This window comes from Leptodactylus fuscus, chromosome 6 (assembly GCF_031893055.1).
Source record: "Leptodactylus fuscus isolate aLepFus1 chromosome 6, aLepFus1.hap2, whole genome shotgun sequence".
Classification (NCBI taxonomy): Eukaryota; Metazoa; Chordata; class Amphibia; order Anura; family Leptodactylidae; genus Leptodactylus; species Leptodactylus fuscus.
In genome coordinates this window covers 63,849,646-63,993,824 of record NC_134270.1, presented here as the reverse complement: position 1 = coordinate 63,993,824, position 144,179 = coordinate 63,849,646, and the positions used below count along the sequence as shown (strand labels likewise).

The window sequence follows — 144,179 nt, the reverse complement described above, 5'->3', positions numbered from 1 at the left end:
TATTTAACATTATTAATAAGGCAATTAAGCCCCAAAAATCGGCCTTTGGGATCAATCAGAGTGGCTTCAAGGGAAAAGGCTACCGAGTCCCGCACAGCAATAAGAACACCCTTACGCTTAGCATCGCAAGAAGCCTGATATATATGAGGAAAAGAGGGATTAGAGAACTTAGGGCTCTTGCCAGTCTGAAAGTGAGTCTCCTGGAGAAAAAGCACATCGCAACGAAGGCGACGGGCCTCCCTCCAGACAGAGCTCCGTTTACAGGGGCTATTTAGACCCCTAACATTAAGTGAGGATATACGGAGTACCATAATAACAACCTAGAGAAAAATGGCAGAAGACTCAGGTGGCTATATCAAAAAAAAAACAAGGGCGCGTAAAGTATACATGAACAGGTATAAAAACCAAACAACATTCCAGGTATAAAGCAAGAACAGAAAATGCAAACAAAATAACATAGTGTCAAAAAACACCGAATAACCAAAAGTAATCAGCTGGGGGGGGGGGGGACAGGTCAGTAACACTCAGTGAGAGTGAGTATTAGAAAGGCACACAGGTCACCTAAATCAAACATTAAAGTCAAATCAACGTTGGACAAAGTGAATCAATCCGCCTGAGCGGGCAAAGAAGTCACTTATGACCGCCCACCACAGTCCATTCCTTAGAAAGATGGGAGGGCCGCGCTGAGGATTCTGGATCAGATGAGAGAGATTCAGCAGGGGCAAGTTTCCATTTACGGAGGAGGGCCATTCCCGCCTCCACGTCAGGAATGGAATGGAAAACCCCATTGCGGGGTATCAGCAATTTGGTAGGAAAGCCCCAGCGGTACCGTATACTCCGTTCCCTGAGGATCTTGGTAATGGGAGCCAGATCACGTCTGGCCTGCATAGTAGCCGCGGATAAATCAGGGAACAGAGATATTGATGCAAACGGGGTTGGTAAGGTACCGCATTTTCTGGCTTCCGCAAGGATCGAGTCTTTAATCTGATAGAAATGGACCCTCGTTAAAACATCTCTCGGGACATCTACTGGAGCAGAGTTCGCTTTTGGAATACGATGGGTCCGATCCAGGGTGAGTTCCAGTTCAGTAAGTTGTGGTAGAATTTTCTTAAAGAGACGCTGAACATAGGCCTCCAAGTCCTCCGATGCCACATCTTCAGGGACCCCACGGATCTTGATATTATTGCGTCTAGACCGATCCTCAGCGTCAGCAGCCTTAATTTTGAGCCATCTGACCTCCGCTTCAAGGGTATTATGAGCATCAACCAGTTCATTATGGGCAGATGAAAACTCCTCCATTTTACGTTCAAGATGGTCAGTCCGCTCTCCCAAAGCGTCGATGTCCTGTCGCAGTTTGCCCACCGCAGAGGAGACAGTCTTGTTAATCCCCGCCTGTAGGAGAACGAGCATCCCTTTCAAGGTATCACATGTTACAGGGTCTGAGGAAGCCGGGAAGTCAGAAATTTCCGAATGAACAAAATCAGAGGGAGTACCAGAGGCAGGTAGGACATCAGCGACCCGTTTACACAACGGTTCCCTACCAGATGGAGAACCCTGAGGGGACACAACAAAACTTCTCTTACCACCATCGACCAGCAGGGGAGGACGCTCAGTTGAAAGAGAGCCTTCTTCAGGTAAAGAGACCACCAATTCAGACCGTGGAGGCGACTTCGCTGGGGAGCGGGAACCTGACGGTGAGGAAGGCAAAGAGTGCGACATGTTGCTTGAGAAAAAGTCAGAAAGCTTCCTGGGGGTTTTGGAGGAGGATGGTTTCTTTCGAGGCATAATAGCAACAGCAGGAAAGGTCAGGGACGCAACTTAGGATGATAGAACAGGAGAGCAGATCGATGAAACAGGTACAAAATTTGCGGAGCAGCGTGGCAGGTCAGACAGCAGAAAATTCCGGCAGGACCATGGGGGTCGTACGGCAGGAAGTCCAACAATCAGCTGAGAGCCACCAGAGGTGACACTGTTGGCGATTTAATCAAGCATGGTGAAAGAAGTGGCCTGCAGTGGAGACACACAGGCAGTTACAGTTCCATGGGAGCCCAGTGTGAGGAGCCCCCCCTGGTGTTGGAGTAGGGGCTCGGCACCCACAAAGGGCTCAACCAAAAAGGCAGGGTGCAAGCCAGGTAATATGCAAAGTCCAGCCCAGGAGAAAGGTGAGGAGCCCCCCTTGATGGTGGTGTAGGGGCTCAGCACTCACTTAAATTCCTCAATCAGTATCAGCAAAGTCACTGCCAGGAAAAGTTGTCAGATGAGCAGAGGAGTGTAGTATATAGCAATCTCCAGGGGAAGACACAGACTCTAGGTGGAACAGATAGACACTCACTGGTAATGCAGAGATGGAAGACAGTAGCTCCAGGCAGCAGGAGAATGTGCAGCAGGCTCCAGAGACCACAGAGGCACAGGCAGCAGAGCTTCTCCGGCAGGACACTGGCAGGCAACGCAGCAGGCAGGCCGGGCAGGAGGAGAAGCGGCGTCACGTGTCCTTTCACAAGATGGCCGCTGCCGTATGTGTAGCAGTAGGCCTCAGGCCGCACTTCCACGTCCACCCGACAGGAGACCGGAACAGCGTACCGGAGGCAGCACACGGGGATCGGGGAATCTCCACTTACCCCACCAGGGAGGAAAGCGACCGATCCAGAGACCAGCCGCAGCCGACCACGGGGAGGAGGAAGGCCCTTCAGACAAGATGGCGGAGCTTCCTGAAGTGCAGATAGGCCTCAGATAGAGAGGGGTCCGTCCGGCCAGTAGACAGTAAAGATAGCACCCCAAATCAGTCCACTGAGATCTAGGGTGAAGCCTCAGGTGCTGGTGATAAGATTCAGGCAGGAGAAACCATCGATGCCGAGGAGATTAAACGTGAGAAGCCAGGAGCTCTGGCAGACACGTCTCCTCTCCTTGCCGGCTAGCCACGCCCCCCTAACTGCCCTGTTTGTGTCTGGAGGAGAAAGTCCTAAAAATCACCTTGTGTGTTGGTGAGCAAACCCTGAGGATTTACTTTCTTGTATCCTGAAGTAAGGACTGCTTATGTTATTTTGAGTTATCCTTCTGCTGAAGAAAGCCATTTTGTTTTATATACTAATGGACTGTGTAAAGTGCTTCCAATAAAGCTACAAGTGTGAGCTAAACACCCTTGCCTCCGGCTGATTTGACCTAGCAACTTACCTTCTCTGAAGGTCCTGCATTTCATCTATCTATCTATCTATCTATCTATCTATCTATCTATCTATCTATCTATCTATCTATCTATCTATCTATCTATCTATCTAGTCAGCCTTAGTAGGTACCATGCTGCGCTGGCATAGTTCCCCTAGCATGTCAGAAAAGGGAGTAAAGAGGGGTCCATCAAGGTGAGAGTCTGTATATGCCAGGTAGCCTGAAGCATAAGAATGGTCATCCCCTTAGTGGGAAATTGTGCCATGAGGGTTTGTATTATTTTGCTTTGATAACTGCAGGTTGTGCCGGGGAAATGCACAGCAGGCGGCCACACATGTGGAGGAACAACCAGGACATGTCCATGTGACTGCTGCCCAGATGCTGTAAAGGGCAAGGGCCAAGTAGGAGTGGTACGGAGGCCTGATATATGCAGCAACCCCAGGTTAGAGGCCACTGCAGAATGGCCATTGCATTTCAGAGACCGCCCCTGAAGCCGGGGAGGATGGTACTATAGTGGGCTCCCTGTGCTCTCACTGAGATCCTGAAGGGCGATGGAAAGGACATATGTGCCAAGATGGTAGGCAGGAGCACTACCAGATGCTCCTGTCAAAGTCTCTTCAGAGTCTGGGACCAGGAGCAGTAATAGGACCAGGCCTGCAGTGGGAGAGTCCTTTCTCATGCTTCGCCATCCCTGGAAGAATGTGGAGCCGGTTAGTTGTGGTAATGTGGTCGTAAGGGAAAGCCTGAGAAGGAACTCTGGAAATCACAACCTCATGTTGCCATAGTCAGGTCACGCCCTTAAATCAAGTCTGATGCTTTGTTGAATCTGTAAATTCACAATGACTCAACTATGAAAGAACACACCAGACCCACTTACAAGTAATGTGCAAAAGAAGGAATTTACAACAAAAAATCTGATAAGGAGTAATAAAAGGGATGAAATAAATCCATATATGGCAGTAAAGACAACACTGTACTATGTTTTATTATTGCATACTGCAAAGAAGAAGAGTCACGAGAGACAGTAGATGGTTTATAAATCAGTAAAAAAAAGTAGCAATGAAATTTATGAGACCTCTGCTCCAGTATTAAATGCAGACAAATCCCTTAAGACTGGATTTTAAATGCACAATAAAATCAAATAAAAAAAATAAATCTTAAAATTTAAATTTGCTGTGAAAATCCACAATAGAAATTGATAGGTTATGATTTCTAAATATTTCTGCAGCTTGAGAACAGGATTTATGAAATTCCATCCCCTTGATTGTTACTGTATTCCAGGACAAAACCTGAAGGTGTGATTTTATCCTACAGGTGAACTAACTTTTTTTTGCTGATGTTTTTCTCTTTTTTGTAATCTGGATATAAACACTTCCACTTGAAGGAAATAGGTCACCAGAAAGTGAGTCAAGTTTTATGCTAAGCATATTTTTAAAGAATTTATTGTGAGGAAAGAAAAAGAAAAAAAAAAAATTGTTATTTTAAATAAAATCCTATAATTCTGATTCTGGTCACTAGCCTTAGTTCATAAACTGGGAATTCCCGCTTTCTATAGAATAATTTTCAGCAGCCACCTCGCTTATGAGTATACTAGCGGTGATCACAATAATCATATATATGTAGATAAGACACAGAATCCACTAGTCACAATGAGCAATTTCACAATTCTCTACTCTCCTCCTTACAAAAGCCATCATTTTATTTTTCTATGCAGAGCACCATATGAGGGCTTCCTAGCGACATGCTGTCCTGTGCCTTATATAGTACAGGGCTGTGTCGCTGGGAGACAGTGTCTCCTAGCGGCCTGGATTACTATGATGCTAGGAGTCCATTTCTCGGCATTATGTCCAGGCCAGTAATTCTGGTACATACGTGCCAAGTTTCACGGGTGACACACGGTCGTGTGAATGCTGGGTCAAAGAGTTTGTGTGGAATTTGGTCACATTATATATATTGAATCCTTGATTATCATATTGCTTCCTTATAAAACTAAATAAAAAATGTAAGAAACATAGTAATAGGTCATGGCCTACATAGGATATATTGGGTTACATTTAGTAGCATATAACCTGATTCATAAGTACAGACACACAGGCAATGCAAAGTTAGACTAGTCTGTCTTACAATGCACCACATACAGTATATCGGTGTCTGATGCTAGATGATAAATCTGTTGCAGTATTATAGTATTACACCTCTTAATAGTTAATGGGTACATTTACATTTAGAAAAACATATGCAACATTTGGCACATTTTATATACCCAGTGTTACAACTTTTATCATACCATAAAGCCAATCCCCTATTTTTATTCAAGATGTAAAGGTGTCTAAAAAGCATCTAAAAACACTTGTAAGAAGTTTTGGTACAAATTTTGCAAGAATATTGGAGCATTTTTCTTAGTAAATCTTCTCCACTATGATTACTTCTGTGTAATGCGTATTCAGACGGTTTGTACAGTATGTAGGAAAACCACACAGTTTCCAAGAAGTGATTCACTTCCTTATACCGGACTGGAGAAGGCCATCACTCATGGTGCAACCTTCAGTGAAAGTGTCACCTGTGATTGCCTAGGGAAGGGCGGGTTTGGCTTCCATGGTTCCCAACCTTAAATCAGCACCAAGTTTGCCTACACCACAAACAGCACTCATAACAGGAAAACAAAACTTGGTGGAAGGTAAGAAAAAGTGTAGAGCGAAGGAACATCTAGCTCAGGTTCTACATTTTGGTTACTTCTCTTTGCATTGTAATTACCAAAACAGAGCCAAACCATTTCCAAAAATAGAACAAAAAAAACAAGCATAGCGAGCCTGAGAAACAGTATTTGTAGGTGCAGAGAGTAAACCCCTTGGTAATTGTTGTCCATTACCTCAGGATTGCTACTCTCATACCAAAGAAGTTGCTGAGTGTTCAAAGTGTCTACCTTCAGGTGCACTGTTGTGGTTGATCCTACAATTGAGCAAACTATGTTAACTAATTTTTGGCTGGACAACTTCTACCACAGTAATGTGTTGATGAGAGACATAGAATAGATTTGGCGTAATATCTGGGGCTTATTCAGGATGTCCCAAGCACCTTAACAACACTTCTGCTACTGGCTGTAATTCTCGAAGAGTTTGCTGGTAATGTTGGACCTCGAGTCCTGTTCCTAATAAGGACTAAGAAGCTGCGCTATTGTTTTATGGTGTGGACATGGAATATTTCTAGTCTAGTCTAGTGTTATCTAGTCATAAAATGGTGTATGTTACCCTGCATCCTAAATGTCACCTCTTGACTCTCCATGATTACATATTGTGGATGAGGTTATTATACACAGGTGGACAATTTTGCAAGTCTGCTATTTTGCAATAATAAAAATTCTTTCACTGCGAGTCCCATGGCATTGTATTTATAAGTGTAAAAAAATACACTTATCTTCCTATAAAAATTTACACTTGGCATCGGATTGGAGAATCTTGCCGTGCTGCAGCACACTACAAGAACAGTGCTGTACCTCTATCTTTTTTCAGGGGAAACAACAAGGCCCATTGCGGTAGGAGGCCTGCAGTCAACTGGAAATAACTAGAAATTCTACAAGCAGCAGAAAAGAATGCCAATCTCTGCTGCTGTATTGTGACCTTAGTATTCGGAAAATGCTGATTTACTAGACTGATCCGTCTCCTCAGTCATGATGGTAGAGTATGGAGATAAAGCTCCCCTGCTAAATGTGGGTCACTCATTACCGACCCCCCCCCCCCCCAACCCCAAGCTATGAAAGTCAAATTTGGCACAAATGTACAGTGCTTGTTCAGTTCCTTGTTATTGCTTACCCATCCTCATGGTAGTCATCAATTGTTATTTACATCACATGTCAATTGTCTACAATGCAGTGTCACTATAAAACAAATGTTGCTGCATGTTAACAGTGAAGAGAAGAGCCCCAGCTGTCAAACTGACTGATTCGGGGCGACACTCCCTCCCAACTAGGCCCATTCATTTGGGCCTAATCCAGAGCGGAATGCTGCGACTGGATGCTGGTGCACTATACTGGCATCCAGTCGCAGGAGCTGTTTTTTGGTCCGAATTCTGAAGCATCAAAATTTGGTCCAAAAAACCCTGTGTGAACTTACCCTAACAGCCCAAGCGAGAAGATCGTAGCCCAAGGCTTTGCTCAAGATAACCCCGAGACAGGGATTTCAAGCTGTCTAGTCCAGAGACACAATGGCAGTTAGGAGATAATGAGTTCTGCCTGACAGTTAACCAGGGCCCACCTCATAATGTAACTGGACCCAGAAAGGACTTCTTGTTAGCAGCCCCCAGAAATAAGTACTGGCTGTGGCTAAGATTCTGAGAGAGTTATTGGAGGGGAATACAAGGCACTTAAGCCTCATCAGGTCTGGGCATCCATCAACACAAAGTCTGGACATACCATACAGTTGGGAGACTACTAACCCCCATAAGGAAACTGCAAGGTTCACAGTTTAGAGTTTATACAGTAAAGTTATCCTGTTTCCCTGCATCACTGCCTCCTGAGTCATTCCTGCTATTACCATCAGGGCCCCACTCAAACACCATCACATCAGCTCAAGGTAAGAGAGGACCCCTCTACAACTGGAAGCACCCAAAGGGAATTACTAGCATGCAGACTCCCTCTCGTCTGTGCTCAACCTAGGTGGTGTGCTTTGGGAGATTAGTCGAGGGCACTGACAAGTTATAGTCACTACTCCCATTGTCCGATTCCCTCCATCTGGGCTGCAGGATACTCAACTGCCGCTACCAAGAATTCAGCTTAAGCTATATTCAAATCTGAATGGAACCATGGGGATGGAGTAGGGGGCCCAGGGGTGGGGAGAGGGAAGGAATTTGAGCTTGACTGCTTTTGCATGACTTTATGGGCTTTGTTTTTACGGCATTCACTCTGCAGTCCAAATGTAATCTATGGGACAGTACAAGTCTGTCGGGGATATAGTGTTTTTAAGTTTTAACCCCTTGGGAAAAAATCCATAACTTTGCAGGAAAACAAACAGACAAAAAAAAAAGCAACCACCAGCATGCATTCTTGGAAGCTGCCATATTCTGACACCTGTAACTTTTTCATGTACGGGGATGCATAAATTTGCCCAATATACTTTTTAGTTATATCATTTTAGAGAAAGTCTAATCTTTTGATCACTTCTAATTAAAATTTTTATGGGAGGTGAAGCAGTAAAAAAAAATAAAATTGGCAGCTCTGCAGTGCCATGATAGTGGTTGGGGAAAGCGTTGTTCCTCGATGGACATCTGAGGTAGAAGATATCAGCACTCTTTTCTGCTGCCTGTGAACAGTCCCTTTAATGGTAAGGGCCTGCTATTATTTGATATATGTACATGCCGCCAAGCCACTTTCAAATAGAATAGAAGCCCCTTCAACCTTGGGTGAGATTCTATGGTTAAAATAAACATTTATACTCCTCTCTCCTCGGCTTCTGATGGTCCCCAGCATCCTTTTTGGGCTCTTCCAGCCTGAGAGTGAGGTCACGTGGGAGTCACCACTAAACACTGTCATTGGGCCTCAGAAGTCACGTGGCTGATGCCAATGACAGGCCCTAGCATGTGACACCTGGGGCGAATGACATCAGTTACAGGTCAGAGACCCGAAGAGGATATTGGACAGAGCGAGGGTACCCAGGAAAGGCGAGGCAAGTAGAGTATACGAGTTAGTTATTTTTACTCCATTCCACTGCAAAGTATCACATCGGTATTGTTCTAGATTTGCCCTCTCACATTAACAATATATTTCCCATGACTTACACAAAAGTATAAGAAGTCACACATAAGGAAAGAGCCATGGAAATAAATGGGGTTTCAGAAAAACATATATAGGCGAGTACATAGGTCGTAATCATTGTTATAGCATATGACTATTTAAAGGGAGTCTGTCAGCAGGAAAATCAGTATCAAACTAATGACACTACCTTGTAGAGCAACTTCTACACTTTTCAAATTTTTCTTTCTTTTGTACGAGAATAAAATTTAGATTTTCATGAAAACGGAGCTGCTGTATTTGGAAAATACAGAAGGAGCCCTACATGGTACTGTTATTAGTGTTCCTGCTGACAGACTCTCTTTAAAGGGTATCTGAAGCCATGAAGGTGAATGAATGAAGGTGTGTTTGTGCTCTAGACTCCTCATGTTCAGTACGTGTGTGTGGTTTTCAGGTACAGTATAGATATATGTACTGTAACAATCACAGTACAGAGGAGCTGAGGAAGCAGTTTTACAACATATGAATAAAAGGTAAACTCCCAATAAAACTTGTTCAGTGGTGCATAAATTGTGTTTGCTCTCAAGGCTGATAAACTACCAAATTCTGGTATTTTATATTGCCAATAAACAAAGATCTAGTCCCATTTTTATGATCCAGATTTTTGTTACCACACGCAAAATTAGTATTTTATAACAGTCATATGATTTTTTGAGTAAGAAGTCACTGTATGCGTGTTCTTCCAGTAAAATCTGGGCACTGGGATGAAGAAAGTGATCGTCTATGACGGAGTAATAGCTGTAGTTACTCAGTAGGAGACTATATTCCTGTTCACAAGGTGCATACGTGGTCAGATAGAATCTGCCATTAAATAGCAGCAAGTAGACATATAAAGACGCTGTGTTCCGCCATCAGGTGACTATATTATTCACGTATATCCACTACTCCCACAGCTTTGTAAATGCATTCCTTTCTGAGTTTTAGATTGTTGCCCACGGCTAGGGGAGCTCTAGCTCTAACTTATCTGGTTACCATCTTAGTTCTATTCCCATGTAGCATCATATAAATAATGGTTGGCACATCCACACCTCTTATTTGGCTAGTTCGGTGACCAAAGTAACATTGGTGGGGTCCTGTCAGTGCAGATGCCCAATTGCTTGTTCTCCTAGTGAGGTCAGTTTCTCCGCTCTTTGCCATTCTTGTGGTACATGTGAGTCAGGGCAGCCAAGGGATTAAAGACTTTCCTAAGATACCTTGTGATATAAAGCAGCTGCAGACAATTGAAGTTTTTAGTTTACAATAGTTATTACAATTTTACCCACATACAGGTATGACACATATGTGGTAGCATCTTCAGATTTGTTTAGGATCTTGATGAGAGCTACATCTTTTTTAAAGCCTATACATGTATGAATCAGATAACAGTAAAGAAATGTAAGACTAAAAACGTCAAAACTCATGTCATTCAGAGACTACTCCTTAGACTAACACTACCTGTGCTACAAAGCTGTCATCATCCATCAATCCAGAGGTTTACTGCTGTCAGATTATTCAATGAACGGTGGAGCTTGTGACAACGAAGGGGTTAATGTCATGACCGTAACATTTATTACTGCCCTTAACCTCCACCCTCCTTTGTAGTCACATTAAGCATGGGCCAGCATATAAAGCATCCAGACCCTGCCAAGACCTGCATATATAAGGACAGTCCTGGAAACGAAAACTTAGTTCTCATCAAGGAAAAAGAAAAAAAATAAAAATCTGTAGATACCGAGTCTCCAGGTGAGTATACAAGACATTCATTATTATAGTAATAACATAAATAGTTAGAGCTAAATATTTTCCAAAGACATGTGGAGAGGGCTCCAAGTTTTTGGGGTTTTTTTTTGTTCGGTTTTCAATAGATGTTTTCATGAACAAATTGTATATCCAAAATTCATTATAATGATTATAAGTAGTAATATGGATAGCAGAAGTCATTGGGAACTGTAAATTGCTGAGAATTACAAAAAAATTAAATGTAAACATTTTTTTCCCTTTTTTTTTTTTTTTTTTTTTTTTAAACTGTCCAGGAATTTATGGACTGCCGGTCTCCTTAATAGCGGAGACAGACAGAGGTCTTATTCATAGATTAGCAGAGTGTAAATAAGGTCTAAGAGAAAGTTTTCTTGGTACCAGCTGTAGAAACAGCAGCCATTTAGGGATGTGGCCAGATGACATTCCTGGTGCACTGACCTGTCCTTATGTAAAGGTTTTAGTTGATGGTGAAGAGAGATAATGCAGGAACAAACCAAAGTGAAAAATTATATGACGTGGATAATGGCAGTTCTAATGAGTGAGTAGATCACGAAACAAGTATGACAATAGCTCAGTAGATTACAACAGAGAGTAATGGTGCACACGATTATTGTCATATCTGTAGTGTCCTTAAGACAATGGGATAAGTCATCAATAGTAATAACATACAACAAGCCTATAAATAGAGATACACAACAACAGGATACTATATATGGTGTGAAGGTGTGTATGTGTACTGAGTACTCTGGTACCCACGGCTGAAAAGGCAAGCGTCACCGTGCTGCCTGGAGACACTGAGGGCAGTCACAGAGGTGGACTGCTGTACGACATCACAATGCAGACATCATGGCTTCTGTATCTTGAGTATTATAACAATGCACACTTAACCTATTTATTAACAGTCTCACTTACAAACCATACTGAATCTGATGCCTTAAGATATATAGCATATTGGAAGAACTTCTCAGGCTAGGTTCACATCTGTGCTCGGGTTTCCATTGGGACCCCCAAATGGATATCTAATCCACATTAAAAAAAGGAGTTACCATTGGAAACCCGCGGACCCCATAGACTATAATGGGTCTGCGTGGTTTCCATTCGGAAAAGCGCTGCTTGGGGGAATGGAATCCCCATATGGAGTTCAAGTACAGATGTGAAACAGAGTTGTCCTACAATTTGATTCCACAAGAACAATGAACAGCTAGCCACAATGTCAGCATAGGGGCGAATAATATTACAGTGTTTATCAGTGGAGAACGCCATCAGGTTAAAAAAAATTGACATTTAGGCACTATGCATATCACAGGCCATGATATAACCTACGACTTTATGTAAAGTCTTTACAGCTCTGAACTGCTATATGAGGCTAGGTTCACATCTGTGCAGGGTCTCCGTCGTTTTACCCCACTGGGGAATACAAGAGAAGGAGATCCGGGGTGTAAAAACAACGGTTACCTGCGAACCCCATAGACTACAATGGGTTCTGGTGTTTCAAACCTGAAACCAGTGGAGAGAAAAGAACTCCATGCAGGACTTTTCTCTTTGGAGACTCTGTATTAGAAACCGCTGAACGTTGGCAAAGACTAGCCGACACCTCAAGGACTATTTCTGCCCATAACTTTACTTCGATTTCTACTCAGGTGTCTAATTGAACAAGACGTGTCAAAGAATCTGAGTTGAATTGAGATATAAGGAGTACAATAGAACCCCATGGGTGCCATGTTATTGTTCCATATAACGCAAGTACATTGTCATATGTGTGTGTATAATAATAGTATAAGGGAGGTCAGTCTGCTCTAATTACTGGCATTAAAGGGGTTTTCCAGCCCCAAATCAATTTTTCCTACTGATGAGCTACAGAACAGGCCATCATTATGTGGTACTAGAGGGAGGACCCGGCTTCGCACGGGTATATTACATTTTATGTTTGTGTAGTGGCCCCATAAGAATTGTCCAATTTTGCACTGGTGTATTTTGTATGTTGGTTGTGTGTATGTCCATAAGCGTCATGTGATTATGTGTATCTCATTTTGGATGTCAGTGAAAAACCTGTGATCAGTTGTTATGGATACCTGGAGTAAAGCTGTATCTAATCCTTCCCCATGTAGTACTGTGTTTAGATGCAAGTATCCAATCCTTGTTGGTGTGGTACTGTGTGCAGATGCACATATCTAATCCTCCCCGTGCGGTATTGTGTGAAGAGGAGCGTATCTAATCCTCCAGTAAGTGAAACTGTGTACAGACGCGCATATCTAATGACTCTGGCGTGCAGTACTGTGTGCAGATGCGCGTATCTAATACTCTGGCGTGTGGTACTGTGTGCAGATGCACGTATCTAATCCTCCCCTGTGTGGTATTGTGTGAAGAGGCACGTATCTAATCCTACGGCGTGTGGAACTGTATGTAGATGCGTGTATCCAATCCCCCGGCATGTGGTACTGTGTGCAGATGCGCGTATCTAATCCTCCGCCGTGTGGTACTGTGTGCAAACACGCGTATGTAATCCTCCCCCGTGTGATACTGTGTGCTGAGACGCATATCTAATTCTCTGGCTTGTGGTACTGTGTGCAGAGGCATGTATCTAATCCTCCAAAGTGTGGTACTGTGTGTACACACACGTATCTAATCCTCCCCTGTGTGGTATTGTGTGAAGAGGCGCGTATCTAATCATTTGGCTTGTGGAACTATGTGTAGATGCGTGTATCTAATCCTACTGCATGTGGTATTGTGTGAAGAGGCGTGTATCTAATCCTTTGGCGCGTTGAACTATGTGTAGACGCGCGTATCTAATCCTACTGCATGTGGTACTGTGTTCAGACGCGTGTATCTAATCCTATGGCGTGTACAACTGTGTGCAGATGCACGTATCTAATCCTCTGGAATGTGGAACTGTGTGTAGACGCGTGTATCTAATCCTATGGCATGTGGTACTCTGTGCAGACGCATGTATCTAATCCTATGGCGTGTACAAATGTGTGCAGATGCACGTATCTAATCCTCTGGAGTGTGGAACTGTGTGTAGACGCCTGTATCTAATCCTTCGGCATGTGGAACCGTGTGCAGACGCGTGTATCAAATCCTTCTGTGTGTGGAACTGTGTGCAGAAATGCGTATTTAATCCTCTGGTGTGTGGGACTGTGTGGAGACCCGTGTATCTAATCCTCTGGCGTGTGATACTGTGTGCTGATCTGTGTATCTAATCCTCTGATGCGTGTATCTCAGTTTGGATATCAGTGTTGTATTGTGCATGTGGAGTGACCGTGTGTATTGCAGTTGGAATATGAGTGAAAGACTTGCAGGTTTGTATTGGCTAAGGGGGGGGCACTGTGTTTGGAAAGCTGTATCTCAGCAACGGTACGTCCGAGCAAGTTGGAGTCTCATCTTAAACCTTCCCTGATACCTGAAGTATCTCTGTACCAAATTTGGTGAAGATCGGTCAAGTCGTTTGGTTCGCATTAGAGTACAGACAGACAGACAGTCAGACAGACAGACAAGAATTCATTTTTAGAAGATAGAGAGAAGAGATATGGGGGCCTGATGCTCAAACCCCACATAGATCAGCTGTTACAGAAAGCTGCTTCAATGTATGGGGAGTGTGTGGAGTTTATTTCTATTCAAGTAATAGGGGCAGAGTTGCAGTTCCCTGGAACACCGTGACACAATGAAAGAGGCTGCAGCACCACTCCTGTTACTTGAGTAGGAGCAATCGGCACCCATTCCGTTCCCTTTTAGTTTTTGGCACCAAGAATTTTTTAAGATGTTTGTCAACGTTTTAGAACATAACAAAAGCTATATAAAATTTGGTATTACTGTAAATCGTACAGAATCATAAAATACATCTAACATGTTATTTTGGCTGCAGACTGAACCCAGAGAGACAAGAGGGCAAATGTAGGTTTTTTTTTTCTAATTTCAACAAATTCAGAATTTCTTCTAGCTTCTCATCGAAGCATACAGAGTATTAAATTCTGTTATTAAGAATTTTTCCAGCGGGGACACGCGGGGGTGGGGGGAATTTTTAAGGGAGGACTTAAAATAAAAATGGCTGTGACAAGAAGGGGTTAAATGATACTTTACAGTTATACAGTATTTATTGGATTGCTCTGGTAGAATGTTTTACAACCATGTCCACTGTTACTGGAAGTTAACTTTATATAGAAACGTTTTATTCCTTCACAGCTTTAAGAGATATGGCCAACCAATACAGGTTTTATTGTTCTATTCTGAGATACTAAAATAAAATTGATAATTTTATATCAATGATAAGGAAGTGTTAAGAACTAGAAATTAGTGTTCGCTTTTGTGACTGCTTTTGAGCCAAAGAAATTAAATCTAAATTAATCTAAAAACGGTGTGTGTGTGTGTGTGTGTGTGTGTGTGTGTCAAGGGTATTGCAAAGTAGGTCATCAGCTGATCAGGGCAAGGTCCGACACCTGAACCTCACCCCAATCAGCTGATTTGGCCGCCGACTACAGTATATATGCTTAGATCATCTGGTGCCAAGAGGCAACCAGATCTGCTGATCAGATACTGAGGACTGTGGATAGCTCGTCAGTATCCAGCACTCTTAGGTCATCGACATCCTCTTTAAAAGAGCCCTTAAAATGGCGTGTGTGATTCCTGCCTTGTTGCAAATCATTTATACTTTAGTCAAACTGGTCACACAATATTGATTTTGGACTGTTGAAATAGTAGGTTTAGGCAAGTTTCTGACAACAGTTGGCGTCTTTCTTATGACACAAACAAGCACGTTTATCTGCCATGCTGGAATTTTTCAATTACTGCTGAATTGATTCGGGGGCCAAATAACAGATCTGAGGTCCAGACTAAACATGGCCATATACATTAAAATTTCAGCCACCAAATGGCCAACAAAATTATGCTAATGGCCTTATTAGTGCACCATGTGTGGCTGTGCAATCTGATATATGCCATTTGGTAATACAGACGATTGTATATTTAGCAACTTTCATAGATACCAAACGCGGATGAATTTTTTACTTGCTGAGCCACCACAAGTTTTGGAAGACACAACTTGCAAAAATGGCAAAAGGGTTACTGCACCTGACTGGTCGCCAGAGTCTTCTACCGATCAGACTTCCATTGATCAGCAACTTATAGCATATCCTAGAGATACAATTATTGAAAAAGTGAAAATACCTTAAAATGGGGCTTTAAAAAACAAACAAAAAAAAAACCTAAAATTGTTAATATTGTTAGAACATGTCATCATTGGTAGAGATGAGCGAACAGTGTTCTATCGAACTCATGTTCGATCGGATATTAGGCTGTTCGGCATGTTCGAATCGAACACCGCGTGGTAAAGTGCGCCATTACTCGATTCCCCTCCCACCTTCCCTGGCGCCTTTTTTGCTCCAATAACAGCACAGGGTAGGTGGGACAGGAACTACGACACCGGTGACGTTGAAAAAAGTAGGCAAAACCCATTGGCTGCCGAAAACATGTGACCTCTAATTTAAAAGAACAGCGCCGCCCAGCTTCGCGTCATTCTGAGCTTGCAATTCACCGAGGACGGAGGTTTCCGTCCAGTTAGCTAGGGGTTAGATTCTGGGTAGGCAGGGACAGGCTAGGATAGGAAGGAGAAGACAACCAACAGCTCTTATAAGAGCTAAATTCCAGGGAGAAGCTTGTCAGTGTAACGTGGCACTGACGGGCTCAATCGCCGCAACCCAGCTTTCCCAGGATCCTGAATGGAATACACTGTCAGTGTATTCCCGTATACCCGATATATACCCCCGATACCCGTTCCAACGGTGTGCCCCCCCACCTTCACCCCAGAAATACCCTGCAAGTCCCCTAGCAATAGGATTGGGGCTATATACACCCACTATTTTTGCTACTGCCATATAGTGCCATTGTCTCACTGGGAATTCAAAGAATATATTGGGCTTACATATAACTTCAATTCCAGGGAGAAGCTTGTCAGTGTAACGTGGCACTGACGGGCTCAATCGCCGCAACCCAGCTTTCCCAGGATCCTGAATGGAACACACTGACAGTGTATTCCCGTATACCCCATATATACACCCCAAATCCCCGTTCCAACGGTGTGCCCCCCCACCTTCACCTCAGAAATACCCTGCAAGTCCCCTAGCAATAGAATTGGGGCTATATACACCCACAATTTTTGCTACTGGTATATAGTGCCATTGTCTGACTGGGAATTCAAAGAATATATTGGGGTGACGTGCACCCACAATTTTTGCTACTGCTATACAGTGCCATTGTCTCACTGGGAATTCAAAGAATATATGGGGGTTATGTGCACCCACAATTTTTAATACTGGTATACAGTGCCATTGTCTGACTGGGAATTCAAAGAATATATGGGGGTTACGTGCACCCACAATTTTTAATACTGCTATACAGTGCCATTGTCTGACTGGGAATTCAAAGAATATATGGGGGTTACGTGCACCCACAATTTTTAATACTGCTATACAGTTCCTTTGTCTCACTGGGAATTCAAAGAATATATGGGGGTTATGTGCACCCACAATTTTTAATACTGGTATACAGTGCCATTGTCTGACTGGGAATTCAAAGAATATATGGGGGTTATGTGCACCCACAATTTTTACTACTGGTATACAGTGCCATTGTCTGACTGGGAATTCAAAGAATATATGGGGGTTACGTGCACCCACAATTTTTACTACTGGTATACAGTGCCATTGTCTCACTGGGAATTCAAAGAATATATGGGGGTTACGTGCACCCACAATTTTTACTACTGGTATACAGTGCCATTGTCTGACTGGGAATTCAAAGAATATATGGGGGTTATGTGCACCCACAATTTTTAATACTGGTATACAGTGCCATTGTCTGACTGGGAATTCAAAGAATATATGGGGGTTACGTGCACCCACAATTTTTACTACTGGTATACAGTGCCATTGTCTGACTGGGAATTCAAAGAATATATGGGGGTTACGTGCACCCACAATTTTTAATACTGCTATACAGTTCCATTGTCTCACTGGGAATTCAAAGAATATATGGGGGTTATGTGCACCCACAATTTTTAATACTGGTATACAGTGCCATTGTCTGACTGGGAATTCAAAGAATATATGGGGGTTACGTGCACCCACAATTTTTAATACTGCTATACAGTTCCATTGTCTCACTGGGAATTCAAAGAATATATGGGGGTTACGTGCACCCACAATTTTTAATACTGGTATATAGTGCCATTGTCTGACTGGGAATTCAAAGAATATATGGGGGTTACGTGCACCCACAATTTTTGCTACTGCTATACAGTTCCATTGTCTCACTGGGAATTCAAAGAATATATGGGGGTTATGTGCACCCACAATTTTTAATACTGGTATACAGTGCCATTGTCTGACTGGGAATTCAAAGAATATATGGGGGTTACGTGCACCCACAATTTTTAATACTGCTATACAGTTCCTTTGTCTCACTGGGAATTCAAAGAATATATGGGGGTTATGTGCACCCACAATTTTTAATACTGGTATACAGTGCCATTGTCTGACTGGGAATTCAAAGAATATATGGGGGTTACGTGCACCCACAATTTTTAATACTGCTATACAGTTCCTTTGTCTCACTGGGAATTCAAAGAATATATGGGGGTTATGTGCACCCACAATTTTTAATACTGGTATACAGTGCCATTGTCTGACTGGGAATTCAAAGAATATATTGGGGTTATGTGCACCCACAATTTTTAATACTGCTATACAGTTCCTTTGTCTCACTGGGAATTCAAAGAATATATGGGGGTTATGTGCACCCACAATTTTTAATACTGGTATACAGTGCCATTGTCTGACTGGGAATTCAAAGAATATATGGGGGTTATGTGCACCCACAATTTTTAATACTGGTATACAGTGCCATTGTCTCACTGGGAATTCCACAAATAATTTGGGGATTCATTCACCCTACATCTCAGGCTCTTGCCATATTCACCCAGGTTGTCAGTGCTGCACCAGCTCGTTCCCAGACAGCTCGGCCCGAAAAACACGTTACCTATATAGAGGATTTGGACAATGAAGACAACATGTTCTAAATCTAATGTCTGCACCTTCTCCAGAATTAAAATAAAGGCAGCGTTTAACTTTCAAATAGCACTGCACAAAGGAAGAGCTTATCAGCTTGTCTCATGACATGCTACTGAAAAGTTTCATTTGTGTATCTTAATGTAAATATAGTTGTATAAGCTTTTTGGGTTTTAGGCACTGCCAAGTTATTTATTACCACCCGCTCCCTTATAATGATGATGACGCCAAAGTCACTGTGGGTGTTCAGAGCTCACAGCTTTGGGTGACATTTGTCTTGCTCTCTGTCAGTACCAGCTGTCTTTTTGGATACCGTAAAGTTATGTTGACTTTATTAACAGCTATAGAAGCTTTAGCCAGGTTGTGACGGTGTGTAACCCTAACAACACTAAGTGGGATACACATTAATAGTCAGTCTATGTACGCTAAACGTATCACTGAAGTAATTTTTTTTCCCTCTCCCCTAATATAAGAAAGGAACAGACATTAGACCTAGACCGGGGTTCGAGGCTTGAAAAAATCCAGTATTATTTGTTCTTCATGATGTGAAATATGTGTTGAAAAGCAACCCAAGATGAAGTCAGCCATGTGTGCCAGTGTGTTACTTGGCATGCCTTTGCTGGCCCCAACTGTAAGGGTCACTCTCCATTTCCTCCATTTTCCACTCCCCTTCACACCATTTGTGGTGAAGCAATGGGATGCACTGAAGTGCACCCTCTAGCCTCGTGTGGGATAGGGACATCAGATGCCACTCCAACCCCCTCGTCTTCCTCCGCCAGCCAACGGTGCGAAGATGAGAGGAGTGTGCTCTGAATGTTTTCTGCCTAGCAGAGGCTAGTTCTCACTTACGAAAATGGCCCCACTTTGACCTGTATATCAGGCACAATGGTGTAGGTTTCAAAGAAACATGGCACCAACAAGTTGGAAAACGTGGGCCATGCGTGGACCGTGTTTGAGTCTGGCAAGCTCCAGATCTGCTACCAGGTTCCAGCCATTATCACAGGCGCAAAAATGCCAGGCCCCAGGTGTAGCAGGGAAAAAAAAAAGCCATCTCAGCCAGGATGGCATCCCTGACCTCGGAGGCACTGTGCTGTCTGTCCCCCAAGCTGATCAGTTTCAGCACGGCCTACTGACATCTCCCCATGCCAGTGTTACAGTGTTTTCCGCTAGTAGCTGGGGTGGAGGTTGCAGCTTCGTAGGGTTTCAGTCTACTCCTGCCATGAATTTTGGCCTGGGAGAGGAGATAGGCCACCCCAGTTTGCACCCGGGGAACAGACTCCACCACATTCACCCTGCCTGTCATTAAAGATAAGCACTGCAGCATCCCTGACCACAGGCGCTTGTCCATGTGTCGGTGGTCAAGTGGACCTTGCAGCAAAGCGCAGAGCTCTGGGCCCGACTGATGTTATGGGACACATGCAGGCGCAAGGCAGAGACAGCACACCAAGAGAAGTAGTAACGGCTAGGCCCAGCATAGGGAGGTGCCCCAGCTGCCATCTGCTGACGGAAGGCCTGGGTCTCCAGAAGCATAAACAAACACCAACATCTCCAGGGCCAGCAGTTTATCGATGAGGCTGTTACAGGCTTGGGCATGGGGGTGGGTTGTATTGTACTTCTGCCTGCAATGAAAAGCTTGGGAAATGTGGAGTGGCTGGGAAGAGGCGCATGATGGTGCAGGCCAAAAGGGCGCATGAGGGTGAACTCCCCAATGTGTCAGAGATAGGTGTGTAGGTGTCCTTGCATCATATACTTGCACCATATTTGGCTTTGGAAGTTAATTTTGTGCCAAAAAGTGGTTAAGACAGCGATCCCTCAGCTACTCCCGTTACACTGTCTATTGAAGTTACCATCTGTGGAAGTGGACCACCATTTCTAAGATCCCAAAGGAAGCAGGCAAGAGATGTGCAGTTCAGAAAAAAAGATGAGAAAATAAGTTTAGGCTGTAGAGCACAGAGGGATCGGAGAGGACAGAGCTGGTGTCGGCCAGGTATTCCCACAACATGCGCCTATACTTGTCCCTCCTGGTGACACTAGGCCCCTGAGTGGCAGTAATTTGTCCAGGGGGGCCATTAACGTGTTCCAGACCTAGGAATAAGTCTTCCAACAGGGTAGAGTTTTGCATGCCTTTGCTTCTACCCACTGTTTTTGCTGCTTAGCTTCCCTCCACATCTACTCTGCTTTCACCCCTAAACATCACCCCAGTTTATGCCTTTGCTTCTACCCAGGTTTTTTGTTGATTTAGCTTCCCTCTACATCTACACTGCTTTAGCCCCTAGACATCACCCCTGTCCATGTGGGGTCGGTGGCCTCGTCATCCACCAACTCCTCTTCCAATTGCGCACTGCCCCCTTACTGCAAACCGCACATGACCACAGCTTGCCTTGATGGCAACTGTGTCTCATGATCCCCACTTAGGTCCAGACAAGTCGGTGGCGGGTCCAAAACCCCAAAATTGGAAGGAAATGGCAGATGCTGCAGTATTTCTAACACCTGTTCCTGGTGCTCGGGCCTGGTCTGTGTTGTACCCTGCACCCTGCTTAACGCATCTGCCATATCCGAAGTTGTGCTGAGCGCATGCTAATGTTTCGTGTCCAGTGCAATGGATGGGATGGGATTTCACATAAGTCTGCCACCCATGGCCACTCATGGTTGAGCAACTGAGGGAGTTGACTTTGACGAACCCGAGGGTTTTGGAGTTGGAACTACATCAAAGGTCTGTGCTGCTCACACACTCTGCTCAACACATGATATGTTTAGTGCCAGCAGTGTGGAGACGTCGCACAACAGCCGTTGTTCCAGCAGGTACAGGCGTTGTAGGAGTGCATAGAGGCTAGCAGCGGCAACTATACACTTTAAAAACTATCCGCACAAGCGCCACACTTTCACCAGTAGCTCAGGAACATTGGGGTACCTTTTTCAAAAGATTAGCAGCAATGAGTTAAAAACGTGGCCCAGGCATGGAATATGTTGCAGGCTGCCAAGCTACAGAGCCAATCCCAGGTTACGGCCATTATCACACATGACAACATGCCTGGGCCCAGGTGCAGTGGCAAAAACCACATTGCCGTCTCATCGAGGATGGCATGACTCACTTTGTAGGCAGTGTGCTGTCTGGCCCCCAAGCTGATGAGCTTCAGCACGGCCCGCTGACGTCTCCCCACACCAGTGTTGCAGCGTTTCCAGCTCGTAGCTGGGGTCAATTTAACAGCGGAGGAGGGTGGTGTTTCAGCCCTCCTCCCAGGAATGTTGTGTGGGGAGACAAGTCAGGCCACCACATTTTGCGACCCGGTCCACGCCTCAACTACATTCAACCACTGTGCCCAAATTGAAAGGTAGCGTCCCTGTCCGCATGCACTTGTCCATTCGTAACTGGTCACATGGAACTTTAGGGCTAAGCGCTGAATTTAGGGACCGCCTCATGTTTGGGGGAAAGTGCTGGTGTGGACGGCACAGTGCGGTGGCGCAGTAGACACTCTGCCCAAAAAGGGCAGAGTGTCCCCCAGCCGGGATTCCAACATCTCCTGGGCCAGATTTCTTGAGATGAGGCCGTTGAAGCCTTGGGCATGTGGGTGGGTTGCGCTGTACTTTAGCATGAAATGAAAGGCTTGGGAGATGGGGAGTTGCTGGGAAGAGGCGCATGATGGCGCGGGCAAAAGGAGAAATGGCAGGAAAAGGTGAGGATAAGGGTGAACTCCCCAAAGTGTCAGAGGCAGATGTGGAGGTGTCCTGGCTCCTGGTCTGGACTGCAGCGCCAGCCCTGTCAACAGTGGAAGAGGCAGTGGCCGCCAGGCCAAACGACGATTATCCTGCGCTTGCTCTCACCCACTGAGCCCAGGGCTTGCCTTCCAAATGATGGCACCCGCAAGAGGTGGTGAGATTCCTCTCCGCAGATCTCCAAACCATCTTGGACTTGCAAATTGCACTAAATTTGTCATGTAACTGACATGTATATGATGAGTCTATCCATTGTCTGTTCATTTTGGTGAAAGTCAGCCTGTCAGCTGACAGACAGCTGTGCTTGTCAGTGATGATGTCACCGGCTGCTTGTACCCCCAGTTTTTGCTGCTTAGCTTGCCTCCACATCCACACTGCTTTTGCCCCTACACATCACCCCTATCCATGCCTGTGCCTCTAGCCATAAGTCTGCCACCCATGGAAACTCATGGTGCAGAAAGTGAGGGAGCTGACTCTGAGGAACCCTTGGGTTTTGTAGCTGGTACTCCATCAAAGGTCTCTGCTGCTCACACACCCTGCTGAACATACGGTATCTAGGGTTAGAGCGTGTGGTGACCTCGCACAACAGTAGGTGCTTCAGGCAGATGTAGGCCTTGCTGGAGTGTATTGCGGCTAGCTCCAGGTACTGTAGACTTGGGAAAGTGGGTGTCCAAGTGCCGCACTTTCACCCTTAGCTCAGCTAATTTGGGGTATGTTTTTAAAAATCATTGCACCACTACATTGAACATGTGGGCCAGGCATGGAACGTGTTGGAGGCTGGCAAGCTCCAGAGCCCTCCAACAAGCTAAAAAACCTGGCCCCAGGGGCAGCGGGGATAAACAAATTGCCATCTCATCCAGGATGGCATCCCTGACCTCAGAGGCAGTGTGCTGTCCGTCTCCCAAGCTGATGAGCTTCAGCCCAGCCTGCTGACGTCTCCCCACACCAGTGTTGCAGCGTTTTCAGCTCGTAGCTGGGGTAAATCTAACAGCGGAGGAGGAGGAGGGTGGTGTTTCAGCCCTCCTCCCAGGAATGTTTTGTGGGGAAACAAGTCAGGAAAATTCTTGAAACGGGAGAGTTTTGCATCTTTGCCCTTGCTGCCTATGGACATCCCTTTGCCTCTAGCCACCATTTTCCCTGCTTTGCTTGCCTCCACATCCACACTGCTTTTGCCCCTAGACATCACCCCAGTCCATGCCTTAGCTTGTACCCCCAGTTTTTCCTGCTTAGCTTGCCTCCACATCCACACTGCTTTTGCCCCTAGACATCACCCCAGTCCATGCCTTAGCTTGTACCCCCAGTTTTTCCTGCTTAGCTTGCCTCCACATCCACACTGCTTTTGCCCCTAGACATCACCCCAGTCCATGCCTTAGCTTGTACCCCCAGTTTTTCCTGCTTAGCTTGCCTCCACATCCACACTGCTTTTGCCCCTAGACATCACCCCAGTCCATGCCTTAGCTTGTATCCCCAGTTTTTCCTGCTTAGCTTGCCTCCACATCCACACTGCTTTTGCCCCTAGACATCACCCCAGTCCATGCCTTAGCTTGTACCCCCAGTTTTTCCTGCTTAGCTTGCCTCCACATCCACACTGCTTTTGCCCCTAGACATCATCCCTATCCATGCCTCTTCCCCTAGCCATAACTCTGCCACCCCTGGAAACTCATGGTGCAGAAACTTTGGTTGCTGACTTTGAGGAACCCTTGGGTTTTGTAGATGGAACTCCATCAAAGGTCTGTGCAGCTCACACACCCTGCTCAAGATATGGTATTGTAGGGTTTCAGCGTGTGTGAATGACGGACAACAGCCTGTGTTTGGACAGATGTAGGCCTTGCTAGAGTGTTTTTAGGCTAGCAGCGACTCCTGTGCACTTGCAAAAGTGGGCGCACAAGCGCCGCATTTTCAACAGTAGCTTCGGTACATTTGGGTATGTTTTTAAAAAACTTTGCACCACTAGGTTAGACGTGGGCCAAACATGGAACGTGTTGGAGGCTGGCAAGCTCCAGAGCCGCTACCAGGTTCCAGCCATTATCACAGGCGTAAAAATGCCAGGCCCCAGGTGTAGCAGGGAAAAAAAAATGCCATCTCAGCCAGGATGGCATCCCTGACCTCGGAGGCACTGTGCTGTCTGTCCCCCAAGCTGATGAGCTTCAGCACCGCCTGCTGACATCTCCCCACACCAGTGTTTTAGCGTTTGCCGCTAGTAGCTGTGGTGGAGGTTGCAGCGTCGTAGGGTTTCAGTCTACTCCTGCCATGAATTTTGGCCTGGGAGAGGAGATAGGCCACCCCAGTTTGCACCCGGGGAACAGACTCCACCACATTCACCCTGCCTGTCATTAAAGATAAGCACTGCAGCATCCCTGACCACAGGCGCTTGTCCAAGTGTCGGTGGTCAAGTGGACCTTGCAGCAAAGCGCGGAACTAAGGGCCCACCTGATGTTGAGTGACACGTGCTGGTGCAAGGCGGGGACGCCACACCGGGAGAAGTTGAGACGGCTAGGGACGGCATAGTGAGGTGCCACAGTTGCCATCAGGTCCGGGAAGGCGGGAGTTTCAACAAGCCGGAACGCCAACCTCTCCTGGGCCAGCAGTTTAGCGATGTTGGCGTTCTAGGCTTGCGTGGGTGGGTGGTTAGCGGTGTATTTCTGCCGGCGCTCCAATGTCTGAGAGATGGTGGGTTGTTGTAAAGAAGCGCCTGATGGTGCCTTTGATGGTGCAGGAGAAGGAGATAAGACAGAAACAGGGGAGGATGAGGGAGAAGTCAACAAAGTGGCGGAGGCAGATGAAGTGATGTCCTGGCTCGTCCTCTGGAGTGCATCGCCAGCACTGTGAGCAGAGGCAGTGGCATGAACGGCGGGCGACGTTTGTCCTGCCGTTGCTGCCTGCCACTGATTCCATTGCTTGGATTCCAAATGACGGTGCATTGAAGTGGTGGACAGGTTGCTCTTCTCAGGGCCCCTACTCGATTTCGAGAGGCAAATTGTGTAGACGACACTATATCTGTCCTCGGCGCATTCCTTGAAAAAACTCTACACCTTCAAGAAACGTGCCCTCGATGGGGGAGTTTTTCTGGGCTGGGTACAAAAGGGAACATCTTCGGACATTCCGGGTCTGGCCTGGCTTCGGCAAAGCAGCTGACCTCTGCCTCTGGACATGTCTCTGCCTCTAGCTACCCTTTTTGGTGCTGCACCTGCCTCAACATCCACACTACTTTCCCAGCTTGACATCTGCCTTGTCCAGGTGGGGTCGGTGTCCTCGTCGTCCACCACCTCCTCTTCCAACTCCTGTCTCGCCTCCTCCTCCTGCACAATGCGCATGTCAACTGGCTGCCCTGACAGCAACTGCGTCTCATCGTCGTCGATGAGGGTGGGTTGCTGGTCATCCGCCACCAAATCGACCGGAGATGGAATGGAGGAGACTCTAGTGTTTGAGCATCTGGACACAGATACTCGTCTGTTAGGTCCGTGGAATCGCGAAATGGAGGGGCAGGTTGCGGTACAGTCAAAGGAAGGGAGAACAGCTCTGGGGAGCAGGGACAGTTGGGGTTATTGTTCTGAGAAGATTGGGAATTTTGGGTGGAAGGAGGACAAGACTGTTGGGTAAGAGGAGGTAGAGGCTGACTGGCTGGTGGACAATGTGCTTTAAGCGTTATTCGACAGCCATTGCAAGACCTGTTCCTGGTTCTCGGGCCTACTAATCTTTGTACCATTCAGCCTAGTTAATGTGGAACTTTTGTGCAAAGCGCAGAACTTAGGGCCCGCCTGATGTTAAGGGACACACGCTGGTACAAGGCTCAACTCACCCTAAGTGCCAAAAACACTGCTGGTGCAAGGCTCTACTCATGCCAAGGGCCTCAATCTCTGCTGGTAGCTCAGCTTAAGGTCATGTAACTTTGTTTGGAAGGGCTCATGTTAAGGGCTAGAAAAGTGAATTTTGGAAGGTCTTACCACATCACACACACACACACACACACACACACACACACACACACACACACACACACACACACACACACACACACTCAAAATGACAGTTAAGGGTGAGGGCTTTTGGAATTCCCATTGCCTATTCCATTTGTGGTTGTCATGGGGAACGTGATTTAAAGGGGTGGTTGTTACTGTTTGTTGAGCTTAAATTGGGGTTTGTGTCCATCCATTTGGGGAGTAAAGAAGGTTTCCAGGTATTTTCCCACTTTGATAGAGGTTTTTTTGAATGTGGAAAGTGTGTAGTTGTTAGGCAGTGATGTTGGGGTAATAGAGGGTCTTTGGTGTGTTAGATGCCCCCAGGCATGCTTCCCCTGCTGTCCCAGTGTCATTCCAGAGGTGTTGGCATCATTTCCTGGGGTGTCATAGTGGACTTGGTGACCCTCCAGACACGGATTTGGGTTTCCCCCTTAACGAGTATCTGTTCCCCATAGACTATAATGGGGTTCGAAACCCATTCGAACACACGAACATTGAGCGGCTGTTCGAATCGAATTTCGAACCTCGAACATTTTAGTGTTCGCTCATCTCTAATCATTGGTGTTTGTGGAAATTCACCGAGCAAACCACCAGGAATACAATTCTGACTGGATAGTAGGTTTTAGCTTTTCAGCAGCAGTAACAACATTCAACACCTTCGGGAGGTGGAGTAGACACGAATAACACAGACCAATGGATGAAAAAAGAACTGCGCTTGCTCCAGATCCGTTGATTCAACACATTCTTTTATTATGGTTCTTAATACACTTTTTTTTTTTTTTTTTTTTCTTTCTGTGTATTAAGAACCATAATAAAAGAACGTGTTGAATCAACGGATCTGGAGCAAGCGCAGTTCTTTTTTCATCCATTGGTCTGTGTTATCATTGGTGTTTGTGGAACTGCCAGGACCCCAACCATCCCCACTAATACTCAGATCACCAGGGAAGGGAATCCGCTTATTCGGCATGGTGGCTCAGTATTTAGCACTGCATCCTTGCAGCGCTGCAGTCCTGCGCTCAAATCCTGCCAAGGAGAGCATCTGCAAGGAGTTTGTATGTTCTCCCCATTTTTGCGTGGGTTTCCTCTCACACTATAATGACTGATAGGGGCAAAAAGAAAAATTCCACTTGCTGAGGGTCCTAAACATGATATTATTTTGGCATATCCTATAAACAGGACTTGAGATTGTTAGTTATAGATAATTGAAAGCTATAGGAGTTGATAGCAAACTTGAATGATTCAGCTTTTCTTAGTTTATTAATAGTACTCTACTCAAGTAAAGATATAAATACATATTATAGATAAGATACACAACAGGATTGCAACATTTTATGCCTATATTTATCTCACCAATAAATCTTACTTTGGCAGCCTTACAAATGTAAATCAGTCTAAAATACAGTGTACAATACATGGTGACAAGTGACATAAGATGCCAAAAGTATGACAATATATAGGGATATTTGCATGAGGAAGAAAAATTATGGGAAAAATATGCAAATCTGTTTCCCACTATGTAAATAGGAAAAAAAATGCCTCTATATGCTGCCCTGTAAGGGTAGGCCTCTGAAACATCATGCATGGCTTTTTCAAGTCTATTGCTATGACACGTGGATATGCCAAACCAATTTATTCTATTCCAAAAGGAACAGAATCCCAGCTGTGGACAGCACTTTCGATGTGTTTCGATGTGGTTGGATCTTTTCAGCACAGCATAGGGAAGAGAGAGGAGAAGAGAGGAGAAGAGAGGAGAAGAGAGGAGAAGAGAGGAGAAGAGAGGAGAAGAGAGGAGAAGAGAGGAGAAGAGAGGAGAAGAGAGGAGAAGAGAGGAGAAGAGAGGAGAAGAGAGGAGAGAGGAGAGAGATCCTTCACAAAGCAAAAAAGGGGGCTGCCTGGTCTCATAAGGTTTTCCTTAGAACAGCTGACACTACTGAAGAACCATGAGAAGTGAAATACAGCAAGGACAACCTCTTTTACAAATGCAGAGGCCTACCTGGCAGTTAGAATCACCTCTGTGTGAAGCCAGACAGAGATCACTTAAACATGGTCACACAGAGTTCTACAAAAGTAAAAAAGGGGCTTGAGTAAGGGATACCTTTGTTGATATATGTCCCTGCAAGACACATTAGTTAGCAGTCAGCAGCCATATCTCTCAAACTTCCCCTTAGATATGCGCACTCAGTTGGAGGAGTGGGCATGTTTACTATGACACTCATCAGGGGAACAAATGATTGGGCATGTTGATACCTCAGTTGGCAGACATCAAGCCTCCTCTATATGCATTAGACTGTCTGCATCTTCTGTGGGTTTGGCTAAATGATGTATGTCCACCTCTTAGATACTTTCCCACAGTGTACCGTACCTAGTACGTGTGCCAGAATTGGACAGAGTGCAGTTTCACCTGCCAATATTTCACAACAGTATTCTGCAAAAGATTTAATAAGAGACTTTACTATTTTGTGTCCATTTGTAAACCAAACTCATTAAATAAATCCACAAGCTCAGTAACCAAGCCTTGTAACATGGTAGATCATCCACACACAGTGCTGTAGGATAACAATCTGTATGGGATCAATCCCATGTTGTTCTGTTTTAAAAATAATTCTGGATGAGTCAATCTAGATAAAACACTGGATAAATGCTTATTATGAGAATATCAGATACGGCAGATTCCTTCCTTCAGCTCTTTTCATTCTTGGAATAGATGAAATGCATTCACTCAGGAGCAGTAAAAACAAAGGCAGATCAGGCAGAACTTCTAGAACAGAAATTTTCCATACCCGTATCGAACTAGAAATAAGGTTTACTAAGAAAAGAAAATGCATGGAACATTAACTTGGTTAATAAGTATCCTGTTAACTTAGAATTTGCAGTAAGGGGTTTAAGGTTATTGAGCATTTGACTTTTACAATTGAAGTCTTTGTCATTGACTGCAATGACTTAGGCTAGGCTCACACTTGCGCCAGGCTCTCTGTCATTCAGGTCCATTGGGGGACCCATCCACTAAAACAGTGGTTACCCACAGACCCCATTATATCTATGGTATTCGTTGCGTTTCCACCTTTTTTATACTGACACTGGATTAAAACCTCTACTCCGGACTCTCCTCTCTGCCAATTTTTGACAGAATTACGCCGATTCTCCTATGGCATGATAGAAGCAGGGTATGGCATGATACACTTTGCATAATTAACAAAATTACATATCAAGTGCCAGGAAATAAAATTCACAAGTTTTTAGTGACACTTACAGTATATCTACACTGTCCAAAGTACCTTGAAATTAACTATGTGGCAGAATTTAGTACAGAAACCAAACACTTCACTATTGTCCATTCATTTCAATGTTTTCCATCTCACCTTGCACTTCCTTGAGTCTTCGCGTACAAGGTTTCCCTAATCCCTCTTTTAATCCTTACAGACATCTGTCTCACACCCCTCTCCATTCTCTGAAACCTTTGGTGAATCAACAGTAATATATTGTGAATTTGCATAAACAATTCCTTGGTGATTCTAATCATTATCAGACACAATAGCAGGGCTGTGGAGCTCGAGTCTACGTCAATAGGAAATTCCGATGTGTAAGTTATAATGTAGAACTATTAATGTATATAACTATTATACACGTCATATGTAAAAATAAATAAAAAAAAATAACGATTTGCAATAGGATTTGCCAAACTTATAGGTTTAAGAGGAAGACAAGTCTCTTTTTTTTTTTGTTTCCCGCTTTCATTTTATGTAGATGGTGAGCCCCATATAGGGATCACAATGTACATTATTTTTTTAATACCAGTATGTCTTTTTAGAATGGGAGGAAATCCACGGAAACATGGGGGGAACATACAAACTCCTAGCAGATGTTGTACCTGGCAGAATTTGAACCCAGGTCTCAAGCACTGCAAGGCTGTAGTGCTAACCACTGAGCCACCGTGTTGCCCCTATCATGTCTCTTCTTATGCATGTACCTTGATTAAACAGCATTTACATGATACTGTAAATTCAAAATCTATAGTAAAATAGTGACATTTTCTAGAGGGTTTTTCATATTCCTATAGCACACGTATTGGATTTCCACCATTGTAAGAAGAAAAATAGTGTCTGTCATGGTGGACCAGTCCTTTAGAATTTTTAGTGCTGATTCAAAGTAGGGTATACTAACAGAGTAGATATCCTACTGCAGAGTTTTAACCAATTGCAGAAGTTCAGGTTCCCCCGCTATATCTGACGTCATTGGCCTCTAACTCTTTCCAGTTGCAGCCATTTTTATTTTTTTTATTTTTTGTTTTTTAATCCTCATCTTCCAAAAGCCATTACTTTTTGTTCTCCCCCACATGGAGCTATAAGTGGACAAATTTGTCTGAAAAACTGTATTTTGTAATAGTACCAGTTAATATTTTCCATGATGTGCCGGAAGGAAAAAATAAAATCAGAATGCGAATTGAGAAAAACTACATGTGTGCCATTTGCTTAACAGTTTAATTTTTAAAGTGTTTCTATACAGTAAAAATTATATGTTCTTTATATTCTTCAGGTTGGTAATGCACAAAAAGGAAGTATTGTCTCCAAAATACTATTGATTTAATGCAACTGGACATACAGTCCTGTCCAGTGGATGCAACTCCAGTCTACAGTGATAAAAAAAAAAAAAAAAGTAGCATATTAAGTGGTACCTCTACAAAGTACAATTTTTTCCGGCAGAAAATAATCCATTATATAGCTTAAAATGAAACAAATTTAAAAAAAAAAAAAAAAATCTAAAAATGGAAAATGGCTGCAGCAGGAGAGGGTTAAAGTACCTGTCAATAGGGTTCTCCCTTCTAAGCAATTTACAGACCACTCCCTGTTGCTAAGGCATACACGTCAAGACGGAATACATGAAAGGAGGGAGGAGGAGTCTAACCACACTCATAAAAGTAACGGTTTACATTTCCCTTTCCTCTCTGCTCCATGCCAGGACAGTGCACAGCTCGATGCTTCACAGATAGCCTGAAATTACCACAAGCTCTGCCCTCTTCTGGACTGTGTGAGTAAACTTTTTAGATCTAAGGTCACCTATTGATATAAGAATGTTTCTTGAAATTCTATTCATATAGGGTTCCTTTGATGGGGTTTACACAATGCAGTCAGTCTTGGCAACCCCACTCTGTGAATTTACATGGTCAACCATTTTGTGGCCGAGCTGCTGAGGTTTCTTTCGCAGCAATGATAGCATTACAGTACCATGCTGGAAATGGCTCTTTACCGACCTTTGTGACAGACTGCATGGCTAGGTGACGGATTTTATACCTGTGGCAATGGGACTGAATGAAATGATTGAGAGGGGTATTACAGTACATTTCTCCATATAGTGACAACACTCTACCCAATATCTTCTGCTCTATAACAGAATGCTAGTAGATTGGACTAGGTTTTCATGGTGTCCGGTTAGGCTGGTTCTCCACATTCAGGTTTCGTTCTGTTTATTTGTTGCTGTTTTTGAAGTCGAAACCAGGTGTAGATTAGAAAGGCGGAGAACAAATAAAATGACTGGTGCTACTCCTCTAAGATGAGAGGTGGGAAAAGAGTCTTTAGAAGTTAAATGATTACTTAAAATAGCTCCTACCTGTGAGCTTAGAAGTCTCATGGGCAGTCCTACCCCTGGTTGTCCGCTATCTCTGTATGTATACTTACCCAGGGATAAGACTAGCCCACTGATTGACAAGTCAATTGTATCAGTAAAGTCTCTATTAGATGGGCTTATAGTGATCATCCCTATTGTAGAGATCTTTCCTCCCCCAGTTTCTATCAGTCTATCCAGTCAGGCTAATGTAAACGAGTGCCAATCTATGGGTTCTCTCACTGAATTGTATTTAAGAGGACAACATCTGGCTGTCCAATACAGCCTCAACTGCAAGATACAGCATGCAAATACAGTACAGCAGCATATTCAACATGACAGATTTGATTGACTTTGGGTATGAGACCAGCCTTCAGAGTTTTGCCAGTTTTATATGGTCATATTACAGCCATCATCTAGCACTTACACTTTGACTACAACATGGTATGACAGAACCACAGGGGGTCTGCGTGTAATGATGTTATATTCTAGCCCTAGTTTGAGAGCCAAATACAGTACAGGAGGTCTCATTTGAACCATTTTCTAAATTTTGGTGTTAAATTAATTTGTACAGTTCTGCTTAGATAAAATCTAAAGGCTCCATAGAACAAAGTGAACAGGTCATAAAAGACAACTAGAGAAAGATTATTCATCCTATTTAAGGGTTGTTTGCGAATTACACATCCTCTTATCCACAGGAAAGACATCTGATCCATGGTGGTCTGACCACTGACAGCCTCACTGATCAGGACAAAGGGTACCGCTCCCACTCATCTCTACAGGATTGACAAAGAAAAGCAGGCCATTTCTGGTAGTCCCATAGAATCGAATGGGATTGCAGAAAATATGTGCTGCCTACCATGCCTTTCATATGGGTTACTCCATGATTATATAGTTTAGGGTAGTTTCATACAAAGCGTTTTGACAGACACTCCAGTCTGGTTTTCTGTTTTTTTTCTCCCAAAACAATGTAGCTGTTACTAAGTTAAAAATAATGAAATCAAAGGTCAAGCTAGTCCCTGAAATGCCCTAGGAAGAGGTTAGGTCTGAATTCTGTAGGTAAACTGCTACCTATAATCCAACGCCATCTCAGAATGTGGAATCTAAGGCTGACCTGCTGCAAAGCTGAATGTGCTTGACAGCTCAAGACTCCGGTGACAAAGCCAAGACAAATATATAGAATACTAAATATAAAGAACTAAATCCGTTACCCCTTAAGAGGACTAAGTGATTAATAAACTAGATGAGGTTGCACCACAAGTGTAAGGAGTTGTCAAAACGAGAATAAGAGTCAGAGCCCAAGCCAAATCCAAGAAATCACAATAATATCCAAATTAGATGCCAAGGGGGTTAACCTGGAGGCCAACCCAGAAATCAGAACCAAGAGATCAGAAGTAAATCAGTCTTCTCAGGTAGGGTAGAGTAAAGAGCTTATCTGCACAAGACACTCACAGGCACATGAATAGCCCACCTTAACTCTTAGTTGGAAGAAGAGGCAGATCTCTGATTGGGTCTTAAAGTTCTGGCTTTGCAGACCTAAGCAGAGTTTATTTGGTGGTCATGGAGACTTTAAGGGTCCATTCACATGGAGTAAATCGCGCTCATTTTGGCAAAATACATGTGTAAAGAATACACATGTAAAAAATAAGACTCCCATTGACTTCAATCACATTTTTTACAACATTTTTTTTTAAACACATATAAAAAAATGTAATTGAAGTCAATGGAAGTCTTATTTTTACACATGTATTCTGCCAAAATGAGCACGCGCTTACTCCATGTGAATGGACCCTAAAGGTGCTGACTGCTAGTATGCTGGGATTCCTGGCACTCACCCATTGCTAACTTTAAAGTAACTTCACTATTGTTTAAAACCAAAGTTTTAAAAGCCATTAAGAATTTTTGTTTACACTTAAATTTGAATGTTTTTATCTATATCTATATTTGAAAATAAACCTTAATATTTTGTAACTCTTGCCAAGAGCTTAATATAATCTGTGACAACTTGTTGCTTGGAAATGGACCATGGGTCATAGACAGAATGGTCTAGACCCTGTTGACTTCTATGGGAGATTTTTCTATGCATTCTCTTTTACCCATGCAGAGATCAGAGGGGAGTATGTAAACTGTGGCACTGCAATGAAATCTCTGACCAAGAAACCACAGTTGTCAGCTTATTGTTTGGCTTTGGTAAATGTGGAAGTTTTTTTTTTTTTTTAATGAATCAAAAATTCCTTAATAGATTTAAAAACTTAACAAAAAAAATGTATATGAACAGATCAGTTCCTATTAAACTACAGTCAGATATTTGGGTTAATTAGAATATAAAACTTTTTTGTCTATCCCCCACCTCCATTTTCCTATAGTGTATCTATTACTAATATTAATGCTAATGAGCTGTTTGGTGCAATGGAGTGGCACCTTCTGACTTTAACATGCCCCCATTAGGCAGACCATGCTCTGTGTGAGTGTGGACTTTTTCCAATGCATATTACCATAGATTCTATATAGGGCTCTAAGATGTATGAGGGGAGGGGAAAAAAAATTATGTATGAAATTAGAAGATTGTAAACAAGCAAGACTAGACCCGAGCATGCTGGCTTTATGGGTAAGAAAAATACAGTTTATGGTATTGTAGTACTAAGTATGTAGTTATATGGAAATTTCTTATGGTAACAAAACCAGGAGAACAGTTGGTAACACCATGTCAGTACAGCATGTCCCATTTAATTGCGATAATTCATTTTGGGAAACTGACCTACTTAGTAGATCCAAATATAGCAAAAGTCAAAAGATATCTGCATAATGATCTGGTCATCAGCGAAATGATATGAATCTAGAAGACCGCCAGAGTAGAAAGAATAGAGAGTTCACACTGGAATTACCTGCTACTGTAGCAACTTTCATATAAAAACTCCAGAGTAGTTTTGGTTTTATTTTTTTTCCCTAAACAAGTTTTATTAATGATAAAAGGTTTAAATAGTGCACATCAGAATACAAGAGACACGTACAAATAAGAGTATACAATAGAATATGACCTACAGCACCAGCCTGGAAGGACCAAATATACTAACTTTCCAGCATAATGGCAGACATTTTTTCATTCGTGTAATCATTATAAGGGGTTTTCTGGACTTTGGTGGATTTTTTATATTGATGACCCATCCTAAAAATAGGAATCGCCCGAGGCGGACGACAGAAAGCCGCGCCCCCCCCCCCCCCCGGAGGAGGGGGCGGAGCAAAGGGGGTGGGGCGGAGCGAAGGGGCGTGGCGGAGCGGCGTTAGCAGGCACGGAGAGGACCTGCTCTCTACCTGAGCGTGAGGGGAGGCCGCTGGAGCAGCGCTGCTCCAGCGGCCTCCCCAATCCACCGCTCGGTGACGCTAAGCCAGTCCAGGACAGCTTGTCCTGGACTGGCTTAGGTAAGCAAAAATGCCGCCCTCCCCGGGGCCTTGGTATAGCACCGCCTGAAGCGGTCGCTTCAGGTCGCCTCATGGGAGATGCAGTGCTGCGGGTCTGACCCCAAACATCTATCACCTATCTAGCCAGAATAAGAAGCGTCTATACATGGTGTAATGGCCATTCACTTGATTGAGAGTAGAGCTGCAGTACTTTGGCATCAATACTACATAGGGCAGGGAGCCTTCAGTTTCTATCCCCATAAACTGTATACCTGCGGCACCTAAAGCAGTCGGGAACAGTTTATCAGTGGGGGTCCCAACAGAACTGATAGTGATGGAAGGAAAGAGGAGTTCAGTTTCAAACACACACCGAAGCCCAGAAAATGCATTTAACCATGAAACTCTAGCCCTGGAGGGAAAGTATTTTGCTACAAATAGTTGCCATAGGAAGGAATGTGGAGATTAATTTAGTGAAGCACTTGAACAAGGTTTAGACCTGAAGAGAATCGGCCATTATTGGGTTATTAATATGTGAATGCATGCTCGGAGGTAAGGGGCCCCGGAGTCCATCAGCTAGTATTGGGTGACACTCTGGTGTCACCTATAGGCGAGGAGTCAATCTATGGTCATATAGTATAAGGAAAGGTTTGTTACCTGATAATATTTTGGAACCCACATGAGGCCTTTGAGGTATTTGGGTTTTTTGTAATACAAGAGTTATCCATAGTGGCACCATTAACTCTGGGGATATCTTTCTTCCACACTTTGTAAGCTTTTATACTATAGAGATTTTTGTTTTGTCTAGACAATTACATCTTAAAAATCACAAGCAAGATGATTACTCAGCTTAATAACATATTATTTAGGTAAGAAGAGACTCCATTTAACCAACACACCCCAAGCCTATGGAAGTAATGATTAACTTTCCTCAATGTACAGTAAATGTTCATCACAAAGGTAGATAGACAGTCTCCCTTGCACATGCAGAAGTAAAAATATAACTTTAGAAATGATCTTAGAACTCACTGAGTCATTAAGTCCAGAAATGCCACATCTACAAGAAAATTGCTAGTCAAGAACAAAACTACAAAACAACAAATCTGTAACCTTAAGAAAGGCTATACTTTTAAGACACAACCAAGTTCCAGTGAGGTCATATACCATTCCAACAGGGAAAGATTACTAGTGCTTACTGAGATATTCCCTAGATAAACAGGAAGAGCAGCAATACCCAACACCTCTTATTCCCTGGCATCTATCCCAGAGGCTTATAAATTGCATGAAGTAATCGCTGATCCATCACATACTATGTTGGCAAAGCATCTGCAGTACTGTCTTCCACTGACAGTGTATTAGACCGATATTGTCCCTTTCGTTGCAGGTGGTTTTTACTCCGTGTCAGAATGTTGTCTTACTTGAGAAAAAAATTGAACATTCACCTTAAAGAAAACAAGCGTCGCCGGGCAAGACTGGTGTCAAAGGATGGAAGATGCAATATTGAGTTTGGGAATGTGGAAGAACAGTCTAGGGTAGCTTTCCTGGCTGACATCTGGACCACTATTCTGGACCTAAAATGGAGGTACAAGATGACTATTTTTATTTCAGCCTTTCTGGGGAGTTGGTTCCTGTTTGGTTTGCTGTGGTATGCCGTTGCCTACTTGCACAAAGACCTTCCAGAATTTGACCCACCTGCCAATAACACACCATGTGTTCAAAATATTAATGGACTGACTGCTGCGTTTCTCTTCTCTTTGGAAACTCAAGTGACCATTGGATATGGGTTCCGTTGTGTGACTGAGCAGTGTGGAACAGCTATATTCCTGCTGGTTGCCCAGTCAATTTTGGGGGTCATAATTAACTCCTTTATGTGTGGTGCCATCCTGGCTAAAATCTCAAGACCCAAGAAGAGAGGCAAGACGATAACTTTCAGCAAGAATGCAGTCATTAGTAAGAGAGGAGGAAAGTTGTGTCTCCTCATTAGAGTGGCAAATTTAAGGAAAAGTCTTCTGATAGGGAGTCATATTTATGGAAAACTGCTAAAAACCACGCTCACACCAGAAGGGGAGACCATCATTTTAGATCAAGTAAACATTCAGTTCATAGTGGATGCTGGAAATGAGAACCTATTCTTTGTCTCTCCACTGACAATCTACCATGTTATTGATAAAAACAGCCCTTTCTTTGAGATGTCAATGGAGACTTTAATACAGCATGATTTTGAGCTTGTGGTCTTTTTAGATGGCACAGTGGAGGCGACAAGTGCGACCTGCCAGGTCCGTACATCTTACATTCCTGAAGAAGTGCTCTGGGGATTTCGTTTTGCCCCAATTGTATCAAAAACAAAAGAAGGCAAGTATCGAGTAGACTTCAGTAACTTCAGCAAGACTGTCGAGGTGGAGACCCCACATTGTGCTTTTTGTCTTTATAATGAGAGGGACGCAAAGGCCAAGCTTAAGATGGGCTATGACAACCCTTCCTTTACCGTCAATGACATTTCAGAGACTGCTGACAGCAATGCAACAAAAATGTAGATTTTTTTTCAAGGGGGCGAAATTTTTCTTGAGGAGGTAAAAGAAATCACTTTGAGTCCACAAGGAATGAATATGTATAGAACTTCTCTGTGAGAAAGCAATAAGTTGCAAGTCAGGTCTAAAAATGCTTTATTAAATATGTATCACTTACATAGATATGATCATAGCTGTATGGCATAACAAAGGTTTAGATACTCTGAGTCACTACAGAGAATAATAACTTGCAAAATACACCATGAAGTACCTGTCTTAATATATATTTATATAATCTTGTATTTTTATAGGAAAAAAGTATTTTTGATAGTGGTATCATGATCGTATAGTAGAACATGAAATATTTTCCTTTAAGATCAAACATTTTTAGAAGAACACAAAACAGATAGGAATAGACTAAGACACACACAGTGGAAATCACATTCTTTTCCCTGTAGCATTTTTCATTTTTTTTTTCTGCTGTGATTTTCTCTGCAGATTTTCTTGCCATATTAAATCTATAGAGAAAGTATTAGCTAAAATCTTATTCACTTTGCTGGTACGTCATAAACCTGGCGTCCCACCTTACTTTCCTAGAAAGGGGTTGTGGTAGAGTTTGCTGGCCATCAGCCCATCACATCCTTCATCATTTAGGTCAGAAAACTGGTGTAAATTGATCCTTGAAATCTACACCTGCTAGGAGCATAAATTTCAGTTCAGATTCATGACATGACAGAGAGAAGAGAAGGCAGGGATTGGGTTGTAGAAAGCTGTAAGTGAGATTGATGGTTTCCAATCATAAATCTCTTTCAAAAGTTGCATTAACAGCGTAAAAAGTAAAAGGCAATTAATAAGACAAAATACTTCCTGATGTCAAGATAGGAGGAACAGCAGTGCTGAGATATCATTAAGCAAGATGACTCATCAGGAATGTCATTTATGCATAAACATAAGAGGAAGCAGCAACATTTCAGAGACTCCCATACATACCAAATTTTTATTGGTAAAAATCTGGGCCTAAATTGACACCTAACCCGACTGGAAACACCTACTTTTGTGCAAGCTCTTCCTTTTTCAGACCAGATAGGAAGCCTATACATACACACACACACACACACACACGCACACACACACACACACACACACACACACACTGCTGTTAGTACATTCACTGCGGTCAGTACATTCACTGCATATCACACGAGTGACAATCTTTTGATTACCGGACACAGACTAATAATACAAGGAAATGAATAAAGTACTATTAAAGTATGACTGCTCTATGTATTATGCAGCAAGTAATGCTGGGAATTAGGAGGATCTTGACACATTTGAGTGTATACAGAACCATTGTTGATAACAATAGCTCTGAGCCACATATTTCCATCTGTCAAATACTTATGGTATTACTAAATATGAACAAGCTTGGTGAAGTCATGGGCAAGGTCTCCGAAGCCCAGCAAGATGGCTCCTTCCAATCTACAGCAATGAGCAATGCATTCATGAATATTCAAAGATAAAGAAGGAAAACATGGAAAAAAGAGGAATCCAAATATAGCAGAGTATATTGAATTATTTACATTGTAACTTGCAAATATCTTTATATATTTCAAGGGCCCGCCATGGGAATCCAAAGCGATCTAATAAAATTATAAATATTGTGTGGATCTTGTGTGTTGGCCTTACTTCTCTGCTGATGTTACATAAAGAGATGCAGTATTCTTTTCCATTCTGGAGCAGACAAAGCATAAACTCCATATGAAAATAATTCCAAAGTAATTAAAAAGGAATTGGAGAAAGATAGGGACATGCCAGAAAAACAGGGTGAATTACATTATGTGAGGCTCATAGTAGCACACAACTATTTCTGGTGGGATGGTATTCACTTCCTATAGAGAATAGGCATACTGATGGGAAAGGGAGGATAACAAAAGTGTCTATTCTGAGAAGGTGGATGGAACTACATATATAAGGAGATCTCTCCAAAACCTTGTTTATTTCTGTTGGTGGGCTTGAAAGTCATAGGTGAGTAACACTGACTTGTGACTAGAGATGAATTAACTAATTTGTTACAAGCAGGACTCAAGCCAAAAATTCCAAATGAATCAGTTTAAACAAAAACTTTACCTTTTATTTTGGGTGATCCAAAATGGTTGCTAATGACATATATTGAGAAGTGAAATTACAGAGGTGACATTTTGGCATCACCTGGCAACCTCTAATGAGTAATAGGTGGAGAATTTCCAGTCCTGATGTCACAGACATAATAGAAGATTTAATAAGAAGATGACAAAGTCATTTTGGGATGTATTCAAGGTGAAAGACACTTGTGTCATCATCATCACTGCATGAGCCAAAGCAATATCTCCATTTTCTACTTCAGACAACAGCAATAGCAATAAAGTGATAAGAGGATGGCAAGTGAAGAGTCAGATGGAAGAATGATCAAGGTCCTAAAATTTGTCAAATTGTGATGATGGCGCCCTGTAGTATATGGCGCTTGAATGAAGTACCACACTTCCTGCAATGGTCCTTGGACAACAAGTCCTGTTCTGGCAAAAAAAAGAGAGCAGGCCTTAAGAATACTACAAGAGGAAGAAAGTCAGCTGCATGTACAGGCACAAGCTTGGGGCAAAAATACAATTCATTTTTGCCCATTAGCAAAGCCAAATATACTGATTTGCAAGTTTTGAAGAAATCCTGTGGTCAGGCTGCACAGAACTTCTTCAGCAAACTTCCTTCTGGTGACAAGGTTAAGGATAGCAGTTCTGAGGATCAAGCCTAGAAACTTTAAAAACAACATTTTTGAATGTTTTTTTGACAATATATAAAAGTTTCAACAAGAAATTTTGATAAGAAGTTATAAGTCTTCAAATATTAAAACTGACTTTACTTAAAACTTACATTTTTGGCAATGAAAGGGTTCAGTCTTTTTTCTACAATAGAGCAGAGTTTTTTTTGTAATACTGTGTCAGATTGACTTGTGAAGTCAGTCCCATTAGTGAAGAATCTTTTGATAAGGGTTAAATACATACAAAGTGCTGTTATAATGGTAAAACACTGCTATCATTATACTTTGGGGTCTTTTCAGTCCCTGCAGTATAATGATCTGAGGGCCAAGGGAGGTGACGGAACATAAACACCGTTACTTACCTCTCCTGCGCTCCAACAGTCTTCTGGCCTCTTTGATGATGTTCCAGATGTCTCATGGGCCAGGCCAGCGATGTTATGCATGACAGCACAAGCCTGGCTCATGTGATGTCTGGTCCAACATTGAAGAGGGCCAAAAGTAGCTGGAGGTGCACCGGAGCCAGGGAGAGGTAAGTTCCGATCAATATACTCTTGGGTCTGATGGGGCATAATACTGTGTGCGCGAACACAGGGGCCATGGTGGGGCATAATACTGTGTGGCTGGGCCTTTATGGGACATTATACTGTCCTGAGGCCACTTTGGGACATCAAAGTGTGAGTAAATGGGGGCCAAGAACGGGGACGCTATGCTATGGGCAAATACACCCCCCCCCCAGTAAAAAGTTTGCTGGAGAACCCAGTCTTTGCTAGTTACACCACAGTTTCCCCTCACTCACACATTAGCTGAGTGTAGAAGCAGCAAAATTTTGGATGTCTCTTCATCCTCCACGCTCCTCTTTATACACTTGTATGTAGAAAGTAGATCATTCTGAAAAGTAGAGAAGGAAACCTACCGTATTTTTCAGACTATAAGACGCACCTATGTTTTAGAAGAGGAAAATAGGGGAAAAAAATTTTGAAGCAAAAAAAATGGTAAAATATTTAATATATGGAAGTTGTAGTTTTGTAACAGCTGCAAGGCTACATGTTTTTGTTATATACTTGTATGTGTGTATGTTTTTTGGTTAATAATTGTTCTACCGTATTTTCCGGACTATAAGGCGCACATAAAATACTTCGATTTCCTCAGAAATCGAAAGTGCGCCTTATAGTCCGGTGCGCCTTATATAAGGCTTGAAGCGGCGGCACGCGAGGAGTTAAGCGGCGGCCGCCGGCAAAGTCTCCATGCCGCTTCCATACATTGCAATGGGAGCGCGCTATTCAAATAGTATTCGTTCATCTCTAACTATTTGAATAGCGCGCTCTCATTGTAATGTATGGAAGCGGCATGCAGACTTTGCCGGCGGCCGCTGCTTAAAGAGATTCTACTAGAGATGAGCGAGTACTGTTCGGATCAGCCGATCCGAACAGTACTCGCTCAACTCTAGATTCTACCATTAAAAGAACTTCTTCCCCCTAACCACGTCGGAATAGCCTTAAAAAGGCTATTCGTCTCTTACCTTTCCCATAGCCAGCGCCGCCTTCTCCCTGAGCTGTGTTCGCGCCTTCCGTGTCGTCTTCTTTGGGCCTCATGGATGACGCATGCGCAGTCGGCTCTGGCTGCGAGAGCCTGTTAGAGCCGACTGCGCATGCGTCATCCAAGAGGCCCAAAGAAGACAGAGACGGAGCTGCGGAAGAAGGCGGCGCTGGCTATGATAAAAAGGTAAGAGACGAATAGTCTTTTAAGGCTATTCCGACGTGATCAAGAAGGAAGTTCTTTTAAAGGTAGAATCCCTTTAACTCCTCGTGTGCCGAGCGCTTCCATTCATTTCAATGGAAGCGTGCCATTGAAATGAATAGAAGCGGCTGGCACGCGGGGGGTTAAGCGGCCGCCGGCAAAGTCTGCCGGCCGCCGCTTTCAATCATATAAGGCGCACCGGACAGCGCTGCGCCTTGTAGTCCGGTGCGCCTTATATATGGACCTAGGCAGGACTATAAGGCGCTCATGGGTAATGCGCCATGTTTTCTTATCCATGACTAGTTATAGACTGGTTGTTTTTCAAATGATTCAGGCTATGACTAAGAGCAGTTGCTTGCTCGAAACGCGTCAGCCACAAGCATTTCTTATGAAGATTATATATTTCCTTGCTTGAATACCACCTTTATGGTTTTAATAGTTTTCAATAAACTAAGATTTTAGGAGTTGGATCTTTTTCGCTGGACTTCAGTTTTTTGTTTATCCTTTCCATGTGTGAACACATTCCGAGTCGGTGGAATTTTTGGAGCCCATGCGATTAAGTACAAACTACAAGGGATGTAAGTCTATCCTATATACACATTTTTTCAAGAATATATATATATATATATATATATATATATATATATATATATATATATATATATATATATATATAAAAACACACACACACATACACACACACACACTTTTTGATTGGGTTGTGTTTTCCTTCCCCCCTTTTTTCCTATTGCTGCACATTATTCTTACAGATCCGGCATCCCGGCAATAGAACGGTGGATGCCGGGAAGGGGGTTTTAGACGCCGGCACAGGTGCTGAGGCCTGCAGCATTGCCACGCTCCTGTCGCTGCAGGAAGCCAGCAGTGGCAGGAACATGGTGATGCTCCACATTCAGACTTTAAGACGCACCCTCATTTTCCCCCCAGATTTTTTGGGGAAAAAGTGCGTCTTATAGTCCGAAAAATATGGTATTTATTTTATATCTCTAAGATTTAATACAATCTTTATTATATTAATTTATACTAATTTATTTATGCAAGGTGGTTTATACCTGGAGATACGCTTTAAGGAGCAAAGAGACAATGGAACTTGGGTCAAAAGTAGGGACTGTTGCTCTAAGAGGGGGACACTCAGGAGATATTCTCTCATTTATCTAGACCAGGGGTGGGCAATTAATTTTCCCATGGGGCCGCATAAGAAAATGAAACTATGCTAGAGGGCCACGCCACTGCAAATTTAGCTCCACCCACTTCTATGTTGACTCCGCCCATTCCCAATCATCTTTCCATGTGCCCCCACAAAGTACATTACATTACCCGTACATTATATGCCCCCACATTATAATGTTCCCTTCCAACTGCCCCACAGTATTAAGTCCCTCTCCTGGTGCCCCAGTTTAAACTGGTGGAAACTAGATGGGACATGAAACTGGGGCAGCTGGAGGGGGGACATTAAAATCGGGAAGCTGGAAGCAGACATTAAACCGTAGGGGTAGCTGGAGGATGACACTAAACTGGGGGTAACTAAAGGCAGACAGGTCCACTTCCAGCTACCTGCACAGTTTAATGACCCCTCCAGTTGTCCCCAGTTTAATGTCCCCCCAGTTTAAGTGCCCTCTTCATCTACCCTCAGTTTCATGTCCCCCCCTCCATTTCTCCCTCAGTTCCTTATCCCCCTTCATTTGCCCCATTTCATGTCCCCCCTCCATCTCTCCTCCAGTGTCATGCCCCATTCCCCCCTTCATATGCCACCTCTGCCCCCAGTATAACATTCCCCTTCCATCTCTGCCCCTAGGTTACTGAGACAGACACACACACACACACAGACACATATAGACACACACATACACAGACAAACACACACACATACAGACACACACACACACTCCACCCTGCATCTCACATTCCCCCTTCCCCCTCTCAGTACTTTATGACACACACCACATCTCCATCTTCTTGCACTGTCCTGCTGGCACTAAGACAAGCCTCCTTAGACACGCCTCCCTAGTCAAGCTGTGCAGGCCGGTCTGAATCAGTCAGAGGGCCGGATATGGGCCGCGGGCTGGGCTTTGCCCAGGTCTGATATAGACATTCTCCAAAAGAATATATGAAATTCTTCCAGATATTAAATGTCATTAGACAGCAAGACAATTAGGAGCCAAAATTAGTTACGCACTGTACAAGAACTTCAAACAAGATGCAACAGGATCCTACCAGAACATTCAGTCTGCTCAGTACATACCTAGTACCTACACTTAAGAGACGGGAAATTACATTTCTATGACTTACAGCTGAAATGCGATAAACCCAACATAAGCAAGAAAACACAAATGGACACTTTAAATGTATTACACAAAATTAAAAAGCTTTGCCACTGCTGTGGAGACAACCCCTGCGGAGATAATGAGATTAGCACTTGCATGTAAACAAAGGCCTGGGTATAAAATAAGATAATCCTTTAATAGTCCCACAGTGGGGAAATTTCAGCATGTTACAGCAGCATAGTAATACAGATATAGGATAATACACAGTAATATATTACAGACATAGACACACATATGCTGAGAAGAGAAGATATACTAGGAGTCCATAGCAGCTAAGGAATGGAAGAGAAAGAAGGAAGACTTCATAGTCATAATCATTAGTTCTCTGTGCGGAGTGATCTTCGCTTGGTCTGATGTAGATTATATAGCCTGGTCGCGGTTGGAAGGAAGGACCTGCGATAGCGCTCCTTCTCACACTTGGTGTGAAGCAGACGGTCACTTACAGTGCTGCCAAGTCCCATCAAGGTCCCATACATGGGGTGGAATTTATTCTCCCGCATGGAGGTCACCACAGACAGTATCCTTCTGTCACCCACCACCTGTACTGGGTCCAAAGGGCTCCCCAGGACAGAGCTGGTCCTTCTGATCAGCCTTTCAAGTCTATTTCTGTCCCTGGTTGATATACTGCTCCCCCAGCAGGCCACACCAAAAAAGATGGCTGAAGCAACCACAGAGTTGAAGAAGGCCCTAAGAAGTGGCCCCTGGACTCTGAAGGCCCTCAGCCTCCTGGGCAGGTAGAGTCTTCTGTGGCCCTTTCTGTGCAGCGCCTCCAGGTGATCAGCCCAGTCTAGTTTATTGTTGAGGAAAAAACCCAGGTACTTATAGCTCCTGACTATCTCAATACATATTCCTTGGATCTCCACCGGAGTAGGGGCACTTCTCCATTTACTAAAGTCACCACCATCTCCTTGATCTTCCCAGCATTAATCCTGAGCTGGTTCCGCTGGCACCATTCAACAAAATCTCGGTTTAAGTCTCTGTATTCCCTATCGTCGCCATCAGTGATAAGGCCTACTATAGCAGAGTCATCGGAGTACTTCTGTAAGTAACAGCTGGATGAGTTGTGTCTAAAGTCAGCAGTGTACAGTGTGAAGAGAAATGGGGCAAGAACTGTACCTTGTGGTGCCCCCGTACTACAGATCAGTGTCAGACACACAGTCTTGGGCTCTCACATACTGAGGGCGGTTTGTCAGGTAGTCTAGGATCCAGTTGGACAGGTGATGGTCCACTCCACCTAGGTTCAGCTTCTCCCTCAGTAGTCCTGGCTGAATGGTGTTGAAAGCACTGGAGAAGTCAAAGAACATTATTCTCACAGTGTTCCTGGGTTTCTCTAGGTGAGAGATAGCTCTATGTAGAAAGTGGATGATGGCGTCATCTACCCCAATGCCCGGCTGATAGGCAAACTGAAGGGGGTCCAGAGCGAAGCTCACTAGGGAGCGTAGGTGTGTCAGGACCAGTCTCTCTAGGACCTTCATCAGGTGGGAGGTCAGTGCTACAGGTCGGTAGTCATTGTGGCCCATCGGGTTGGGTTTCTTTGGGGCTGGTACCACACAAGATGATTTCCACAGTTGAGGTACCACTCCCAGCTTTAGACTCATATTGTACATGTGCGTAATAATACCACCCAGCTGGTCACTGCACATTTTAAGAACTCTTGCGTTTATACCATCAGGTCTCTAGTCTCTATGTGGATCTCTAGGACACAAAGGGCTTATTTATCTCATACCTGTGGTCAAGAAGGGTTAATATGAGCCCACGATAATATACAGAAAAAAAATACATGACTGGAAATACATAACTGAGGTTTATCACCCCATGTGTTAAGCATAATGAGTGGCAGCAAGTAGAGGTCTTTAGAAAAAAGGAAGAAATTGATACAGAAAATATATTGGAAAATTGTATAACTTATTATAGAAACAACAACATGTGTCTCTCATTATGGGTCTGAAAGTGGTCCTAAACTAATGTCATAATATCCCATTGCTGAGACTCCTAACAATCAGCTGTAATCCGTGAGGGAAAAAGTTGTATTGTTTCCCTATAGTACCTCCACAGGTAAAAATGGGTATTACACTGATGCCAGTTAATTAAGTGGGTCATAGAAGATGGTACTAAATGGAATCAAAAGGGTATTTGTAAATGGGCTTCTAAATGCTGAAAGGTAGTATAGCTATGCATGTACTCCTCACACGTGTCCTCTAATACAGCGATTTTCAACCAGTGTGCCGCGGCACACTAGTGTGCCGCGACACATGGTCGGGTGTGCCGCGGGGAAAGTTCCCCAAACACGTGCCAAGATTGGCACGGGAGACCTATTTTGCTGGCACAGCAGCCAGTCCCCGACGTTCATGGACTTGTAAATGTAGACGGAGCGTCCCTTCACTGCTCTGCTAGAGCTCAGGTGTAGGACACGCCCCCTTCTCTCCCTGCCCACCAATCAGAGATGAGCCTCTCACTGCACAGGATAAGGGCTCCTTGGACCTGCTGCTACACGTGAGGAGCTCCTGCCGTCTGCAGCCCTGAGGAGGAGAGGAAGCTGAACAAAGTGAAAGTAAAAGAAAACACCAGGTTAGTAACTATTCTTATGAATGTCAGGCATTTGGGGTTATTACTTTAGTGTTAGTAACTCCTTGTGCCTCACATTAATAGCAATTAACCCCATCATGTCCCTCATATTAACCCCAGTGTGGCTCACATAAGAGTTAATAACGTGTGACATATGGGGGTACTATATAATGAAGATATTTACTTAATTATTAGCTCCATATGTCTCACATATCAGTATCCCTTATGTGAAGCACACAGGGGGTTAATGTGAGGGACATGATGGGGTTCACTGCTATTAATATGAGGCACATTGAGTTGTAACCTGTAATATACATGACCAGACTTTTTATACACAACTGTGGATATAAGTACAGACCTATACATTTCTAAGGACCCATATATACAGCCATTCTTTTTGTGGCTGTGTATCTGGGCCAAATTGAAGAGCTGAAAATTATAGAGCAGGTCCTATATCTGTCCTATACGTACCCTATATCTGTCCTTTACCTACCCAATATCTGTCTGCATTTGTGGCCCTGTCAATTAATTTTTAATGTTTATATCAGTGAAAACCACATGCGTGCCACTTGTATGCAGGAGGCGTATGGCTGAGGCCCCACGTTGCATAAACGCAGCGTTTTTGTTGCAGATTTTGCTGCAGTTTATTTCAACCAAAGAATCAACCATTTAGAATCTATATTATTAACTATATGTATAATATGTACTGTTTTAGTGTCATTTTGTGCCATTTTGGTTGGTGGTGTGCCCCGGGATTTTTTAAGTGTAAAAAGTGTGCCGCGGCTCAAAAAAGGTTGAAAATCACTGCTCTAATAAGCACCTGACATGGTTTATCTTTGTCCATTTTGGTGTCTGAATACAGGTAGTCCTCGACTTACGACGTTGATCCGTAGGAATGGATCAAACCCCCCCCCTTTAAAATAAAACCCTGAAACAGAATGTGAAACTTACCGTACGGTGCAGGGTGGGCGGGCGGGCATTCAGGCCTCCTCTTTCTCCGATGTTCCGTCCTCCTCCGGCGCTCGCAAGCTGATAATGGCCTGGGCGCATGCGCAGTAGCCGTAATAGAAGCATCATGATACTGCGCATGTGCCCTGGCCATTATCAGCTTGCGAGCGCCGGAGGAGGACGGAACATCGGAGAAAGAGGAGGCCTGAATGCCCGCCCGCCCACCCTGCACCGTACGGTAAGTTTCACATTCTGTTTCAGGGTTTTATTTTACAAGCTCACTTGTAACAGCAAGCTGCCAGCATTGATTTTCCGCAGGCTAGTCCTTGCTAGCTGGGAGTGCTGGCAGTTTTCTGTTACAAGGGAGCTGTCGTAACCGCGAAACGTCGTAACCCGGGACCGTCGGAACCCGAGGACTACCTGTATTGGGTTCTTTTTTCTGCAATCTTAACCTGCGCCTCCTTTAGATCATCAAGAGTACAGATTATTTTTTTGTGCAGAGATTTTTTTTTTTGTGAAAGATTGGAATTTTCTTCTTTATGGAAATCTTTTTCAAAAGGGGAAGAAAATCTTATACTCTGAGTTTAGTTACAACTACTAGAATTTTTTTTGCAGGTACTTGGAATGAAGTCAGATTATTTTAAATTGATGTTCCAACCAAAATCCTGAAACAGGTTTAAAGTTGTCAAAATTGGTTCTCCAAGATAAAAAGTGGAAGAAGTTGTAATTTAGAAGTCGTCCAGATAGTCGTCCACTCTGATGTTTCTTAAATCTTAGGAAAGTTACCTCAACCATAGTTTTTGTGAATAGTCTTGGAACCCAAGATATCCTAAAGGGTAGGGTTACAAACTGAAAGTGCTGAATTTTCCCATGGAATAAAATACCAAATCAAAGATGGGAACAAGATATCGGAATATGAAAGTAGGAGTCTTTCAAATCCAAGGTGGCCATAGCTGCATCTTTCTGAATCAGAGGAATGGTAGATTTGATAGTCTTCATTTTAAATCTTTTATATTTGACAAACCTGTTGAGATATTTTAGGTTTACTATGGTATGGTATGGTATGGTATGCTTCTGTAGCAGAAAGATGTGAATAATGATCTAAAGATCTATTATCTTTTTTGAAGGAGCAACTGGGATTACTCCTCCTAAGGCAAGAAGATTCTTTAAACCTACTTCCATTCTCTCAACAAAAGGGACTCAACAAAAGGAAGATGTCGCCATAGAGCCCACACTTCTTGTCCGATTAGCATCCTTACCTCTTCAGACATAGTAGTTTTCTCGTGCTAAACAACTTTATTTGTACAGGAATTACAAAGTAATGTTATATAAATTTATATGTTTTTTAGGGCATATAGTACTTTTTTGACTTTTGGTTTCACTGGCAGAACTTTATCTCCCTAAAAATAAAATAGAAAACTATTAAAATATATTCAGGTAGGCACCAGTAAGTGAACCTGAAGGAGTCAATGCAGAAGCAGGGACAGTAGTCTACTCCATGGCCTCAGCATGGGCAACGGCCTGACATTCAGAAAAAGATATGACTACAAACATAAGACATAGACAGAGGCTTAACTAGAAATGGTGGGGCCAGAGAGCAAACATTTGACATGGGGCCCCCAGTCCCTTGACCCCTCCACCAACACTCCCCCCTCATACACACACACAAATCACATTCCTCCATGCACTATTATGCCCCATAGTGGCCCCTTCACATGGTATTATGCCCCGTAGTGGCCCCTTCACATACTATTATGCCCCATAGTGGATACCCATGAACAATTATTATACTTTGGGGTCTTTTCAGACCTCAGAGTATAATTAAAGTGCCCTCAGGAGTATTATGTATGGGGGCCCATGGAGATACCGTACAAGATCCAAATTGTGTTTTATTTTATATCTTAATTGGTATTTTCTCTCATTAATAAAATGGTTGTGGTTACTTTGATTACTTACTTACTCTCTTGATTGAAGGTCCATCACAGGCCATGCTGTGGTAATCCATGAGCAGCTTCTATGTTGTTTTGATATACTGCCCAGCAGCAGCTTCTGTCAGCTGATTGGTCAGCTGAGTTTTGGCGGGAAAATTTCTGCCAGATGTGGATTCTGCCCAGTAACAACTCTAAACAGCTGATTGGACAGCTGAGCCGGCCAGTGGGAAAATCAACAAATAAAAGGAGGCATTTAACCAGCTGAGGCGTCAGTCATCACCGTGTCAGGACATGGAGAAGCTCCCACCCTCTTTTTTTAAAAAAAATAAAAAAATAATAGTTTATCGTCATAATTAGAGATGAGCGAACAGTAAAATATTCGATATTCATTATTTGTTTCGAATAGCCGCTCAATATTCGACTATTCGAATGAATATCGACCCCTATTATAGTCTATAGGGAAAAATGCTTAGTTTCAGGGGAACCCACCATTCGACTCAGGAGGGTCACCAAGTCCACTATGACACCTTAGCAAATTATGACAACACCTCTGGAATGCAACCGGGACAGCAGGGGAAGCATGCCTGGGGGCATCTAACAAGCCCAAGTCACCGTTTTACCCCACCATCACAGCCTATCAACTACACACTTTGCACACTCAAAAAAAACCTCTATCAAAGTGGGAAAATACCTGGAAACCTTCTTTCTTCCCCAAATGGATGGACAGAAACCCAAATTTAAGCTAAAGAAACATTAACAAGCACCCCTTTAAATCATGTTGCCCATGACAACCACAGATGGAATAGGCAATGGGAAATCCAACAGTACCCACCCTGAACTGTCATTGTGGATGTGTGTGTGATGTGGTAAGACCTTCCAAAATTCACTTTTCTGGCCCTTAATGTGAGCCCTTACAAATTAAGTTAGATGCCCTTAAGCTGAGCTACAAGCAGAGACTGAGGCCCTTTAGGTGACTTCAGCCTCTTACCAGCAGAGTTTTAGGCCCTTTAACTTAGTTCAGCCTTGCACCAGCAGAGTTTTTTGCCCCTTGGGTGAGCTGAGCCTTGCACCAGCAGAGTGTTAGCCCCTTTAAAATTATTAGCCCCTAAAACGGTGGTTCCAGAAACATGATTCTCATTGTGTGGGATTGATGCAGTGGATTGGACTGAAAACCCAGACATTGACCTTGATTTGGATTGGGAAATTGATAACATTTTGGCATCAAGTCCTGGGGGTAACTTTTATTTAGAGGACCACAAAAGTGGAGAATTGGCTGCAACCACTACTACCGGTAATGGTCTTTTAATATCGGACTCTACATTACCCCTACATGGTGCTGATCAGGTGTTAATAGTCCAAACAACATGCTCCAGTACTTTAGATGTAGATCAGAAACCAATTTCCCTTCTGACACCAGATTTAACCAAGCTTCACCATCATCATCCTGCTGAGATGGAGCCACTAAAGGAAACCTTGCCTTCCAAAGCATGTTCTGGAGCTGCGACTGAGCCAAATCTAAACACAGAGTCCTTTGGAATGGAAAAAAATTCACCAGCAGTGTTTTTGACCTTGGTGTTTTTGGTGAGTTGAGCCTTGCACCAGCACGTGTCCCGCAACATCAGGTGGGACCTAAGTTCTGCGCTTTGCACAAAGTTCCCCTTGACCACCGACATGTGGACAAGTGCATGCGGCCAGGGACACTACATCTCAATCACGCCACACTGGCTGAATGTAGTTGAGGCTGGGACCGGGTCGCAAACTGTGGTGGCTTGCCTTGTCTCCCCGCCCAATATTCCTGGCAGGAGTGCTGAAAAACCACCCTCCTTCTCCGCCGTTAAATCGACCCCAGCTACGAGCTGGAAACACTGCAACGCTGGTGTGGGGAGACGTCAGCAGGCCGTGCTGAAGCACATCAGCTTGGGGGACAGACAGCACAGTGCCTCCGAGGTCAGGGATGCCATCCTGGATGAGATGGCAATGGTTTTTTGCCCCGCTGCACCTGGGCCCAGGCAGGTTGGCGTATGTGATAATGGCCGGAACCTGGTAGCAGATCTGGAACTTGCCAGACTCAAACACGGTCCACACATGGCCTACCTTTTCAAATTATTGATGCAATGGTTTCTAAGAACGTACTCCAATTTACACGAGCTACTGGTTAAAGTGTGGCGCTTGTGTGCCCACTTTGGCAAGTCTACAGTAGCTGATGCTAGCCTCAATACACTCCAGCAATGCCTACATCTGCCCGAAGCAGCGGCTGTTGTGCGAGGTCACCACACGGTGAAACCCTATATACCATATGTTGAGCAGGGTGTGCGAGCAGCCTTTGATGGAGTTCCATCTCCAAAACCCAAGGGTTCATCAAAGTCAGCTCCCTCAGTTTCTGCACCATGAGTTTCCATGGGTGGCAGACTTATGTCAAATCCTATCCCATCCTTTCCACTGGACTAGAAACATTATCATGCGCTCATCACAATTCCTGATATGACAGCTGCATTAAGCAGGGTGCAGAGTACAACGCAGACCAGGCCTGAGCACCAGGAACAGGTGTTACAATGGCTAGCGGATAATGCTTCCAGCTGCTTTTCCACCAGCCAGTCAGCCACTACCTGCAGTCGTGTTCATACCCAAGAGTCTGCCCCTCCTTCCTCCCAACATGCCAATCTTCCCAACAGAGTCATCCCACCCTTGCCCCCTCCCAGGATCTATTTTTGGGTCCTTTTACTGTCTCTCCCTCTGTTGAATCACTTCCCAAATTGCAGGAGCTACCAGTGTATTGACTGTGTGTCCTGATGCCCAAATACTGAAGTATCCGCCATTTCCTACCAATTTTGGGGTTGTGAACCTGTAACCGGCATTTCTGGGCCTCAGTGATGATGACGAGACACAGTTGCCATCAGGTCAAGCTGTGGTTATGTGCGGTTTGCAGCAAGGGGAGAGTGAGCAATTGCAAGAGGAATTGGTGGACGACGAGGCCACCGACCCGGTATGGACGGGGTGATGTCTAGTGGGGAAAGCAGTGTAGATGTGGAGGCAAGCTAAGCAGGAAAAAAGGTGGCTAGAGGCAAAGGCATGTCCAGAGGCAGCAAGGCCAAAGATTTTCTGTGTACTAGCCACTCATGCGAAACTCACCCATGTTGCCAGACTTATTCCTCCAACAGGCTAACAACTTCCATCTGGTCAACACCCACCAGGGGCACACTCTCCAAGGTCTGGGACACGTCAATGGCACTCCCTGGCCAAACTACCACCACTGAGGGGCCTAGTGTCACCAGGAGGGACAAGTATAGGCGCATGTTGCAGGAGTACCTGGCCGACCCCAGCCTTGTCCTCTCCGATCCCTCTGTGCCCTACACTTATTGGGTCTCCAAGTTGGATTTATGGCTGGAACTTGCGCTGTACGCCTTGGAGGTCCTTCCCGGCTGTCAGCATGCTATTGGAAAGTGTCTTCAGCGCAGCCGGTGGCATCATCACGGATAAGCATAGCTGGCTGTCAGTTGACAGTACTGACCGGCTGACTTTCATCAAAATGAACAGCCAATGGATAGACCCATCATTTACAAGTCAGTTACATGACAAATTTAGTGTGGTTTGCACACTTTGCAAGTCTAAATTGAGTAGGGGCTCTGAAAAGAGCAACTTTACCACCTTTTGTGTGCGCTGTCATTTGGAAGGCAAGCCCTGGGCTCAGTGGGAAAGAGCCAACACAGGACAATTGTCGCCCGGCGTTGCCGACACTGCCTCTTCCATGGTTTACAGTGCTGGTGCTGCAGTCCAGACCACCAGCCTGGACACCTGCACATCTGTCTCTGACACATTGGGGAGTTCACCCTCATCCACCCATTTGGCCTGCACCATCATGCGCCTCTTCATCTCCCAGGCATTTCATTGCAGGCAGAAGTACAGCGCAAGCCACCTACATAAGCCGTTCTTATAAATGGGAGGTCACATGTTCGACAGCCAATGGGTTTTTTTAAAATTTTTTTCGATGCCTCCGTTGTCGTAGTTCCTGTCCCACCTCCCCTGCACAGTTATTGGTGCAAAAAAATGGTGGGAGGGGATACAAATTTTTACTGCGTATGCCGCGTGGTATTCGGCGGGGAACGAATACCTCGAACGGCCTAATATTCGATCGAATACCTAGTCGATCAAACGGTGTTCGCTCATCTCTAGTCATAATGCTTTATTCAAGGAGAATTTTAGTCTCCCAGTTAATGCTGGGAGGATTGGTTTCATTGGCTTTTTGGTTGTATTTATCGTTTATTATTATACTGATATTTATTATTGGATTATTTTAATTATATATTTGGACAACCCCATAATAAACACATTGCGGCCTTTTTATCCAAAAGAGATATGTTGTTTGTCTATTAATTTATAAGTTTATGGTCTAAATATTAATAATTGAAGCACATTGGGGTGTGTATCACCATAAACAGAGACCCAGGGGAGGATACAAACATAAAAACACTGTTACTGACCTCTCCTGGGCTCTGGCAAACTCCATGCAGATCTCTTCAATGTTGGACAAAACAACACCTGACACAGGCTGACGTCCCAACACATAAGGATGTTGGTCTGGCCTGTGTGACGTCATCAAACAGGCCCAAAGCCTACAGGAACGCAAGAGAGTTAAGAAACAGTGTTTATGTTCCCTCACCTCTTCTGGCCCAAAGATCATTATGTTCCGGGGTCTGAAAAGACCCTAGAGTAGAATAATAGCAATGTATGCTGGGGTTCACGGGCCCGTGGCCTTACTTATTGATCCCCAGTACTGTTAACAGCTGCATCTGCATTAAGTGAAGCTCAGGCGGCTGTGAGCAAGAGCGAGGATCGGTAAGTAAATAGGGCCGGTTACCTGCTGGAGTAACTCCAGCAGGTAACGGCCTATTAAAAAAACAAAAAAAAACAAACAAACAGAGACAATACATCAGGGGCCTGCCAGGCTCCCTAATGTCCCAGGTCCTGTGGCATTTGCCCATCACCGCTACCCTGGTAGTTACGCCCTGAATGTAGACATCCCCTACCTTAAATGGTCACTAACTTTTCAAACAAGTTAGTCTCATTTCATAGAGCATGTGATTCTGGGTCAAAAAGTTTCTACCACTAGGTGTCTCCCTTCTAGCTAGTTTACTGCTTTGTTACCAAGATCAGGGGATAATAACACTCCTTGGGGAGAGTGTGTACCTTCACATGCGAATAAAGACTTACAAGCCATTTCTGCTCCACTGGGGGATTATGGAAAAAATATGCAAATCTGTTCTCCAGGTTGTAATTAAGAGAGCAGTGCCTCTGTTTGCTGCCCTCTAGGGGCAGCCCCCTTAACATCATGCACGACTTTAATAAGTCTAATAACATAATGCATGGATTATTGTCAAACTAGTATTTCTATTCCAAAAGGAACAGATTCCCAGCTGCGGATAGTGCTGTTTCGATCTGTTGGATATCTTCAGCGAAGCGTAGGGATAAAAGTTTGGCAGAGTGAGAGACTATAGAACAAGATCAGAGGATAATAACACTCCTTAGGGAGAGTGTGCACCTTCATAGGCGAATGGAGACTTACAAGCCATTTCTGCTCCACTGGGGGTTACAAGGAAAGTACGTCCCTAGCAGCAAGATGGAAAGACAGTGAGGTGAGGTGGGAGAGGGTTTCTCTCTTCACACAGCGAATGCAGATGTGAGGGGCTGATTCTACTCACTGGTTCACTCATGTCCGCAAACTACAAGGACTGAACAGTCTGCACATCTCACAGCTTATAATTTAAGAAAAAAAAAAAAAAAAGCTTTTATGTATTTGGATGCACTCAGGGCTGCTTGTGTGGTTACAGATGGGATATTATTCACAGACAACAAGCAGCTTTACTGACTGTGCTCACAGATTTCCTTTTCCCTGTATCATGCCTGCATGGTAGATGCTAGAATGTAGTGGGTATCTGCCCTATATTTTCAGTTTAGTGTTCTTGGATCCCTTATATGTTGGTCACTTGGGCTTTTCTCAGCTACTTGTTTGCTCTTGTACAGTTACTCCTGGAAAAATTGCATGCAAACAAATCAAACTAGCGTGGGGGGAGAGGAGATAGGGGCTCCTTATTGTACACTCCCCAAAGAAAAATATAAGGAATATCTGTGTTGATGTCACAAGTGTCACGAGAGTAGCGAGAATCTTGTGAGAACTCTGGAAATCCTGTGTGAGCACTGAGAAGTGACACAAGAGCTCTGCTAGAGACCCCATGTGCCAGTATAATAAGCCACCAAACAACCTGACATGCTCTGGTCTTGTGCAGTCTGCAGGTAAGTAAGACATGGCAGAGGGAAAGTCATGAAGAAACCACATAGAAGATAACCTGGTCTCAGCAGCTTATAGCTGGGTACATATAACCTGACAACGGTCCACACTGCCTTTGGCATAAGAAAAATGAAGCGAGGCATCACGGTGGATCAGTGGTTAGCACTGTAGCCTTGCAGCACTGGAGTCCTGGGTTCAAATCCTGACAAGGACAACATCTGCAAGGAGTTTGTATGTTCTCCCGGTGATCCCTACATGGGACATGCAGGACTTTGTGTCTGGCCAAAAAATAATAATAAAATAAAAAACTGTTTGCCACGGAGAGGCTGCTTACGGACACTGGCGCTTTGGTTTTAAAACACCCCCTTACCCAGCCTTAGGCTGCTTTCACATTAGAGAGTTTGGAACATTAGACTGACTACTGTATGTGAACCCTGGATTTTCCGGTTTGTCCATTATGCCAGGTGAAGGACTTCTGGCATTATAGTTATGTGAGATGTTAGGGGTCCCTGCCTCCCAGCAACATACTGTCCTGTACTTCAATCACTATGGAACAGTAAGTCACTGTGAGGCAGGGACTCCTTAGCATCACACATAAGTATAATGCTAGGAGTCCTTCTTCAGGCATAATGTACAGGCTGAGAAATCCAGTCTCACTTTTCAGGCTTGGCCTAAGGCTGCCATCGCACTATCAAGTTCACACAGCCATCTTTCTGCCATCCATCATAGGATCAGCACTATGGGCTGCAACATTGACAGAATGTATGTACCTTCTGCTTTCATCTATCTTTCTACTCTGATAAACAGTCCTCACCATGTATTAATAGCATAGTCATAGTATAGATTACATTCTGACATCCTTCAATGCAAATATATTAAAAAAAACAAAAAAATACTTCTGTAGATTATATGAACACATATCATTGGCAAGAACACTGCCAGTTAAGACGAGTACAGGAAGTAAGTGTCTATCAAATATACCAGCAGCCAAACTAATATTAGACCTCACCAACATGCGCCATTGATTAGAGTGCGAGAGACTGCAGCCTGAGATTACAATGTCTAACACTGTCTTCTTAATACCAGTTGACCAAAAAGATAATATAGCCTAAACTGAAATAACTTGTTATCATGAACCAACAGAGCAGAAAAAAAATGGTTTTAACATCTATTTTAGTCTCTATCAACATCAGGGAATACGCATGGCGCTCTCAGCTTACCGCAAGGGCTCCTAGGTTAGCTATTAACGCTTAGTTCCTGAGAAATTCAGGTTAACATGTCTAGCTGAGACTGGTTCTGGCAGCTAAAAGACAATGTTTTCCCATCTAAATGGAACAGAAGAACATACGAGGCCAGAAGCACTGGAAGGAACGAACAGAAACTGCACACGTCAAAAGAATGTGACTTTTCCCCAGGGAAAGGAGATTAAACAATTGCTGTAAATGTCCTGATGTTAAAAGAACTGAGGGAATTTATGTTCCTCAGTACTAAGCATCAAACAATCTACTTTCACCTACCGATTGTGAAGACTGACTATGGGATCAATGATCTTCAGTAAAAGCCATTTCTACAAACATATAGGTGGAAGAACACTATGTGTCCGGCCATGAGAGCCGATGAGTGTTTTATACTCTCCGTTTTTTTTTTTTATCTGGACACAGACTCAGACATGCAGTGCTCTGTGTCTGGTTTAAAAAACGGTTTCGCTGAGGAGAGCATAAAACGCTCACCAGCGCTGACGGCCGGACTTGGCATGACAGGTTTCCGTCTTCTGCATGCAGAAGACGGAAACTGAAAGTGGAGACCCGAACGCTGGTGTGAACCCAGCGTAATATTACACCCTGTCTGGCCAGCCTATACTGCCTCAATATTTTAATAGAATTTTTCAATAAGAACAAAGATAGGAAGATCGTATGAAACTTGTGAGGATTACAATAGATGAATATCAGATAATATAGTAGAAGTAAATCCTCTGTGCGAAACAAACAGTAACATATAATACAGTCATAAGTAGTACACAGATCCGGCAATGCAGAACAAGAATGGAAGATAAAAGTTTAGGTAGAGGGCAAGACTGAGGGAGATTGGGGGTGGCATCCATTTACTTATCTAAAGCTGTGGATAAGCATAATATATACATGGCCACCAAATCTTTCCAAATTTGGCGTTTCTTTCGAGTAGCTTACTAGTGATTTTTTTTGTTAATATGTTATCTAAGGGAGGTTTGACTTCTTGAATTAACACAGTGTTTGTTTTTTTTCCCCAGGTATGTTCTACAATAGTGTTGAGCGAATAGTAGATACGAATACCTCGCTCCCATAGGAATGAGTTTTAGCGGCCAGCACTTAACCCCTTGGTGTTGGGCCGCTTACATGCATTCCTATGGGAGCAGAGGTATTTGACGAATAGTTTTGAATACTATTCGCTCATCTCTATTCTACAATGATTTCAGCTTGAAGAAGTACATATATACGCTTAAAGTTAGGCTAAGGCCCCAGTAGGCGTCCCACAGCAAGAAAGCGCTGCGGGAAAAATAGCGGCAGCAATGCAATGTGGTTCTTCCCACAGTGCCTTAGGCCAGGGCCCCACGGGACAGAAACACCACAATTTGCCCACAGTGTTTTACAGTAAGGGAAAAGTGGATGAGATTATAGCGAATCCCATGCCCACTTTGCGGTAAAAACCATGGTGCAGACACCACAATTTCCAAAACGGTCACGGTCTTGAAAATCACAGCATGTCAATTATATCTATGGAAACACCGTCAGTTTCCCCATAGGTATAAGTGTAACAGAAAGTCCGGAGGAAAACTCTGTGAACTTTCTGTCTAAAGCGCTGCAGGAAGTATCACAGTGCGTTGCTGCCTTTTTTTTTTTTTTTTTTTCCTGCAGCGCCTTTTTGCTGCAGGACATCCCGTGAGGCCTTAGCCTTAGACAGAAAGATTGCAGAGATTTCCTCTACAGACTTTCGGTTTCCATTATACGTATGGCGAAATCGCCAGTGTTTCCATAGGTATAATGGACATGCTGCGATTTCCAAAACTGCACTGGTGTTGGAAAGCGTGGTATATCCACATCGAGGTTTTTACTACAAAGTGGGCATGGGATTCGCCTCGTGTGCCCCAACCTTAAAGGGGTTGTCCCATCACAAGGATCCTATCTATACTGCTTGTTAATGTGGATGTAAGACTTTTCCTAAATACACTGCTGTCATACTTCTACATTCTGCACAACCCACACCTGCCACAGCAAAAAAAAGAAAAAAGCTGCATTTACATAACGTGTGACTTTAGCCTTAAGGAAGCAAAGAGATTGCGATGGTAGAGGTGGAGATACATGACTAATATCCTGCTGGCCTCAGAAGAAGCTGATTCATACCGCATGTTATTTAGTCTGATGTACAAGTATACCCAGGAAGTTCTCAGGAAGTGATGTCACATCTATGAAGTCATATCTATGAAGTCATAGAACAATACTGTCCTTTAGCTCTATTGTTGCAAGTTTGTAAAAAATACAACACATCACTACTCACAAATGAGGAGTCACAAGTAATCTTGGTGGGTGCTGATATGGTTTCATGTTCTAAAATGGAAGAGAAAAAGTTGTGAAGAATTAAATATTAACCAAAAAAACGTTTTCACGTTTTTTTTTTTTCAAAAGGTTTTCTGATATTACATGAATAGGAATTTATTTTATTATTTTTTGAAACAATTTCTAGTTCTCTATGAAAATATTTGTTTAGGCTGAAGCTACACATTAAGGAAACCCAGCATTTTTGGTCCATGCAGAAAAAAAAAAAAAAAAAAAAAAAAAAAAAAAAACACACTACGTTTTACAGCGAAGTGAACAAGCTCATCCCCAGATTGTGGAAAACGCTGTGTTTTCCCCACAGGCTTATATGCCAAAAGGCAAGGTCAAAACGAAAAGCAGTGTCCTAAGCAGCAGTTTTTGGGATTGCAGTTTTAAAGGGGGGGGGGGGTTAGGTTGCAGCTTCCTAGCTGTATTTTGCTTTGCATGGCCTTACCCAATACTCATACAACAGTGAATATTGGCTGTGTCACGGCCATATTAGTTTCACTGTTAGTGAATGGGGTCTAATTACATGAACAAAATTTTGACTGCCCGTTGTCATTCTCTATTTTTACAAGGCGTACATAGCTTAATTGTTGCATGTTTGCGAAGCATAAAGTCAAATGTGCAGTGAAATCCTATGATATAACTGAATATTCTGAGGACCTAAAATGTGTACTGGATGTCAGTTTATGCAGTAGATTTTTTTTTCTCCTTTTTCTGCAGCATACAAATTTCCATTTTTCTGGTACTGCAATAAGTTATGTTTTCTATAGCAATTTGAGCAGTGTAAAATCTGCAGAGTATAATCTACATACAAAAACTATTTCTGCAACTATAGAACATATATATAAATATATAAAAACAATAGCTGTGCAGGAATGTCAATAAGGCTAAAGCCCTATGTAGTGGGCCATAGCCAAAAAGTGCTGCGGGAAAAACTGGGGTGGAAATGCATTGTGGTTTTTCCCACAGCGATTTTCATAGAAAGTTGGCAGAGTTTTCCTCTGTGGACTTTCTGCCACGTGGTGCTACAACCTAAAGAGCAAACAGAATGCAGGGAAAATACAAGGAACTCCTGCCAGGTTAATCAGGCCTTTCTTTAGGCTACCTTCATAAACAGGGAGAATTCATTGGTTTTACCCCCTTTACATGACAAAAAAAAAAAAAAATGCTGCAAATCTGCAATTTGCAACTCTGAGCAGGACCATCACCAGCGTCATATTCACTATCATTTATGCCACTTTTGTGTACACAAAAAGGATGTGCTTAACTCATAACAAGACTTCGTATTGAATTAATGGCATCCTCCTCTGGTGCAGATGCATAGAGACCAGCATATGATATCCTGTCTGACTTTTCCCCATAGGTTTTTTTTTTTGGTGATGGTGTTAAAAAAAAAAAAAAAAAAAAATCTGCAATGGAATGGCTACGATTTCAAAAACACTTGCTGGGAAACCTGATAAGATTCACTACAAGGCATAAGCCTAATAAAAGAAAAACAGGCATACTTAAAATGTAACATCTGGACACTACTTTTGTGCCAAATAAAGCCACAAAACATAGCTTAAAGAGGACCTTTCACCACTTTTGGGCACATGCAGTGTTATATACTGCTGGAAAGCTGACAGTGCGCTGAATTCAGCGCACTGTCGGCTTTCCCGATCTGTGCCCGGTGTAAAGAGCTTACGGTGCCGGTACCGTAGTGCTCTATGGTCAGAAGGGCGTTTCTGACCATTAGCCAGAGACGTCCTTCTGCCTCGCGGCGCCAATCACGCTGTGCTGTGGAGCCGGGAGGAACACCCCCTCCCGCTCCTGATAATGCTCGTCTATGGACGAGCTGTGTGAGCAGAGGGAGGGGGCGTTCCTCCCGGCTCCACAGCACAGCGTGATTGGCGCCGCGAGGCAGAAGGACGTCTCTGGCTAATGGTCAGAAACGCCCTTCTGACCATAGAGCACTACGGTACCGGCACCGTAAGCTCTTTACACCGGGCACAGATCGGGAAAGCCGACAGTGCGCTGAATTCAGCGCACTGTCAGCTTTCCAGCAGTATATAACACTGCATGTGCCCAAAAGTGGTGAAAGGTCCTCTTTAAGGCCGGGGCCTCATGTGTCATAAAAAAAAACGTGGTGTTATACAGTCCCTGCAAAGTGGATAGGATGCTAGTGTATCCCATTCACACATTGCGGGAAAATACGTGCAGCAGACACGCTGCGATTTCCAAAACTGTTGCGGCTTTGGAGATTGCAGCATGTCATTTATAAGTATGGAAACGCCAGCAGTTTCCCTATAGCAGAAAGTTTAAAAAAAAAAAAATAAAAAAATTAAAAAATTGAGGCCCATACCCTGCAATGCAAATATGCTGTGTTTTGGTCATAATAGAAGCATCACAGCAAAAAACTCTGCATAATACACTACCTGCCACACTCAGGCAGACCCATCCACACATGCAGAAAAAAATAAAATAAATCTGAAGTAGAAATGCTGCAATTTCAAAAACAACATTTTTGTAAATCACGTCATGCCAATTACACCTATGGCTGGTGCTTTCTGTAAAGCTATAATAGAAGCAGAAAGGCCACAGAGCAAAAAAAAAACCAAAAACTGCATCTCCTTTGCTGTCTTTTCAACAGCATTTTTTGACTGCGGTTCGCTACGTGCGGCCTTAGCCTACAGTCTTTAATTAATGTTAACAGCCAAGTCAATATATGTCAATGGGGTTACTCACTTGACCAATATATGGGTCCATTCACATGGAGGAAAATAGTGAACACCAAATTCCGCGTCATTTTCCTCCGTGTGAATGCACCCTAAATGGGTCACTAAATACACACAATAGTGATTAAAAACAGACCTAGTTGTCCACTGAAAAAAAAAAAAAAACTCCATGCAGTTTTGATGCAATGTTTGGTGCAGTTTCTTGCTCTAGGTTCACACCTGCATTCAGGTTTCCGTTCATCGGGTCTACTTGGGTACCCAGTAAACGGAAAATCTAATCGGCTTAAAAAAAATGGTTACCCGCAGAAACCCTTGGACCCCATAGACTACAATTGGGCCTGTCTGGGTTCCACCAGTAACAGGCAGAAAAATGCGGACAGAAAAGTCTGCAGAACTTGTCTCCTCATTGTTAAATGGATACAGGGACGGAGACTCCGCAAAGAGACCAGGAGCTGGTGTGAACCTAGCCAAAACCAAAAAGTGCAGCAAGAGCCACATCCATACTACATGCAGTTTTATTTGATGCAGTTTTACATATGCACAATGTGAATATATCTACAATGTAGCACAGCTTCAGTTGGTTAAAGAGCCATACTCACAGACACACTTTTAGTTCAGGCATTTCAAATAGAGTTAAAAGCACTTTACAGTCCACATAGAACAGGTGCTAGAAAGTCCACAGCCCGACTCAGGTTCCACCTGCTGGTTATTTCTGGGGTATGAACCTTGACATCACTTCCTCCTTTTTATAAACTCTAGATGACAGATTCTATACGGTACCATTCTGTAGTTCAAGAACATTTCTATGTATAGAAGTCATCACGTGAAATAAAACCATTAAAAACCTTTATATTACCCTTTGCAGACAAAGTGACTTTGGCACATGTCTATATAAACCCTATCTTACTAGAAGCCAATTTCACTGCCAGCACTGTTTTTGGGTACTTGTCAATCATCAATACTTTATTAAGTGTACAACATTACGCTAATGATCCACGTTAAAAAAAAAGCTTTTTTGTTGCAGATTTTGCGGGACCGCCGCAGAACAAAACATGGTGCTTTACAGTGACAGCAAAGTGGACTGGGTTCTAGAGAAACCCATCCTCACTTTGCAGAAAAATATGCGCTGCGGGCCCGCAGTTTTGAAATCCCAGCATATCAATTTCACCTACGGAAATATATTAGATTGTACTTTAATGTACAAATATATTAAACTTTAAAGCTAAAGCCCCAGCAAAAAACTGTTTTTTTCCTGCAGCGCTTTTCCAGGAAAACTTTACAGACTTTCTGCTTGCATTATACCCGTAGGGAATCTGCCAGCGTATAGTTGACATGCTGTGATTTCCAAAACCGCAATGGTTTTGGAAATCAAGGCATTTCTGCTGTGCATATTTTTCTGACATGTGTGGATGGGATTTGCTAGAATCCAATCCACTTTGCTGTGACTGTAAACCACAGCAGCCAAACCATGGTGTTTACCTAAGCTCGGCCTCAAGGGAGTCAACAGGAAAATGGTGATACAACCAGCCCCAGTATATAGCAGTGAACAGTCTGACAAGCATCTCTCAGCATCCATTTTAGCAGGAATACTCAAGGAAATATATCAGCTTTGTTTACCATTAAAATTTTTTTATTGAAATGTTACAAAAAACTATAAAACTGAAACATAAATAAAAAGAGCTTCCATAACAGTGGAAGGGTAGGGATCAGAGCAAAAGGAAAATTGGGAATACATTACATGGGGAGTAGGTAAGACACATAGGGAGAGAAATAGGAACATAATGCTCTGGTGTAGCAGAACTGCAAACAACAATTTGCAGTTACAATTTGGAGATAATACATTTCAATATGGTGAATAACAGCGGAGAGAGCATGACTCCTGTTTTTGATGAGCATCATCTGGCTTGAGTTCTGCGACCAGGTCCTCCATACACTATGTGTATAAGACACCTTAAAGCCAAGCTGACAGACATTTCCACAATTTTGGTGTGATGGACCTGGCCGTTACAAGGAAGAAACTAACCAATTTACGGATGTGCTTCTGAATATTACAAAGAAAATAGAGAGAAGAAGAGAGGGTGAGTCATCCTCCACTGCAACGTATGTGACTAATGTGATAACTCTACAAAGCTCATTCCAAAAAGGATACAGCAAAAGGCAGTTCCACCAGATGTGTAGCATCGTAGCCCAACCAGCTCTACTCCTCCAGCAATGATCAAGTGCTGAGGGAAAGAAGATCTCTTCTTTTCAAACAGATAGTCATGCCACCCAAATTAGTTCATAAATCTAATGTACCATATCTCTGCTTTATGTGGGCATCAAACTGCCATTTTCAAAAACATTTCCAAAACTCATTTTTCAAGGGACTAACTCAGTTCCGAAGGGGTTTTGAAAGGCCTCTCTATTAGAAACCCCATAAATCACCACATTTTCAAAAATGCAACCCTTAAATAATTCAAAACAGTATATATGAAGTCAGTGGCGTAACTAGGAGTGGCGGGGCCCCGTGGCGAACTTTTGACATGGCCCCCCCCCCCGACCGACACCGACGACGAAGACCTCGACCGACCCCCTTCTACGCATTTCTGCGCATTCTATTATGCCCCATAGTGGCCCCTTAACACAGTATTATCCTCCATAGTGGCCCCTGCACACAGTATTATCCCCCATAGTGGCCCCTGCACACAGTATCATGTCCCTTAGTGTCATCTGCACACAGTATTATGTCCCTTAGTGTCCCCTGCACACAGTATTATGTCCCTTAGTGTCCCCTGCACACAGTATTATGTCCCTTATTGGCCCCTGCAAACAGTATTATCCCCCATAGTTGCCCCTGCACACAGTATTATGTCCCTTATTGGCCCCTGCAAACAGTATTATGTCCCTTATTGGCCCCTGCAAACTGTATTATCCCCAATAGTGTCCCCTGCGCACAGTATTATCCCCAATAGTGGCCCCTGCACACAGTATTATCCCCCATAGTGGCCCCTGCACACAGTATTATCCCCAATAGTGGCCCCTGCACACAGTATTATCCCCAATGGTGGCCCCTGCGCACAGTATTATCCCCCATAGTGGCCCCTGCACACAGTATTATCCCCAATAGTTGCCCCTGCACACAGTATTATGTCGCACTGTGGACACCCATAAACAATTATTATACTCTGGGGTCTTTTCAGACCCCAGAGTATAATAATCGGAGACCTGGGGGAATAAAAACATAAAAAACTACTGTTACTTACCTAACCCCCGGCTCCTATGCTGTCTTCTCCGCTGCTGTCCTTGTTCGATGACGTCGGATGTCACATGACCCAGGGCGCAGGCTGGGTTCATGTGATGTCAGAGACGTCAGAAAGGACGTCAGGAAGGAGGCCTGGCAGGATCGTGGAGAGGTAAGTAACATGTTTTTTATGTTTCTTAACCTCACCCGGTTCGCCAATCATTATACTCGGGGGTCCAAAAAGACCCCCGAGGATAATGATAGCAGTGGTAGCGGCTGTCACCGGGCCCCTAATGTCCCGGGCCTTGAGGCAGCTGCCTCCGCTGCTATGGCGGTAGTTACGCCACTGTATGAAGTATAAAATCCTATAAGCATTTAACAGGGATTAAGACAAAATGGAGGTGAAATTTACACGCTTCAATTTTTTACTAATATTTTCATTTAGCCCTAGAATTTACACATTCACAAAGGGTTAAAAGAGAAACTGCATCACACAATTTATTGAACACATCAATACCCAATATGTGGCTGTAAACTACTGTATGGGTACAGGGTGGAGCTTGGAACGGAAAGAGCACTATTTGGCTTTTAGAAGCCATTGGTGAGCAATTGCAGAGGGTCTGAGGCAAAAAAATTTTTTAAAAATGGACACCCTATTTTTGAAAGAAACCCCCACAAGGAATGTCTCAAGAGGTAAAGCGGGCATTTTTACCCCTCAAGTATTCAAATTTTTGCAGGGATACATCATTTTGGTGCCCAGTATGTTGTGCTCAGCTTGTAACAGCGGAGACACATACTCTAAAAACTGTTAAGCCGGTTATCCTTGGTACAACAGCTTTTTGAGCTTTTGACACAAGCTGGACACAACATACTGTGCACTGAAATGACGTAATTCCTCGAAAAATTGTAGTTTTCACTTTGCGCATCAGATGTATTCATTTCTGAAAATAAATTAATGCAACAATTGGGGTAAAAATACACATTGTAACTCAGGATAAATTCCATGAGGGGTTTAGTTTCCAAAATGCAGTCACATATCAGAGGATTCCACTTTACTGGCATTTCAGAAACTCTGCAAAATTGGAATGGGGTCCAAAAAACCAAACAACCTCCAAAACACAAATAACGCTTCTTCTCTTCTGCACCCTGATGTGTGCCCAAACAGCAGTTTATATCCACATATGATAGTTATGTGGGGTATCTCAGGTACAACAATGTAATCTGCTGTATCGTCATACAAGCAGGGCACAGAAGAGAAGAAACGCTGTTTAGCGTTCAGAGCGTAGATTTAGATGGTTTGGGTTTTAGATGCCACATCATGTTTGCAGAGACCCTGAGGTTCCAGTAAAGAAGAATCTGCCAGAAAGTGATCCCATTTTGAAAAGTGAAAACCCTAAAGTGTGATGGCGGGTACTACTCACTATACATGTCAAACTTGGTGAGAAGTTTCCAAATGGAGTAGTTATCTGTCATGACAGATGAAGCAGATGCAAATCTGGGGGCACACTGTAATACATATCTGAATATCCACTAATAAGAAAAACAGCAGCGGCACTCTTCTCCAGACTCCAAAATGATTATTATTGTGAGGCAATGAAAACAGGAATAGCCGTCTGCTGTTCTTCTTTTTAGTGGCCATTTTGAAGACTGCATCCCTTCTAGTTTCCCAGAAGTGAATATGTAAGCTGTGTGGAGTACATTGGGTACATCAAATCCCATGCTATTTTTCCTCTAGCTCCTATTACACGGGTGGTGGCGAGCATTCTGGGGGATCAGTGCTGGTGTCTTTTCCTTGTAAGCTCTAAATTAGGGGTGTACCCTGATATCCACTTACACAGCTTATACATTTCCTTCTTTACACAGCCATTTGTGTCCTAATGATTTGGTGATTTGGGGGGTTTTGTCTTCATATTGTTATTTTCTGGCAATGTGGCCATATGAGGGATTGATTTTTGTGGTATGGAATGTACTTTTTAATGACACAATTTTGGGATGACTAAAATTTTATGACTAATTTTTATTATAATAATGGGTGGGATGTAAAAAATCCCCATCAAATATGGTAGCATACAGCATGAGTAACATGTTACCTTTATTCTGCGGACCGGTATGATTATGTAGATATCATGTAATTATGTCATTTGTGATGTTTTTTATGAGTTACTAATTTTGCAGAATAAAATTCCATTTAGAGAAAAAAAACTATTACTTTTCATCACTACTCTTCTTAAAGACACACCATTTTTATTTTTTGCTAACAGAGCTAGTTGAGGGCTTATTTTTTTGCAGAATAAGTTGTGCTTTTTTTTTTTTTGTAGATTGTGAGCCACATATAGGGATCACAATGTACATTTTTCTCTATCAGTATGTCTTTGGAATATGGAAGGAAATCCACACAAACATGGGAAGAACATGCAAACTCCTTACAGATGTTGTCTCTGGCAGGATTTGAATCCAGGACTCCAGCACTGCAAGGCTTCAGTGCTAACCACTGAGCCACCGTGTTGCCCTTTCAAGCTGTGTATTTTATTGATACCATTTGGGAGTTCACTTGACTTTTTGATCACTTTCTATTGAACATTTTGTGTGGGAATTTTTGTGGCTTTATTCATGTAGTATTTTTTATTATTTTTTTTTGTAGATTGTGAGCCCTATATAGGGATCACAATGTACATTTTTTTTCTATCAGTATGACTTTGTAGAATGGGAGGAAATCCACACAAATACGGGGAGAACATACAAACTCCTTGCAGATGTTGTTCCTGGTGGGATGTAGTAAGTTTTTTACCGTATTTAAACTTTTTACTTTTCTCAAAAAAATTTTTTTGTCCCAATATTGATCACTGGTTCAATAGGTATACACTGCAATACACATATATTGCAGTGTATATGAGGCTGTGAGCTTATGTTTCTACCTTACCCCAAGTGCTTTATTCATATTAATACAGGTCAGTGCTCCTCCTCCATAATCCTAAAGATATATCTGAAAGTATTTGAAAGTGAAAGTTTTGGAGCAAAGTCTCCTGTTTTCTGTGTGCTATCTTTGGGAGACATCATACAATCTAATTTTCACCCATAAACTCTGGGAGAACTGAACATTAGAGACAGAGCATTCAGTGGGTAAAACGGAATAAACTACAAAATAAAAGTCACATAAGGGCTAGTTCACACGTGAATACGCGTGTGCATATTCCGTTGCGGCTGCTGCAACGGGATGCCAGTGCAGTGCACGGCATCCTGTTGCGGCTTTCCGCTCCGGATTAGGCCCAAATGAATGGGCCTAGTCTGGAGGGTGGTGTTGCGAGGTGGACACTGCGGCTGATTCCACCGCGGAATCCGCCTGCAGAAAGGGCAGCTTGTTTCTTTTTTCCGTGAGCGGAACGCTAGCGGTCTACATAGACCACCATTGTGAGAGGGCGGATTATTACGTGGATTCCGTGCCAAAATCTGCCCCCTCTTGCCCCATGTGAACGGGGCCTAATGGTTATTCCTAATGCACAAACACTTTATCATTGATTAATGCAAAGGTTGTTGAAGTGTTAGGTTTGCAGTACTTGTATCCTCTTTTAACTTGTTTACAGTTGTAGTCTTTACGTCATGGAACTCTGCTGTGTCAATACAATTTTCATATTAATATTATAATATAGCTACAGAAACTTGCTGATTACTGTATTAGGAAACTGGCAGATGAATGATGGAAATCAGTTCACAGACTCCACCCTGTAATTCCTTGCATGTTTATCTGCTGAATCTAGTCCTGTGGCAGATTATATTCATATAGAATGCAAAGGACAAAATCTGCAATACATATCTAGGGCATATGTGTACAGTCAACTAATGCATTACAATTACACAAATTGATTCTATTATATAATATTAGCTTTATATAATGTAATAGATGCTTCTTGCAAAATTATAAAGCAATACTTCTCAGAAATATTCAGGTGCTAATTACAGAGAAAACTTTTTTTCTCCTGCAGTAATTACATCTATCCAACAGAGGGCACAATTACAGCTCTGACTGCTTAGATACTGGATCTGGTTAAAGGAAAAGTCAGCTACATGCTCAGATCTCAGGATGGGAATGGTCTTTTGCTAAATGCATGTCCAACTTTGAACACAGTTTTTATTTTTTACATCTCAATATTCATACCTTACTTATTTCAACTTAGAGTGATCAATTTTTCTGATAAAAAAAATCATGTGTACATACTTTTACATGTACATTTGATTTCAGACTGCAAAAACTCTAACATTGTATGCTTAGCAGAGGTGAATTGGAACCTGAAAGTGGCCCTGAAAAAAAGTGTAAAACTAGCCCAATTTTATAGAGGGGTTCAGAAAAAGCAGGCAGAATCAATGTAAGTCCCATAGTGGCCCTTTCACATAGCACAATTTCCCATAGTGGCCCCTTCATATTGCATAATTTCCCATAGCGGCCCTTCCACACAATATAATTCCCTATAGTGGCCCCTGCACACAGTATAATGTCCCATAGTAGACCCTCCAAACAGTAAAATGTCCCATAGTGGCCTCTTCACATAGCATAATTTGCAAAATTAGCAAAATTTTTAGGGATTTGGCACTCATATTACCATTAGTATAATGATAGTGGAGGTGATTGAACAGACTGGCCCCGGTGCCACTCTTCCAGCATCTTCATTTCTTTGATACATCATGAATGATACTGGCGTAACGTCGCCGGGCCTTGGGGCCAGTAGCTTGCTGGCCCAGCGGCCTATATTATAATCAGCCCACCAGGAATTTCCCCAGTAATATACATGGCTAATCTGCCCCTGATGCTTAGCTACAAAGTACATAAAGAAACGTCTACACGTAATTGTATAGAACTTTCAAAAACTATAATTAGCAGCAATTGTGCAGTACCCTTAATGTTAACATACTCATGGACTATAGGTCTTAAAGTGAACTCTGGATATGCATAAAAATGTAACACAACATGGGGAATGTACACAGTACTTGAAGGGTTTTTCTAGGGAAAAGTTTTTCAAAAAAAGGTCAGTTCGTGCTAGTGATAGGTTAATAAGTGTACCCAAATATCTTTGACAGTATTTCGAGCGATTTCTGGGTTTCTCCGGGAGCCCCTGGCATGTTCTGCATTTGTTTACATGGGTAGCTTTCTGTTCTATTTTACTACAACTACAATGATGTATTGTGCTTCACTCAGTACTGACTCACACTACCTCCTTCTCTCACACCCCCTCTCTGTTTCCCTAGCTAGCCCACCCACTACTAGCCCTTGCCAACTAACTAACTCAACTCACCCACCCACCCCATCATACTTACCTGTGTTCCTGTCTGGATATTGTAGGCATGGGCCATCACCTCCTTCTGGGGGGCCGACTCCTCCTCTTCTTGTCATTTGCTGGCACCTACACAATGGAGTCAAAGCTCCAGAGCCAGAGCTATTTTCGTGGTACGTTTTTCCGGACAATTCAGAAGAGCAAATTTCTTGGTGCAGATGTGAACATAGCCTTAATGTAAGGTAATAATACATATATATTGTACAGTCATAGTAGGTGTACAATATAAATCATAAAAAAAATGTATAATGTATAACTAGAAAGCCTCATTCACACGTCCACAAAGTGCGAGTCTGGGTTCACGATAAATGGATGACACGGACACGGACGCAGAGTGCTGCATCTGAGATGTATCAATATCAGTGAAAAAAATGGTCGAGCATACATTGTTTTTTAACTAATGATAATTAAACACAATGATATGTGATATGCAGACATATGAATAAGGCCTAATATATATATATGATGTACAGCCGTAATACGGGTATTACGGTATATCGGATTTGATGCTAAGTCAGTCAGGAATGTTGGGAGCTGATGGTGTGTCATACAAAGAACACAAATTTCACTTAATAAAAATTGTAAATAAATGTGAAGCTTTAGAGGAAAATGGATTTATAGTAAGTAGTGATCTGCTGGATTATCTGCAACATATTTAAGCATTATCCCATAGAAGACAGACAGCATAGGTAATACATATTTGATTGCTCTGAGTCCATTGATCACTACTGTAGATCAAGAGTCTCGAGTATCACCCCTAACATTTCACGACCCACCATCAGGAATGAAGATGTGGTCTCCCATGCTGTGCGGTGCCATTCAGGGGTAGACATACCATTGGTACAACCTGCGCAGCTGTCAGTGGCAAACAACATCTCAGGTGCGGGGGGTGCAAGTTTCATAAATGTGTCCATTGCGTGATATACAATATTTTAGAGAATAGCTTGTTTAAAGGGTAAGTAAACTTTCAATCAAATTCTGATTTTCTGGCAGTATTTATGTCATCAATTAACACTGTAAAATATTTTCATTATATTTTTTGACTCCTTTCTATGAAATCCTGTGCTGAAATTCACTTTCCAATGAGATGAGGTGAACATATTTCTGCTGCCAATGGAGAATCAAGCAGAAAGTGGAATTTGGCGCAGGATTTCATAGAAATGAGTCAATGAGTTTCTTATAATAACGTGTACTACAAAATTGTTTAATGATACAAATGCTGGCAGAAAATCAAAAATTATTCGAAAGTAGTGTGTGAACCAATGCAAATCAGTAGGCACCACCCATGGATCATTAAAGGCCACATTACGTCACATCAAAACTGTTTAAGTAGAACAACAAGCATTGATTATTATGTTAATCTGTTTTCCCTTAGTCCCAACAGCAGCACAATAGTGGGTATTTCTGCCCCTGTGTGCTGGTAGGACAGAATGGAATTTTTAATAAATTGCCTACAATTAGTTCAATTAAAGAACCTTCCCCCTTATCAATATAAGGAAATAAGTACCATCCCCCAATTGTGTTATTATACAAACAAAAAGAAAACAATAGCACAATAAGGAGAAGGTTGTAACTCAGCTCAATATGCAACAGATACTATCTCCTAACAATGTAAGAAGCCTTATATGGGTCGTGTTCTTATCATAGACAAATGTAATGCAACCAAAAAAAGGTAAGAAAAAACAATGAAAATAATAAAAACAGCAAAAATTTTATTAAGGTCACAATAATGAAGAACATATAATACATAAATACAGACAAAAGACAGATACAACAGTGCAACATGCCCCATAGTTGGCCTGAGGTAACCAAAGGAACACAATTCCAAATATAACATACTCATATCGACGATATACTGCGGGATCAAGGAACCGTCTCCCGCTGGTGTTGGCTCATTAGGGCTACATTGATGGCAAGTATCATACTTGTAGCCATCAGGTAAAGGAGTGTCCCAATTCCTACAGGAAAGGTGCTTCAGCTTAGATGAAGATTTATGTCTAACTGAATCGCCATCTCCAGACGCATTTCAAAACATCTAGTGAAAAAAATAATAGAAAAATTTAAACCAGACTCATAAATGAATGATTTCTGCCAACTGATACACTTAATAAAGGAGTGTCCCATATCTTGAAATGCGTTGTGTTTGTGGCAACCAATTAAGAACATTTTATCAAAGACATCCTGGATAAGCACGGATTTATGACTTCAATTTTGAAGTGGGTCCATTTCTACGTCATAAATGAATGAGTCAGGAATAAAAGAGTTAAATATTTACCTTGGATGAAGACACAAAAAAGTGTCTAAAACAACTTAAGGAAAGAACTAAACTTTCCGCAAAGTTAGATGATTTAAGTAATAATGCAAAGTAACCAACTACTGCTGGCAATCTGAGACAAGGAGGCCCAGCAACAGGATGTAGGGATTTATATAGGGGAAGAAGGAGTGGACTTTCCAAAGCTCCTCCCTTCCTCAAATACTGATCCCAAAACATAACTTTTTTTTTAAGTTAAAAGGAGATTCTGTTACTAATTAAACAGGGTATTTTCCTAAATTTCACCTAAAGTGAGGTAATTTTAATCTCAAAAGAGGCACTGTTGAAATAAGGGCAACGATGCCAACAGTACAGGTTAGAGAACGCCTCTGACATCATCAGGTGGAGTCTAGCCAGAGAAAGACAGAGGAAGCTACCTCCCGCCAAGCACAGGCACCCGACCCTTTCTCTCTTAGACTAAGGGCATGTACAGTATTTTGCCCCCACATGAACATAATAGAGGAGACACATGATGCACCCATACAGCTTGGATACAGAAAAAGAAATCTGTGATTATAATCAGGAAGGGGGCTTGCTGTCCTTGACTAACATCCCATTAGCAACAACACAAGCAAACAGAAGTAGATCCAAGTACATAAGTAGACTTTTCTTACATTGTAAGTTTTGAGATGTACAGAATGTCCAGTCCAATGTAATTTAGTCCTTAGCCATTTCCACTTTGTCTCCACCCATTCCCATCCATTTTTCGTTGTGCCCCCACTTACTATGATGCCTCTACAGTTACCCTGACATGGTATTCCCCCACATTATAATGCCCCTGTCAGTTTCTCTTACAGCATAATGTCTCTTTCCAATTACCCCCACAGTATAAAGTCCCCTTCCAGTTATCCTCACAGTTTAATATTCCCACCAGCTGCCCCCACAGTTTAATGTCAAACAAACACAAAAACCCACTAATACTCACTTTGCCCCTTTTCCCTACTCTTCTTCTCTTCTGTCTCTGGTCCAGAAACTTCAGGGAGCAGAAGGTGCAATATAAGAGACATCACTATATTGCACCAACTACTCTCAAAGCAGAGATCAGGATGAATGGTGAAGCAGGGAGTGGACGGCTCCCTGCTTCACCATTGTATTCAACTTATCTGTGGGATAATGGGATAGTGGGACAGGACCCGGTATCCGGGACTGTCCCGCTGAATTGAGGATTGCTGGGAGTTAATGGTGTATATAGATGTACCTTTCGTACTAACAGTAAATTAGGTAGAAGCGAGACACCTAGAGCCAGGAACTTAGTTTAAGGCAGAAAACAGCAACATTTTTAAATAATGTGCATTACATTTTACAATTACATTTGGTCAAATGATCCACACCTAATTTTGATTTCAAAAACTGCATCTGGAAGCCTTAATATATAAGTAAACAGGCTAACGCTTAGCCATACTTAAGGTGCTGTGGTACAGAAAGATAACATCCACAACACTTATTTTCCTTGTATAGTTTTCTCAGGGGATTGTTGTGTATTGTTTGTTCATGTCAGGATCTTAGTTGTTTATAAAACGTTTCAGTGTTTTTAGTGGTGTTCGTCTGGAGATTTGAGCCGGTATTTTGTGGCTCTTTAGTCAGGTCTCTTGCCACTGAGCTGTTGGGATAGTGGCTGAGTATTTGCCACAGTGTTTACTTGAGCTTGCTTTGTGTCTCAGTGGATGTGAGCTTCAGGTGCGTGCTATTGTCGTCAACCTATCAGGTCTTTCTGGGGTCGGTCCTCACTGGTTTTTGTGGTTATCAGCTAGGATTCTTGGCCCCGTCTTGTAGGAGTGTTTAGTTGGAGTTGTACAGTTTCTGGAGCTGAATTGGAAGTGTTGTGAGTTTTGTTCTGTGTGACAGTCTGCTTTACCCTCATACTCTCCTACTCATCCCCTGTCCTGCATTTCTTGCTGCCTGTCTTTTTTTTTTTTTTGTATTAGTGAGTTTCTGTTCTGAGTTTTAGGTTTGTTTTGCCCCTGTCCTGTGATACCCTTTCCTCACTACTCCACTCTTCCTCTCCTCAATTTCTGTTGTGTTTAGTGATTTTGGGGCACCTGTTAGTTCTCCAGCACATCCCATCCTAGCTTGTACTGTTTGCTGCTGCACTTATCCTTTTGCTACAGGGTGACCGCCTCTAGTTTCCCAGTCCCTAGCCTCTTTCAGCTCTCATCCTACTTGTTTGTTAGGTCTTCGTGTTTAGAGAGCCAGTAGTTGTCGGGGCGGAGCTTAGCTCAGCTACAGCTGACCAACACCCTCAGGCAGGGCCTAGTCAGCCGTCGTAGTGCTAGGGACAGCTTTCCTACCCTGTTTCCCTAGAAGTGCTAGTACCATTCAGTACCACAGTTGTCGGGCATTATCACAACTGTGACAGTTTGCCTCTAGAGATGGTGAATTTTACAAGATTAATTTATTTGTGAGACCAAAAACAGAAAACCAAAAGTCCTATGATTATACTCTGGAGTCTGAAGAGATCCCAGAATTTAATTAGGGGAGACCTAAGGAAGGTGCAGCAACATAACAAACAGGTATACTCACCGTGCCTCACTTCTCCTAAGAATCTTCATATTCGGAGGTCCCTGGCATCCTCTTTCGGTTTCTGGTTGATGTCACGTGTCCTGGGGTCATCACCGTGGCCTGTTGTTGGGTCTAAGCAGTAACATGGGTTATACCGACCTATGCCATCTGATCATAATGATTAGACCCAAGATCATAATGTTAGGGTGCCCCAAGTACCGTATTTTTCGGACTATAAGACGCACCTAGGTTTTAGAGGAGGAAAATAGGGAAAAAAAATTTTTGAAGCAAAAACTGGTAAAATATTTAATATATGGGAGTTGTAGTTTTGCAACAGCTGCAAGGCCACATTGACAGGTGACCCTGCAGCTGTACGGGGACGCATAGAGCGTTTTTTTTTTTGCGGGGCCAGCTGTACTTTTTAGTTATACCATTTTGGGGGATATCTATTGCTTAGATCACCTTGTATTGAAAAAAAAACAGGAGGTGATTTAGAACTTTTATTTATTTCATATTTTTGAAGCTTTTTTTTTTTTTTTTACTATTTTATTCCCCCCCCCCGGGGCTTGAGCCTGCGGTCGCTTGATCGCAAGTCCCATAGACGGCAATACAACTGTATTGCCGTCTATGGGACATTCTGTCTATTAGTATTACGGCTGGTCATAGAGACCAACCGCAATACTAATATATAGCAGTGACAGACCGGGGAGCCTCATTAGGCTCCCGGCTGTCACCCGGACAGGTCGGCTCCTGCGATATCGCCGCGCAGGAGCCGGCCTGCAACTTCAGAGGTACGGGGCCGGTGGGGACCGGCCCCGGGGGAGAAGGGGCCACGGATACTGACCCGGCATCCGCTGTACTAGAGAGGCGGATGCCGGGGAGGGATAGACGCCGGGGCCTGAGACATCGCTACGATCCTCTGCCCTTCATGAAGCCAGCGGCGGGGGGACGGAGGAGCTGCTGCTGGCTTTATGCAGGGCAGGGCAGCGATGTCGCAGGCCCCGGCACCTGTAATGGCGTCTATCACTTGCCGGCTTCCGCCTCTCTATTACAGCGGATGCCAGGCGCCACCTTCAGACTATAAGACGCACCCTTCTTTTCCCAAAAAATTTTGGGGAAAAAAAGTGCGTCTTATAGTCCGAAAAATACGGTATCTGCAGAAGCCCAATCTCAGACCTCAACAGATTCATGTGGTCATGTGACTTCTTCCACAGGTTGAAAAAAGACTTGGGGGGGGGGGGTCTTCTTGATGTTGCAAGTATGCCCAGGAGACAGTGAGTATACCAGTTTGTTATTGTGCTGCAACTCCCCTGGGCGTCTACTTATTATACTCTGGGGTCCGAAGAGGGTGTTCAGTAATCCCATTGTCATGATGTGTCAAAAAAAAAAAAAGGAGGAAGACAATGATGATGATTCTTTTGCTGATAGAACCTGGCAACCGGGTCAGGGTGACGAGGTGACATCAGATGAAGAGAGTGGTGACTGTGGTCATAGTAAAGATTCTAGCCAATGCACTGACTCAACATCCAAAAAGCTTTCCCAGGGCAGACCTAGGTGAAGTTGCCTGGGTGGGCAGTGGCACTGGCAGGGAAAGTGAGCAAGACTCCTACTTCTTCTAGTAATCTTCCTTGTAGGCAGGCCACATCTACACATAGCACGTGGTCGTCGTTATCATCATCACCAACTGTTTCTCCTCCTCTTCCATGCAAACATCAGTCATCCATAAGGGAATGTGTATCCAGAGAAACAGCAATATGCACTCCGTCAATTTGCCAAGCTGGGGGTCCATTTAAAAAGGAGGTGAAGGAGAAGATTAGGTGTGACAAATACATTGAGATCTTCTCTTTGTTACTCCTGGAGAAATTTAACCTTGACAAGGTGTAAGAGTGATGAGAGTAAGAAGGTGGAGGAAGAGAAGAAATGATGGCATGAGGCTTGATGTTTGTATGGAGGCCAGAACTCTCTATGGCAGGCATGTCAAACATGCGGCCCGCGGGCCGCATGCGGCCCTTTACAGGCATATCTGCGGCCCGCACAAAAGTCTCAAACTTTGTCTCTAAAGTTTAGAGACAAAGTTTGAAACTTTTGTGCGGGCCGCAGAGGTGCAATACTCACGCGGCTACACGCTGCTGTGTAGACATGATGTGACGTGATGACATCACATCGCGTCTACGACTGTTAGCGTGCGAGAGAGAGAGTGCGGCGGGGGAGTGAGGACTCGGAATCGTCGGACAAGGTAAGGCAGTTCTATATACTGCCGGAAAGCTGACAGTGCGCTGAGTTCAGCGCACTGTCGGCTTTCCCGATGTGGGCCCAGTGTGAAGAGCTTACGGTCCCGGTACAGTAGCTCTTCTATGGTCAGAAGGGCGTTTCTGACACTCAGTCAGAGACGTCCTTCTTCACAGCACAGCCAATCGTGCTGTGCTGTGAGAGCTGGGAGGAACGCCCCCCTCCCTCCCTGATAATGCTCGTCTATGGACGAGTACTGCGAGCAGATGGAGGGGGCGTTCCTCCCGGCTCTCACAGCACAGCGCGTGCTGTGAAGGTCCTCTTTAATGTGTGTGCACATACAGGTGGAACGTGAAACAGAGGGCAGATGAAGGAGGGGACGGCATGACACTGGGGGCAGAGATGGGGAGAACATGAATCTGGGGGCAGAGATGGGGAGGACATGAATCTGGAGGCAGAGATGGGGGGGACATGAATCTGGGGGAAGAGATGGGGAGGACATGAATCTGGGGGAAGAGATGGGAAGGACATGAATATGGGGGCAGAGATGGGGAGGACATGAATCTGGGGGCAGAGATGGGGGGACATGAATATGGGGGCAGAGATGGGGGGACATGAATCTGGGGGGCAGAGATGGGGGGACATGAATCTGGGGGCAGAGATGGATGGGACATGAAACTGGGGGCAGAGATGGAGGGGGCATGAAACTGGGGGCAGAGATGGAGGGGGACATGAATCTGGGGGCAGATGAAGGGTGTATATGTAAACAGATAATTTTCTTTTATGAAACTAACAAAATCTTCTCAGAGAACAAGGCTGACTGATCACCACTTATCTAAAAAAGATTGAAAAAAATTATAACAAATGTTTAGTTTTTAATTGCTGTATTTTTGTTAAATATATTAGTTGCTGTTACATATTACTACTTCATATCTTGTTTTCATGACTGCTGTTAAAATACATGTGTGACATTAGCTGCTGTGTGCGGCCCTCGCAACAACCTCTTGTTACTCATGTGGCCCTCGGGGTACCCTGAGTTTGACATGCCTGCTCTATGGTATGATGAGTAGTATAGCCAGCATAAGGCGGTCAGGCCTTGTATTCGCTTGGACTACCAAGACGTTGCTCAGGTTTATGGCTCCATCACATTTTGGGCAGCTCTTTCAGGGAGAGCAGGGGGTCCGGCCAGACAGCACAGACTGGCCACGGCTTCAGTGCGGCCTCTAAAGCAGGAGTGTGTTATTAGTTCTATCTGCAGGGGTACATCCCACGGGGTGGCTATATGCTTCAGGATGGGGGAAAGATAAGCCCATGGACGGGTCCACTGACACCAGTTAGGCTTCCAGTAATGCTTCCCTATCTAAATTATTTTTTATATGCAATGGTCTTTGGGAGTTTTGTTCTAATCTTGAAAGTTGAACATTTAGGCTTATGTCACAGGTTCACATATGCCTGTGAAAAGCTTGTCTCTGAGTCCGTGAAAAACGGATGGCACACAGATTTCATCTGGTTTTTTTGGGGTTTTTTTTACGGACACATAGACTTTTATTGATGTGAAGCATCAGCATCTGTAAAAAGACCTACGACCTGCAAATAAACATTGACGTCTGAATCAACACATTGAATTTAATGGGTTCGTATGTAAAATGTGGACATGTAAATAAGGCCTTAAAGGGGCTCTATCAGCAAAATCATGCTGACAGAGCCCCACATATGCGTGAATAGCCTTTAAAAAGGCTATTCAGGCACCGTAAAAGTTATATTAAACTACCCCCCCCCCCCCGTTTTAAAATAATAACCTAAAAAAGAATGTGCTCTACTTACCGAACGTGCACACTGGGCGGGCATGCAGGGTGTGTCTTCATCTTCATCCACGCCTCTTCTTCCTCCGATGTCTTCGGGTCCCGTCCTCCTCCGGCGCTCGTGAGCGGACACTGATATAAAAAAAAATAGCCTGGGCGCATGCGCAGTAGCTGTAGGAGAAGCCGCATGCTACTGCGCATGCGCCCAGGCTATTTTTTTTCATATCAGTGTCCGTTCGCGAGCGCTGGAGGAGGACGGGACCGGAGGACATTGGAGGAAGAAGAGGCGTGGACGAAGATCAAGACACACCCTGAATGCCCGCCCGGCGTGCACGATCCGCAAGTACAGCACATTCTTTTTTAGGTTATTATTTTAAAACGGGGGGGGGGGGGGGGGGTAGTTTAATATACCATTTACGGTGCCTGAATAGCCTTTTTAAAGGCTATTCACGCATATGTGGGGCTCTATCAGCATGATTTTGCTGATAGAGCCCCTTTAAAGTGACCATTGCATCATAAGAACTGTAAAAACAAGTTCCAGTTATTACCGGCAAAGAAGTATCCATTGTGTTTGACTATTGCCACCAGCCATAACTAAAGCCTGCCGGCCCATGTGGGGTGTCTTACAGATATATATGTTGAAACCTTTATATATCCAATATTGGACATTTTTTAAATTGAAAGCTACAGAACAAGACAAAGGTCATCTACCAATATGAAAATACTTTATTTTATATTTTATTTTCATTGTAAAGAGTAGGCGATATCCATACAAAGGTAAAAAGCCAAAATGTACAAAACGCTCAAAAAACATTAGAAAAATAACAGAAAACATCTGTACAAAATTCAAAATACGTTTCTGTAAGAAAACTAAAAAAAAACACCCTGCATTTCTGCGACCGAGGTCTACTCGTTTTGTTTATATGCTCTGTATATATTTTCACCTCTGAGGGCTCCGTGAGCAGGTTCATTATGTGATATCTAGGAAAATAATTCATAATTTATACAGTAAACTTGTCCTGTGGTTTGTGTGGATGCTGCACTGACAAACGCTCAGCGTCTGTGAATCCGTAAAGGTGGGGGAGGGGAGACACATCGGACACGACACTCTTACTTTAGTCCCGCCTGTCCATTACACAACTTTATATTGAATAGACAATAAAAAAGAATAAAAATGCTAACAGCAAAATTAGATTGTCTTCTGATAAATGGCCTAAATAACCTGAGACAGGTTCTGGTTTACTTTGAGACGTCAACGGGAATACTCCAGTTCAGAATAAATTGTTGGTAATCGCATTTGCGGAAGTTACTAAGAACAGCCGAGATGCAATAGATTTTTACTGTAACATAGACACCAGTTTCTAGTGTAAATCATTGTAAATTTTTGTTAGAACTGTTGCAAAACTTTTGCACAAATGACAAAATTTACAACTTTTATATGCCTTTTTTTTAGGTAAAGGCTTTAATAAATACCCCTTTTATTTTCTATACTCTTTCTATGCCCTGTTCAGATCTGCTTTTGTATTCCGTCCGGGGAGAGTACACATGGAGATCCCCCGAACGGAATACAAACGCAATTGCAAGCGCTGTGGTGTAAAAGCACACGGACCCCATAGTCTATAATGGAGTCCGTGTGCTTTCAGCACACTTCCACACACGAATCATTCGCGAATACATACGCTAATACAGAGTACATACGCTAATGTGAACCAAGGGTCACCTGATTGTTGCGAAGGCTTCCTGTTACCAGTGTCCACCTCGTATACTAAGATCTTTATATTATCTCCATCACATACAGCTTCCCAAACCACTGGTTGTCATACCTTACCTCCTTCACTTCCATACTGCTATATAGTCATCACTCAACTAGTATGTAAATACAGACATATGATCACTTAGGCCTGGTTCACATCTGTGTCTGCACTTTTTTTAACTGGACATGAAGTCCTGCATGTCCAACTTTGTGTCCAGTTAAAAAAAAACAAACAGTCTTGCCGCAGAGATGCAGAAGACGCTCACGGACTGTCACTTTGCAAACCCATTCAAGGGAAACGGTTTGAAAACTGACCGCCTGGGTTTCCTTTTCCTGACCAGTTTCTCTCGGCAGAAGACGGAAACCCAAAAGCAGAGACCGGTCGCAGGTGTGAACCCACCCTCAGTCTGCTAGGGAACCCCCCAAACAGAATACTGACTGCATTAAAAACCGGTTAGCAATGAAAGCACATGGACCCCATAGACTACAGTGTCCGCATGTCATGAAGAGAAAAAAGTACTTCAAGAACTACTTTGAAGGGGTCTGTGTTCTTTCATTGCTCACCAAACGGAATACCGAACGCAGATGTGAACCAGGCTTCATCTCCAACCATGTGGTGAAATGTGGATACATCATGGGAGAGGACAGACATAAAATAGAAAATCATACACGCTATTTCTATCATTTCGATGTATAATTTTCAGTCATGGATGTCACAGGTGTCTTGGAAGATCAGCAGTAGGGTTGAGCGATCGGGATCGAAGAAGATCGGATCCCGATCGTCGATCGAGTAAATTTCACGATCGCGATTGGGTTCCGATCCCACCTAATAAAGATCGGGAACGGAATTCCGATCCCGATCGCTCAACTTACCTGCACAGAAGTGCTGCCGCTGCCCGTTCTTCTCACTCCTCTTCTTTTTCTTTCAGAGTGCCCTGTGCACCCCCGCCTTCCTAGACTAGTGTTAGAAATGCTGGGAGAAGGCGAGGCTTGTGGCTTAGGAGAGTGTGGGCGAGACCAAGAAGAACGAGGAGCGGCAGCGGATCTGTGCAGGTAAGCGGACACCAGGTGGGCTAAGTAGCCGGGGGATTTTTTTTTAATCACTACACAGTGTGGAGTCCAAAAATTGAAACAATTTTTGGACTCCTGCTGTGTAGTGAATAGGATTGTTTTTAAAATCCAATCTTTGATGATTAAAAAAAATCCCATTGACTTGCATTGGGATCGGAATTGGTATCGGGTTCTGATGGAAAATGATTAGAAATCGGATTTTAAAAACGATCCTGAAATTTCAAGATAGGCTCAACCCTAATCAGCAGCATAACACAATGTGATGACTGGTTTTTCTTAACTGGACCCTAGCATTGTGCATGTTCTCTTTTATGGGCAATCCAATATTAATACTAAGTGTTATGTGAAAATGTTTTACATCTCACATAGAAATTAATTCATATCGTTGTACATCAATACTCCCACATTCCCATAGTGTCTATAACAAATTGTTCAGATCATTTAGCAGTCTCCACAGTATTTCATGTTATTTTACAGTATATGATGTGGCTGCATACATTTCTCCGGGTTTAGAGGACAATATCATCAGTATTTACAAGATTCAGGAACTTATTTTTGGTCCTAATATGTGTTCAGTGCGTGGAATGGGTATTATATAGATGATTATGTATTAGTCTTTGCTACTTCAGACCTCCTATCTATGTATGGTCAGTGTCTGGCAGGCTGCAGCAGTCTGCCATCCGTGCTTCATAACATGACCAATTATTATGAATGTGAAATTCCCCTTAATTTTGTGTATTTTGACAAAACATGTCTGTTAGTGATTCCATGTGGCTAACCCGCCGAAATGCCATGTGTGTCCCTGCCCTAATAGGGATTTTACAGATTACAATATTCATGACTTGCCCTCTGTGGGATCTGACAAGTGGCATCCTATAATAATACTTGGGTAAATGCTGCAGCCTTTTGATTGTTTAGGTCAGTCCATACATCAGATTGTCATACACTTAGAAGCTGCTGTTCTAGATATTGTAGCTTTGTCCCATTCAAATACCTGATCAGCAGGTGACATCTCTGATTTAATTTTGATGACCTATATTGATATGGAGTCTAACTCTACCTCCAAGCATAATAAACTGTCACCTTTGTGTTACAGAGCATTTTACAATGATAAATAATATACCTTTGTTATGTATGTTTCTGTTGTAGATTTGTAGACATAAAAAGGCAGTTGGTGCACTGGGGTTGCCATTCATACCCCTACCATCTTCAGTCTGCACCACCCCATGCAGTAGGTGTTGATCTTCCCATCACCTATCCTAGTCGAGCAGCAAGAGCAGTGCCACCAGGGCTGAAGGCCCGCCCTCAGTGCACCAACTACCTAATTTGTATAAGACTTAAAAGTTGTTTTGTCCAAATCTACAAAAGTAACATACAGAACAAAATAAAGGCATGTTGTTTATCATGGTATTGTGCTTTGTACAGCAGTAGTGTAAGCCGTATATGCTTATGGGAGATGATAGACTCCCTTTAACTATAGGCCATCACTGTTTTAGAATAATCATTCAATTTTATTTTGAACCCATTGGCTACGTCTTATCTGCATGGAATCATATTGGCAGTTTGATGGTCTCCCAAGATTAGGGTAGGTTCACGCTACTATTATTAAAGGGATCCTATCATTCAATCACAATTTTTTCTCATTAACACATCGGAATAGCCTTAAGAAAGGCTATTCTTCTCCTACCTTTCGTTGTCTTCTCTGTGCCGCAGTTCGCTTGAAAATCCGGTTTTTGTCAGTATGTAAATGTGTTCTCTCGCGGCACTGGGGGCGGTCCTCAGTGCTCAAACAGCACTGGGGGCGTCCCCAATGCTGCAAGTGAACTCTCCAGTGCCACCTCCATCTTCTTCAGGAGTTGAAGACACGGTTAAAACCTCGTTCCAGAAGAAGATGGAGGCGGCGCTGGAGAGTTCTCTGGCAGCATTGGGGACGCCCCCAGTGCTGCGAGAGAACTCATTTACATACCGACAAAACCCCCCATTTTCAAGCGAACGGCGGAGTGGAGAAAACAACAAAAGGCTTAAGGCTATTCCGACGTGTTAAATGAGAAAAAAGTGTGATTGAATGATAGGATCCCTTTAATGTCCGTTAATGGAAGGAACCTTCTTACATTAACATCAATGGGAACAGATTCCATATGGAGGGGGCTCAGTCTGTGTCCCTCACTCTACTACAGTTAATGTCCATTACTCTCATCCCATGATGGATGAGAGCAATGGACGTTCATAACAGTAGTGTGAACATCCCCTAACAGTAGAGGCGGTACACTTAAAAGGGGACACATTGATTTCTTTTATGGGCAATATACTGTACCCACTAATATTGCTGAAATTCCAGTTAGTTTAAAGCCTTTCCTTTTTGCCATCCAGTGCGTCTGTTTAGAAAAAAACATTTTTGTAAAAGTTCAGAAATGCTTACAAAACAATATGAAAGTAAATAAGGTAAGTCAGATGCAAATCATTTGCCTGGATCAATGTTATGTCCTGCTTACGCCACTTCCATATCACATCCTTGGGTTCAAGCAATTTGTCTTGCATCTCCTGGCAAGAACAAGCTTGAAATAATACTGGCTCATAAAGATCCATAAAGGCAGGGAGGGGAGATGAGAAAAATGAATACTGATATGGCACTGAGGTCAATTTCTGTAGTCTATAAGGACACTTTTTACCCCACTCCCAAAATGAGATGTATTCCATCAAGACAACCATAAATCCACATCAAGCTGTTTGAGGAGTCTAGTAGAAACCTAGGTGTGGCTGTACATGGGTGTTAGGATGCCGTGGAACATTGGGATTAGGGTATAGGTTTGCATTTGGAGAACTCCAGTAAGATGAGGTTGCACCAAAGAAGCCAGAAGACGTGACTGGCATTGAAGAAGGGTGTGAAGGGACAAAGTTAACCTTCTGCTGGTGAGTGTGATAGGTTGGCATGTAGGAGAACTCTGACGGGTATTTGTATACAGAAGTCTCAGTGGGATGAGGCTGCAGAGCTTGAGCAATTCCATGAAAGTCAAATTTGTAAGCATAGCGCTTCCCATGGACTTTAGTCATGATATTTTTGTCATAGTAATATCTCAGTGCCCGGCTCAGCTTGTCATAGTTCATGTTGGGCTTGCTCTTCCTTTCACCCCATCTCCGCGCCACCTCATCTGGATCTGTCATTTTGAATTCTCCATTTGTGCCCTCCCAGGTGATGCAGCTAGCGTTGGCGCTGTCTGATAGTAACTCTAGAAGAAACTGCCACAACTGGATCTGACCGCTCCCTGCAAGAAACCAAACAGAAAAACATCAGTAAGATCAGGGAAGGATTTACTGTTTTCACGCCACTTGTGCTATATCCTATGGTATGTAACAGATTCTACTATGTTTTTGTATATAGCACTTTACTAAGAAGATTTATGTAATCTTAAGTACTTTGAGGAATGTGTTGGAAGCTGCAGAAACCTGTGCTGTCACTAGGGGGCAGTGTAAGGTTTTGAATTAATCCAGACCAGGAAGAAGAGCCTGAAGTTGATGCGAATCACAGAGATGTAGTTGAAGAACTTTCAGTAAATGACTATTAAGTTTTACTATTCAGTGCACCTTATACACTCAGAGAAGTAACTGCTATTCCTCTGTGTAATGGCAGTGTGATTTAGGCATCAGATGATGGGAGACTATGTAAAAACTGAAACCCCTGCCATTAGCTTTACATGAATGCTGCAGCGCAATGGGATCATCTCCAGCTTTTACAGTGCTAAATGATAAAACGGATATTCTAGTTCCTTGCTATTGATCATCTATCCTCAGGATGGATTATCAATAAGAGATCAGTTGGTTTCCAACTCTTAGGAACCCTGCTGAATATCTGTTTGAAGGGACTGGGACCCTTGTGTGACAGCCGTGACCCCTTCACTTGCTGGATATTTATACCAACCTCTTCACTTCACTTCTATAGGACAAGGTTTTAATTACATTATATGGTGGTAATAAAACATATGATATGCAATGTAAATAGTGTAGGGGCATGGCACTTGCACAGGTACCTTGGTTCCATCTCATAGCTGATCAGCAGGGGTCCTGGGTGTTGGACTCCCACTGATCTCTAATTTTTGACCTATCCTGAGAATACAAATAGCAAGAAACTGGAATACCCCTTTAAAGCGGATATCCACTGACAGGTCCCCAATTCAACCTTATGAAATGGTAGAGTAAAGCCTGATAAAGACTGCTGTCTACCTTCTAAGGACAATACATCACCAGCAGCAAAGATGGGCACTAATATCTGCTGCTTGGGAAGATCAGTACAGTGACTTCTACAGAGAGACAGCTGTCAGGTTGATTAAATGAGTAATGCATCTTTGAACCCATTCTGCATTTTATATACTGTCTAATAATTCAACATTTTATAATCAAAATAATCTAAAGTGATTGCTGACTATCTGGAATTGCTAGGTATGTAAGAATATTCTCACCTGGATTAGCCAACCTGCTGCTTGTAGGGCCCAGAATCTGATAAGGATCTGGAAGAAAGAACAAGCATATAAATACACGCCACTAGCCCTTCACCTATAGAAGTGTCTGATGGACTCCCTAACAGTCTAACAGTAGACTTAAAGAGGAGATTACTCCAGATATAAATGTGATATCTTCCACCCATCTACAGAATCCGATCTCTGTATGTGGCAGGAGAAGAAGCTCCTCAGTCCGTTAGACATACTCGGATTCAGAATGTAAAACACATGCAAAAGACGAGAACATTATATTATAATACCTCTTTCTGTGTTAATACCTGGCTGTGGGCGCTGCTGTTCTGCATTCTTGTTCACATTTTGGGTGCCTCCAACAGGGGGACCTGTGATAGAACAAAGAAATTTGTTAAAATATGGAAGATGGGCACAATACCTCTATTTCAATATGATAGATGCGGGTCTCACCTCTGGGATATCCACCTATTTTGAGTGCAAGACCCCCATCTCACAGCCAGAATGGTTGTACAGCTACACATATGTGCTCACTCCTATGACTTCTATGGGAGTTCTGAATATAACTGTCTGCTTAGCAATATTCAGAACCATAGAGGTAAAGGGAATCAGCCACACGTGCAGTTGCAACAAAGGATTGGAGAATACCTGCTCTCAAGACAGGCATGGGTCCCAAATGAGTCTCTATTGGACAGTATATGCCATAAATGTCCCATTTGGAATACCCTTTTAGGCTAAGGCCCCGTGCAGCGAAACGCAGCAAAAAAAAAAAGCTGCAAAAAAAAAAAAAAAAAAAAGCATCTCTTTTAATTCTACCGCAATTTTCATTACATTTTTGCAGAGTTTTTCTCTGCGGACTTTCTACCCCTATTACACTGTAATGCCAGTGTTTCCGCATTTATAATTGAAAGACCGCAATTTACCGCTGTGGATATTTTTCTACAATTGTGTGGATGGAATTAGCCGCAATACCATCCACTTTGCAGGTAATGTAAAACCTAAATTTTCATAAAGTGGTGCTTAACCCTTATTTTGAGTCTTTAGGCTGCAATGTAAAGAATGGAGGTTTTTTATTTTATTCCGTGAAAGTATACAACACCTTTAGGCTTAGGCCTCGTTCACATCTGCATTGGTAATCTGTTCGGGGGAGTCCGCATGGGCATCCCCGGAACGGAATAGCAAACGCACTGGCAAGCGGTGCGCAGTGAAAGCACACGGATCCCCATAGACTTTAATGGGGTCCGTGTGCTTGCCGTGAGATCTGAGCAAGGAACATGCGGACAGGAAAGTACTTCACAATCTACTTTCCTGTCCACATGACTAGTGTAGATATCTCGCGGCAAGCACACAGACCCCATTATAGTCTATGAGGTCCGCGTGCTTTCACTGCACACCACTTGCAAATGCGTTCGGTAGTCCGCTCGGGGGTCCCCATGTGGATCCCCTGAACAGATTACTGAACACAGATGTGAACCAAGGGTAAGGCCCCACGCTGTGGAAATGCAGTTTTCCTGCGGCCACTAAGATTCAGCAGAAGAAATTACAGTATTTTACAGCATCTGCAAAGTGAACGAGATTTTGTTTAATCTCATCCACACATTGCAGTGAAAAAAGAGCCATGTAAAAACTGCACTTTCAAAAATACAACCTGTTAGTTTTAGCTGTGGAATAGGGAGCATTTAGAAAAAAAACACAGCAAAAACTTGATGAAAAGTGATGCAGAAAAAAAACGCAACATGATTTTGCTGCATTTTTTTTGTTTTTTTAGCTGTTTTTCTCTACTCGAGGCCTTAGTCTTAAAGTGCTTAGGAAAATGAATTACCATTATTATCCACAAAGTCTCCGGTATTCATGCAATGCAGGTTTTGATATGTATCCTTATTTGAAAGCGGAGGTTCACTTACTTTTTGTGACAGATGAACTGACGTTATTTCCCCACCCAGCTCTCCGGACCGCATCATAGGAGGGATCTGTGGAGGATGATGAAATATGATGAAACAGCTTCGATTCCTTTTAACCATGTCTAATCCAACAAAACTGGCCCCAAATCCTCCAAAGATGCAAAGCATGACTACGAACAGATAACATAGCAATGTAGCCTGAGACTGAGACCCCACGTTGTGGACACGCAGTTTTTTCTGTTGCAGATTTTGAAGCGCTTTTTTTTTAATCCAAAGCCAAGAATGGCTACAAGAGGATTGGGAGATATACAGTATATGACGCACTTATACATCTACCTTTTGCTCAATCTACCCCTAGATTTGGCTCAAAAAAACACAACAAAATCTTCAACAAAAAAAGCTGCGTTTCCGCAACATGGGGCATCAGCCTAAAGTGGACTGTATACCACCAGAACAAAAACTCTTTACTCAGAGTCTCCTTTATGTCAGCACTATTTTCCTTAGATGAGAATTCCAGTTATGTAAGCCCCTAAACCATGGGTGACTCTTTTCTTTATTGTCTTAAGTTTATTGATAAAATTTCAAATTTTAACCTTAAATTTTACTATAACCTTAGACAAAGGCCTAAAAGAGTTTTCATTCTGTAGCAGTTATGGCTTGCGGTTGTGGACTGAATATGACCGGGCTGTATGTTAGCAAGTGTTCTCTTTGGCTGGGGAGTGATCATGTAGACTAATGTCTTTAAAGTATGTCTGATCGCCACAATAGGTTCTTTTATCCAGAAATGAGTTAGTTAATGGGGACGGAAAATTGCCAGAGTACACTGGAGATGCAATGCCAAGGACTCAGACACCACCCACGTAAATAGAGAGTGTTTTAAGAAAATAAAGTTTTAGCCTGACACAGCCAGGGAAGGCAGCCAAATTCAGAGGAAAGGCAGCTTCTAGTGTCTGCGCTGCGCACTGAAGAACGTGCTGCAGCACAGGAGAGACGGGGGATTTTACGTCTCCCCGGAAGCATTACATTTTCCATTAACAGAAATGAGCATTTCAGATGTGTCATCTGTTTCTAATTCCTACAAAAGTGCGTAAGATTACGTTTCCAATAGATACAGCTTGGCGAAATTTACTGCGGTCTGCACCAGAGTAAATTCACTCTTGCTCTGAGGCCCCTTAGACAACTCTAGTAGCACTTGTAAAGATTAAGCCAATGCCGCACATGACCAGCAGATGGCGCTACGTTTTAGCTTCCCTTTTATCAGCAGTCCTGAACCGGGTTCTAGAATATTTTTCTTGGGCTCCCTGATTATCTGATTGTATTATTTGGAACAGATTTTTTTTTCGGGGGTGGGAGGTGGTAGTGGGCTCTGAACAATGAAACATTTTTATTTGAGGCCCTAGGATTTGGAAGGTGTTACAAAGTGTCTTGCTCACGCATATAAAACGTTTATGAATATACTAATGCAAAAAGATTTCTTTCAACCTCTGTTAGAGGAAGGTTAGAATATTTTATAGAAATCGCCTTCCATAGTTTATAATGTATAGTGCATAGCTGAGCAATGGACTTGTGGCGGCGAGAGATTACTTATTCTGCAAACCCACAGCCACCACAAACTGCTGGAAATTGTCATCTTACACTGATTGAATGTAACATCCCCGTAAAAAGCCAGACTTTGCGACAGAATCTAAGTGGATTCCATTATAGTTTATTAGATTCGTCAGACGCCGTTGGTGTTCATTTTATGACCACTTCAGTTATTTTTGGTGTCCTCTGATGAACAGTGGAAAAGACCAATGTAGATGTGAACAGGGCATCAGTTTGTGATCTGATCAGCACAGGTGATCCAGAGCCGTAACTACTGGGATAACAGCCACAGGGCCCATCATATTAGGGGACCTATGGCTGGCCTATGAGATATATATATATATATATATATATATATATATTTATTTTAATATGACGTTATCTGCTGGACCCCAGCAGATAACGGCCCCAATTTACTTACCAATCCTCGCTCCTGCTCATGGCTGCCTGCTCTTCCCCTTCTGCGGAGGCGACTGTGAGCAGGAGCTGGAACCGATAAGTAAGACCATGGGCTCGCAAACCCACAAACACTGTCATTATACTCAAGGGTCTTTTTAGACCACTGAATATAATGATCGGAGGTCCAGGAGAGGCAAGGGAACATAAAAAACACTGTTACTCACCTCTCCTGGGCTCTGGAGTTTGCGTCCTTATGAGTCGCAACACTGGCCTGGGTCATGTGACGTCTGGGCCATCACTGAACGTCGGGGAAGGTGGGGGGCCATGTCAAATGTTTGCCTTGAGGTCCCACCATTCCTACTTACACCACTGAACTGATATATGTGCAACTTGGCCCTAGCAATACCGGAAATTGTTCATGAGTTGGCCTGCTGACCTGAGCAACTTTGCAGTTTTAGAAGAAGTTCTGTATTCTTTGTTACTGACTCACAATTCCTCACATCATAACAGTAAACGATGACTAAAAAGTACAAAATGATAGTTACGGTATATCTTTTTAATTTGCTATTTATTGTGCAACTGCTATTGAATGGTTTAGATTCCATATAGGTTTTACTATACCATACAATAGACCATTCCTGACCATATATGACATTATCTTTTCATCATTTGCTTTGCTATACATATCCATCTCTGTAAGCGAAGTACGTCTACAGCAGTATGTGCTTTCTCCGGTGCTAATAATTTCCTGCAATGTATCAATGTAGGTAAAATATTGCTGAGATTTTCAACTTTATGAGGCAGATTTATTATATATTTTAAGGCAGTTTCTTGCATATATTGTACGATAAAAGTTATAAACTTGGTGCATTGCTTTTTCTAAACCACAGTTTGTAACTTTTGGTGCATTTGCTTAAAAATGAGTTATGATGGGGCTTAGGGGGAGGGTGCGCGGTCTCCAACAGCCCACCAAATTACCTATAATTTTCACCAGAACCTGACATACATTATAGCTAAAATTGGCGCCAGCTCCTATATGGTGTAGATTAGAGTTTGCCCTCAAAGTGCAGTAGATGCATCTAATTCACGTATGTTCCTCAAGTGTATGGCTCTCTTAATATACAACAGTATCTTCTTGACTCCTCCAATACAAGCTTGGTTCAGCTGAGCATGTATGTGTTTCAATGGGAAGAGTGGAATATCTTGAGGAAAATAAAAGGATCAGACACTGAAATTCAATATCCCCAGAATCATATGTCAGGGCAGAGTCAGGAAGGGTCCATACACATAAGCTAGTCGTCAACTGGTTTTGGCCAACTTTTCTGTAATGTGTATGGGGGGCCTTTACAATGACATGGCATGCTGTCTGTGATTTAATAGTACACCCATACAACCCCTGGAACTTAATTCCATATTGTCAACTACTAATATTTCTCAGTTTTCTATATTGCTCATAATAATTTAGTAAATTCAGGACAATTTCTAGCTGCATCACACGGCCACCCAGGAATCTCCAGTGGGCAAGCAGCTTGCTGGCAGGAGAGCGCTTACCTTTAGAGCCACTGTTCTGCTAGCGCTAGAATATATTTTAGTTAGAGGGAGATGAATAGAGCCTCTGTGTTTTACAACCAGCTCTCACTGAACTGTTTCCATATGTTGGCCGATGTAATTCTATAATAAATAAAGGGAAAATATCCACTCTGAATTTTACTTTGAATGTGAAATCTCTGCAACAACCCCTATGAAATGTGCAGGGCAGTGTCCCTGCAATGTATGCTCTCATAATCACTATAATGTGTCCGAGGTGTAGAAATGTAGACTCTGCTGAAATGGAAATAATCTACTGCCACGCACGTAGTCCTGACGAAAGGTGATGGTTTCTGGGGCTTTGTAATATTTGTGCGTTCTGTCCTTACAATTTTCATGTCTGCTTGCTGTCACTAAATAGAAACAAATTGTGTAGAAACCAAGGCTGAAAATCTGTACAAATCTAATACTTAATACAAATACAGATGATCATTACCATTGTATCTAGTTTAGGCAATTTTTTAGGAGAATAGTCTGGAATCCATGCTGATATACACAGTAGCAGGAGAAAAGTTTGTGCTAGTGCTGCATTTAACTCTAAGGCTAAGGATCTACATAGCGAGCCACCACCAAAAAACAGACTTTTCCTCTGCGTACTTTCTACTCCTATTATTATAGCTATATGGAAAACACCAGCATTTCCGTAGGTATAATGTGGCATTTTTGAAATCGCATCTTTTCCGCTGCAGATTTTTCTCTGCAATGTGTGGATTGGATTAGCAAGAACGTTAATGGTAAACACAGGTAATGTAAATGCAGCATTTTTTGCCGTTGTGTTTCTGCCGTGGCCAAAACGCTGAGTGTTCGCAACATATGGCCCCCGTCTAAGGTTGAATTGATATGCGGCACATTTGTTGCCAATGAAGTTGTTTTGGGAGAAAGAGCATGGATTTCTATAGCCCACATCAAATGAATGGACATTTCTGCAACACATATATTGCATTTGAATTCACCCTTTAGACTAGGACTACACAAAAGGTGGTCTCTCCCTAAGGCCGGGTTTACACAATGTCTTTTGGCACATAATGTGGCACGTAGACGCCGCGGGAGCTTTTTTGGGCCGTATACGCTCCCATTGTTTTCAATGGGAGCCAGTACCGTATACGCGGCGCTATTTTGCGGCCCCCGCAAAATCACTGCAAAAAAAGCTCTCGTGGCGTCTACGTGCCACAGGACATCGTGTGAACCCGGCCTAAGGATGGACGTTATCCCCATAATCTACACAACACCTGTCATGTTACCAAAGATCGCTATGTTACCCTGTGACTTCATCATTGTTAGATCAGTACTGGTACTGGTCATCTTTAGTTGTGCAATTGGAGTCACAGCCAAAGTATCTGTGTAGCCCAGGTATTAGGGTAAGTTCACACTGGGTTTTTTGGATCGGAACCTGAAGCTGCTGCCGCCTCAGGTTCCAATCCAAAAACCGGGTAGCTGCGACTTAAAGCCGATGCACTGCACTACGGCCTCAAAACCCTGACCTAAAAACTCAGTGTAAACTTACCCTTAGAGTTATGCCTAGTCTAAAAAAGGAAACCATCAGCTATGTGAGCCGGGCTAGGTCACTACAGGTTACAGTCTCTGAATGTAAATAATTATTGTGTCTATTCCAGAAAAGCAAGCTGGAGTTGTTTGGAGAGTTGGTTTAGTCTAGGGATACATGGAGACTTTTGGCTATTTGTCTGGGTTATGCCATGAAAATTATTTATCCTCTACCCTATTGATAAAGGATAAAATGGTTATTGTTGGGGGTCCAACCATTGAGATCTCTAACAATCCTGAGAACAGGGGTTTTTTTTAACCCTCATTGAGAATAAAGTCGCAGCGGATGCAGACATGCCCCTTCATTCTTTTCAATGTGAGTGCTGGAGGTAATCGAGTGCTGAGTCCCATTGAAGTGAATGAAGCGGGGGGCGGGGGGGTATATCTGTGTATACCCTGGTTACATATTCAATGAAAATAAATCACCTTCCAGTCTCAGCATTAGTGGGGGTCTCAGCAGTCAGACCGTCACTGGTCAGCTATAGGATAGAGGATAAATAATTTTTTCGGCATAAACCCATTAGGTAATACTGCAGTTCCATGTCACTCAATTACATGTCGCTATGTAGCCCCGGCCTTAATGCACCATTAAAACCCTGTTAGAACCTCAGACGGTGAAAGTGTCTCTGCCTACAGGAGTCCTAAATCCCTATAATGCTTGAAATCTGTGCAATATGTGTTATTGGTCATGAATACGTCCTGATAGGAACTGTAGAACACATGACTGGCTCTGATGAATGCATTTAGCACCAGAGATTCTTTAGGCTGGGGTCACACATGGTGGACACATTTGCTGATTTTCCAGCAGGAAAATTCAGAAGCTTTTTTTCCTGAAAGCTGCTGTTGCAAATGTCACCTGAAATTGGATATTTTTTTCTGTGGCCCTCATGTAGGGATCACCATAGGTCTCCCATTGCTTTCAACTTATGCGTTGCAAAGATTAAAAACAGTGGTAAAACCAAAAGCAAAAATTGCCATATTACAGACGCGTCGAACATCAAGTTTCTTTTCGCAGCATGTCGATGAGCTATGTGTATTGCAGCAGGTTAGCTGCCATTGAGTACACTGTGGCTAACTCATTGTGAGTGTGCATCGTGTGACCCAAACCTACACGTGCATGTTGCAAGTTGCAGGTAGACATGCAGTACTGCAATTGGCAGTACAAGCTATTCCCTAATGTAAACTATTCCCTTGTACTGCTAATGCACATGTAATAGCATCCTCAGGCCCCACTTTGTGGCAAAGCAGCATTTTTTGTGGCAGATATTTTTTTTGAGCCAAGCCTAGGAGTGGTACAAAAGGAATGGGAAATATAAAGGATGCTCTTATACATCTCCCTTCTGCTCAATCCACTCCTGGTTTTAGCTAAAAAAAAAAACTAGCAAAATTTGCAATGAAAAAACTGTTTTTCCGCACAATGTTGCCTTTGCCTCAGATATGTTTATAGAACTTATCTGTTGCACGTCCTGATTTGGCATGACTTCCCATAACTATACTTCCTACATAGGTTTAGGTGGACGGATGATGATAGATGATGCTTCTGTAGTATAATTTTTCCCTGCTTTTTTATATAACAAAAGTTCATGAAATGAGATCTAGGAGCAGATTTATTGGTCTGTTGGCAGAGGCAGATCCAGGATTTGTTTTAAAGAATGGAGAATCAAACCCAACTGGCTGTAAGATTGGTGTAGACTTAATAAAATAGTGGTTCTTTCACTTGGAAAAAGGAGATAGATAATCATTACTTAGAACGTGTCCCAGACAGGCTGTCAGATTTAATTCCACATGCTGGAGTCGGACTCTGGGACAGGCAGAACTGGGAGGGTCCCTTGTGAGTTAAGTTTCCTGCCTCCCCCCAACTTTAACACAACCGGTCTTTGTTTTCAGCTTCCCGTGAAAAAACACAGTGGCCAGCCGCTGAGGTGGGTCAGCGAGAGAAATCAGACAAAACATTAGCAGTGGAATTTCAAAGGAAAACAATTAAAATGGAGAGCAAAAAATTCAAACAAGAAGGGGGTACATGGAAAAAAAGATGAAGGGCGATAAAATTGTATCAGTGGTTGTAATCAAAGTCATAAAGGGGTCAAGAAATAGAAAGAGAGCGGTGTGAGTCATGCCTGGAATATATTCATTGAGATTTTGGAGGAGAGAAATGCAGAAGGATACATATCCTCAGGGACAATGAACCATGCATCATTATGGCATGTTATAATTGTATGAATGGCTTATTATTTGAAGGTAACATAAAAAATGAAGGAACTTAATACATACAGAAGTGAAGACATCCCTGATGTCTATCTACATATACGTGTAATCTAATCAATTGTAATGTCAACTAACCACTACAAGCTATAGGGTCAGAATACACTGAGGCTTACTATATATACTGTATATATTTGTTATTTAGTTCAGAATTACTCTATAACAATGGAGTATTTAGTGTATTATTTTAATGATATTATTGCTGAGATCTTTAGAGGAGAGAGCTGTAATGCCCAGCTGGTGACTCTAAAGCCATTTCCTACCATGTGCTGCATACTACTGGGTGCAGAGCCTTCTCCGGCTGAGGCCACTTGTTTTGGAAACGCAACTTTTTTTGTTGCAGATTTTACAGCGTTTTTTTTGAGCCACGAGTACCAGTATTTCAAGTACCGTAATATTTGATCGAATACTACTAGCTCATCTCTAATAACCACCACAATATACAAGGTGGTCCACCACAGGCATTTGCTATCAGCATAAAAAAGTGTCAGTATACAATCAGTATGTGCATCAGTCCGTTTTTAGTCTCAAACTGAATTAATACGGACTGATGGCATGTTGATGTGTGTGAACAAAGCATTACACTCATTATTTTGGTGCAATTGTAGCTGGCACTGCCATGGGCAAAGCTTCTCCTGAGTAATGTATAATTGAAGGGTTTCTTGGTGAAGAAGTGTCTTTCCAACTTCTTAGGACATTGTGGCTCTTTAGCCTCAGTCTCTAAATTGTGGAATATGTTATTTAGTTGGCATCGTCAGGCAAAAATGTACATTACCAAAAGTAGTGGTTCCACCCACCAGTAAACGGCTCTGCCAAACCGCAAGATATTGATAGAACAGGTACAGCGCAAATAGCGGCCTGTGGAATGCTAACTCCTGCGAAGAGTGTTATTTCCAGCGTAAAAATAACATCTCCTATGACTACACACGGTGACCTCACTTTTTCCTTCTGCATTAACACATAGGGTGTCTGTGTGAACTAGGACTGTGTATTAGGGAACACGTTCAATGTCTGCAGGTTCAGATACTATAAATCTTCAGTGCTGCTTATCACAGTAGCTTTGACTTGCTTAACCATGGCTGTGCATAAATGTTAGTACAGCAGAACCAGTGCACAAGTCTGCAGATTGGATTCACAGATCATAGTATTATGGACGGATGCTCCAAGTATATCATTATGGTATAATTCAACTGAACTGACTATGTTTGTCACATACACAAGAAAGTTGAAGAAAGAGTGACTGTATTATCCAATATACGCTTAAAAATTCATCGTTTCAGGGTTATTTATACTTCAAAGGTCTTCTCTTCTCAGCCAATACCATTTTAGGGAGCATTATTGCATGTGGTGGCTTCCTTTAGTTATCTAAAGGTAACAGGCAGCACATAGGACGCTGCAGTCACCATTGGATGCAGCTGAAATTTCAGTTTATAGCTGATTCTGCTGAAATCCCTTGCAGTAATTTCATTGTTTCCTGTAGAAATTCTGCAGAAAATTAAAATGCTCAGGAACTGCACCGTCACTGGGCCTAAAGTACATGGACATGCTTGTCGTGTGTCCAGTGTGCACCATATTATTAAAGTGAAGACTTGAGGAGGATAAGCAATTAAAAACATACATCTCCAATCTAATACATGTATTTATAATTGCATACTTATGACCAAATTAATTGGAGAGAGTAGTTAGCAAGAATTGCACATTCTTTTTAAAGGGAACCCGTCACATGAAAAATACTGTCCAATCAGCATACACCTTGTTATAACACAGGAGCAGATTGATGCATAGGAAAGTGGTAAAATACTCAGTATAGCCAGTCGTTTAACTATTGACATCTCAGCTACATCTGTAATAAGAAGATAAGGGGGTGGCCCTATCAGTGACTGACAGTCTCTCCTCTATGACTGTACATACAGAGACAGCTGTCAATCACTGATAGGACCGCCTCCCTGACTTCTCAATATAGAAAGAGCAGAGATTTCAGAAGATACATGATAGATTATTTGAGTTTGTTCCCACAAACCTATACATCAGTCTGCTCAGCTCCTCCGGCTTTACAAGATGCTAAATGCAATTTCTCTTAGGCCTGGTTCACATCTGCATTTGGGTTTCCATTCGAGGAGTCCGTTTGGGGACCTCCCGAATGGAAACCTATACACATTAAAAAGCAGTTACCTTCAGGAAACACGGATCCCATAGACTATAATGGTTTCCGCACGAAACGGAGTTCTGCGTGAAGGACTTTTCTAACCGCATGATTCGTGCAGAAACCACCCGGACCCCATTATAGTCTATGGGGTCCATGAGTTCCCCAGGCAAGGGGGCGTTCACACTTGTGCCGCTGTCCGCCTGCCATGATTCCACCGAAATTGCAGGAAAATCAACTTGGGGACGGCTTGCTGGTGGTCAGTTTAAAAACCCATTCATTCCAATGGGTTTTTAAAACAAACCGCGAGTATCCGTATGCAGCCTCTCCATTGTGAAACCATCTTTTTTGCACAGACACAAAGTCGGACATGCAGGACTTTGTGTCCATGCAAATAAAATCGGTGAGGATGCATATAGACACAGGTGGTTTGCTTTAAAAACCCAGTCAAATGAATGGGTTTGTAAACTGGCTGCCAGCAAGCCGTCCCTAAATTGTTTTTCCTGCAATTTCAGTGGAATCATGTTGGGCAGACAACAACACAAGGGTGAGTAAAAAGACATGCAAATGAAACATCATTGGTAAAAAAGAGGAAATTGCTCCTACCACCACCTATTGGAAGGTAGCTCCCTATAGATTAATGGCTGGTTTTCATAGAAACCAAAGAGCATAATCTGAAAATAACAGTCAGGCCAGTAGAACTCCTCAATAAGGAAGAGATTCCTATCTACACATCTATACAGAGTAAGGTACTGGTTGGCTGCGAAAGGTGTCGGCATGGATCAGAAGGAGTAATGTCTCTCATTAATGAGAGGCCGATACAGAGACTTATTAAACCATGCATGCCCTGCTAAGAATTCTGGGTAAGGGATATGCAAATAAGACCTCACTGGTTGTAAAAAGAAGGATTTGCTCCTATCGTCACCTATTGGAAGGTAGCTCCCTATAGATTAATGGCTGGTTTTCATAGAAACCAAAGAGCATAATCTGAAAATAACAGCCAGGCCAGTAGAACTCCTCAAAAAGGAAGAGATTCCTATCTACAGACAGCTGTTTTTTTGCCTCTCATCTATACAGAGTAAGGTACTGGCTGGCTGCGAAAGGTGTCGGCATGGATCAGAAGGAGTAATGTCTCTCATTAAAGAGAGGCCGGTACAGAGGCTTATTAAACCAGGCATGCCCTGCTAAGAATTCTGGGTAAGGGATATGCAAATAAAACCTCACTGGTTGTAAAAAGAAGGATTTGCTCCTATCGTCACCTATTGGAAGGTAACACCCTATAGATTTATATTTGGTTTTAAAAGAAAACTAAAAGCATAACATGGGATGGAAACCTCTTCCCTTTAGAGGCGTTATAGTGGGTTGGCTATTATTACCATATTGTGGATTTAGGTTAATTTGAAAACCAGGTATCCATCCATAAGGACGCTACCTTTCAATAGGTGTTGCTGGGAGAAAATTCCTCTTTTTCTCATGAGGTCTTAATGGAATGTTCCTTACCTGGAATTGTCAGCAGGGCAGGCATAATCTAATAAGTCCCTGGACCAGTCTCTCCCTATTTCCTCTATTGTGAGTGAAACAACAGATGTCGCACATTTGTTATGATTTTAGATGGGACTTTTTCACCTGTGCAGTTTATGAGGTGTATTCATTTTAGGAGGCGTAAACTGTATTATCAATGTTTTTTGGGTTCACCATAGGTTGTGTGCAGGTTTTATTATCAATGACTGACTTTTCGTTTAGTTAAATAAACCTTTTTATTAAATACAGTCCCAGGCATAAGCGTATTTGTGAAGTGAATATCCTGCCTCACTCAGCACCTGTCCATGCAAAAGAGAAGAGACATACATGTCTATAATGGAAGAAAGATGGGAGCATAGCGGGGGGGAGAAGGGTTAGAACACAGAGAAACAAAAGTATAGCCTGCGAAGCATTTGTATATTTTTTGAGGTCTAATATGACCAATCTAAAGGAACCTTTTGTCGGTTGCCATCAAAGCCTGGACCAGAGAAAACGCTGAGTGACAAGCTTTTGTCTTGCTAATGCACCTTGATTGAGACAGTGAGAGCTCCTGCGCACCCAGGTACACAGGCGGCCTGATTGAGATGAAGCGGGCAGACACTTGAGCTTGCAAGCCTATTATGTGATGCACAAAAGCTGCACCTGCAGTGAGGCCTAGTGTGATCTTTACCATATACAATGATAAACCCTCCTCCGACACAGGGCCATCTACAGATGATGAGCTCCTATGTTGTATCCTGTACAGGGCCATACTTTATTCCATAGCAAAGACTAATCAGCAAGAGTTATGACGATATATACTTTATGTATACATAGTAATAGAAATATGACGTTTGCAGAAGACAGAACTTTTAATGATACAAACAACTTTGCACTGAAAGGTAGAAGTTTGCATTTGGTACTTTTGAACAATTAATGTTCATGATTACTGTGCAATGTTATTACAGCCTGTACTAATATCATATGTCTACTATAAAATAGATACTGTGTGATAAAAATAGTGAAGGGTCCCCACACAGTCCAGTGTGCCCCACGGTGGCATCTACACAGTATATTATGCTCCACAGAGGTGGCACCCACACACAGTATAATATACTCCACAGTGGCCCCCCAACACAGTATAATATACGGTACTCCTGTACTTACCTGCACCCCTGCGGAGAGCAGCTGGGTATCATCCTTCTTCCACCACAAAGCAGGCGCTGATGAGTGAAGTCATCGTGCCTGTGTCGGGGCTGAGGTCACTACAGTTTTCAGGAGAAAGTACATCTCCTGAAAGAAGCGCTCAATGGGGAATCTTGGAAAGCTGTCCTGGATTCACCGGGCGATCCAGTGAGGCACTTGTGCCCAAAGAGAGGGCTCTGAGTGCCCCCTCTGGCACGCAGGGCATAGGTTCGCCATAACTGTTCTATACAATCCCTTGCATCTCTGTGGCAGCAAACATTGTCCGATCCTGTATCATACTTTCTTCCAACAATCTCATACTGCTTCAGTGTTTGTCAGGACAAAGTTGGAAACAGATTCCAGAAAGTACTGAAAGTCTTCATAGAGCTTTAGGCCCTAAATAATAGGAAATATTTTCCAAAATGACTTTTTTTTTCATTTTATATGCCTTGGGATAATGATGAAAGTTATTTTCAAGGTTTTCAAGGGGTTTGAGCAGAAATGGTAAAATAATAAATGTTCCTTTATTAATATTTGTTGACTCCATCGGACACTCATGCCAGCTTCACTAAATAGTCCTAGTTGAAAAATGAATTCTGTTATTTGTTATTAGGGATGCCAAAGAATAGGTTAAAAGTCTATTCCACCATTTCTTCAAGTGCCCAATACACATTGTTGGCATCAAAAAAGAGCAGCAGGAAAAAACACACTTTTCACTTTCTGTCACTGTGAAAAGTGCGTTTTTTCCTGCTGCTCTTTTTTGATGCTGTCTGCTACATGGGGCCTTAGCCTTAAACTTGTCCTCTGTTATCAGGATGTCGCCACCTGCTCCTGATTTACTATGCCACTGCATATAAATATCCCAGTCCGGATTGGATCTTGACCAGTGATATCTCTGAAAATCATACAAACTTAGTGTCATATGAAAGAAAATCAAAGGTTGTCCAGAAGTTTAGTCTTTGTACAAATCTTCAGTAGTTATTTCCGCCTTTATGGGGAAAAAAACTTTGGTTGACCATCTTGATAGCCAACAATGTGTATTGGGCACTTGAAGAAATGGTGGAATAGACTTTTAACCTATTCTTTGGCATCCCTAATAACAAATAACAGAATTCATTTTTCAACTAGGACTATTTAGTGAAGCTGGCATGAGTGTCCGATGGAGTCAACAAATATTAAGTCTGCAGAGGTTTCCTTTGTGGACTTTTTTGTTTCCATTATACCTATATGGAAACCGGCTGCGTTTCCGTAGGTATAATTGACATGCTGCAGTTTCCAAAACCCGGCCTAAAGTAGGAATCTAACACAGGAAATAAGAATAGGTAACAGAGGTACACACATAACAGACGACCCATAGGCCACAGCAGAGGCGTCACTTGAAGCTCCAGGGCCCCAGTGCAGAATATATAGTTGGTCCCTATTTACTGTGTGCTATCTACAGTATAATAGTGATGTCTTCTTATGCAGTAGAGAGGCCTTTGGCACCCCTATAGCTATGCCCCTGGGCCACAGGTAGCAGAGTAACTAAAAGAACAGAAAACTGTGGGCCACAGGTAGCATAGGTACTAACATAAGAGAAGGACACATGCGGCCACACATACAGGAATGCAGAAGGACTAATGAGAATTACAGACATGACTCCAGCATCAGACAGAAACATAACTCCAACATACAGATAGGAGGAAAGTATGCTTCCAAATAACAGACATTACTCAGGCTAGGTTTACACTTTTGCTGGCCTCTATGTCGTTGGGGTCTGTCAGGGGACCTGAGCAACGAAGAGCCTGACCACTAAAAAAGCAGTTACCTGCGGACACCTGTAGATCTCATGGACTATAATTTGTTCTGCTTGGTCTCTGTGTTTCTGCAGTTTTTACATTAAAACTTTTTGGCAGTTTTTGACATGGAGGCTCCAACAGAGACTCTGACACAGATGTGAACCTAGCCTCAGTCAGGTTGTGGATAGAGAATCATATACAAACTAGTAGACGGAGATTGTCAGAAGGAGGCCAAGTAGGTGTAAGAAATAGGAGCACACTCAAGAAGTAACCAGGTGACTAGGTCTGCTGGTAAAGGTAGTACACGTGCAGGTACAGAGTGGCAGCCAAATGAATAGTTTGGAAGATCTCTCTTATGAGGATAGGGTATCAAAACTGAAATTATTTAGTCTAAACAGGAGAAGACTGAGAGTGGAGAAGATATCTTTATATAAATATGTTAATAGTCCTGATAAAAATGTAATTGACAGGGGGCCACACGGTGACTCAGTGGTTAGTACTTTAGCCTTGCAGCGCTGGGGTCCTGGTGTTCAAATCCCGCCAAGGGCAAAAACCATCTGCAAGGAGTTTGTATGTTCTCCCCGTGTTTGCATGGCTTTCCATCCCATATTCCAAAGACATACTGATAGGGAAAAATGTACATTGTGATCTCTATGTGGGATCACAATTTACATTACAAATAAATAAATTTAATTGACAAATAAAAAAAATTGATTAATGCTTCCAGTTAAAGAATGTGCAATTTTGCCACAAAATTCGATAGCATTACTTTACTGCCCGAAATGTAAAATTACAGAATGTGCTCCTGTGAGATACGGTAATGGCAGAAAGTATGGGGAGCTTCATAAGGGTTACAAATCTTTCTTGTAAATCACAATATACAGGGCTACTGGTATTAATGTAGTATCGTTGATGTTGATCGAGAGATCTGTCTGCTTGCCAGAATTTTTACATTTAATGGTGAATTGGGTCGGTGCTATTAACGCAGTGGTTTTTGCTTTTATCTGGGTCAATTGGGTTTATACGTGTAAAATGGCTAACTTGGTGGACAGGTTTTTTTTCAGCCCACTATGAATGTCACAGATTCCTAAAACCAGTGTGGTCAGGAGAAGCTCTTTGGCCCCTGGTCCTCGGATGCAGACATGCGCTGCTCTAGACAGATGATGGCTGAACTCTCTATTAACCCTTTCCATCAGCTGAAATCTAAATGATAGATCCTATCTAGGCCTACTGACTGGAAAATGTATGAAATCTTCTGCTAACTTGTAATTCTTTAGTATTAACTACATTTCCAATATTTTTATATTTTTAGTTGTTTGCATATTTTGCAGAACTGGTCTCATAAAAAGAGAGCTTTCCTGGTTTGCTAAAAGGTATTTTGTCTTTTAGCAATAAAATGTATCCTTACTCCTTTGGTTCCACATGAAGGTAGTTTTGTTGCTCATGGCTAGCCCACACTATTTATTCAGTACTATATGCTCCCATGAGACTTGTACAACTCCACTGAACCAGACATCTTCTGATGTCATTGTGCCACCCCCAGCCACAGTCTTAGGTCTAGTCCAGAGCTCCGAGCTCATTACTTTTACTAGCAAAGCCAAACTGTCAGACAGTAGGGAGATTTATTGAAGACTATCAAGAAGGAAAAACTGATGCAGAAATACTTTGCAACAAGAAAAATTTGCATTCACTTTCTTATTATTTTCATAAAACATCTATCTACTGACCCAAGCTCATCTACATAGATCTGCAGTAGACACAAGTGGTTGCATTGTTTCTTGTCTATGTAGTTCATACACTCTCTGTTGGCCAGAATATGAGCATTGGAAGAATGAAGACCGGAGGGGGACAAGTAGACCTAAATAAAGAATCCTTCAAAGCAGGCTGTTTTTAAGGCCTAGAAAATTATATGTCGGCTAGTTGCACGTGCGAAGACACATTTCTTAGAGCTCTATATTGTGATGTTTTTCTGTCCTGAATTTGCCGAGACATTCTCTAATATTTAGGAACAGTACCAGCAAATTCAACATACAGAACCGCACCCCAAAGTGCAAGGTGCCCGATGATATAGCACCCAGATAATATAGAGACGGGACGGGGTAAACCATGGCGTAGTCAGGGGTGGGAGATGGGACGGGATTTATTCATACTTAATTTACCAATGCTAAATGTCAAAGTTGGTAAGTATGAATTGATCTGTACCTACAGTCTGCCACAGTCAATACTGACTGGACAATGTTAAAGTGTGAAGAAATACCCCCTCAGCTGGTAATGTCCACTTGCAAATTCATTCATACATCTATCTAAATTTATTTCTTGGAATAAAATTATTACAAATTATTTTTTTCTCACTAAAGACACCTTTAGACGCTAAAGACATCCTTTAGCCACAATGTCTCTATGGATCCAATTGCTGGTAATCCTACTGATCTTGAGAATGGGCATCACTTGTAACCCTGTCTGAAAGAATCAGCCACGACGCAGACACCGTGCTTCTCAATTCAGCCATATATGACTGCTCAGAGATAACCAAGAAACAGCAGCCGACACCACCGATCAGTCATTTGTCACCGATCACGGGCTTTAGTGGGAAAACCCCTTTAAAACCAATGAGGGTCGAGTCATTCTGATATCGATCTCTGAAGAGCTTCAATAATAACCCAGTGTAACACACAAGACTATAAAAGGCCAACTTGTATCATCACTTTCCATCTCATGCTGAACATCACTGTTCAGTTCTGTAAGATATGGGATAGCACAGCCATAGATACAGAAGATGATAACCAGACGTCAGGAGAGAAGTCACTGTAATAATCTGCAATTTACGATGACAATAATGGAGCGCTCTGATAATACACACACAATATTTAATATTTAGGAGAGTATATGGAACAGCCTAAAGCTTATGACACAAAACTACAGTACAAGTGGTTTACATTCAGCTTTACCATAAAAATGTAGAGAAATTAATCTAGAGCAGGAAACAATGAGACTAATAGTGAACATTCTTAGGGAATTACTCTATAAGCAATAGTGCGACACAAGTACATGACAAAAACAATGAACGTGTAGCTTACCCTCCTTAGGAGTCACCCTGGAAGTCTGGTCTGTGTGTGAAGGTGCAGTGTAGCCCAATGCTGAACTACCTGGATATAATGGAAGTATATGAATAAATTACATTAATGATGTGAAGGATTGCAATGGATACTGCACAATGCCAGGACATTCATGGCTAAATGATGAACACTGCCTGCCCACAGTATACAGATCTGATAGACCATTTTTCATAATACATCATTTTCTATTTGACATCATTTTATATAAATAAAATAAACACAAGTCAGATATATGCATTTGTTTTATCTTGTTCTATGTTGCTTGCATAGCTCCAGTAGGTCTCTGCCATAGTACTCAAAATGAAAATCCCCACTGACTTTATAAAGAAAACTTTAAAACTGTGAGGCTAAAGTACCACATTGCGGAAATGCAGCATTTTTTCTCACGTGTTTTATCCTATAGATTTAATAAGGGAAGAAAATCTGCAGAGAAAAAAACTCAGCAAAAACGCAATGAAAAACAATCAAAGGCTGAGGCCCCACGTTGCGGAAACTCAGCTTATTTTGTTGCAGATTTTCATGTGTTTTTTTGAGCCAAACTTAGGAAGGGCTACAAAAGGAATGGGAAATAGATAGGAAGCTCTTAGGGGGCATTCACACGGAGTAACACCCGGCGTGTATTACAGCCCTACACGCCGGCATTACGGCAGACTGCCGAACACTTCCTATTCACTTCAATGGGAGCGCTCGTAACAGCGGCGTTTACGAGCGCTCCCATTGAAGTGAATGGGAAGTGTTCGGCAGTCTGCCGTAACGCCGGCGTGTTCGGCTGTGATACACGTCCGGCGTTACTCCGTGTGAATGCCCCCTAAGTGTACGTTCATGTGTTTTTTTTTGTTATCAGAACCTAAGGCGGAGGCAGCTTCAGGTTCCAATCTAAAAACCGGGTAGCCGTGACTGAAAGCCAGTGCACTACACCGGCATCCAGTCGCGCACTCTCCTCCGGATTAGGCTCAATGAACGGGCCTAGTCCGGAGGAGGGTGTGTCTTCAGGCCGAATCGCGAGGCGACTCAGCCTGAAGAATGAGCATGTCGCTTCTTTTTTCCGGGAGCCGGAAGAAATGGTCTGAATTTTTGGTCTGCTCAATCCACTTCTGACTTTGGCTCAAAAAAACACAACAAAATCTGCAACAAAAAAAGCTGGGTTCTTGCAACGTGGGGCCTCAGCCAAAAACAGCGTTTTTGCACCTCGTTCTGCAATATAGTACCTTAGCCTAAAACACTGTACACTATATTTTATTAAGAGATAGGACTATCAGCATGGGTAGCAGTGATGAAACAGGACAAAATATGCAGTTCTTTTATGTATTCTGAAATCATCTTTATATAATCCTTATATATTATATATTTATATATCATCTTATATAAAATGAAAGCTTTCTATTAGAGTTAAAGTAGTTGTCTCTTGCAAACAATTCCTTCTTAGAATAAAGGCACCTTAGCTACCAACATTGTCCAGTGTCACAGGTCCATGATCATTACAATCTGCTATTACCTCCAGGGGACCTCCATGCAGCTGCTCACTGTTCCCACAGCAGTCACTGCAGTGAATATGTAGTAGTATGTGGTTTCTATGTACCTTGTAATACAGTAGATGGTTGAGCTTAGGCCAGAGTGACGCTCATAGGTGTGATGTCAAACAAGTCACTCATATGCCATAACTGGGCATTTACAAGCGGTTTTCTATATGGATTGTTTCCTTTTAAATTTAATAAGAAAATCAAAAAGAGCTCAACCTCTTATAAATGAAGGTCAATAAAATGGAATATTGTTACTGACTTATGGGAATACTCTGCTATTCCATAACAGCCATGATTGCTCATATACACAACATATTTCAGGGCATCAGGTTGAACCAATTGCAAAATTCTTGATCATTCTGTTTTCTACAAAATTTTCTGTGATTTTGGTAGTGAACAGCAAAGATGATAGGGTTAAGGACACACATCTACACAATGTGTCAGCCTCAGAAATCTTTCTGTGATTGACAGCTTTACATCCCATGAGACATAAACCGTAGAACCCTGGGTCACTGAAGTATTTCATGTATGAACCAAAATCTGGAAGCAATTGCTATATGATATGCAGTCGGCAATCCTTCTTCTACTACAGCCCTGCACATCTATGCTGGATTGAAAGGGATATTTGTCTACTGTAAATTATAAGGAGTATGTTGTTTCTATGACAGCTTAAAAGCTTAGACCTCAAACTAGTACAGATCTAGTACATGTAAGGTACAAAATAAGACACATTTACTTCTATAGTAGTTAATGAAACTACTGCTATAAATAGTCACTGCTTGAATTGTCCCTTGATTATAAGGGCCCCCTTCACACGGCGTAAGCGCTCGGCTCATTCCGAGCCATACACTCGAGCGCTTCTAAACACTTCCCATTCACTTGAATGGGAGCGCTCGTAAAGCCGGCTTTACGCGCACTCCCATTGAAGTGAATGGGAAGGCCGGGTTCACACGGAGTATTATGGCTCGTCATTTGGTACGTACACACCGCGGGATCTTTTGCGGGCCGTATACGCTCCCATTGTTTTCAATGGGAACCGGTACCGTACAGGCGGCGCTATTTTGCGGCCGCCGCAAAATCACGTGTACGTACCAAATGACGAGCCATAATACTCCGTGTGAACCCGGCCGAAGTGTTTAGAAGCGCTCGCGTGTACGGCTCGGAATGAGCCGAGCGCTTACACCGTGTGAAGGAGCCCTTGTGATCACAAAGTGCAGTGTTTCCCACTGTTAGCTGTAATCTGTGTGGAAACCTGGCATCAAGGATGACCATACACATAATAATAATAATAATAATAATAATAATACATTTTATTTATATAGCGTCAACATACTCTGCAGCACTTTACAATAGCTGTCGGTCAAGTCTCTTAACATGGGTGCTCGGCTTGGTAGAGTGTTCATAAATACATAAAGGGAAAGAGAATAAGCTCCTGCCAAACAAGAACAAAATGGTTGGACATGTTGAAATCCAACAGCTTAACCTTTACCTATTTGACATCTGCCATTGAGGAAAATTAAGAGGACTCCACACACATTAGATGAACGGTCATCTTTAACCTAACGTATATGGCCAGCGTGCAGTGAGAGAAGCTCTTAGCAATCCTGGGGTTACTGAAGATGGGTTTTCATCTAGATTGATCGAACCCTAGGCCCTTTGCCCGGTTCATTTTATGTACCAGTAAAAAAACATATACCTATGTCTTGAATTTGGAATAAAATCATATTTGATTTATCACTAAAGAAGGGTTCGGTGAATGTGCATATGAAACTGGTGTGTTCGGTACCTCAAACAAGGTTAAGAACCACTGATCTAGACAAACCCTCGGGAATTCAGTATATTTACAACCCAATATTAGAGCTGAATTTTCTTGTAGTCAAAGTAGAAATTATTAGAAGAAAATATTTACAGAGCGTGGTGATTTATCATCACAAGGGTTCATCTGCACACAAAATGCCAACAGTCATTGCTGCCAGTACACGGTGACCTCAGTGAACAGCAGGTCAAGGGTCATTAGTGGTTGAGCAGTATGTGAGATTTGTCAGACCTGTGGCACATGGGATACAGATGTCTGCTTTGTCCCACGAATACAGAGCAGACACAGTTATTTCCTGCTCGGTTTATGTGGGTTAGTAAAGGCCAAAAATGTGATGTTTGAATTGAGTAAAAGTAAGATGGTTGAAGTATACGGCCAGACCAAGACCAATAAGAATATTTGCATGACAATGTTTTGCCCTAATCATCGGGGTAGTTATTTTGCTAAATGGGTTAAATGAAAGCCTTAGAACATCTTAACCTTAACCATTATAGCAAACATACAAGTAACAGTGTACAAGGACAAGGAATAGGGATTTATTGATTTTCTTTCAGGGTTACAAAATCTTCATCAGTTCAGGTTGATAGTCTCCAGATTTACAACCAGTAGATGGTTCTTTCTGATCTGACTACTAGGTATAGACTATTACTGGAGGTTGCTGGTTTATAGTATCAGTATAGGTGTTATAGACTGTGGGACACATTTATAACAGGTCAATTTCCCATCTATAAAATGTGGGAACTTATTATTCCCTCCACATCTGCTTTCTGGCATAGATAGGTGATAAAGTGGCGCCCATTGGGTGCAATAACTTTGGGTGCAAATAATGTGCCCTACATCCTCCATTCTGTAGATTGCTCGCCAATTTCCACAAATGATGGTGGAAAAGGAGGAGAGTGGGCTTAGGTGGGGACACCTGGGGCAGACATATCTATTATAATTCACACCAGTAGTGTCCATTAGTTACATAAGAAATCTATGCCACTTTCTAACTGGCATAGATCTCCATTTTGGCGCACGTACATACACCTGATTTTTGAAAAAGCCAGAGTCTCTCGACAAATCGGTCACGTCTTGCACCTGTTGGAACTTTATTAAGAATGGTGCACGAAAACCCAATCTTAATAAAGTTGCCACAATGTGTGACATTCACAAAAGACCCAGTTTGTCATGGGCATGTTGGTTACTGTCATTTAGGAACTTGTTCTACAATGAAAGGCCAATTGTAAGGTGACAAAATAGACTGCTCCCCTGATCTAAAAAAAAAAAAGACAGCTTGTATACGCCTTATACATATATACATTGGGGTTGAGCTGATCTTGAGATTTCAGGATAGTTTTTAATATTCCGATTTTCGATCATTTTCCAGCCGATCCCGAACGCAATCGTGAAATTTGCTTGATCGCCGATCGGAATCCGATCTTTCCTGATCGCTCAACCCTAATTACTTTATGCTCATGGAGTAGGGTTGAGCTGATCTTGAGATTTCAGGATTGTTTTTAAAATCTGATTTTCGATTATTTTCCAGCCAATCCTGACCGCCTTCCTGAAATTTGCTCGATCACCGATCGGGATTCGATCTTTCCCGATCTCGATCGCTCTACCCTAATATACATCCTTGTATCATCCATATTTACACAGGACAAAACTGTGACAATATTGCGGAAGCTAACACTTACTTTCCCTGAGGTAGGTGAGATGAGAAAGTAGGATTTCTGTATTGTAAACAGATGTGCTACGGTGAAAATCCTCCTTTGTCATTTTACAGAGATCCTTGCCATCCATATTCTGAAAAAGAGATGAATCAATGTCTAGCAGTCCATACTCCTTTATGGCCCAGTCTAACCATTGTCGCACGTGGTCCTGACTCCACAAGGTGGGATCTGCGAAGAGGGAGAACATACTTTAATGATGGACTCCAGCACTGTAACTGATGTAACCAAAAAAAAATAATATACTTATGTAACATAACCAAGTACATTGTCACTGCAGGCATAGTAAAGTGTTCCGCAGCTCCCAATGAAATAAATGGCTAACCAATACAAAAACACCACTAGTCTTCTAGAGTGAGAGCTGCTGTCTTTCTAATAAATGAGGATCCTGAAATTTCTCATTTTCTACTCAAATTTTGTTCGGTAACCTGAGCGTTTATCATATCTGGTGACTAAGAGTAATGGGTGGAGAGGCATATATCAGTTAAATACCTGCGGGCACAATGACTCTCCTCTCGTTGGTAGTCATGTTGGGCGGTGGAGCGTTTTTTTCATCCATGTAGCTGTTGTATGTCATTCCATTGTTCTCCGATCCAATAAGTTTGCTGCATTTGTTCACACTGCAGTCAACAGGAGATTCCCTGAAATGGAGAAAGAATAGTGTTAGAACAGTATCACAGTAACTCGGTGCTTCATCCATAAATGAGAACACCTTACCACATAAGGTTAGTCCCATTTTTGAGGTGTTTTATACTAGCCTAAGGCTGGTCTTACACGACCGTAATGCTTTTACGGTTTGCAAGTTGCTAATCAGCAACACTAGTTGCTGATGAACAACATACACTCATACACTCCGCAGATGCCCGTAAACTGCCGCACTCACCCATAAAGTTTTATGGGCGAGTCCGTGCAGTGCTGTGAATTGCGGCCATTACGGACATGTTCGTACCTATAGGGAAACTGCCAGCATTCCCGTAGGTATAGTTTACGCGTTGTGAGTTACAAAACCGCGACAGCTTTGGTAACTGCAGTGCTTCTGATGCACGTATTCTTCTGCAAACTGTGGATGGTATTCACAGTTACTTTGCAGTGACTGTCAAACGCTGTGGTTTTTGTTGCGATGTTTCCGTGCATATACACTTTAGTTATATACAATATTATTCTCTGAATACAACAGAGCCTCTGTGTACACTCACTGCATTACATCTTGTACTGATCCTGAGTTGCAACCTGTATAATACTCCAGAACTGCACACAATATTCTTCTGGTAGAGTCATTGTGTATATACTGTACATTGCCTATCCTGTACTGATCCTAAAGTACATCCTGTATTAAATGTAAGTTTCCAAATCCCTATAGGGATCGGTTTAAACATTGTATCATCATATTGCCCAAGACAAAAAAAATCCCCTTACATAGAACCTATTGTAATGTACTCAACATAAACTAAGACTTAGCTTTTAATTATAAACTATAAAAACCTTCATATTAGACCCTAACACCTAATAAAACCCAGGAATTGGTGGTAGGATTTACCCCCTATCGTATGCTCAGATGGGTAAAAAATGGAATTATCTAGTCAAACTGGCTATATAGTAATCATCATGTCTATCTAAAATTGCCATTCTGATCAATTGACAAACAATAGAAGGAACAAGAAAAAAAATTGAAAAAGTCTGGAGTCTCCCTTTAATTTACATTGATGGATGAGAACAATGGACACCCCCAACAGCCATGTGAAACTAATCTAAGCACAGAGATATGGAAGAGATGTTCTAGAATTGTTGTTTTATGGAAAAACATGTCAGAAGTTAAAAGTTATTAAGACCGATACTCATCTGTGGGGTGTAGTTTGTTATATATATTCGGCCACTCTTTATTCTTTTTAGAAGTTTATTTTGCAAGGAAAACCAAAAATGAAACTGTGATAAAGCATGAGTATGGCATCTTCAGAAGAAATGGCCGCACAATAGCAATTTCATTTTTCTCCAAGTGTAATACTTTCCTTCCCAGAGCACAGATGCAGAATTGAGTGCTAAGTCCTGCAGTGTTTGGGTATGAATAATGGTCATGTTATAGTGTTAGTGTCACTAGCAGATTATTAGGTTTTTTTCCAGGGTCAGAATAGTTCATACGGCTTTTTGTTGCAGCGCGAGTTGTTATCGTCACTAGCAACATCACTAAGCTGTTCTGCAGAAAGCTGCGGATTTCTCTCTGTAATGTGTTTCTCATCTCTCCAGAGGGTTAACAGTTCATCCGTAATTTTTTCCGAATGTCTGTGCTAGTCTGCAAATCTGCACAATGGGTAGGAGATGTTGACTAACATGTGTTTGAATTTAAGTTTTCATCTTTTGGCTACTGTTTTTCCAGGCAGCTGACCAAAGATCTCTTGTCAATTCCCTGCAGGGTTATGGAAGAACCATTCTTGGGGTGTGCAGGAGGCACAATTACAAAATAACATTGTACATGGAAGTGGTTAAAGTTAATATCTTTTGGCGTGCTTATTACAGATGACGGCCTCTGTTTGGAAATCGCAGGCTTGTACTTAGGCTCTTTTCCATCGTGTATTTTTAGTGCTCGAGCGCTGCTTTCTGCAGAGAGTTTAAGATTTTATAGTCAAGTGAGCAGTCAGACATGGCTGATCGGGGGCAGACATGCTTTATATGCTACACTACCAATGTAGCAATCTTATTGGTGCCAGAAATATTGCATGCAAAGTAGTAAGTGCACCATACGTTGTCATGACAGACATTTTATAAGAGACACCTCTTGTTCACCATATTTGTGTGCAAGGTTCACCTGCTGTTCTTAAAGCTAGTCCATTGCAGGCCTTCTGGATTCTTAATATTTATTGTCTGATTTTTTTTTGATCAATATAAAAGATTTGTAATGGTCTGAAACAATGAGCCACATGTATATTTCTCACTTCTGACAACTGTAGATAACATTGTACACTAGTGGCACCATGGATTTGTATACTATAGAGTTATAGGAGCATTCCTGTAATAACAGGTTATGATAATATCCATGCACTGCATAGGGAATAACTTCTAGATCTGTGGAATCTGGCCAATCACCAGAACAAGGGTCCCATGTCCCCCTTTCACCCACAGCCATGAGGAGTTGAGTGGAGCAGCAGTTGCACACATAGACTGCTCATCCATTCAATCTCTAAGGCACTGATGAACATAGCCACATACAGATTTTGGTTACCTTTGTCAGTGCCATACATTTTACCACAATAAGGATGTTCCATGTTCTTCTTAACCAAAGTCAAGGCCAATCAGTGGGGGTCCCAGCGGTTAGGTCAGCACTGGCCAAGCAGTTATCATTTATCCAGTGCATAGGGAAAGACTAACCAATACCACTGGGTCACATCTTTTATTCAGTCTTTTTACTACTCAGTGTAGCACAATACCGCCTGTCATACTTGACTCACAAGCCACACAAGTCTGGGGTGGGGACTTCTGGCACTGACAGTATACTATAATAAAAGGCAGGCTGCTCTTCCATTGGTCACTTATCACTACAGTAATACATCAGTGTACAAAAATTAACAACCCCTGAATTTGTGGTAGAGAGTGACGAATATATAATAGTCCCACCCTACCGTAATGATGCTAATATAACATGGAAGTATGAGCTGGTGGTAAGATCTGGGTAGGGCACTAACACCAATTGCCAATCACCAGAACTAGCAAAACTGAACATTCTTAGAAGATATCTTAAGTCAACAAAAAATTCTCTATATCAGTAGAATGACAGCAGATAAAATATTAGCCAAATACAAATGTGAGAATAATATAGAGACTGTAGATACATCCTGAGAATAAGGGAGATGGAGTTAGTACTAGACACATAGGGAGAATTATCAAGACCAGCATTTTGTACTCCAGTCTTAATATTCTCTGCGCCACTGGAGGTTTGGGCTGATATATGGCAAAGCGCAGGGCTCATAAATCAGGTACATACTCCGGCTAGCTGGGTGCCTACTGTAACATGTACGCCAGTTTGGAGCTGGCATTAATTTCAAGCTTCATTTTTATGCTACAAAACTGGTGTAAATGATGATAAATCTGGTGGGACTGACAGCTCTGTCCACATCTGAAAGGTTTGCAACTAGAGATGAGCGAACAGTGTTCTATCGAACACATGTTCGATCGGATATCAGGCTGTTCGATGTGTTCGATTCGAATCGAACATCACGTGGCAAACTCCAAAAAAATTCGATTCCCCTCCCACCTTCCCTAGCGCTTTTTTTGCACCAATAACAGCGCAGGGGAGGTGGGACAGGAACTACGACACCGGAGGCATCGAAAAAAATCGGAAAAAGTCATTGGCTGCCGAAATCAGGTGACCTCCATTTTAGACGAATAGTGGATTTCAAATCCGGGTCATATGAGAATGTGAACTTTGTGACTAAGAGACGGGGATAGCTGTACAGGCAGGGATAGCTAGGGATAACCTTTATTTAGGTAGGAATGTTATTAAAAATAACTTTTTGGGGCTCTATCGGGTGTGTAATTGTGATTTTTGTGACATAAACTTTTTCCCATAGGAATGCATTGGACAGCGCTGATTGGCCAGAGTACGGAATTCGACCAATCAGCGCTGGCTCTGCTGGAGGAGGCGGAGTCTAAGATCGCTCCACACCAGTCTCCATTCAGGTCCGACCTTAGACTCCGCCTCCTCCGGCAGAGCCAGCGCTGATTGGCCGAAGGCTGGCCAATGCATTCCTATGGGTATGCAGAGACTTAGCAGTGCTGAGCCAGTTCTGCTCAACTACACCGTGTGCCGGTCAGCCCATCTGATATAGCAGAGCCGAGTGTGCACACTCGGCTCTGCTACATCAGATGTAGCAGAGCCGAGGGTGCACTAGAACCCTTATGCACACTCGGCTCTGCTACATCTGATGTAGCAGAGCCGAGGGTGCACTGGAACCCTTATGCACATTCGGCTCTGCTACATCAGATGTAGCAGAGCCGAGGGTGCACTAGAACCATTATGCACACTCGGCTCTGCTACATCTGATGGGCTGACCAGCACATGGTGTAGTTGAGCAGAACTGGCTCAACACTGCTAAGTCTCTGCATTCCCATAGGAATGCACTGGCCAGCGCTGATTGGCCAGAGTACGGAATTCGACCAATCAGCGCTGGCTCTGCTGGAGGAGGCGGAGTCTAAGATCGCTCCACACCAGTCTCCATTCAGGTCCGACCTTAGACTCCGCCTCCTCCGGCAGAGCCAGCGCTGATTGGCCGAAGGCTGGCCAATGCATTCCTATGGGAATGCAGAGACTTAGCAGTGCTGAGCCAGTTCTGCTCAACTACACCGTGTGCCGGTCAGCCCATCAGATGTAGCAGAGCGGAGGGTGCACTAGAACCCTTATGCACACTCGGCTCTGCTACATCTGATGGGCTGACCGGCACACGGTGTAGTTGAGCAGAACTGGCTCAACACTGCTAAGTCTCTGCATTCCCATAGGAATGCATTGGCCAGCGCTGATTGGCCAGAGTACGGAATTCGACCAATCAGCGCTGGCTCTGCTGGAGGAGGCGGAGTCTAAGATCGCTCCACACCAGTCTCCATTCAGGTCCGACCTTAGACTCCGCCTCCTCCGGCAGAGCCAGCGCTGATTGGCCGAAGGCTGGCCAATGCATTCCTATGGGAATGCAGAGACTTAGCAGTGCTGAGCCAGTTCTGCTCAACTACACCCTGTGCAGGTCAGCTCATCAGATGTAGCAGAGCCGAGGGTGCACTAGAACCCTTATGCACACTCGGCTCTGCTACATCTGATGTAGCAGAGCCGAGGGTGCACTAGAACCCTTATGCACACTCGGCTCTGCTACATCTGATGTAGCAGAGCCGAGTGTGCATAAGGGTTCTAGTGCACCCTCGGCTCTGCTACATCTGATGGGCTGACCGGCACACGGTGTAGTTGAGCAGAACTGGCTCAGCACTGCTAAGTCTTTGCATTCCCATAGGAATGCATTGGCCAGCCTTCGGCCAATCAGCGCTGGCTCTGCCGGAGGAGGCGGAGTCTAAGGTCGGATCTGAATGGAGACTGGTGTGGAGCGATCTTAGACTCCGCCTCCTCCAGCAGAGCCAGCGCTGATTGGCCAGAATACGGAATTCGACCAATCAGCGCTGTCCAATGCATTCCTATGGGGAAAAGTTAGCTTGCGAAAATCGCAAGCTGACAGGGATTTCCATGAAATAAAGTGACTTTTATGCCTCCAGACATGCTTCCCCTGCTGTCCCAGTGTCATTCCAGGGTGTTGGTATCATTTCCTGGGGTGTCATAGTGGACTTGGTGACCCTCCAGACACGGATTTGGGTTTCCCCCTTAACGAGTATATGTTCCCCATAGACTATAATGGGGTTCGAAACCCGTTCGAACACTCGAACAGTGAGCGGCTGTTCGAATCGAATTTCGAACATTTTAGTGTTCGCTCATCTCTATTTGCAACTTGTTTGACAGCAAAAACTGGTGTAAGGGTTTAGCAAGTCTGCTGAATAGAGTGGACAACTGTCACGCTGTCTATGTAAAGCGTAACTAAGATTGAAGAACATATGATTTCATGTCAGTATTTCAGTAATTAATACACTTTGTAATATACGTTATAACAAATTTCATCTCCTTTCTATGAAATCCTGCACTTCTATATTCTTTCCCATGTTTCTCTATTGAGAGCTGTACAATGCTTCCGCTAAGAGTATGGGGAGTCAGGGAAGCTGAGTAAGGGGGAGCAATTCATATGGTTAAATCTATGCCATTATAAAACCTTGAACAAAGCTTCTTGTGTCTTTTACAATTATTGCTGTGAAATTTACATAGGAATAACCTGTTGAAACTAAATCAGAACTGGGGTATTTATATGCAGCTGCTCCCAATCCCAACTGTGTTTTCAACCAGTGAACTGAGGCTTGAACTGCTTTCTTAGTCTGTTTGAGGTATGGGTGTAACTATCAGGGTAGCAGACATAGCATCTGCATTGGGACCCAACTAGGGCCGCTTTCACCATAGAGCAAACAGGGCCTTATGGTCCCCTTAGGACAGTCCATTTAGAGTGCTGTTCCCGGCAGTGGGTCTAGGCTATCCTTATTCCAACTCATGTGCTTCCTGTGACACAGCTTATTCCTTACCTGGATCCATTCATGTGCTCATATTCCCTTTTAATGTTGACCCGCATGGGCTGGTTGATCCACTCTTGCTGTGGGGGCAGTGTGTTGATTTTATGTGGCTGACCATAATCTGGGTTTCCAGAGGCCGTCATATCTGCTTTAGGTAAATGGGATGCCGCTCCATATGCTGACTCGAACAGAGACTGGTCGTCACTCACCACCGACAGAGCTTCCTACGGCACAAAGGAGACATTAGTTTATCTCTGACAAAGACCTTTTAGTCTACGGCTCTGTTTAGCTATAAAATGGAGACTTCCATTGCAGGTTCACTAAAAAATACCCGACAAAATAGAGCATGTGGCGATATTTTGTCCAGCAAGTTGGTGAACATCATGTGACAGGTACAGGTACAGCCATTATTATATATGTTCTGCTCCTAAAAGGGAGCACAATTGACAGGATTAGTGCAGTTGTTATCATAGCCTAAAGCTAGTCATGGTGTTACTAAATTCCATATTATAATGAAAAGAAATCCATATCCTTCTATGTCTATGAGAGACAGGGAAGCAGTACTAACTTTGTCCATAGCAAACTGTTCATGTGACACTTTGGCGTCACATGAACTGTAGTTATACATGAATTACACATGAAAGACAGACACATAGCTGTAAGGCTGCTTTAGGGCTGAGCTTATCATATGTTCCTTGCATGATACATGTTATTAGAAGAATAGGGCTTTGTGTAAAAGTAGTTTTTTTTACTCTGCAGTTCACTTTTAAATCACTATATAGAAACTGTATACTGCATAGTATAGAGTCCCTGCAAAGTAGATCAGCTTCTAGCGAATCCCATCCATACACTGCAGAAATGCTGCAATTTACCAAACTTTCACATTTTTGTAAATCGCAGAAGATCAATTATACGGAAATGCTGGAGGAAAACAACTCTGCGGACTTTCTGTTAAAGGTGCTTGGGGAAAAACTGCAATGCGTGTTTTTTCCTGCAACTCACTTTCACTGCAGCCAGCTATATGGGGCCTTATCCTAAAATATAGATACCTTGCTAAAAAGGCTAAATAAGCTTATTTCTGTTGTTTTTGGCGACATCCCATTTAACCAGGTCACTGACCAAGCCATATGTCATCTGATAACAAGAAGTTTACTGTATTCTAAGTCATAGATTGTGAGCTCTTGTAAGCAGGTCCCCTCACTCCTATTGTGTGAATGGATTTATTACTCTGTAATTACTCTGTTGATGTTGTTATTATTATTATTATTATTATTATTATTATTATTATTATTATTATTATTATTATGTCAGAACATGAAGGGGACAAATACCGTAGTAAAAGTAAACCATACTAAGAGCAGAAAACCCTAATATTATGCTTCCGTATTCTGCTCTTCTAGAGGTCCTGTTGTCTTCTTGTGATCCTGTGTAATAATAAGCTTACATTCCCTCCCACTATGTATATATTGAGTAATACTTGCTAGACACATGCGGTTTGATTACAATTTACCCAATAACTGTAAAGTGTGACTCACTATTTCTGCACACAGTCCTATGCACTTCATAGCAGATCTCCATGTCATCTCATTGCATTATCTATCATGGTTTTTGTGGTTCTACACAACAGTGGCATATATTGGTTTTATATGAAGGATAATAAATCCACACTGTTATGTTAAAGTGAACCTGTCACCACACTTGGGGCCCCTAAACAGGCAGTATGTTTGCATGCCCTTATGATGCTTGGGTTATGGGCCATCACAATAGTAAACTCAGTCCTATATGTTGCTCCATGATAACCTTTAATCCGCCACAATCCTCTCTGGAGGTTATAAGCACGTGCACATCTCTCCCTTTAAGACACGGACAGTACACTTTGCTTCATTGTGCCTGCAGTAAGGACATGATGGTGGTTTAGGGACCTCAAACCTGGTGACAGGTTCCATTTAATATCTAGATATTATCAACATAAAAAATGTAGCCAAGCTATACATATATGTCATTAGGTTTTCTGTACTGATCCTAAGGTACATCCTGTACTATACACCATAGAATTAATCTCCATAGCTGTTCTCACTGTTCTAATCACTATTAAAATAACTGTCACTGTTGTCACCAGACTAGCCCCTAACAGCTTCACTAAATTGCAATAAAACAGGAGTCTGGTTAGTTTTTCCTATATCCAATGACTGTCCAGTGTATTAAGTAAAGACAAGACTTCCCAGAGGCTCTGTGCAGATACTGGACAAATAGGGAAAGTTGGAATATATCAACTGAGGATACAATACTGCTATATTGCAGTCTTTGTAGAAATCCCTGACTCTGTGCATGTGTAGGGTCAGTGGTTGAATGGCACGAATGGCAAATGGACCTATTCACTTTCTACAGGGAGCCTGGACCACAGAATGTACAGGTATAGTGCCTGTGTCAGTGGCGTAACTAGGAATGGCGGGGCCCCGTGGCGAACTTTTGACATGCTCCGCCCCCCCATGGGGCCCCCACCCGACCGACACTGACGACCTCGACTGACCCCCTCCTACGCATTCCTTCGTGCTCTATTATGCCCCATAGTGGCCCCTGTACACAGTATTATGCCCCATAGTGGCCCCTGCACACAGTATTATGCCCCATAGTGGCCCCTGTACACAGTATTATACCCCATAGTTGCCCCTGCACACAGTATTATGTCCCTTAGTGGCCCCTGCACACACTATTATGTCCCTCAGTGGCCCCTCCACACAGTAATATATTCCACTGTGAACACCCATAAACAATTATTATACTCTGGGGTCTTTTCAGACTTTCCATGTACTGGAGGGCAGTTACACCTTTTTTGCTCCTTTTTAAAAAGGAACAAGTCATAAATACAGTGTGAAAAGGACCTCCATGTAGGCCACGCCACCTTTTCTTGCCAAAAGTATAAGTGGCAAGGGCAGCATAACTTCCAGAAAATGCTGCACAGGACACTATGAAATGGTGCAATTTACACCAAAAAGGCACAAGTAGCTTATGAATGTGCCCCAATGAGTCCCCCAGAAGAATAGTGAGTGTAGCTCTGGAGTATAATGCAGGATGTAACTCGGGATTAGTATGGGATAAATAATATGATGTGTTTTACAGAAGCAGCAAAGTGAATGAAACTTAATTTCATATCATCTACATATTGCAGGAAAAAACTTCTGTTTTCAGTCACTACATGTTAATTTTAGTAGCGGAAGTGTTTTCCTTAGAAATGTAATAGAGGAAGAAGAAATGCAAAAGAAAACGCAGCAAAAAAGCAACATGTTTTTGCAGTGTTTCACTATGTGGGTAACGTTTTATAAGATTATGTCATTTTCCTCTGTTCAGGATTAAAACCCACAAAAGATGGTAACCTGTACCATGTTGAGAAGAAAAACTAGGTTCCTTTGGTATACAGCAAACATGACTGATATGTGAGTCTCTGTGTCTGAACTGGCTGATAACAGAACAATAGCTTACATACTGCCCAGCACAGCGAATAAAATGATAATGTAAGACATCAGAAGTTCTGCCAAGATATGAAAATGTTTGAAGAAATATTTGTTACTGTGTTACAGGACTTCCTTTTATATCAGATCAACTTGTATCCACATGAATCGCAGGGCACAGCAAAAACCCACAGAGGAGAGGTTGGAGATTTCTTATATCACAACTACTCTATAGTTACTACTGTACTTATGTTCACTAGCAGGTCTTATGCCTTCTAAAGGAGCGTTGTCTGGCAACACATAACATATATAGTGCCAGAGCTTTGGGGTCCGCATGGATTATTGTAGCAGTTTTCTATCAGTTCTCCATCATTTCTATTAGTCCTGCCCTTCTGCATTATCAGATGCGTATCCTGCCCCATCATACAATGTACTATTCACCCTATCCTCATCCTATTGTTAGCTGTACCGAAATAATACTGTATCACCAGGATACGGACTGATGTATTATTAGTATTATTATATATTATAATGTTTTTCCACATTGATGGGCAGTATTTCACAGTTATACAATATTTGTGACATAGTGAGTACTGATAAACTAGACCTCATAGCCTGCAACTAATAATTATAATAATCATAACAATAATTGAACAATATTTATAGGGTTGAGCGATCGGGATCGGGAAAGATTGGATACCGATCGGCGATCGAGCAAATTTCACGATCGGGATTGGGATCGGCTGGAAAATGATCGAAAATTGGATTTTAAAAACGATCCTGAAATCTCAAGATCGGCTCAACCCTAACTATTTAGTTTCTGGCAGCCTATGTAGCACTACAGTTAGCCATACACTGCTGTGACCATAAAGACATTGCACAATTTTTCCTATAATGAGCAATGTCTATGTGATCTGAAGCATAGCACAACATGGGTCGCAGAAAAATAAATGTGCAAGAGGTGTGTAATGTTGCTTTTGTATATAAATGTTTTCATTATGAATATGTGTTTAATCATCACATATTTCAGCATTGGGGTATAGTTCTGACATAAAAAAGTAACAGAATCATTGTGCATTGCCCTACACTATTATGTGTGTAGGTGATAAGAGTGGTTTCTGCTGACAGACTCTCTTCTGCTGAGCCATGCATTCCATAGCATCTATTGAGTATGAGTGAGAGTTTATCATTTAGGTGACTTTTCAGAATAAGCTATCATGAGCTGTAGCACTATTTCTGGTCAATGCATATGTATATGTCACTTATTATAAGTTTTCCGCCTCTGCAGACCCCATATCTATCACTGTTCTCTGAACAATAATAGTTGGTGGAGATTAGATAACATAATAGGAGATCCTGCACCGCTATCTCAAGAAGCAGCAGCAGCAGCATGGAGAACATAATATAGTAGTACTAAGCCATGTAACATGTGAATCTAGTATCGCAGTATTGTCTCTAGTAGCTTACTCCTCCACCTTATACTTCCCAACCCATAGATTTGTAACGTTTTGGAGCTGTAACCTGGACACTGTGTATTGATTTCTCTATATGATTTCATCTGGTGATTTCAGAAGCAGTGTTCAATACAAGAGGCAGGGAAAGTGAAATAAGTGAATGTTACCTGGAGAAAGCAGCATTATAATCTAATGAGATAAATTATAAGATTTCTTATCCTTGCTTATATTATTAATTTTTGGAAAATACATTTAAAGGGAACAGATCATCTTAAACATGCAATCTGATCTTCCAGCATGTTATGGAGCAGTATTTGCTGGGTAGATTGATAAAGTTTGGTGGGAAAGAATTCACTATAACTTGTAATATATTCAATGAAATCCCTGCTTATTTGGGACTTACAAATCCAGAGGGCAATCCTGCTCATTGATTGACAGCTACACTTATATAGGAAGAAGCTCCTACTGGACTCCCAAACTAAGAAGAAGCAGACATTTCATTGAATCAATATAAATTATACCGATTTCTCACAATTCGTTATACTGTATGTCAATGTTCTCAACTTCTTCTCCTCTTTAACATGTCACCTGCAGTTCAGACACCATGTTCATAGCGTCAGGTTCCATTCTAAGTTTAAAAACATTTTCAAGATTCTCATAGACTTAAAATGAATACTGCTGCTAAGACATCCATTATTAACTCTTTGGCGGATAAGGGAGGAATCATTGGTGTTACTTTGTTAATTGAAGATTTTTCAGCAAACTATATAATAATATGCATTGCTATTGCCCACTGGATTTGTAAGTCCTAGATGAGCAGGGATTTCACTGAATAAATTATAAGTTATGGTGACATTTATTGGGATATTCAGAATCACTTTACAATGAAAAAAGGTCTTAAAACACTTCTCCCTTATAAGTGTCTGCTAAATATAAAATTTAGTAATGTGCATGGCTCTACTACAGATGTTGGGTGAAAAAACAGGAAGTGGCTCTGATATTTTTAGAAGAAAAAAAAAGAGAGAGAGCAGCTCGTTTCTGAAGCGTTGATGGTGCAGATAGTTATTTTGATATTGTAAACCACAAACGTCAGTCTAGAAATTTCAGGACGATACGAGGCAGCGTTTACTATCCAGTGCAGGGTAACTAATAATTTTGGTGAACGCTTCCTGTCATTGACTCATATTTTGTAACTTGAATTTGTAGCCCTGCTTAAATTTCACTAAGTTCCAACAACATAGAAAACGCAGATCAAGGGACGGGTAATATAGACTCCAGCTGTATGAGTCTGACATGGACACGGCTTCTACAGAGTTAACCTTTAATGTAAGGGCTTCTTCTTGGGGAATATAAGGTGGCCGGCATTTCTAGCTTTGAAGGAACAACAAAAACATAGGAAGCCGCTCAGGAATTTTTGTTACATATCTATTGCACTTACTGCTATCCCACTTCCGCTACATAAAGGAGAAATTGAAAAGGAAGAGTGAACTTTTCATCAGTATTTCTACACATGTTAGTTTTATATATGGAAGCAAATATAACTTCAGGATCAAGATGCATAAGGGCTAGTTCACACGTGAGTATAAGGGGAGGTTTTTGACAGCGGATTTCGCGTCCAAAACCTCCCCTTATAATGGTGGTCTATGGAGACCGCCGGGCTTCTGTTCTCCGCTAGCGGCGAGCTGCTGCTAGCGGAGAAAAGAAAGGACATGTCCTTTCTTCAGGCGGAAGCCGCGCAGGCTCAGCCGCGCGGCTTCCGCCCCCGGCAGCTCCCTCCTATGTCGGCTCATTCATTTGAGCCGACAGCAGAGGGTTAAGCCGCGACAGCGATGGTCGCGGCGGGCGGGTTTTGACAAGAGAGAGACGCGGCTCGCCGCGTCTCTCTCTGTGTCAAAACCCGCGCGGGCAGTTCACGTGTGAACTAGCCCTAAAAGGTCCTGACAGGGGAACAGAGTAGTGAGGTACTTGTCCAATTGCTTCTCTCTCACTGCCTACAGTCTGTATAAGAACATCTACCCTTATCTGTTATAAATGTTTCAGTCCATGCTGGCCTTTCTTTTTATCCAGCCTACTTATTTTACTGAGGATTCAGCAGAAGCTGTACTGTATTCTACTGACTGCATGACTAACAGAACTTTCATAGAATGACATACAGACACCTAAACATTTTGAACACCATTACAAGCAAATAATTGCAATATTCCTGTGATAGCATTATTTTTTAACAATAATACACAACTCCTTTAATTTACTTCTTAAAGTCCTCTGTTTCCTTTATATTGAAGAAATACAAGTTCTTTATAAAGGGGAAAGGTATCACCTATAATCCAGAAAAGATTAACTATAGCTGTATGAAGGTTTCGCTCAACAGAGACATTAAATGAAAATACAATTTTTATGTTTACTATTGTATGTCACTTTTTAGGTGTAAAGTTCCAGTTGAACCCTACATATTCAATATTGGCTTCTGTTTCGTCAAGGCAATGGGTGAGCTTGTGCCAAATAATAAAGCTATTCTAAGGCTAGCTGTCCATTTAATACATTAGTTTACCAGTAATTGTCACCTCCTTTGTACTTCATACAGTGTGCAAGATACTGACTATCGGTAGCCATAAGTCTGTAAATTAACAAAAAAAATATAATTTTTTTCATTGCAGCTATTCCAATTTAGATGGTGAGAATCCAGAGAGACTTTACATATGGCGTCATTAAACCACTCCTTAGTTTATGCCAGTCCTGCCATATAGGTGAACATATTCCATTTACTTTGTTCTTTCACTTAGTAATTTTGCTCCCTCTTGTTCTCAATGATACAGCCAGGCTAATATGGGATGGGACATAGGAAAAGAAGGTCAAATGTTCCCTTTTGTTCTGTCAGAGGAAGTAGATCAGGAAGAACTGGATGTGTCTCGCGGAAGTCTCGCTGCTGCTGATAAGGGAACGCAGCTGAGGTGGCTCGGGATCGAGTTAGAAGAATATCAAATATTATAAGAACAAGCGATATTAAAATAAATGGGACTTCTAAGTGTTATTAACTCTTCAGATGTCAATTTATGCACAATAGTACCAAGGTTGTCCTCAATATGTAACAAGCATAGACAAGCTAATAAACAGCCTGCACCATAAGCGTATTTTCTAACATGGTGAACATTGCTGCTGAGAATATGGCATGTGTGTCAGGATCAGACATAGGAATGTTAAAAGCCAGGGTGCGACACACTTCTGCTTCTAGAGATATTCTATATTGTTAATCCTTAACAATGGAAAAAACAGCACAAAACTCAGCTCCTTACACCCACAACAGATCTATGAAATAAAACAGAACACTAACCCACAGCACAGGCCAGAGAACAAGCAGATGGTGGACAATTCCTCTCGTGTCATAAGTTGGCCATACAAAGACGAAATGTGGGGGAGCAGGTTGACTAAATAAGCATTCGGTAAAAGGTATGGGAAGATTTCGACTGAATTTACACTAAACCCCCTTGCAGATGACTGTATGAATGGTCAGTGTGCTATCTGGGTTCTTCACATTCATTTCTATGAGCCCATACACATGGACATGAATTACACAAAATATGAAACAGGTCCAATTCCTATCCGATTTTGCGGCTCTGCTTCTGCGGCTCCTATTTATTGAATGGAAGGGGCCAAGGAAGCATGGCCAGTGAATGGGTGGCACAAGGATGACATGTGCAACCAGCTTTAGAGCAAGTTTACACAGGGTTTAAATTTACGCCGGGTAGCCGCGACTGAACTGTGCATCCAGCCACGCACTCCACTCCGGATTAGGCCCCATGAATAGGCCTATTCCGGAGGATGGCGTGTCTTCAGGCCGAATTATGAGGCAACTCAGCCTGAAGAATGAGCATCTCGCTTCTTTTTTCCGGGAGCCGGAAGAAACGGCTCCCGGAAAAAACTCCTGAGCGGCTCCCATTGATTTCAATGGGAGCCGTCTTTTTGGTCAGGATTTTGAAGCGGATACGGCCTCAAAATCCTGACCAAAAAACTCCATGTGAACTTACCCTTAGAAATGTTCACTTGTATACTCATTACTTACTGTGCACTGATCCTGAGCTCCAGCCTGAATCATACTCCAGAGCTGCACTCACCATTCTGTTATAGGAAACAGTTTGGCTCACAATTACCTTTCTCTGCATCAGATGATTGTACAGTGTCTGGTGTAAAGATGACACTTCCCAGAATAAAATTTCCTTTCCAAACTCAGTGTAGACACTGAAGAAGCAGGAGTTGCCTTTAAGCCTGCACAATTTTGAATGCAGTTTTGATTGTAAGGTTTGGTTCACATCTGCGTCTGCATTGGGACCCCCCGAACGGAATAACGAATACATTGACAAGTGGTGAGCTTATGAAAGCACAAGATCCCCATATCTACATAGGGTCCGTGTGTTTTTCCGCATGGTCTCTGCATGAATCATGCGGAGAGGAAAGTGGTTCATGAAGTACTTTCCTCTTCGCATGACTCGTGCGGACACCGCGCGGAAAACACACGGACCCCATTATAGTATATGGGGTCCATGTGCATTCATAGGCTCACCGCTTGTCAATGCGTTCGGTATTCTGTTTGAGAGGTCCCCATGCGGACTCCTGGAACGGAATACCGAATGCAGATGTGAACCAGGCCTTACAATCAAAACTATGGGGTCCATGTGCTTTCATAAGCTCACCGCTTGTCAATGCGTTTGGTATTCCGTTCGAAGGGTCCCCATGCAGACTTCCCGAATGGAATACCGAACGCAGATGTGAACCAGGCCTAATACAGGATGTAATATAGGATCAGTACAGAATTAGAAATTTACATACACCGTGACTCCACCAGCAGAAATAATGTAATGTAAGTACACATTGATTCCATGAGCAGAATAGTGAGTGCAGCTCTGGACTATAATACAGATGGTAACTTAAGAAAAGCACAGGATAAATAATGTAATGTATATACACAGTGACCCCATCAGTAGAATAGCGAGTGCAGTGCTGTACTACTGTATAATACAGGCTATAACTCAGGATCACTACAGGATAAGCAATGTAAAGTATTAGACAGTGACTCCACCACCACAGCAGAATATTGAGGACAGCTCTGGAGTAAATAAAAGATGTGACTCTGCATCAATATGAGATAAGTAATGTATTACTAAAAATATTTTGATTGTAGTAAGATTGATATCTTAAAGGGAATCTGTCAGCAGAACTCAGAATATCAACCCAAATTATAGGTTAGGGTCACCAGAATCAAATGGTGTTCTCCACTTGTGAATCAGTGCCTCTGTTGATATCACCGTTTTTGTGTTATTATAAGCCATTATACAGTTTCCTAAGTTGGTTACAATTGAAGATCACTGACACCTGAGCTCCCACCGATCAGCTGTTTGAAGAGACCAGAGCATTCGGGTGAGCATTGCAGTCTCTTCATTGAAAAACAAAGCCATTATATAGAGACTGCGTTTGGTATTACAACTTATCCCCATTCACCTGAAAGGGACTGACCTGCGAACATCCATGTGACAGATGGCCTGTGAAGCAGAAGTAGCGCTCCTACTTCAAAAAGATGATCTGCATTGTCCTAGATGTCACACCCCTGCTGATCTTCAATAGATGACCCGTCCACAGGATAGGTCATTAATTAGCAAAGCCTAGAAAACACTTTACGGCCGGGGCCCCATGGGACGTAAACGCCGCGATTTGCCCGCAACGGAGACACTGCGGGAAAAATCGCGGCGTTTTACAGTGCAAGCAAAGGGGATGGGATTCATGTGAATCCCATGCCTACTTTGCAGAAGAAATTGCAGCACGGACAAGCTGCGATTTGCAAAGCCATTGCGGCTTTGCAAATCGCAGCATGTCAATTATATCTACGGAAACGCCGACGGCTTTCCCGTAGATATAATGGGAAGAGAAAGTCCGCAGAGGAAAACTCTGTGAACTTTCTCTTCAAAGCGCTGTGGAAAGAACCGCAATGCGATCATGCAGCGGTTCTTTCCGCAGCGCTTTAGCGTTTCGATTACGGCCCATGGGGCCTTAGCCTAAGGCCGGACCCCCAAATTGCAAAAATGCAGCATTTTGGCTACAACAGAATTGGCATGGCAAAATAGGTAGTGTTTTACATTAACTGCAAAGTGGCTGGAATTCTAGCTAATCCCATCCACACATTTCAGAAAAAAGTCTGCAGCAGAAAAGCTGTGTTTTTAAAAGCGCCTGCATTTTTGAAAATGGCAAGATGTCAATTATACCTATAGAAGTGCTGGCGTTTTCCATATAGATATCACAAGTGAAGAAAGTCCGCAGAGGAAAACTATGCAGATTTTCTGTGACAAACACTCTAGAAAACAACACAATGCGTTTCCGCTACTGTCTTTTCCGCAGGGCTTTTTGCTGTGGCTCACTACATGGGGCCTTGTCCTCAGACTAAGGCCCACATTGTGGAAAAAGCTGCTTTTTTTTGCAGATTTTTGAGCCAAAGCCAGAAGTGAATTTAACAGAAGGGAAAAGTATAACTGCTTCACTTATATCTTCCATTACTTTTCAAGCCACCCTTTGGCACTAAAATCAGCATCAAATCTGCAACCAAAAAGCTTTTTTTACAACATGGGGCCTTAGCCTTAAGCAGAAGCCTGGCGTAGCATAAATGCCTTGATATGGCTTTACCTGCAAAGTGGATAGGGTTCTAGCTAATCCCATCTACACAATGAAGAAAAATATACGCAGCGGAAATGCTGTGATTTCAATAACCGGCACATTGCTGTGAATCGCAGCATATCGATTATACCTACGAAAATTCTGGCGTTTTAGGTACTGTATAATAGGGACAGAAATTCCACAGAGGAAAACTCTGCAGGCTTTCTGTGAAAAACGCTGTAGGAAAAAAACGCTATGCGCTTTCACCACGGTCTTTTCCGTAGCCTTAATCAATCAGTTTTATGCAGATTTCACTTCTTGTTATTTCAGTTTAATTAATTTAGAAGATTTACATGACGCTGTGCTCATTAGTTTCATACTTGTAAAAAGCACACGTCCTGCTCACTTGTATCTTTTTCTTACTTAAATTGTTCTAATATCCAGTATACTGTGTATGCCAGTAATGTACTGAAATAGGAAAAGCCTTTTAGGCTAAGGTCCCAGAATACATTTTTCATTGCGTTTTTCTCTGCAGTTTTTCTTCCCTTATTAAGGCTGAGGCCCCACTTTGCAGAAACGCAGCTCTTTTTGTTGCAGATTTTGCTGCGTTTTTTGAGCCAAAGCCATAAATGGATTGAGCAGAAGATAATAGTATAAGAATTTCCTGTACATTTCCCATTCCTTTTGAAGCCGTTCTTGGCTTTGGCTCAAAAAACCACAGCAAAATCTACAAACAAAAAAAGCTACGTTTACACAACATGAGGCCTTAGCCTGAAGCTAAGGCCCCACGGGACGACCCGCAGCTATAAAGAGCTGTGGGAAAAACAGAAACATGAAAACAGAAAACTAGAAAGTTCACAGAGTTTTCATCCACAGACTTTTTGTCATAATTACATCTATGGGGAAGCCACTGACATTTCCGTAGATATAATTGGCATGCTGCAATTTCCAAAATCGCGTCAATTTTAGAAATCGCACCATGTCCGTGCTGCGGTTTTTACTGCAAAGTCGGCATGGGATTCACAAGAATTCCATCCACTTTGAAATCACTGTAAAATGCTGCGATTTTTCCCTTGGCGTTTCAGTCGCGGGCAAATTGCAGCGTTTCCGGCCCGTGGGGCCAAAGTCTAAATCTACAGGGAAAATGCAAGCATTTCCGTAAGTAAAATTGATATGTAGCATTTGTCCATAATGTAGATTTTCCACAGACTTTTTTCTTCTACAATGTGTGGATGGTATTAGCCAGAATCTCATTCACTTTGCTGGTACAGTAAAGTTTATTCTGCAGCATTTCCACGATAGGAAAAACAATGCGTCTACCAAATGTGGGGTCCCGACACCAGAACCCAGTACATCAACCCTGCAGATAGATGGAGTTGGGTCACCTAAATCAAACAGTGTTTTTCCTTTGGGAATCGGTGCCTCTGTTGCCAAGATATTGCTAGTTTTATCAATATGCAAATGAGCTCTTTGGAGCAATGGGGGCAGGACCATTGCTTCAAAGAGGTAAGCAGCAACACTCTCATTGTTTCAATAGCTCCTTTGCATATTGAGAAAAATGATGACTGGCACTGTGGTCCTGCATGATGATTCCTTAAATGTTTGATTCAACTACAGTCCTATGAAAAAGTTTGGGCACCCCTATTAATCTTAATCATTTTTTGTTCTAAATATTTTGGTGTTTGCAACAGCCATTTCAGTTTGATATATCTAATAACTGATGGACACAGTAATATTTCAGGATTGAAATGAGGTTTATTGTACTAACAGAAAATGCGCAATATGCATTAAACCAAAATTTGACCGGTGCAAAAGTATGGGCACCCTTATCATTTTATTGATTTGAATTCCCCTAACTACTTTTTACTGACTTACTGAAGCACAAAATTGGTTTTTTAACCTCAGTGAGCTTTGAACTTCATAGCCAGATGTATCCAATCATAAGAAAAGGTATTTAAGGTGGCCAATTGCAAGTTGTTCTACTATTTGAATCTCCTCTGAAGAGTGGCATCATGGGCTACTCAAAACAACTCTCAAATGATCTGAAAACAAAGATTGTTCAACATAGTTGTTCAGGGGAAGGATACAAAAAGCTGTCTCAGAGATTTAACCTGTCAGTTTCCACTGTGAGGAACATAGTAAGGAAATGGAAGAGCACAGGGACAGTTCTTGTTAAGCCCAGAAGTGGCAGGCCAAGAAAAATATCAGAAAGGCAGAGAAGAAGAATGGTGAGAAGAGTCAAGGACAATCCACAGACCACCTCCAAAGAGCTGCAGCATCATCTTGCTGCAGATGGTGTCACTGTGCATCGGTCAACTATACAGCGCACTTTGCACAAGGAGAAGCTGTATGGGAGAGTGATGAGAAAGAAGCCGTTTCTGCACGTACGCCACAAACAGAGTCGCCTGAGGTATGAAAAAGCACATTTGGACAAGCCAGCTTCATTTTGGATGAAGGTCCTGTGGACTGATGAAACAAAGATTGAGTTGTTTGGTCATACAAAAAGGCGTTATGCATGGTGTCCAAAAAAACAGCATTCCAAGAAAAACACATGCTACCCACTGTAAAATTTGGTGGAGGTTCCATCATGCTTTGGGGCTGTGTGACCAATGCCGGCATCGGGAATCTTGTTAAAGTTGAGAGTCGCATGGATTCCACTCAGCATCCGCAGATTCTTGAGAATAATGTTCAAGAATCAGTGACGAAGTTGAAGTTACGCCGGGGATGGATATTTCAGCAAGACAATGATCCAAAACACCGCTCCAAATCCTCAGGCATTCATGCAGAGGAACAATTACAAAGTTCTGGAATGGCCATCCCAGTCCCCAGACCTGAATATCATTGAACATCTGTGGGATGATTTGAAGCGGGCTGTCCATGCTCGGCGACCATCTAACTTAACTGAACTTGAATTGTTTTGTAAAGAGGAATGGTCCAAAATCCCTTCATCCAGGATCCAGGAACTGATTAAAAGCTACAGGAAGCGACTAGAGGCTGTTATCTTTGTAAAAGGAGGATCTACTAAATATTAATGTCACTTTTCTGTTGAGGTGCCCATACTTTTGCACTGGTCAAATTTTGGTTTAATGCATATTGCACATTTTCTGTTAGTACAATAAACCTCATTTCAATCCTGAAATATTACTGTGTCCATCAGTTATTAGATAGATCAAATTGAAATGGCTGCTGCAAACACCAAAATATTTAGAACTAAAAATGATTAAGATTAATAGGGGTGCCCAAACTTTTTCATAGGACTGTACAACCTCTCTGTATGGGCTCATATGATGGGCACTGGTGATAGACTCCCTTTAAGTAACAGATTATACCGATTACAAGAAGACAACAGAGACAACTTTCTAAGTAGATTCACAATTGAAGATTTGCTGTAGACGTCTCTGCTGTCCCATTCATTCAACTAGAGGTTGCAAAAATGCACATTTTCCACCAAAACAACCCCATTCAGATGTCTAGAAATGGTTTTCAGTTGCAGAAGTTTTATCAGCGTATCTAGCACATGTGAATTCACCCTTGTGCTATAGGTTTTCATTGATTCTGTTGAGTTGAGTAATCTCATACAAGTCCTATGGGACATACAATCAGTTCTGTGTTAGAAGCTTCTTAAAAAGCCTTCTCCCTCACTGATGTCAGATAGACTTTTGCAGCTTAATTTACACAACCACCTACAGATTTTCACTTTCACCCCATCTATAACACTAAGTACAACTCCATCAACCAAATATTCATCTGTGTCCACAATGTGAACCTGCAATTCAAGTCTTTCCAACGGTCACAAAGGATAAGTTCCTAAACATTCATCTCTGATTTACTAAGTCCAAAAGTAGTAAATGTGAAACGTTAAAGACTTTGATCAAGATAAGTGAATATGTGTTAGTCTTTCACTGAAATATAACGCCACAATTCGGAAATGGTCGTGTATATTATATAACACACACTCAGTAAACTTTAGCCATTGATAAATTGAGAGAATATGTTATAAAAGAGAAAGGTTCATAGAAACCATATCAGAATAAACCCCCAGTTCCATCCTATATAACAATACTGTATTCAATATAGAGTATGATACCCGGGGACCTGATAACTCCTCCCAGCCAGGTAGGCTGTCTATTCAATACATGTTATTTCTGAGACTGAAGAAGAGGCCTATGTCTTTAAATATGTATTCATATATTTTTTACACTTTAGTGCTTTTACACAATAAACATGTTTTATATACATCAATGTGGTGGCATGAGAGCTTCTTTTTTGCAGGATGAGTTCGATTTTATTAATATCAACTTGAGATACATATACACTCATTACAAAAAAAATATACTACACCCCGATAGAAATGGGAGATTTCTACAAAACTTGTTATGCAGTTATGTCTCAAGCAGGTTTGGACTGATTAGACACTGGGCCTTGCTACAAGAAAGAGTAAAAGTGCGTCCCCTGCTTCCCTATAAAATGGCTCTCAGAGGTTATTTTTGGGTATTGTACCTCCTGGTGAGAGATTGTTGACTTCTATACATGCCTCCATGATGCACTCAAAGACATTATGCCCAGTTAACGGACATTGAGAGGGAACATGTTCTTGGACTGAAAGAAGCAGGATGGACGTTTTAGTGGATTATTTTCTATCTAAGCCATTCTGATCTAGCTGTTAGGAGGTGCTGAGAGCAGTGGTTATGTGAAGGCATGCACACACTGCAAACAGGTTTGGATGACCTAGACAGATCACCATTAGATAATGTTATTTGATCATCCAGCAAGCACGAACAGCTCCCTGTCCACCATCCATACAATTGGTGTTTTCATTACACAAAATTTTGTGTCATGGCACCCATTTTGTGTTCTGACATTGATAACCAACCATCAACTCCTGTGTTTACAGTGATATCCGGCGCAAGATACCTGGACTGCTATGGGCTGGAGCCATATCGTTTTTAGAAACTAATCCAGGTTTGGTTTGGGATTCAACGCTGATCAGGTTTGAGTATATAGGCCTCGTGGTGAGCACTTCCTAAGACTAGTAGTGTTGGAAGAAACGCTAACATCTCCGCAATATGTGCAGGACATCCTGTGGTCACGTGTTCTCTCTCATGGCAGAGCTTCCAACTGGCATTTTTCAGTAGGATAATGCTCACCCGTACACTGCAAGGGTTATACAGGAATATCTCATCCAGATTGCAACACTTCCTTGGCCTGCCACTTGCTGGATTTATCACCAATTGAGTATTTATGGGACCATATGAGACCACAGCTGTGGCCACCTATGAGTGTGCAGAACATGTAGACCCAGCTGAAACATCTGTGGGCAAAGGTACCACAGGATACTATACAGAACCTGTATGCCTCTATACCCAACCGTTTCTCATCTTGATTCCAGGCTAGAGGTGGCCCAACAGAATACTTGAGCCGCCTTTCAATTTTACTATTTTCCCCAATAAACTTATTCTTTGCTCTTATATTGTAATCACTTACATATATCATCATTACATTTACACATAGAAAGTTTCTCTTGATTCCAACATTTCCTTTTTGGTGTGTTATTTTTTGTCAATGAGTGCAATATATTGATTCATTTGTATAAAATAAATAATAATAAGTTATCTTTATGCTATGGGCTTTCCCATTATGTTTCCCGGGGCAAGAGATATCGGTGCCGTTACCAATGTCTGCCCACTGTCAGAAGGGCGTTCCTGACAGTCTATCTGGATTGTGAGGAACGCCCCTCCTGACAGTACAGGGCTTTGGACAAGTACTGTTGGCGGGTGTTCCTCACAGCCCAGGTAGCCTGTCAGGATCACCCTTCTGACAGCGGGCAGAGATTGTTGCCGTTATAAGGGCACCAATATCTCCAGCCCTGGGGCACATTACGGGAAAGTCGACAGTATGTTGAATTCAGCGCACTGTCAGCTTTCTTGGTATATAAAACCGCATGTGCACAAGAACTTGAAATGTACTCTTTAAGCGCTGCAATCTGAGCATGGATACTTTGTGTAGGAAATGCGGGGGAATGCCAGTGAGTAACAAGATAAAAATGACATTTTCAGAAACAGTGTAATTTCACCTATCCAGGCATTACAGTGGTTTGTGAGGGGTGACACATAGTGACAGATTCCATTTAACTTCACTTTGGTTAGGCTGGGTTCACACTAGCGTTGGTGTCCGACAGCTAGTGTCCGATGCTAATGTCCGCGCAAGATTTTAGTATCGGACGCTAGCTGCGTCCGTTACAATTTGCATTATTTTAAATGGGACATCATATAGTGTCCTTTACTGTCCGTGGGACAGCTAAATCCTACATGTAGGATAGTAAAGGACACTATATGATGTCCCATTTAAAATAATGCAAACTGTAACGGACGCAGCTAGTGTTCGATGCTAAAATCTTGTGCAGACATTAGCACTGGACATTTGCTGTCGGACACCAAAGCTACTATGAACGCCCCTTTAGTCATCTACCCTGGCTACTTATATTTCAACCTTGACCATTACTTTTGAGGTTGACTTGTCCTTTAGGGCTCCTGGGCTGCTGACTACGCATTACTAGTAGATCTGTGAACTTATGTATTTCTCTTTTATCATGTGCCTTACCTCTGCTGACTACACAACACACATTCTGCACTGCTCCTAAAACGCTCTAAAGAAGTATGTTACCCAAAATGCTTCTCCCCTCCCATCACACATCTGCCTGCTTTCTAACAGAAACCATCACTTTGTCATCCACATATCTGTAGTTACTGATCTAATCAAACATTTCACTTGGTGCAGTTTGTTATTTCTTAACTGTATTTTCCATCAGGTCAGCAGATTTCAATGTACAAAAAATCCACAGATCAAACATGTTCTCCACCCGAGGCGCAGACAAGCCCGATTCTCAGCAGCTCAGTCTGTGGGCACAGGCAGTTCAGATGCAGATACCCTGTAACCATTTCCTTGCTGCAGCAAGTAGACCTATATACTCTGAAATAAGCACAATGACCTCAACAGTCCTGACACCTGCTCCCTGTTCACTTTATCTCATGGTTCTTGTTTTCACTCCTTTATAATATTACTTTATTATGAAATTGTTATATAATATTTTATTAGATTATATCATATTAAAAAATCTTTATAAACAGAAATAACATATGGTTTGGGCATAGAGTATAATGTATTCACATTAAACATACATGAGTCCATTATATGTCAGTGCAGGGTAGTTTATGATTTTCTGTTATATATAATGAAGTATTATTATATACCGTAAGCATAGTCTGGTTCATATGGTACTGTTTACTATGCATGAACCTATGGTTTTCTTTGGGTTCATGCATGAGATCTGTTTGTATGCATTATAGTGAAAGTTTAAGCTATATTTTGCTTAGGATGAAGCAACAGCAAGCCCCATCATACACACCCACTGTGGGCATGCAGCCATGTGTTACACTGTCAACTTCCTCTGCTGCTTGCCTCAAAGAAACAGACAGAGCCTGATGCTATATGTCAGTTCTAGGTCTGCTGCTGCCTGGACTTCTGCCTACTCCCTGAATGTGCTCGGACCAGTATGCTGTCCCTCTATTCTTTATGTTCCATATTCTACCCCTTTTGCTCAATTTGCCAAGTGATCTGCCCATTTAATCCTAAATGTAGTGCTATGTTGCCTTTGTTCATATATTACTTGTACTTGCCCAGGTCAGAGGTTTGCCTTTTTGAGAGCTAGTATCTATATTTGCTGTCTTTTCTGTCTCCTATGCCCACTGTTCTGCTTCTTTTCTGCCCCTTGTACTGGTGATTCCCAGGGCTCCCCCTATCCCTCTGTGTTCTCCTTCACTTCTAGCTAGCCCTAGCACTTTGCCCCCTCTGACTACCAAGTCCATTTGTAAGCAGTTTTTACACATTGCCTTTTTTATGTACTATGTCCTTTGCTTTTTGTCTGTCGGCCCCACATTCTTCTGCTTCTTACTTTAGAGATAAAAGTATCTGGTTTTTTTTCTACAAAACTCATAGTTATTTTAAGGAAAGGTGTTAGGTAGAAATCAACAGAGGGAATGAAATATTTAGGGCTTCATAGCAGAAAGACCTTTATTGTACATGAATACGTCCTATGTCCTGACATTACATAAATAAGGGACAATACCGTGATATAAAAAAAAAATACTTCATAAGGTAAAGAGAGGTTTGTTATTTGCAGTTGTACAATATATGGAAGTGAATGAGGTCAATATTGCGAGAGAACTTTTCACTCCTTATATTCAGTGTCCATACCTAGGGTAGTCACAGACTTTAGATGTCTAATGGATGTCGTGCAGCCGACCAACTAATGATGGGATCATTTGTATGAATGATCCTGCTACTAACATTAAGTGGTACAAGTTGGCAGATGATTGCCAAAAGCGACTAATCATGCCAAATATTGGCCAAAAACATCTGGCATTGCAGATTGCCTGTCGGCAAAAATCTAATGTGTATGGCCCCTTCAGTAACCTACTGGTCAAGGGATAATATCCTAGATTCATGTAACCTATGGTTCAATTACTCTATGCAGAACTATAGGAAAGTTCAGATAACCAACATACATATGAGCAATGGCAGCCAATATACAAATGGGAGAGAGTTTGAACCCTACATACCTAGGAGAGGGATAGTAGCATATATACATATGGGTAATTCTATCTAGCTCTCTATCTATGGAATAGACTATAATGCCTACATACATAGAATAGGGATGGTAAGTAATATACATAGTGGTAATGGCAATCTATATACATGAAGAGAGTACAATGCCTAGATACATAGGAGAGGGATAGTAATCAATATACATATGGGTGATGGCAATCTATGTACACAAAGAAGAGACTATAATGCTTACATAGGAGAGGGATGGTAGCCAATATACATAGGGTAATAAAAATCGATACACATACAGAAGAGACTATACTGTATAGCCTCCATGCATAGGCTAGGGGTGATCACTGCCCGGAGCACTGCAGCTACATAGGTTACGCTACACCGAGGTCCCAGCTGTGTATGGAATCTGTCGCCCACACAGTGGTCGGGTTGCACAACTCTCTTAGTGTTTCTGGGGCAGCCATAGATATAGGGGTACTAGTAGAGCAGTGGGGGGCATTTAGTCCCTTCCTTTCTCTCACGTGACGGGTAATTGATAAGTACATATAGGTGCTCCTGAGGGACAGGCAGAAGCCGGGGTACGCGGCAGCCCAGCCGAGCAGGTTGAGTGATGGGGTCCCGGCAGCCCCCGGGGACACTCTTACCTTGATGGTCCCGTCCATGGGCAGTTGAATGCAGAAGAGGCCAGTGATGTCCCACACATTGACCCGGCTATACAGCGCCCCAGCCCGCGGTCTCCTCTGCCCCTGCCCGCCTGTCTCTGCCTCCCCTGACACTCTTCACCGGATGAAAGCTTTTTTGGTCATTTTGGGAAGTGAAGTCACTGCCTGCGCATCTACATCATATACAGACAGGATATATGCGCCCGGAGATAAGAGCACTCACATCAGCAGCAGTAGGATAGTCCTGCTGCCCCTTCCTGGAGACCCCCTCCCCATCCGACTCTACAACTACAGGGAAACTTCTATGTGCAGTCAGTACGTGGCCCCTCTCCTATGCCTGCACTCAGGGGCTGACATGGATTATTTGGCACCGACCTTTCTGTGCTCCACGAGTTTCTTGAGATGCATGATATCTAGTGTAATCCTCTAGGTTAGATCCACAGACACTACCGAGCTTCTCCAAGAACAGGTACCTGCTCAGTGTCCTCCAGGATCAGGGGCAGAGAAGGGTCCTACAGGATCAGGAGACAGATAAGGATCCTCCAGGGTTAGAGGACAAAGTGGGCTCCTCCAGGATCAGCAGACAACAGATAAGGGTCCTTTAAGATCAGGGGACAAGATGAGGGTCTTCCAGGATCAGGGGACAAAGTGAAGGTCCTCCAGGATCAGGGGGCAAGGTGAGGGTCTTCCAGGATCAGGTATAGGGTGGCAAATATAGGGTCCTCCGGGATCAGGGGATCAAGTACCCATCTGTCAGGGGCCTGGGTCTCTCTCCTGTAGCTTCTCCTTCGTCCTCCTCTGCCTGAAATTAACCTCATCAATTCTAGTGCAATTTCCAGCGCAGCTGCGGGGGCTCTGGTGGCTGTAGGTAAGGGAGGGAGGGTCTGTCTCCATCCATGTAGACTGGAGAAGGAGGAGGGAGATGGAAAGGGGACTCACAACCCCCTCCTTCTGTCTGCTCCACAATCCAGGGGTCTGCATCCAGGTCCCCAGAGTCCACCACATCTGGATGCTGCTTGCGGGGTCATTTCTCCCCTTGCCTGGGGCCACTAGAGCATCAACTCTGTAGATTCAAGCCCATTAACCCTTCAGCGGCTGGAGAAGCTTGGAAATGAGATCAGCCGCAAAATACTGCGAGGGTCAGCCTGACTGTGCTCACAGAACTGGAGAGCTCGTTACATTGTGTCACTAGTAAAGTTATAGGAGATGGGTAATATAGGATACAAATTAGTAGTGGTATATAGTTACTTTAGGGATGATGACCGGAGTTATATAATAACCAATATAATGTGACCCCAATGATATGAGTTATTTCCTCCCTTTCTTTGCTGCCGTGTCTTTCCTCACCCCATAGACCCATAGATGAGGAATAAACTTCTTATCACTCAGTATAAACTCCCCCCAACCCCTTGTACCCACATATAGTTCTGCTCCTTTGAATTGGGGGTCCCCTATTACCCCCTCCAGGACATTGCCGCAGCATGTGCAGATATGTGGCTACACTTAATGTGAGATTTCTCCTAAGCAGCGCAGCTCACGGGTCACTGCTGCTCCTGAATGGTTCTGTGACGTCATGGCCGAGGGTCTGCTTCCAATTTACCCCATAATTCCTGCCCCTAACCACACTTTACCACACTGGGGGCGATCCTGGGATCATTAACTCTTCACTACCCGCTGTAGAAAACTGTGAATGAAATGAATAGCACATGAGGTCTGATCCTATAAAACCCCAGACATTAGACTTGATTTTCATCCAGGCCCTTGTGTCAGGGCTTCGCTGAGTTCTCGTTTTTGACTTTTGGCCAATTGCTTCCTTTTTCCAGTTCTTACAAACCAAATTCCTCTCTGGATTATTGGAAGGAAAAGTATTGTTTTGGCAAATAATTTGGGTGACATCCCAACAGAGGAAACTGAAGTATAGAACACCCCAAACATTGTAACACCCCAACAAATTGGGAGGAGATCATCCATTTTATTATTATTAGTACGTTATATTATTTCAAATTATTTATAATTTATTAAGATAAATAATTATTGCATCAATAAACTTAGAATTAGATATTACATTAAAAGACGCGATGTGTGCATTAACATCAGGCACAGAAGCTTGCGTTATTATTACACCACAGCCTGTGTGTATTATGTATTCCTATTGTACTTGGATTTCTCTTCCTCCTCAGTGTAAATATTAATGCTTGTTCTTGATACATTGTATGTGATGTGATTTTTCCCCCTCTGACTCCTGTAGTTTGGAGGGTGACTTGTTGCCTGTACAGACCCCTCCTCTGTGTGTAGAGGCGGCTCTGGGCTATGTAATAAGTAACCTACAGTATATATGAATGCTTCTCTTTGTACACGGCCACAGGGTTAAGATTGTATGAAAATAGGGAAACAAGGAGCCCTTCACTTAGAGAACACATCACCCTCATCACCGTACAGCCCTTCTGTAGAGAATGCAGGGTTCTGGGGAGCAGTCTATGTGTGTGAGCTCCAACATTATGGGGAGCAGCTCTTGTATGGAGACTGCAGGGAGCTATGGAGCTGTCATTGTATAGAGCTGTCATGGTTTTTGGAAATGGTCCTTTTATAGGGATCACAGAATCCTGGCAAGCAGCCTATGTATGCAGACTACAGGGTGCTAGGGAGCAGTCATTGTATAGAGCTGTCATGGTTTTTGGAAATGGTCCTTTATAGGGATCACAGAATCCTGGGGAGCAGTCTATGTATGGAGTCTGTAGGATTCAGGGGAGCAGCCCTTGTATAGACAGTCCAGAGTTCTGATCTCTGTATGAAAATTACAAGATGTTGGGGAGAAGTTCTTGTATGTATGTTTCAGGAATTATGGGTTTTTGTCTGATATCTACCTTTCAGTATGATGCTTATACAGGTCCTTAATGAAAACAATAGACAGAGAAAAATAATTAAGACAATCCATTGAAAAACAGGCTACTCCATAAAATACAATGATCTCTGTTGTTTGCCTGCTCATCTACTTTCAGTGACTTCCTAGTCATTGCACTTTTACTGTTATTACTAAGCTCCTAATATATTAAGTAGTTTTATTATTATTTAATTTTATTATTATATTATTTAGTGTTACCGAGTTTCTTGTTCTGAAGTCCCCAGTATGTCAGGGATGCAGAGCTGTTACACTGACCTGATAAGTTGTTATTTATTCAGCTTCATAGAATATCTTTCGTTATAGATGTAACCTCTCCTATTATAGACTGATCATCTAGTCTACACTTTATAGTTATATGTTTGTTCAGTGTAGCATGCAGACAGTCCTCACTAAAAATAAACATTGCTTTCTTTTCTGCTGCTACAAGTTCTGCTGGTGGTCCATATGGAAGATCTATTCATTCTCCTGACATGTCTGTTTTAGTAAATACTTATATTGCCCATAAAATAACAATTCTGGAGCATCTTTTCTTAGAACTCTACTTTCTGCTATTCCTGCATGAATATGTTTACAACAAAAACTGTCAGACTAAGGTTAGAGGTAGCGAAACACAGCTAAAAACACTGCAAACAATATATCAAAAGCTTGTAGATATAAGTAGTGTGTTATTTTAGAGCATTTTCCCTATATATTTAATAGGGGAAGGAAAAGAAGCAGAGAAAAATTCTGCAAAAACTCACTGTGTTCTTGCAGGTTTGTTTTTTTTTTTTTTTTTTTTTTTTTTTGCTACATGTTGCATTAGCCTTTCACTGCTTTTTTCGCTGCATTTTCATTTTTGCCTGCCTCCTCTGTATAATTTTATTCAGAAAATGCAGAATTTCCATAGGTAAAACTAACATGCTATATTTTTAAAAAACATAGCTTTTTTGCAAGGTGTTGTTGTCATTAAATTCTGGGACTACTGATTTCCCTGCTACATTATTGAAACAACCAAAGAGTTGCATTTTTTCTGCAGTGTTTTTTAGCTGTGTTTCGCTACATGTGGCTTCATGCTACATTCATATATGATCAATAATCATATGATGTCCGTTTTTTTTTAGCACATGTCACATGACAGCATTAAATTCAATGTCAGTGAATGGGGGTTATTCACATGAACATTATTTTGACGGTCTGTTGTAAGAGACCGTCAAAATATAGGTAAGGTCCTATTTTTGGCTGCTTTGACAGATCCCTCCATACCCTCAAAAGCCCCTCAGGTGCAAGATGGCTATGAAAAAGAGACATTTTTCACTGCCATTTTACATTTCAGTCATATGAATGTAGCCTTAGCCTAAAGGGGTATTTCCTCCTTGGACATTAACGGCTGATACACTGGATATGTTAGACATGTACATGTAGATCCCACCTCTGGGATCTGCACCGATGTGTAGAAGAAGGGACCTACAGCCTGCCTGGCGAGGCGGATGTGCATGTTCATTCTTTTCTGTAGGAGTTTCATAGGTCCATAAAAGTGAATGGAGAAGCTGTATTTATTGCATATCCTGTTAATAAGCTATTTATGTCTGAAAAATGAAGTCTTTATCGGTTATCCCCCGTATGCTGTTATCAGTATAAGGGCCCGCTCACACGGAGTAAACGCACGTGTATTTTGGCAAAATACACGTGTAAAAAAACGTCAAAATGCACGTCAAAATACACATCAAAATACACGTCAAAATACACGTGTAAAATGCCATTGAAGTCAATAGGAGTCTTATTTTTACACATGTATTTTTTACACATGTATTTTGCCAAAATACACGCGCGTT

The 144,179-nt window shown here is 42.5% G+C and overlaps 2 protein-coding genes across 2 annotated transcripts; one reads left to right on the top strand and one right to left on the bottom strand.

The window, feature by feature from the left end:
* Positions 1-36,790: 36,790 nt before the first annotated feature.
* On the top strand, positions 36,791-37,939 carry KCNJ1 (potassium inwardly rectifying channel subfamily J member 1). The gene has a single exon (XM_075278560.1). The coding sequence runs from the start codon at positions 36,812-36,814 to the stop codon at positions 37,937-37,939; it is 1,128 nt and encodes a 375-aa protein (XP_075134661.1). The 5' UTR covers positions 36,791-36,811.
* A 47,040-nt stretch (positions 37,940-84,979) lies between these two features.
* FLI1 (Fli-1 proto-oncogene, ETS transcription factor) lies at positions 84,980-139,769 on the bottom strand. Its single transcript, XM_075280149.1, has 9 exons — positions 139,449-139,769; positions 118,662-118,873; positions 112,008-112,156; positions 111,483-111,686; positions 106,429-106,497; positions 89,375-89,440; positions 87,779-87,841; positions 87,462-87,509; positions 84,980-86,270 (listed from the first exon to the last, which is right to left on the bottom strand). Exons 1-9 carry the CDS (start codon positions 139,464-139,466, stop codon positions 85,744-85,746), a joined length of 1,356 nt encoding a protein of 451 aa, XP_075136250.1. The 5' UTR covers positions 139,467-139,769; the 3' UTR covers positions 84,980-85,743.
* Positions 139,770-144,179: the final 4,410 nt, after the last annotated feature.

Coding starts and splice junctions, on each gene's coding strand:
- FLI1 (XM_075280149.1), bottom strand. Junction 87,510..87,778: donor ACAGCAGCGCCCACAGCCAG/GTATTAACACAG, acceptor TCTTTCTTCCAG/ATCCTTATCAGATTCTGGGC. Junction 86,271..87,461: donor CAGCAGGTTGGCTAATCCAG/GTGAGAATATTC, acceptor GGTTTCTTGCAG/GGAGCGGTCAGATCCAGTTG.
- KCNJ1 (XM_075278560.1), top strand. CDS start 36,812: ATGTTGTCTTACTTGAGAAAAAAATTGAACATTCACCTTAAAGAAAAC.